Source organism: Populus nigra, chromosome 6, assembly GCF_951802175.1.
Source record: "Populus nigra chromosome 6, ddPopNigr1.1, whole genome shotgun sequence".
In the NCBI taxonomy this organism is placed as follows: Eukaryota; Viridiplantae; Streptophyta; class Magnoliopsida; order Malpighiales; family Salicaceae; genus Populus; species Populus nigra.
The window spans coordinates 12,723,975-12,850,025 of record NC_084857.1 but is presented as its reverse complement, the minus strand read 5'-3'; the positions used below and the strand labels follow the sequence as shown (position 1 = coordinate 12,850,025).

Here is a 126,051-nt window from a genome sequence, read left to right as displayed (position 1 = left end):
CTTTGAATTCATAAATTCTGATATATATATATATATATATATATATATATATATATATATATATATATATATATATATCTGTTGCATTTTCTAAGTCATGCTAAACATAACTTTAATTCATAGCCCAGAAACCAATAATCTATTTAACCCTATCAAATAATAATTACTAATTCAAATTAATAATAAAAAAATATTGGTATAAAATAGAATAAAAATATGCTTCTAGTTCTGTATGGGCTACAGTACATGATAGTGCATCCTATTTATTTTCAATTTAATGAAATTTGATGAAGTTATCAGGAAATATATATATATATATAAAAATAGAAAATAGAAAATAGAAAAAGAAGAGCCAGCAAAATGAGGTAGGAAGGAGGAGAAGAAAAATTCAGTACAACTCAACGTACTATATAACTTTTTGGATCCAAAACATATATCCAAGCCTAGTAAATTTGTTAGGCCCAGGGTTGGTGAGGGCCCACTTTCTGCCTCTTAGGCCTTCGCCAGTGTCCGAGATAAAAATACGTGTTTGATTCGTGTTGCTGATGGTGATCGATTTGCGGGGGCTATGATGGTCTGTCAATAGTTCTGATAGAGTCTGTTTGTTTACATGGCTGCGGCTGTTTTTAATATAAATCATGTAAATACAGTGTTTGGTAACAATAAAACATAAATTACTATATATGTGGGGCCCGTTAAAAACGCTGTTTTGTGAGAAGCAGCTCTCAGCTGCTTCTCACGCGTCCGCATCTATGCCCAGGTAAATTAATTAACCTTGGCACTGTTCACTTCAAGAAGTGAACCGTGTTCTTGAAGTAAACAGTGCTATTCAATTGGCACTATTCACAGTGGAAAAAATTGTGTTTTATTTGAAAAATTAGAAGAAAATCGTTTGATGACGTAACAAAAAATTTAGTTTTTATTGTTACGCGCTTAAGAAACCATGAAAAATATAGTCTTTTTTTGGTAGATTTCTTACGTGATGAAATTACACATAGTTTAATGGAATAATAAAAAATATTTGATATCAATATTATTTATTTCATTGTGTAATAATAGTAGTTAAATCTATAATATTTAAATTAAAAACCATCAATATTGATATATATATATATATATATATATATATATATATATATATATATATATATATATATATATATATATAACCTTAATTTGAAAAGCATTTTTTTAACCAAACACATTAAACTACTTTTTGTTCAACATTAATTTCAACTACAGTTTTAACCAAACATATATTTTTTCAAACCAACCTCAACTAAAAGTACTTTTTATAAAATAACTTTTCTTCAAATCACAACCACAATAGCTACCAAAATACCAAACATACTCGTAGACTTCTAGTTCGTTGTGGCCGCAGTTGGTGGCTGCTATCCATAGCGTGTGACTTGATCTTCGATGTTAAATTCATTATGGAAGACATTATTTAATCAATAATGTCATTTTTAATTTATTCACTTTATTTTTTTTATAATTTTATTATGGCATGTCACTACCAGAAAACTGATAAATACAAACAGAAATACCGAGGGGATATTTTCATCGGTAAATTTCCGAGGGATTTTACCGACGGACATATTCCCTCGGTATATACCGAGGGAATTACGGAGGGACAAAAAAAATAAAACAAAGCAAAAAAAATGATGACGTGTCAGGATTTACCAACGGAATTACCGACGGAATTTATTTCGTCGGTAAATCCGTTGGTAAACTTGTTTACACTGTTCATCGTGTCAATTACAAAGGGAATCATCGACGAAAAAAATCCGTCAGTATTTTCCAGAGAGCTCCAGAATTGTTCACTTTCCAATTGCACTGTTAATTGTTGTTCTTTACGAACAAAATCACCGACTGATTGAAAAGTCGTTGGTGTTATTTGGCGGTTTTCTGAAAAAATTCAATTGATTTAAAATTTTCATTTAAATATTACAGACGGAATCACCGACGGACTGAAAAATCGTCGGTAATTGTTGGCGGTTTCTGAAAACTTTTTACGAAATTGAAAATTTAAATTAAATATTACCGACAGAATTACCGACGGAATAATTAAAAAATATTAATATTCAATTATCCGTCGGTAAATCCGTTGCTAACGCACCCCAATAAAAAGCCCGAATCCCTTATTTCACAAGAGATAGACTTATTTCTTCTTCTTCTACTACTTTTTCTTCTTATTCTTCAACTTCTACTTCTTCTTCTTCACTATATGTAAAAAACATCAATATCTTTTTCTTTCTCTTCTTTTCTCTCCTCATCTCCTTCTCTTTTTCTCCATGCTCGGGTATGTCTTCTTCTTCTTTCTTCTTTTATCCTCTTAGTTTTTTTTTAATTAATATGCTTTACGAAAAAATTTTCTTTCCTTAGCTTCACTTGCAACTACGTTAAGGTAAGATTTTTCTTCTTTTTTCATGATTTTTTAACCCTTTATATTTGTTTTTTATTTTATTTTTAATTGTTTTTGTTCTTAATAATTGTATAAATGTTGTTGTGAGATTTGTTTTTTCATATGAGATTAATTTTTAGTTGATTTATTTATAGGATTTTTAAATTTTTAGCAATTGCAACTTCATTTTTTTCATATGAATTTTTTTAGTTGAATTTATTTTTTTATTTTATTTATTTTTTGCAAATTTGTTTGAGTTGATTTTTTGATTTTTTTTTCAAGCATTTTGAGTATATATTATACAGTGTTAATTTATGTTAATTTAATTATTTTATAATTTTATAAAATGATTTTTTTTTTTAATTTTTTTAAATAATTACCGACAGAATTACCGATATAATTTCCATCGGTAATTCCGTTGGTAATAAAAAAATATTATTACTGAGAGATATACCGACGAAATGAAGCGGGTAATTTTATTGTTTTATTTTCGATAGATTTACCGATGGATAAAAAATTACCGATGAAGGATTCACCGACGGAAATGTCGTCAGTGATGTCGTCGGTAAATTAATTACCGATGAAATACGTGTCTTACGCCGACTGAAAAATTCCGTCGGTAAAACTGTTAAATCTTGTAGTGTGTTGTGCTGGTTTTATTTTATGTATTGAGATTTTTTCTTTACATATTCTAGTACATTTAGATTGTTTGATAAAATATTAAATTGAATTAGAGATCAATTTAATAAAAAAAGATTTAAATTTATAGTAAGAAAAATAATTTTTTAAAAGCGATGATTTAAAAAAAAACCAAACACGATCCTTTTCCTTTCCATGTGAAAATTCTGGTTTTGGTCATAAAGATTCGGTTTATGAATTTTTGATCTCTATGATTTCATAATGTATGTTTTGATTCTAAATTCTATTTATTTAAGGTTTTTATATATTGATTTAAGGTTAGAGAAAAAATTATAACAAAAATGCATAGAGAAAGCTTTGAATTTACCCCATTTCAATAATAATAAAAAATCAATCTTAATTTTATTGGGTTTATCTTGCCAATAGTTTAAGAAGATTTTTTCTCTTTAGTTTAATATTTTTGACTCATTGAAGGGTCTTTTTAGATTAGCAATTAATGGTTTTAATGTGGGTTTTAAAATATTTATTAGATGTTTTTAAATAAAAAAAATAAGATTTTAAGATAAAAAAATCATGCCATAACTTTTTGATCATGGCTAAAATATGACTAGTAAATGATATATCAAATATTAATATAAACAATATCACCTGTTTAATTTTGTTTTAAGAAAATCAATAGGGTGAACAAAACCATAAAAAAATTTATGAAATAGCCAAATTTTATAAAAAATGGATAGATTTGTTTTTTGAAAAATACAATTTTTAGGAATTTTTTTATTTGTTTTTGAAAAATATAAAAAAATTAAGGTAAAAAACAAGTTATAACATATATATTTACTCAAAAAAATATATCAAAAAATAATATAAATTATATATTAGAACATCATCTACCGTTTAATCTATTAAATTATAATAATTCTTTCACAAGCCTGTCTTTAAAATTATTTCAATAAAATTTCATGATTTATCTCAATAAACTTCTCAATCTATTATTATATTATGGAAAGTCAACGGAATTTTTAACAGGATCAATGGGGTGTCACCCAGGGGTGGAGCTAGAATTATTTGTTAGGGGGAGCCAAAATTAATATAATAAGATATAATATTTATTTTAATTTATTATATATGAGTTGTAAAACAAAACCTATATAATTTAGTTTTATTTAAATAATTTACTACAAATATATAATGACATTTGTATAAGGTAAAAGGTTTGGAGTAAAACCAAATTGAGTCAAAGTAATGAAGTTAATTTCATCTTCATAATATATCCATCACTTTAATGTTGTTGGCCTTTATACCTATCAAATATAAACATACAAAGTATATAAGAAACATTAGTTAAAACGAAACATTATTTATGTTTGATAAACTTTGAAATAAAACAAAAAATAATAAATAATGATTCTTACATATTTATTTTAATTGTGCTCGTCGTTCTTTCATATAATAGAAATCATCGATTATCATATCAATTGTGAATCTTCAGCAATTTTTTTTTCTATATAGACAATCAAATAATTTGCAAGAAAATCATCTTCCATCCGATTGCGAAGTCTTGTTTTAACAATATTTATCGCTGAAAAAGCTCGTTCAGTAGGTTGTGACTTATCAATATTTTTTCTTTTTCTTTTTCGAAAAAAGAATCAATTCTTTTTATTTTATTCATGGTTCAACTTAAAATCAAAACATATATCGTAAGAAAAAATTAATAATTTTGGCGGTTCTGCTCAAAACAAAACATAAAAAAAAATCCAAGCATAATCAAAACAAACCAATAAAATATATCTAATTAATTAGAAAAAAAATCACTATAACAAGAATTCAAAAAACAATTGGTAGAACTAGCAGATCTGAAAAAAGAAGAAGCAAAAATGATAGAATTATTAAAAAAACCTCATCAAATTATTAACAAGCATCTCAAAACAAAACAAAAGTATATTTTAAATTTAAGTTACCTTGTTTTGTTTGATGAAAAATAAATTAATTAGTATCTCTCCTTCAATTTTTTTGTAGAAAAATTTTGCTTGCAATTTATGTTTTTGATTGCTTGCAATTTACCTTTTATATTAGGGTAAATTGGTGACGTTGTTATTTATTTCACAAAGTAATGCCTTTATATTTTTTTTCTTTTCCATGTAGGTCAAGAGTAAATTAAAAAAAAATTAAAAATAAAATCACACTTAATTTAGAAGGCCCACCTCTTTAAAATAAAAAATATAACACTTTCTCATATTTAATTATCTAATTACTTAATAAAAAAAAAAGTATTGCATGTATTGCAGGGGGCCCAGACCCTGTTGCCACCCCTTGCTTCCGCCCCTGGCGTCACCTAATGGTCCTCGCTGTGTCAGATTAAATCCATGCCTTTCTCTTGAAATAGTGAGAGATCTTTTCGCTTTGTTTTTTTTTGTTCGAAGGTAATTGTTTTATATTTACGTTCAGTGGTCCTGTCTTGTATTATTCATTTATCATCAGTCAACATTACTCTGAACACCTAACAGTCAAAACTATTTGTGATGACTTGCAGTTATCTGACCTCTGGATTGTCTGATAACACACATGCATCCTCTTTTTTCTTTTTTTGTCCTGAACAAGAAAGCCTATAGTTTTATATAAGAAAAGAAGAAGATAAAGAACCATTTGTTTTTCTTTTATTAAACAAATGATATACAGTTTTTTAAATATGAGCTAGTGATGCGTAAGAGATTAAAATCATCCTCTAAACTCAGAAATGCAGGGAGATTCACACATAAAAACGATGGACTGTAGAATATATAGAGAGTACAAAGTCCAGGTAGTTCTACTGAGAATCAGAGACCTTCCCAAGGGAGAAGTTCAACAAACCAACAGTCTATAAAAGCTCGACTACATGAATACAAGCTATTATTATACGATTGAAATTCCATATCTTGGCATTTTCTTTCCTTACAAGATGGAGTATTGCGCTAAAAAACCAGAAGGGAAATCTAGAGGAGATCGAAGAAGGTCAGTACTCCATTCTATGAATCCTTGATCACAGCTGAACGTGCTTTGAGATTCAAAAAGATTGTCCTGAAGTCAGCAAACAGACAAATTAAAGAGGTCATTGTTATAATATTAGCTAAACAAATTGCAAAAACCCAACACTGCCACAACAACTGCGCCTAGATTTGAACATTATCATTACAAGATAAAAATATGCTGGCCAAGGCATGGAGTCTAAGAAGTTGAATTTGAGGTAGAAAATTAATAAATTAGTACTTAGAATTAGCTTATTTAACATGGTCGAGATTGAATAAATCTGAAGGATCGATCAGAGTGAACTGAGGGCATATATACCAGCACAGACCAACAAAGCATTGGAATATAACTCGGAGTTGCAAAGGCACGAACTGGTTATTCACCCAAGCAACCACAGGCCCGACCTGTAACTCGCAAAAAATCATTATTTTAATTAGTTCTCTGCATGCTCTTGCTGTGTTATCAGCGTACATGTCAAATATATAGCACTGGTTTGCATTTATATTAATTTTGCACCTTCCATGCTGCCACTTGGACAGAAGTGAAGTCTTTCTTAATCTTGTCCTTGACAAAAACCCATGGTATTCCTGCAGTAACAAACAAAATAATCTTGTTAACAAAACACTAAGAGATTATGGAGATTAAATAATGAGATCGCTCCTTGTAACTTGAAAGAAATGGTGGATAGAATTAAGTTCAATTAATATAGGCACATACCCTCAATTACCAAGCCATAGTACAGCATGAAAAGCAGGTTGTTCAAAGGAGAGGAAGTCAATTGTTCGAACAAAACCTAGTAAGTTCAAGAACTTCCACTCCTTAATCTTTAGAAAACAAAAGCAATATCGGCACTAGAAACAATCAAAACCATACACGAAGCTTACCATTTTTGCAACAGTTTTGCTGTCATTCTTTCCCTTGAAAATAACGCTCATCAATTTGTGAAGATAATGCCCAAACGGTCCTCCATATGCAAAGCCAAAAAGCTTCATAAATCAAGACCAGCTGTTTAGTTTTACAAATTAAAGATCATCATGTCTACTAGATATGCATGCCACCAAAATTCTCTTCTTTCGTCTCCCAGTAAGAAACCTAAGTGAGAATATGGAAAAAACACAAGGGAGAAGAAAAGGCCCCCGGCCTTACACTGAAAAGAAGCAATCTTCTTAACTGAAGCTTCTTGATACCAGAAATCTTTTGAGCAAGTGCATCCCCTAACCCAGCTATAACCCCAGAAGTTAATGCCTGCAGAGACACCCATAAATGATAGAGTAAAATTACAATATATAAGAAACAAGAAAACAAACTCTAAACACAAAAATAAAAGTCAAGAACTTGGAAACAGTATTTGATCAAGAAGAGAGAAAAAACAACAAAAGAAAACAACCTTTGTCCTAAGAGGGTTAACTTGGAGTTGAATTAAATATTTTCTCCATGCTTCTTTGGCGACATCAGACATGATGTTAACTATCAAATCTCTCTGGTCTCTTGGATATTACGTGCAGGTTAATTTGCTTGTGATATTTATAGGTGAGAAGCAGAGGGAGAGGGGGGAAACGTTGCCTGATTAATTAGCGGCTTACTAAGATGTTAGCTTTCTTCTTTCTTCTTCATTTTTTAAACAGTTTATCTACAAAAATAAAACGACAAGGAAGGGTTTGGTGCAACCAATCAAATTTCTATCACAATCACATTACAAAATACATTAAAATGCCACGTAAATTATCATAGCAATCTATAGCATTTGTTTTTTCAATTTCCATAGTTAAATACTTTTTTTCAATTGCATTATTTTAAAACCAAATTATTTATCAATTTCTTATAATATGTTAGAAAAAAACAAATTAAAAAAAATAATGAAAGTGTAAAACAATGAGAAATCTTATGATGATATCTCAATTTGGTTAGAAAAATTTATGTTTAGTATACATATATTTTTTTCTTTCATAGTCCCTATAGTTTTTGTAATTTTAACTTTGGTCCACAATTTTATTTTCTTATCATTTTAGACTCCAAGTTTAAGAGAAAGAGAAAAAATCACCTAAAAATAGCAAATGAAAGAAAATTTTGTTAGTTTAGCCACATTTTAACAATAAAATGCAAACTTATCTTAATATTAATGGATTTCATTCAAAACAAAGGTTTCATTAAGGTGTTTTTGAATCTTCATCCCATCTAAAAAAGTAGATCCGGATTGAGAAATAATTTTTTCACTTTTAATTTCGTAGTTTTAAACCATTTTTGGGTTGATGAATTGATTTTTAGAGATTCTAATAATGTTTATCAGGTGCTTTTAGGTGAAAATGAGTTTAAAAATTAATTTTTAAACAAAAAAACAACTCCTTGATTTTTCGATCACCATGATGGTAGACAATTACTGGACATGCAAATGAAGCACCCATGCTTTTTTAAAAAAAAAATTTGGGTGGAGGATGCATTGACATGGAAAAAAAAAGTCCATGCATGCAAGCTTAGGTTAGCAATGCCAAGCGTGCTAGGGCACCTAGGCCCACACGTTTGGATTGTTTTCTTTGTCATTTGATTTATTTTTTAATTTATCTTTCAATATTGGATTTTTATTGGATTTTTTTATTGTTTTTTTTCAATGTCATTTTTCAATATGTGGTTGATTTTGAATTGATTTTCATGATTTATTTCAGTCTGATTTCTACAAAGTTATTGTGGTCTCAAACAAATATCTTGATATCTGGTTGATTCTTGATTTTTGTGAGCATCTATTTTTGTTTGAATAATTAAATAAAAATAGTTTTGGAAAAAATAAAGTTATAAAACTTAGTGGAGTCCATGACCCAAATCGTGAATTTAATGTGTTAATTTAGGCTGATTAAGAATTGAGTTTCATAATTTATTTTGATTTGTTTTCTATGAGGTTATTACAATCTAAAAAAAAGTCATAGCATTAAATTGATGTTTGATTTTTTCAGTGTATTTATGTTATTTTATAATTAAGTAAAGAATAGTTAAAAAAACAAAGTTATTAGATTCAATGGAGTCCATGATCCAAATAAAAGGTTTGACGGGTTAAATCTTGAAATCTGGATCGATCAAATATATTATTGTCTCAATATTATAAAAAATTGACATCCTGAGTGTTTTCTAAAGTCAAACCATATTTTTACAGGTTATTTAAGTTTTAATTAGACATGTTAAGTCGATCGAATCATATCAATACAACTCATATATAATTTAATTTTAGATTCATATTAAGTAAGAAGTTTAATTAAGAGGTTTCAAGTTTGACCAATCAAATTAGATTTAATAACAATATCAAAATAAATTGCATTGCATAAAAATTCTTTTTCATGTTCAAAAAACTTTTGGTTTAATTCTTAACATGGCATGAGCTTTTTTACATTAGAAAAACTTTTCTTGCCCGCAGCATAGTAAAGGATACTTATATAATAGAATATATAACTTTTTTCAAAAGCACATAGAAACTATTCAAATTTTACTTTTCTTTTTGTCGGAGAAAAAAGAAAATTCAGTACATATCCCTTAGTACACTGACGTTGTCACTCTCTGTAATAATATTTTTTTTATTTTATAAAATTTATTTTTAATATCAATACATTAAAATAATTTAAAAACATTAAAAAAATTTAATTTAAAAAAATAAAAAAATTTAATTTTTTTAAATATTTTTAAAATACAAAAATAAACAAGCTCTTAATAATTTTAAATTATTAGATATCACAGTATTATATGATTATTTTTTAAAAGAAGAACTGATATTTTCAAAGAATATGCAGTACTGTAATTTTTTATTTTTTTAATGTAATTTTATTTTACCTTTTTAATTGTTATTGCATAGTATAATTGGGCCATGGAAATCTTAGATCACAGATTTTTTTCTTCGCACGTCTTTAAATTAAAAAGAAATTAGAATTAAAAATATATTCAAACTGAAGGTTTTCTTTGTTATAGAAGAAACATTAATTTAAAAAACAGGTATAGATAATTTTACTTACATAAATATTCTGTACGTCGTATAAAGCCACGCCAATGAGCTTTAAAAAACAGGTATTGATGATTTATCATGGTTTCTTGTAGATAATACTCTATCAACACATCACAAGTGCAGAAACGATCCTCTCATTATTATTAATAATTTAAATCTTCACTACAAGAAGAAGAAATACAGTGTAGATACTGAGTGATCTGTATTTATTAGTTTTTAGGATAACTCTCTGGGCAGGAGCTTGCTTGATATTTGGTTGTATGGATAGATAGAGCTTTCTGACCATGGACTTGTTCAATTGAAGCTTAATAGCAGCTAACGAGGGGCCTAAGGTGCTCATCAATAAGACGATAGCAGAAGATGAGCCCATGTCTGCCTTTCTTGTGCTCTACTTCTGACAAGATCCTTAGCCCAAGTTCACTCTTTTTTTCTTCCTTGGGAGCTCAAATGGACAGCCCAAATCCAGGTTATCCGTCGACGCCACCTTTTGCCGAGGATCAAACATGATATCTCTCCATTTTTCCCCCATTGTTGCTTAAGATTCATGTTCTGTTCAAAGGTAGAGCTCGGTGGAAAGGTTTATTTGGTTTCTAGCAAGGGTTACATCCAGATTTCACATCTACACATCTCCCGATTCCAATCAAATTTTGGTTTCTTTGATTTCATTTCAACGAGAGCTTCCTTTTTATGATTGTTTCGACTAGTGTTGTGTGCAGATTGCGAATTTTCTCACTTCTTTTATTTTTGTTTTTGATCTTTTATATTTTCTGAATTTGATTGGTTAAAACAGGTTAATTAAATCTAGTAATCTAGTGGAGTAAAGTAATTTGCACTACTTTAATGACACAAATTTAAAGGTAAAAGGTACTGTGGCATGGAATTACAAAATGTTACCAAGGAAATTTTTAAAGTAAAAAAACTTGTGCTAAAAAGTATCCCGTCTCCTTGTGTCTTCTATGTCCCCTGAAAAACTGCTTTATTGTTTGTCATCACGTATCTAAGAAACCAAAAATGTTTATAACAAAACTATATGTTAAATCTTGTATGGTTAAATTAGAGTCGTGAAGTGTTTTGATTTAATCTAAAACAATATCGTTTTAATATCATTTTTAAAACATTTAAAATAACATCGTTGTTTTAATTGGATTGATTAAGTTATGGATTGATCGAAAGGATTAATATTAAGTTAATTTTTACTTGATTTGATGAGATTTAATAAATCTAGTTTATAATTACTTTTCCTGCCTTGACCAGAACTTTATTGGGTTAATCCCACAAGACACTCCAATTAATACGCTTTTCCTTGATGTGCCGATTGAGGATGTCATATATATTTGCTATTAATTTATCCATTTATTTTTTAATCCATGGTTGTCTCATTACACATGCAAGGCAAATTAACGGTCCATGTCCTTCAAATTCTCAAAAGGCTCTACCAAGTAGAAAGAAAATTGAAGTTTCTCTACGACCGAATGGACTCCTTTATTAAATTAACATCACTGAGAACAACTGTTGTCACTTAAGTGACCCTTGGATCAGCTAATGGGGCTCCAATAAGTCATGTGCCTTTACAGCTGTCCAATATCTTAAAGGTTTCCTTCTTTCTTTCAACACGACACTCGGTACACATGACGCTCAGGAGATAATCGACGTTATCATCTCGTATTGATCATGTCAATACCTACCATACACCTTTTATTTTATTTTATTTTAGTAAGAGGTCCAATGAATTTTGACTCTCATAATTAATATCATATGTCCCTATTTTTAGTTTTTCTAGTAGAAATCACCGGTCTTATAAATTGCTTATAATTTAGCAAACCTACTGGCTATTACCCTTCCTTTGCCACGCGGATCTGTATTTATGATAAATTAAAATTTAGAATTAAATTGAAAATAAATAAATTTTAATAAAAAAATTAAAAATAAACTGGAGTTGAAATATCAAGAATAAAAAAAACCTACTTTTATTTTTTAGGAAGGAGAAAAAAAAAAATTGACTGACGAGAAATCGCCCAACAATTATTAGCACACGCCGTACTAGAAAGAAAAAAAATGCGATGATGACACATTCTACGATAAGGTTGAAGGTTATTTTCTATCATTGGGAGGCATCACATGCGCTTTCAAAATATACAAGCTCCTTCCACACACTGATAAATGTACAACAAGTGCTATTAACTTTTTAAATTCAAATAATATTTAATTAATGCAAATGGACATACATGCTCTCCATTATTCCAACAATTACATTATAAACCAACGTAAAATTAAATACCAAAAGGCCCGGACACTATGGTTTTAATTTTTTTTCTTCAAGGGCATTCTTGTCAATTCTTGTACTTTAATAAGAGAAAGACTTATTTACCCCTCATCTCTAGGTTTATGATTTTTTTTATTTAGAGGTAAATATATTATTTTTATGTGCTGAAAATGATGGAAAAAACAATTATACTCTTAAATTAATTTTTAATGACCAATAAAACCCGTGATTAAGATAAAATTTCAAGGATATCACTTTTTTAGAATTGCAAAAACATCATTGTACTGTTCAAATAAAACTGTACAAATAGATCGAGGTGAAGAATGTTTTTCAAACAAGGTTTAGCTTTTGTTAATATAAACAAGCGACAAGGAAAAAAAAAAGAACCCTCATCTTGCAAGAACATAAACCGAGGATGTTCTTTAGAAGGAAGCCAGTTATTTGACACCGCCTGCAGAGGATCACGATGCATTATTTAATTTCTATCAAAACATTGGGTATAATTTATGTCCTATGATCATCCAACTTCATCTAGATATTTTATCGCATTGTTTTATTTAGTGCTCCTACTGTGTAGAAATAATGTGAGTTCTGTAATGGATTCTTAGTGTATCACACATTTCAATAATTGTATTAAATGAACAAAGACTTGTTTATTCATAAATTTCCTATGAATACACCTACACTCGATTATTTCACATCAAATTATTGGCTGAACGCTCCAAATCAAGGACTAATGCTAAGGATTTTCTGGGTTTTATATTAAATTTATCCCATTGTGCTGAAACCTTACAGGAGAAAATGCTCTCCTTGGATAGTTGTTGGGTTAGGTTCTGATGAGAGCTAGCAAGCTAGGTTAGTGTATTGCTAGACTTCTGCTCGCAACTTGGTCTAGTGGTACGGTCTCTTTCAATGTTTTACATAAAGCCTCCACTAAAATACACGAGTGGTGGTCATGGCTTCGCCTTGTTAGTCCTAACACATTAATGCAAGTCTATGTTTCCCACTCAAAGGAGAGGCTTCAATTTATTCACAACTCCTTCCTCTTTAGTAACAAGGCCGCCCTCATGGCTAAATTAAATGATGCCAGCTATATATGAGGATCATTGATCCTATATATTGTATATATATTTCTATATATTTAACTTAATTTTTTAATTTAGCTATTTACTATTATTTAAATAATTACATGTTGAGGTACTTTACTAGAATATTATTCTTCTCATAACCCAATTAGGAGGTAGTTTTATGGTTAATAGGGCATGCTTGCTCTTCAATGGTTTCAGTCTCAAGATCGATGATCAAATTAAGATTATCAAGAACCTTCTAATCTTGGTGTAAAATATTTGATTTTAAAATGTTAAATATGGATAAAATATATCTAATGGCAAAAACAAGAACAAAAATTAAGTTATTTACTAGAATATTAATAATTTATTACAGTTAGAAGTTTGAATTATTTTATATTCTAATGAAGAATCTTTAAAGGTTTTTGGCATATGCCTATAAGGTACTCCACGATAACTTTTGATACAGCCATTTATAAAATAATTTAAATATTAATTTCCCGTTTATTCCTGTGGATTAAAAAAATCCTAATCTCTTTGCTGATGATTCAAAGAATTCCCAGGACTAGTAGTGAAGGGTCAGCGTAGTCGCCTACGTCCATCAACGTAAATGATACCAATAAGATTCAGTAACAGCATTATCACGAGTGGATCAGCGAGCTAATATAAATTATATCAGCATTATCACGTATGTAGAGTACTGTGCCCGCTTCTAACCACATTTAGACTTCTATTACTAAATAGGTGTCCATGCTATGCCATAAGTTGGCCTTTTTTTTAATATAAAAAAAAGATGTTAGGATGATGTAAATATTCAAAAAAATAAATAAAATGAGACTCAGGCCATTAAAACGATTTGATCTAATTTAATAATATAAATTAAAAAAAATATAAAGATGATAAATAAAGTGAAAAAAATTGACAAGAAGAAAAAGGTAAAATAAACCCGTAGAAGCTCGACTTGGCTGTGACATCATAATAAGCCTGTCGAAAGTAAATTGAATACAATCACTCAATTATCAAATAATACAATGCCGAAGGGCAAAACTAAAAAAATAATTATTTAAAAAGAACAACAAAAAAACCCTAAGACAAATCAGGTTAACTCGTTAATTAACCTTATGATCATGAGTATAAGACTGAGATGGCTCTATAGAAAAGAAAAAAAAAACACAGACTAAATCCCAACCAATCAAATGCTGAAGGATGAAATTAAAATAAAAAATCAAATTTATAAAAAAATCAAATGATGAAGGAACTCATACGGTAACAAAGTAAAAATTAAATTATACGCAATAACTTCATAAAAAGTAAAATGAAAAAAAATATTGAAGGATGGAATTAAAGAAAAAATATAATTCAAAAAGGTAAAAAAAACCAACATGAATCCAATCAGGTCAGCATGCAAAATGTGCGATATAATTGTGATATTGGGGTAATCTTGTTGAACATAAATTGAATAAAATTATAAAACTTAATTATCAAATAACTTAATGTTGAAAGGCAAGAGAACCCAAATCATTTTCAAACTTAGTGAAAGATCCAATAAAAAGAAAATTAAAAAAAATAATGGAGCCTAATCTCCAATTAAATAAATGTTGAAAGATGAAATTGAAAAAACACGAGTTTAATAAAGAAAAAACAAGTAAACATGGACGTTTCTTCTAAATCTGGGTTAATTTTTTAAATTCACAACCCGTGAAATCTCAAACCTGAGCTCAACCAAAAAGATCGATTTTTAACCAATTTAATGTTGAAGGATGAAACTGAAAAAAAATTAATTTTAATTATTTTTCAAAGTAAAAAAATTACAATCAAAAGAATATGGATTAAATATGATAGGAAAAAAAATCGGAGGATGAAATAAAAAATTTATTTTTAAATAATATCTCAAACAAAACAAATAACAACCAAAATAATGATGACTAAATCTAACATATATATAAAAAAGAGGATAAAATTAAAAAAAAAATTATTTCATATAAGAAATAGTAATAAAAAATAGGGACACATCTGAAAGAGAAAACAATTGAAAGACTGCTTTGAAAACTTGAAGGGTTAAATGCATCAATTGAGGAGAAGAGAGAAAATAAGAAAGAAAAAGGCTACCGACACAAAACTGGATTGGCCACATGCATCGCTATATCATGGAGGGTCGTCGGAGGAGAGAAAACAAATAACAATGTCGTATGTGTTGTCCAAAGAGCGTGAGAGCCAATCATGGTTGATGCGTGCAACACATGCGTTAATCATTTTTTTTAATACTATTTATATTTATTAAATTACCAAATGACTCCTAAGTGAACCTGATTATAGAAAATAAATTAAAATAAAATACCACAATAGAAAGATAAAAACGCTCTTTGACACCAGTGTATGAAAATACCAAACATAATAATTCAATCATTTCACTATACTAAAAAATTAAAAAGACAAAAAGGCTTTACGCAAGTTTAATATTTTTTTGTTTTAAAGATAATTAAACCATTTAACTATAAAAAAAATGATAAAACCAAATTGTCCAAATATATTTGAAAATAATTAACAAGTCACATGGAAAAAGCTATATTATCCATAATAAGGTTGATGATTGTATTTTTAGAATGGTAAAATTATTTGTTTAACTATTGCGATCTATAATAAACATAGTGAAAGACTAATAACTATTAATTGTTTTTGCATTTAATTTTAATTCCCTCTAGTAGGGGTATTTCTTAATGCCGAAGCGATAAATGAAACTTCATGTACGAAAAGAAAGGAATGAAAAACTTGCTCGAGTGTCAACAGTTTGCAGGGCATGGGTTTTGGTTGGATTTGATGTGCCTCCATAATGCTTGGATAAGTTGACCGGAAGAATGAAGCTTCAACTGTAGATCAAGTACAGCACTCGATCGTCGTCAAGAAATACATGAGAGCCGCCACCAGGAAGTAAATATAATGGGGGAATATCAAATGTCTGTGTCACTGGAAAAGAAGATTCGTAGTTCTACTTTGTGTGAATAGGGTCAAGCACCCAAAAGGGAAGATGCATGCTCGTAGCTCTACTTTTATAGTACCTCTACCTACCGAGATGTGGCCTTCCCTTTCTTTTGTTTCAGAAAGCGAGGTTGATGTCCCTCTTTTGATTTGATTTCATCAGCTGACTGAATTGCTCGCATCAGCCCTAGCAATATATATTCCCAAGGGCTTAGAAATGAGGTCAATTTTCTTTCCATGCGTCAAGCTCAATGAAACGAGATGATCTTCCACGAATTTGAAATTACTAGTAGAAAATTAGTAAATATAAATAGATATATAGATAAAATATTTTTATCAGTAAATTATAGTAATTTTTTTTTACTGAATATGCACTTATAATATCTATTAGTAAATATCAATATAAATATTATCTAGATATATACAGAGAAAATTACAATGAAAAAAAGGATGAAAAGTACGATGACATGTTATTTTTACAGACAGAATTAATAACAAATTTAAATCTATCGATTAAATTCATCAATAAATTTATTTGTAATATTTAATTTATAACATCACAAGCCACTCTCCTTTCTCCCTCCTCCATTTCTTTTTCTTTTTTCATTTTTCTCCGCAACAAACAATACAACCTCACCTTATTTTATCACAAATTAACCTTCTACTACAAATCCAACCACTCTAGTATTAAGTTTATCAATATCCTTGTTCTGATTTAAATCTTATTGAGGATTTCTCACTTCAAGTAAGCGAAAATATTGATTTTTTTAACTCAATTTTAAAATGTTAATTTTTATTGCATATTTTTATAGCATATGTATTTTGTTTGGGTATTTACTTGTTTTATAGTTTTTTTTCCTTAGAAATTTATTGTATGAATGTATGATTTGAACATGTTAGGGTTTGCTTGAGATTTTGTAAAATTATACTTGTTTGTAAATTGATGAAATTTATTTTGAATTTGTGACTTGGGTATTTTGTGATGAAATAAATAATTAATTACATAAACTAAATAAATAACAGAACATTGGTTGAACTCAAACTTATTCAAACTATTTTAATAATACAACTAATTCATTACCAATTATCTATATAAATTTAGATTTCTATACATTTATCAAAAATTTCAAGTCAATAATAAAATTGATAAAATATAAAATGGACCCGTTAAATAAGCTTATTTATTTAAAAATATCTAAAAGCAAATTAATGCTCCTTGTCCTTCAAATTCTCAAAAGGCTTTATAGATGTATCAAGATTATTTAAATAAATAATCTTAAATATAGGTTTGACATAAGTAATAGATGAATCGTTCATGGATGTATCAAGATTCACACAAAGGGTTATGTAGGATGAATAATTGTAATGAAGTTCAAGGTTTTATTCATTACACACTATCTAATCAGAGAAATATTAGTGGAGGTGATATTAGATGTCTATGTAAGAGGTTAAAAATAAAAAAGTTTCTTTATCTTGATGCTATAACGATGCATCTTTTACAAAAAAAAAGGTTCATAAAGTGATACCTATGTTGGTTTTCACATGGAAAATCATATGTTCCTCACGAGACCAAGGTAGAAAGGATAGTTGGGTCAACTTCTAGTTCTAGTAACGTGTATGAAGTTGTAGATGACAACAGCAATCCTTATAGGAATATAGTTATGGATGTGATGATAATGAATCAGGGTTATGTTAGTCAATGTCCAAAAGTAAATGAAGAACCTCATGCAAACACGACCAAGTTGTTTGATCTTTTGAAAGACTCTGATGAACTATTATAGGATGAGAGCACAAATCACAATAAATTATCGATCGTTGCATGAGTGTTCACCATCAAGTCAGATCATGAGTTGAGTGAGGCTGGTTATGGAAAAATTATTGAATGAGCGAAAAACATTTTACCTGAAAGGAATATGTTGAAAGATAACTTTTATGCTGCTAAATCCATGATAACTCCCCTTGGCCTAGAATACTAAAAAAATGACACGTTTCCAAAATTTTGCATGGTGTAGTACTTTGAAAATGCAGAGTTGATCGAGTGCAAAATATGTGGATATGCTCATTATAAACCCAGAACTAGCAAAGGAAGGACTCTTGTCGCATAAGAAAACTTAAATACTTCCTAATCACATATAGATTGCAAAGGTTATTCATGTCACCAAAGATTGCTGAGTATATGATATGACATCATTCACATGAAACGGTGGATGAAGTGATGGTGCGCCTTTTTTATGGTGAAGCTTGGAAAATTTTTAATAGGGTGCATCCTTAGTTTTTAGTGGAATTAAGTAACGTGCATCTTGGGTTATGTACAGAAAAATTCAATCTATTTGGGTAATTTGTTACTCCTTATTCTTGTTGGCCGGTGATACTCACAATTTACAGCTTGCCACCAGGGATGTGTATAAACCCGAAGTTCATGTTGTTATCTAGAGTCATACTCGGTCCTAATAGTACAGCTCAAAAATTGATATTTATCTTCGTCCATTGATTGATGAGTTGAAGCAATTATGGTTATTTAGGGCTTTGACATATGATGTGTCATAACCCAATTCTCGGTTATTCCCCAAAAATCATATTTTTTTCAAAATAAAAATTAAAAAAGAAAGAAAATAAAGGTTGGCAACGTGGAGAAGGCAAGCCGGGGAATCAAGCTGTAATTTCGGAGGAAATTCAAGGTATAATTGCACCTCATTATGTCAAAAAATGAAAAAACAATGCAAATTGAAGGTCAAATTAAATGATTCTTGGACGAATTTGCATAAAAAATTAAGTCCAAGGACATAATTAAATTTTTAATAAGCCAATTTGATTTAATCATGGGCCAAATTAAATTTTAATTATGTTTAAGAATTAATTTGGGTCCAATTGAAGGATATAATTAAGTGTAAGGACTTAATTATACTTTAAATGGGTCAAATTAATTTTATTTGGAGCTTAGTTGGTGAAAACTTAAGTTTAGGAGCCTAATTTGAGCATAATTGAGAAGTTTGAAATTTCAAGAGATCAAATTTAATTTTTACCAAGTTAATTGATTGAAATCAGGGGCCAAATTACAAGAAAATTGAAATTTTAGGGTTAATTAGGGGTTGAATTGACAAAATTCACAGCCAAGGACTAATCTGCAAAATGCACCAAACTATAGGGGTTTAATTGAGAAAAACCGGGGGTGAAATTAAAGAAATTGAAAGTTTAATGGTCAATTAGGGGTTATATTGAATAAATGCGAGACTAAGGACCATATTGCAAAAGGTGCATAAATCCGGGGCTCAAACAGTAATTCATCAGGGGTTTAATTGCAAATCAAAAGTTTAGGGTCAATGCATTTAATGCCCGAGAATGTTGCCCGGGTGGCTACTTTGTAGGTGCATTTAATGCATCTAACGTCCATCAAATTTGACAAATCTTGCATGAAAAAGATCTTCTACACTTTCTTTACAACCCCATATGGCCTGTTCATGCTAAATAACAACCCATCGACGCCGGCCTAAAGAACCCAACTCAGTCAGTCTTTTCCTGTATATTTGACAATTGAGGATGCCTACTTTGAACCAACGGTTGGGATCCTTTCCAACTGAATCAAGGGCTGCAATTTCCCCCCGGTATAGACAAGACTGCCTTCTTCCACCGCCTATAAATAGAGGTGGATTTTAGGGTCTGAGAGAGGAGAAAATCGAGTCCAAAGTCGACCAAAAACCAGACCCTCTGCCCCCCGTTTATGCAGTTTTTTCTCTCCCTCCCTCTCTTTTCCATTTCAGCCACCATCAGCTCCACCACAGGTAGCTAGCTTAACCATAAGTCGACCACCACCACCCCTACGCCTAAAATAGCCACCATTTCTTCCTCTCTCTCACTTCTGTAAAAGTCTTCCTCTTCTCCCCGTGAATGACTCCCACCACCGTTACTCGCAGAAACGCTGCTAGAACCACCAGCTAAGCCTCTTGATCACGATCGAGACTCCTGCTTCAAGTGAGCTGCTCCTCCGTCAACCTCTATTTTCTATAACCATTTCGGTTGAATGCAGAACGTGAACCACTGTTCACGTTCTGTAAATAATTAACATTGACTTTGGCCCAACCCAAGTGTCTGGCTGGGTCCAGCCTGGCCCAAAAAATAAAAATAAAAGAAAGAAAAATCTGTTAGGCCAAGATTGGCCCAAACATTTAGTCCCATATTTTCTGGGGGCTGAGCTTGGCCCAATTAGCTGGCCCGGCCCAGCCCATGCATATTTAATATATATTATAATATAAAACAAAAAAATCCAAAAATTTTCAAAAATCATTTCAAAAAAATTGTGATTTTCTAAAATATTTTTCTACCAATTTGCATAATTTTGGGTTGTATATTTACACTATAAAATATAAATCCGGTATTAAATACCCGGTTTTCTCTGAAATATTTTTTTTAAAAATTCAAAACATTTTTTTAAAAACAAATCTCAAAAAACTTTTAAATTAATTTCCCTTTCAAACAAAAAAAATATTTTGTTTTCATCCATACAACCAAATCCTAAAATATTTCCAAGAATATCTTTATATATAAAAAAAATTGCATCTTTTTCATATTTTAAAATGCAAAATAGATATCATAATCAATTTATGATTATCCATTAGGATTTGGCCAAAATATCAAAAACCTTTTTCAACCTTTATTTTTCAAGGTGCAAATGTAGACTTTAATATATATGAGGTGTAAAATTACACGATAAAGTACACCTTCAGGTATTAAAGATACAAGGTGTAAAAATACGATGCTAAAATTCAGACTTTAGAACGGTTATGATTTAACCCAATAAGGTAGAAATTTTCTCGTGAAGAGAAATTTATCTTGAACCTCAGAAAAGACTAACGAATAGAAACTCGACTTAGAAAAAAAGAATCAAACAATAATGCAGCTTACCTTAGGTAGGGTGCACTGGGGGTGATGCGTCTTCCCCTTGCACAACCAGTCCCTTACCCAGACTCTTGCAGACCATAGGTTCCTAGTGACCATAATACTAAGTGGTGACTCTTAAACATTAATCATAATTTTATGAACAAAACTTTTCAGATGAAGACAACTTTGATGCGGACCATCAATGGTTTTCCTATGTAAAAAGTGATTTTTGATTGGAGCATGCATGGAAAACTAGCATGTCTATACTGTATAGAAAATAACAAGGCCTTCATGGTAACAAATGATGGTAAAACGTCTTTTTTTCTATTGCTACCGATGATTCTTTCCAATGGATCATAAGTACAGAAATGACTTTTTTGTTAGCAGAGCTGAAGAGGATGTTATATTACCACTGCCATCAGGTGATGAATTGTATAACGTGGTGTTAGAGTATGATAGCATTGTATTTGGTTTTCAATCCGGTAAGAAAAAGTAACTTGATTTTGGTTTGACCCATAAATGGATAAAACAAAGTATTTTCTAGAAGTTTTGTTATTAAAAGACCAATATTCTCTGCCATAACTTTGATGTCATGCATATTAAAAAGAACATGTTTGAAAATATTTTCAACAAGATTATGAATATGAAAGAAAAGACAGAACAACCTTAAGGTTAGAATGAATATATCCTTTTTTTATCGTAAAAATATAGAGTTAGTTTATGACGGGTTACGGGTTGTAAAGCCAAAATCCAGCTTCGCTTTAGACTAGAATGCACAATTACTTGTCTATTAATGGTTTAAAAGTCTGTGTTTTTTTGATGGGAAGGCTTTGAATATATCAAGGTTGGTGAATTTAAATGATTGTAGATTGTATGGAATGAAGAGTCATGATTGCCATGTGTTTATGCAAACACTCATTCCATTAGCTTATAGGGAGATATATATATATATATATATATATATATATATATATATATATATATATATATATATATAAGATAAGATGCACTCACAAAGAGGTTTGAAATGAACATCGTCCATACAATCTGCAAACTTGGGATGATGTTTCCTCTATCATTTTTTGACTTAATAGAGTATCTACCCATACATCTACCATTTAAGGTAAAAGTTGGAGGCCTAATCCAATATAGATGGATGTATCTATTTGAAAGGTTAGAGATTACACATGCATCGTAATTAACATTCCATTAACTTTTTAAAAAAATTCAAAACATTCATGTAACTCAATGCAAATACTTGTTAAACATTAAGAGAAAAGTAAAAAACAAGGTGTATATTGAGGCTTCAATATGCGAGGTTTATATTGTCGAAGAGATCTCAATATTTATCTTGTATTATTTCGACCCTCACTTGAGAACCAGAATCAACTGTGTTCCAAAGCATGACGACGATGGGAAAGTGCTTTCGAGTGAGAACTGGTTAATATTCTACCATTCTGGATGACCTGTACCAAAAAATATTGTAAGGAGAAGATATTTGACAGAAATAGAATTCAAATAAGTACATAATTATGTGCTATTTAACTACGATGAATTAAGACATTTTATTAAGTATAATACTCCATATGTAGTTACTTTCAAACAACTTATCGCTTATATTATCATAAACTAATAGATTCTTGAATTCTTTGTAGGCAAAATCATTAATTTTTGCTGTCTAAAAATTCATAGTTGACTGAATCCTAAATCTTTCGATGACAAGATGAAAATTTTTTCACGTGAGAACACATGTAAGGATTGTTTAATCATTATTATCTCTCAGGATACTTAATTTTATTACACTTTTCTTGTTAACTATGATAGAGATGTAATTTATGTACCAGGTTTATCAATTGGGAATGAATGCTAATGTTACTTTAAATTTACTATGTTTTGGTCCTGAAAGAAAGTTGGGTTCTATAACAAGTATTTCATCAATGAGCATGTGTTTAATACTAAAAAATATGGTCAAGGTAAAAAGATATATAATTATGGGATCTGTGATAAGGGATCGATTTCAAATGAGTTTGAAGCTAAATACTATAAAAAGTTAGGAGATGTCATTAAATTGCAATATTATAGTGAGCAAAATAAAATCTTTTTATTCAAATGCTATTGATGTGATACTATAGGCAGAGGAATCACAGTAAATTCTCTTCATGATTTGATCAAAATTAATATAAAGGCTAGACTCTGTAATGTCGATGATGTTTTTGTTTTTGCCAAACAATGCCAACAAATTTATTACACATACACTCATTCCTTTAGAAAGGATCATGTAAGAGTTGATTGATTATCCGTAATAAAAATCCAATCCAAGTTGTTCAGGATGACAATGATGAATTAACTATGAGAGATGAGTTAGTTGATCCATATTAAGGTGCTCCATCTAATGACTTAAAAGACAATTCAAATTTTCACATCGCCAAGAATACTTTTATTAATGTTGAGGTTGAGAAGTTAAATGATATTTTAAGAACCATTAGACATACATAAGTTGATGAAGATGATGATAACAATAAAATCAACGTAAAAGATTGCGATGGAGTTGACAAAATTAAAGAAGAAAAGGATACTTATGATTAATTTGCACAAGACGAATGTGTAATGCCATAAATTATAATATAATATTTATGGACAAAATCAACTTTAATGTAATGACAATGATGTTAATTTATTATTAAATGACAAGGAAACATGAATTTTACATGATTTTGATAATTTACACAAAACTGGTGTTATTGTGCAATGTGTTGCTGCTATGATTTTAAGTATTTCTAGGATTGATAGATAAGGAATGTAGTACAATCTAGCAACCAAATCTACTTTACATTGATAAAATTACCAATAAACTTCAAAATACCAACAAATACATCAATGGATTAAGGTCATTGATATATTCCAAAGAGCATTTAATGGTTGCGATTCTATCCCTAACACAGACGACTAGGATGAGAGTGTTAATATGAAGAATAATTATTGGAATCACAGAATAGGAATCACAAAATATTTTAGTTTTCTAATTTGCTTTATTTGATTGGAAATTAGCCAAGATTATATCCTAGATTAGTGTAATGGGTCTTTCCTAAATAAAACTATGTATAAGCTATATATATGCCTCATCTGCTGACCTAATGGAGGAAGAAAAAAGAAAAAGATAGAAACGAGAGAGGGAGAGAAAACAGGTAAACAAAGAGAGAGAAAGAAAAACAGAGGGTAACAAGAGGAAAAGATAGCAGAGGCAAGAGAGAAAACAAAGGAGAGGAGGGAGGCGGATAATAGAAAATAGAAGTAAACAACGAAAAAGAGTAAGGTTTCTTAAGATCACCAAAAACAAAACAAGCAGGGATTGCACATCGATTTGTACTTCATTTTCTACAAGTAAGATCTGCATGTATAGTTTCCAGCTTCTTCTTCCTTGCTATATTCAAACTTTATAGTTGTGGTTTGTTATGTTCCAGAACCTATTTCTTCATTTTCTGCTAGTATACTTATCCACTGTCCCTTCCATGGCTCTTGAGTTGGATTTTGTTTATGTTAAATCTGTGTATTCTTTTCTTATGAGCTTTAAAGGTCTTTATCATCCCTTCCTCTCTTTGCTCGAGCGTTTTCTTGCGATGGAACGTTGTATATGAATAGTTGTGGCTTATAGGTGCAGAAGAGAGAGTGAAAAATATGAGGGAGGGTCCTTTTTAGTTAAAGGTTCTTTTTGTTTTTTTTTTGGCAAGTTCTAAGTTCATGCTTTAAACCTCTCTGTTTTGTGAAAATGAGATAGTAGACACTTTGTTTTTTTGGTCTTAGTATTTAATATATGTTCTTGCCTTTTGTGAGAAACGAGCATGACATTTTTTCAATTTCAGAAAAAAAGATGGGTGGGGGGTCACAGTTCCTGTTATAATTTTAGTTTCAGAAATTTTTTTTTCCATGCATACAAACTTGTGCCTTATTGTAGATAATGATGGGTCAGTCTTGTTCAGGCTTCGAGTTTAAATTGGTGTGTCGAATCTTGTTTATTTGAGATGAACTGTTTTAGGCTTCTTGTGAATTTTGGAATAGATAGGTATTTTTTTTTTGTTAATTGTGATATTTGTATCTAATCATGTTGTCCGTGTTTTGACAAAATATAAAAATGTTTTCTTGTGTGTTGTATACAACCAATACCTTAAAAATATTTTGAACATTCCTTTTTCTGAAAAAAAATTATTGAAGATTTCAAAAATGTGTTTTAGCATGGATTTTTTAAACACATAAATTATTTTCTCGCATTTTGGATTTTACAATATATTTGTAAATTAAAAAGGGTGTTGGCCAATATTTCAAAAATATAAAAATCTTATTTTTAGGGAATTCATCTTCACCACTATTAATATTTGGATAAAGAAATTCCAAAGGGATTAATATCCAAAATATTATTGGGAATAATTTGCTATTATTCACTATTAATATCTGGATAAAGAAACCTCAAGTGGTTAATATCCAAAATATTTTTCTATGAATAATAAGTCATTATTCCTTAATAATATAAGGGCAAAGACATCTATAAAAGGTAAATGTCGCGCTCTTGAGAGGGTACAATATTTACCTCTTATGATCATTTTAAAAATGGCTGTAGCGTTGTTAATTAAAAATTTGGTTAAATTAACATAATTGAAATTATTCGATTGACATAGATTGAAATAAAATCAATTGATTTTTGGCAATACAATTTAATTTGTTGTGTATTTGCAGGTTTAAAAATTTCAGGTAGTCTCACATATAGGGGAGGTGTTGCCGAATTATTTTTAAAAAGGAATGGTTTATGATATTTTAATTCTTTAATTTATGTAGATACCTAGATAAAAGTAAATAACTTGTCGTATGAACAGAATCATTGATAGTTCTTCTAGTAGTGATTCAGATGACCATGAGTCATTAGGTGTCGACTAAAAATAGGCGCGTGAGACATAGGCATCCACTCACGACCTGGGCTCATCAAGTGCCATGTTGCCATGTCAAGGGGGGTCCATTCACCCAAAATTACCAGGCTTAGTGAAAAAATAACTTTCAATGTAAGTTTGTTTTTCCTTCATAACGACATGTTAATAATTTTTGAAAAATTAATTTAAATTAATGAATGCAAATTCAGGTTCACAAGAATTGAGGCTGTCAGAATCATAACATCGAAAATGAAATCATCAATGGAAATTCCATTGTTTCAATAGAGTTAGGTTTCTAAATATTCTGAATGAAAACCTATGATTGATGCATAGTTTAGAAGATTTAAGGTTAGTATTGAGTTAAATATTTTTTTATTATATTAATTTGGTTATTTTATTAACCTATTAATGAATTCTTTATTTTACAAAAATTAACTGCAAGGATAAATTTGAATGGGATAGAGTTGACAACAAGATTACAATGATGGTTTGGAAGAATCACGTTATAACTAGGTAAGATTGAAATCAAGATAATTTTTTTAATCCTTTTAGTTAATTTTACCTTTTATTTACTAACAAACAATTGATTTGTACCATATATGTTGTGTGCTTTTGGTACGAGACACAAAAGAAAAACAAAAAATATGTTAAAGAAAGAGAACTTCCAGGTTGGAAGAAGATTATGGTTTGAAAGGGTCTCAAAGCACCGTACATTTCGAAGGCCATGTGAGCGGAATATATTTAGAACGTGATGTCTGAATGTTTCATTTGACAATCACACTCTAGTGCGAAGAACCAGAACCATCATGTTCACGGTTTTGTTACCACGCGCACCAAAGACTCCATTATGTTCGTTTCATATACGAAACGGATGGTAAGATTTTTTTTCATTACATCTATTTTTGTTGTTGTTTTTTTTCTAAATATATTTAACTAACAACAATTTTCTTTTGCAAGCTACGGTTCTCGGATGTGAACCAAGCCCTATGGAGCTTTTTGCAGAAAAGCACGTGTGGATTAATGACTACAAAAAAAGGATGCAACATCTTCTGGATAATCGAGTTTAACACTTTATGGTATGTTATTTTAACCAATTTTTCTTAATTTATTATTTTTTTAATTTTTTTTTCCAGAAAACATATAACACTAGATTGAATGAGAGATATGATGATGACCTTTCGACACATTCAGATCTCGATCTAGATTTATGGTTGAAAGCACACTTTAGCACAAGCATACCTGTCAAGAAAAACTCTACAAAACTTTGTAGTGTTGCCCAATGTCATAACCTGTTTTTGGGTTATTCCTACAAATTTTTACCTTTTTTGTTTTTAAAATAAAAATAAAAAAGAAATAATAATAGCAAGAAAACTACTGATATGGAAAAAGTTGGCCAAAGAAGGATTCCAAGTGTAGAAAAATCAAACTACAATTTTAGATGGAATTAAGAACCTAATTGTATCCCATTATTCCAAAAACAGAAGAGACATTACAGATTTAAGGTCAAATTAAATCATTATTGGATGAATCTGCATAAAACTTAAGCCTAAGGACATAATTAGATTTTTAATAAGTCAAATTGATTTAATAATTGGACAAATTAAAGTTTCATTATGTTTAAGAATTAATTTGAATCCAATTGAAGGATTTAATTAGGTGGAAGCACATAATTGTACTTTAAATAAGGCGAAATGATTTTTATTAGGGGCTTAATTGGTGAAAAATTAAATTTAGGAGCCTAATTTGGGCTTAATCGAGAAGATTGAAATTTTAGGAGACCAAATTTAACTTTTACAAAGTCAATTGAATCAAGTCAGGGGTGAAATCACAAAAAAATCAAAGTTTTGGGGTCTATTAGGGGTTAAATTAAAGAAATTCACAGCCAAGAACCATTTTGAAAAAAGACGTTGAATTATGAGGGCAAAATTGAATGAAATCAGGGGTGACATTGAAGAGATTTGAAAGTATAATAGTCATTTAAGGGTTAAATTGAAAAAATTTGCGGGCAAATACCATTTTGAAAAATGCATCAAATTATAGGGGACCTAATTGATTAAAATCAGGAGTGAACTTTAAGCAAATTAAAAGTTTAATGGTAAATTGAGAGTCAATTTGCATAAATCTGAAACCAAGGACTACAATGAAAAAGATGCTGAAATTCAGGGCTAATTCTGAAGTTAAGTAGGGATAAAATTGCATAAAATTAGAAGTTTAGAGTCAATTAGGGGTGCAAATAAAAAATCAAATCATTTTAAAATTAATTTCATCTTTCAAAAAAAGAACAAAAAAAATATTTTTTTTGTTCATACAACCAAATTCTTAAAGTTTTACAATCATATTTTCATAAAAAAAACAAAAACTGCATCTTTCTCATGTTTTAAAATGTAAAATAGATATCATAACTAGTTTATGATTATTTGTTAGAGTTTGACCAAAATATCAAAAATTTTCATTAATTATTTTATTCGCTTTATATTTAAAGTGTTAGGATTTAGCTGCAGACTTTAATATTTAGGGATACATAATTACATTGTAAAGTATACTGTCAGGTATTAAAGATACAGAACGCACAACTAGTCCTTTACTTGGACTCTCGTAGATCATAGGTTTCCTAATAATCGTAATATTGGGTGGCGACTCCTAAACCTTATAATCCTAACTTTATGATTATACCAAAACATCATTTTAAACATACACATCTTAAAAGGTAGACCCATTACGTGCACCTCGAGACATCAGACAAAAGGGCATATTTGAGGAGATTCAAAGAGGAGATGCTTAAGGTGGAAGAATCGATTGAGTCAATGGCCTTAGAAGCCTTGATAAGAGGAGTAAGAGAACATGCCCTCTAGAGATAACTTTATGGCTTGCTAGATAGAAGCTTATCCAAAATGAAGCAATTCATGGAAAATCACATACAATTCATGGCCCCTCAAAACTTATACTATGGTTATGCAATTCTTCTAGGAAGGGATTGATTTAGTCTCTCTAAGGGTAGTAGTTCTTCAAATTACCAAGGGATGAATTTGAAACCTCCCTTGAGCAATAGAACAATAATCCTAGGAATGTGTAATTCTCTTAGGAAGGGATTGATTTAGTCTCCCTAAAGGCAGTAGTCCTTTAAATTAAAAAAGGATGGATCTGAAGCCTCCCTAATGTAATAACACAATTATCCTAGGAATGTCTAATTTTTCTAGGAAGGGATTAATTTAGTTTCCCTAAAGGAAATAGTCTCTTAAATTACCAAGGGATGGATTTGAAGCCTCTCTAGTGGAATAACACAATTATCATAGGAATGTGCGATTCTCTTAGGAAGGGATTGACTTAATCTCCTAAAAGGTAGTAGTCCCTCAAATTACAAAGGGGTGGACTTGGTCTTCCCAGTGCTATATACACCCCTCTCCAATGGATGAACTTGGTCTTCAAAGTGCTATATGCACGACTCTCCAAGGGATTGGTATGAGGTCTTCTTAGTGCTATATGCATCATTCTTCAAGGGATGGATTTGATCTCCCTAGTACAAATAATAACATCATCCAATCACCACTCTTTAGTGGAGGGGCTCTCATGCTCCGTAAATTTTTTTTGATCATGATGACCACTTTTTATTGAAGGGCTTTTAAGCCCCATGACAATATTAGGAAAGCTATAGGCTCCAACTCTTCAAGGAACCTATAATCACTCAAAAATTTCTAAGTATAGGTTCACTCTTCTTGGGTTCCATGCAACCATTTAGGAATTTTTATAAATGATAGGCATGGTACCCTCAATCTCTTAGTATTTTTCTAAGTATAAATTTTTTGTATTTTATGTCTAAAAGAATTTCTTTCAATCCTGATGCATATTTTTCTACACCTTTTCCAACTTTCACTCCCTTTTTATACAAGCAAAACTCCCCACTCTATCTGAACTAAGAAATTAATTAAAGTCTTCATATTTTATTATATTGCAAATGCCTAAGGGCTACTGATGAACCAATATTTTTTAGTTATAGATTTTAAAAAATAGGAAAGATTTTAAAAACAAAATGAGTCTAACATACATGTCAGATTCAAAAGACTTGGGTTTAACAGTCAACCAAGCCTAATGTAACATGGGTCAAACATTTCAAGCCTAAAGTATTTGGGTTCGACAAGGTAACGAGCGCTTGACAAATATGCCAAGCCTAAAGTACTTGGGTTGGCCAGTCAGCCAAACTCAAGATAACATGGGTATGACGAACGTTCCAGATCAAAGCACTTGGATTCAACAATTACCAGGTTCTAAGGCTACATATCTATTCTTAGATGATCCTCTAAATTAAAAGTATTATAGGCAGGATAAACCATCATGTTTCTCCATCTAGAACAATTATATATGTCATTCATATCCGATATAATAATTTTTCTATATTCATAGGTATACAAAGATTAAGGGACCTACCATTTATGTTATCTCATTAATGATATGTAGTGATATTTTCCCCCATTAATATTACAAAAAATAAAAGACTTTTCAGTCCTTTTCTTCTCCATAAAAAGACAAAAACTCATGGGTTATAAATACAATCTTCATTCTTTACCGTATATATATAAAGAGCATCTCTGTCTAGAATATAATTGTATCTTTTCTTTCTAAATAGATACTTCCTTAAGCACATGAGAGTCCTGATATCCACCAAATAACACCTTTTGCATGTACTAGCCAGGGGCGGAGGGATTATTTGTTAAGGAGGGCCAAAATTAATATAACAAGATATAATATTTGTTTTAATTTATTGTACATGAGTTGTAAAACAAAACCTGCATAATTTAATTTTATTCAAATAACTTACTACAAATATATAATGACATTTGTATAAGGTAAACGGTTTGGAGCAATACCAAATCGAGTCAAAGTAATGAAGTTAATTTCATCTTCAAAACGCATCCATCACTTTAATGTTGTTGGTTTTTATACCTATCAAATATAAACATATAAAGTATATAAGAAACATTAGCTAAAGTGAAGCATTATTTATGTTTGATAAACTTTGAAATAAAGCAAAAAATAATAAAGAATGATTCTTATATATTTATTTTAATTGTGCTCATCGTTCTTTCATAAAATAGAAATAATTGATTATCATATCAATTGTGAATCTTTCAACAATTTCTTTTTCTATATAGACAATCAAATAATTTGCAAGAAAATCATCCTCCATCCGATTGCGAAGTCTTGTTTTAACAACTTTATCACTGAAAAAGCTCGTTCAGTAAGCTGTGTGTTATCAATATTTTGTTTTCAAAAAAAAGAATCAATTCTTCTCATTTTGTTAATGGTTCAACCTAAAATCAAAACATATATCGTAAGCAAAAATTGATAATTTTAGTGGTTCTGGTAAAAACAAAACATAAAAAAGATCCAAACATAATCAAAACAAACCAATAAAATATATCTAATTAATTAGAAGAAAAAAATCACTATAACAAGAATTTAAAAAACAATTGGTAGAACTAGCAGATTTGAGAAAAAAAAAGGAGAAAAAATGATAGAATTATATAAAAAAAAACCTCATCAAATTATTAACAAACATTTCGAAACAAAACAAAAATAAATTTTAAATTTAAATTATCTTGTTTTGTTTGATAAAAGATAAATTAATTAGTGACTCTGCTTTAATCTTTTTATAGAAAAATTTTGCTCATGATTTATGTTTTTATTTTTGTTTTTGATTGGCTGCAGAATTTAAATTAGAAAAAATTGATGGCTCTATTTTTTATTTCACAAAAAAATGCTCTTATATTATTTTTTTTCTATGTACGTCAATAGTAAATTTAAAAGAAATCAAAAGTAGAGTCACAGGCCTACCTCTTTAAAATACTATAACTTTTCCTCCTACTTAATTACCCGGTAATTAAAGAAAATTAAAATGTATTGCTTCCGCCCCTGGTACTAGCCATAAGTCACATTGATCTGCCAAGCACCACGTACAAGTTATCAACAACCTTCACCAGAGAGAATGGATGAAATTATTAGGATCAATTGATTAACCAATTATCCAACTCGATAACCTTGATCCTAGACCACTTGGATTTTTAGGGCATCATAAAAAAAAATCAAAACATCTACCATTTCTAATATCTTGTTTCTCTTTTTTAATATAGTATTAAAGCTCCGCATAATTTTTTTAATTTGACACTTTCAATATATCTTTATATTAAATTAAGACATGTATTTTACTATGATAAGATAATGATAAATATATTTTGTTTTTTTGAAAAAATAGAAGAAGGAATATTTTATGTTTTAAACACTATTTTGATTTTAGCTAATGGATATATATATATATATATATATATATATATATATATATATATATATATATATATATATATCGTGGTCAATAACAGATATTGAATTGATGATTCAAGAATCATCCAAAGAACAAAGAACCAAAAAAAAAAAAAACCAATACATAGAGGTCCATCATCCACCTTTGCAATCTTTTTAAAATACGATGCAAGATTAAGCATGACTTTGAGAAAGAAAGCCTTTATGTTAGAATATAGTAGTTTTGTTCGTCTGTAATCATATCCAGGACCGGCATCATTAAAGAAAAATCGAGATTCTACTATTGATATTTGAAATAATATTCAAGTTTATCATAATGATGTTGTTTTTCTTATTGTTTTCCTTTTGATCACTCCATTAATTCTTTAAGGCCATATATCGAACGTGGTCTTCTCTTTCTATCTCTACCTTCCAAATTTAGTGGATCAATATCAAATAAAATAAAAGAAAGAAAGAAAGAAGAAAAACAAAGCGAGAGATCATGGCCGTAGAAATGATCGATGGGTCTTACGATACATTTCTCTCATTTCCACTAGAGCTCCATGGCTCATATATGTAGCCGAAGATTTTCCCACTAAATGAGGATAACAACCTATAGTGCCTTCAATGTTTGTTACGTATACGATTCCAAAATATAATGAAAACACTTTAAAAAGAGGAGGGAATATATGGACTTTTATTTTCATGTTTTTAATTTATAGTGCCGGTCAGGTGAGTTCTTATCTTATTAGATTTGATTAGATTATGATCAAGTTCAGATCAAACTTTTTTAAATGTAAGAAAATATTTAAGTGTTGTCAATAATATTTTTTAATGTAAAAAAATATTTAAGTGTTATCATGCAGGATGTTTATACTTGTACTAAATTGAGTAATAAAAAAATCATTAGGGAATCCCTAATAGTATTTTAAATATTAAACTCTTTAAGGTTTTTTATCCTTATATTAAAAGATTTTCTTACCAAAAATATTTTTGAAATATAGAACAAAATCCTTTGAAATTTTACAAACTTGTTGTAAAATTCATATAATATTTTTTTTTTTAAAAAAAACAGGTCATTATTTTAGATTTTTTTAAAACAGAATGTTCAAATAATTTTAAGATTTTTGGCCATAAGCAAGAGAAAAAAAATATTTTTTTCTTGAAATAAAGCTATCAAAATAGGTCTAAGGTCGTGTTTGTCAAACACACCCATAAGCCAAAATTCCCTTTAGCAATAAGATTGTAAGCCAAATAGGGTCTTAAACCTTTGATCTGATTTTGAACTGATTGGGTTGACCTTAAATATTTGGTTTGACCATAAACCAAACAAAAAATCCTGGTTTGATCGAGAAACAACCTAAAAACAACACCAAAGCCAAAAACAAATTAAACTTGCCAAAAAAAAATGAAAACTCAAAATTTCTTGGTTAAATGGATCAAACACAAAAAAATAAACATGAAGAACATTCAACCCGAATCCAACAACGTGACTCTTCAACTAGACTAGATACGATCAAATCAAGGACATAAACATATTGTAAATCATGAAAGGATTAATAATCTAATATCCATTCACTTCGATTATAAAAGAATCATCACGATTTGATCAAAATTAGTTTTAGATCAAAACCAAAACTCAAAGATTAAAACCATTCAAACTTGTTATTAATACAAATAAACCCTAGATTATTAACTAATCAAGTATAATAAAGTGTTTAGTGCAAAGAAATGGACCGGACTGGTAAAAATCATGAATTTAAGGCAGTGATCTTCCAAGAACACGAAGAATATTGTCTAATAAAACCCAACCACTTCCAACAAAACTCAACCACTCAAGTTTTAAAAACTAACATTTTTTATTTTTACATTTAAAACATGCTTTCTACAATCTATCAAGTAACACTAACATAAACAAACATGTTTGAATTAAAGTAATTAACAAATAACATCAAATCATCAATATTATGTATGAGGTTTCAATTTCAAAACTTGTTAACTTAAAACAACCGATATATTCATGCAATTTGGATTCATAATTAGTTTTCTAAACTTATTTTGGTCATGCACAGACTTAGCAAGCCCGAGATAAACATCTTTGCTTCAACATGCATTACTTAAGCTAATAAAAACTAAAACAAAACCATTTTATTAAAAACAACTAAACTAGAAAGCTTCTAAAACTTCAAAAAACAAGATCAAAATATCACAGTAACAAAAGAGGTAAACACAACATTGCTTGTTTAGCATTCCAAACCTCATTTCCATGAATGTAAACATAAACATAAACCAAAAAAAAAAAACACCTCAAGCAAGCCACATGAACTCTACTTTTGGATCATAAAATATACTTAGAACAACTACTCTCTTTTTGCTTTTCTTTGGAAAGTTTTGCCTCTAACAACTTACTACCCTTTCAAAACTTCAGAAAACTCTGTCTTAGGCTCTTAAGCCTTCACACTTAGCTTTCGTATCAAGTTTTTCTTACTTTTTTCTTCCCTCCTTTCACTTTGATTTTCCAGGGGGTATTTATTGGGTTTTGCTAAGGGCTTTTGAAAGGTTTTGAATCCATTCTGACCTCTTTATCTTGAAGGAAATGTTGTAAGCCCTTGATAAAAACCTAGTGAGAAGCATTTTAGTGTGAACACATGAAAAAAATATTAGTTTTTGCAGAATGGTATTACAGTCATAGCTGACTGAGTTGCCCACTTTCGAAGCCTTGTTGGATCAGCTCTAACATCATCGTCACCTGAGACTACCTGAAGTTGGTAGAGGGGGGTGTACACCTTTCCTTTGAATCCAACCTTTCTCAATTCAGATTCAGAGGTCTATAACTCCATATTTTTTCATTTAAAGTTGACAACTCGTTCAATCAAAACTGACAAAAAAGAGAATTTTAGTTGATAAACGACGTGTCACTCACTCTTTTTATTAAGTTTGCAAGACACGCCATTTAAGGTTTTTAATTTAGGGCATTGAAAAATTGCAATTTAGTCTTTATTCTTCCAATTGCTTTTAATTGCACCCGTAATTACCTTGCAATTTCAACCATCCAAACTCAACTGTTAGCCACAAAGTTGACAACCATTTTCATTTTAGTCCTTAGTTATGAATTTGTGTATTTTAATCCTTATTTGATCAACAAACTTCTAATTTTTTTAATTGGACCCTTGATTTGATCAATTCCATCACTTGCATTCACATGTCTTTTTTGGTTTGGTTATTTGTTTTGGATTTCTTCAATTAAGTCCTTAATTGTCCATTAAACTCAATATATATGCAATTAAGCGCCTGCTATGACCAAATCAAATCTTTAAAATTACAATTCGACACTCGAACTTTAATTTTTTTTAATTAAAGCCTAAATTGAATTTAAAGATTATTTTTTCTAGCAAATAAGCCCTCAATAAATTCAATTAAACCTTGAAATATTCTAATTGAGTCTTTAAACATCAAATTTTAAATTTTCCTCCTTAAATTGAATCTTATATGCCAATAAGGCCTTTATCAGTAAAAAATACACTATTAAATCTTCCCATCTTGTATATTTTGACCTTCCTCAACAAATATTTGGCAATTTCCTAGGTGATCTTGTATATGTTTTTATTTTCTTCAATGTTTTTAATTTTTTTTTGTGTATTTTGTCTTTTGTTTTTTTATTTCTTGTATGTTATTGTGGGTGCCCAAAATGGGTAACACAAGTTATAAGACTGTGATAAACCTATAAAATACAAATAAACAAATTATAGAGCCCAATTTCAAATCAACCTATAAATTGGAAGAAAAAGAAAACAAAAGGACAAAAAATAACATAAGTCAACCAGTCTTAACCTGTCAAACCCGGGTCTGGAAATGAAGATTACTTCATAGAAAGCAAATAAAAAAAATTAAGGTATGATTCCCAATCAACCTAATGTTGAAGTATAATATTGAAAAAAAAGTACTCAATTAGAAAAAGGATGAAAAAAACCTAAGTCAACCTAACTAATCTGTGAACTCCCGACCTGGGTCATGAGATCATTGTCATAACCTATTTTTTGATTATTCCTCAAAAGTTATCTTTTTCCTTAAAAAAAATTAATAATAAAAAGACAAAAAAATTGACAAAATCCGGTTAAGGAAGGTTTTGGATATATACAAAAAAAATCAACCTGAAGTTTTGGATAAACTTGGAAGCCTAATCATAACCTATTGTACCATAGACTAGAGAGATAATGCAGATTCAAGGTTAAATTAAATTATTTTTGGACGAATCTGTATAAAAATTAAGTCCAGGAATACAATTAGATTTTTAATAAGCCAATTTGATTTAATCACGAGCCAAATTAAAAGTTTAATGATGTTTAATAATTAATTTGGGTCAAATTCCAAAACTGATAAAGAATTAATTCTAGTAATTACAAGAATTAATTCTCATCATTTTACCTCAATTACTCGCGATAAAATGAATTCAAACCTGTTAGTTTTTAGCTTTAAATCTAGATATTTGTTTTTTGAAAAAAAATTGTTCATAAAGATGAAGAAGACTAATTGTTCAAACCTTTTATTCATACGATGAATATTCATAATTGAGCTTACAAAAAATGGTTCTTTATAGGCCATAGAATTGTTTGATAATAAATATAAATCTATGTCCATAGTAGGGTAGCAAAAAACAAACTCAAACTCAGGGCCCATGCCTAAGCTTGAGTGGAGTTGAGCCGAGTCGAGCCGAGCCGAGCGCGCGTGTATAGCTTAAACTCATACTACTTTGCTAAGGTTCATTTGTGACTCTTCAACTTCCTATTATATATATATAAGCTAAAAGAAAATCTTTTTTATTTTCTATGTTGGATAGAGGATCTTGGGTTTCACAATTATATGTTAATTTAGGATTTTTCACAATTATAATTTATTTTAATTATATTATTGTTCCTTGTTAAAGAAATTTAATGGAGAGTAATTTCCAACAAAAATTTAATCCTAAAAATGAATATACCCCACTTTAAACTTGGCCTTAAATGTACCCGTTAACCTTTTTATTAATTAAAACAATCCCTAACAATACTAAAGTTTTATGAATAATATAGCTTATGATTTGGTATTCGATTCTTGGTTAACAATAAATATCAAGAGGAAAACAAGAGGACACAATCATTAGTAGATTGCTGAAAAACAGTTCAATAATCCGTCCACTTGTAGATCAATAATTTTTAATTTTTTTAGATCTAGAGTCTACCTTTTTTATATATATATAAAGATTTATTGTATATGTTTTGGATACATTTTCAATAATATATAAGTTCGGTTCCTTCTCTACATTTAGATAATTTTATTATGCTGAGTTAGCTTCGGATACAAATTTAGAAGCCTTCCTTAATTTCAATTTAATGAAATCTTTACTAAAAGGAGGAGGAAGATTAGAGAAGAAGAAGATTAGGTATGATTTGGATCTTATTTTATGTACATGTACAAAGACTTATTTCTTTCAAATACATACGAGTGAATTATTTGGTTTGAAAGAAAAAATAAAAATTTGTGAGATCATAATTCAAATTTTATCCGCTACATGTAAGAGTTCTCCTTTTATTTTTATTTTTTTCATATTTATGGGCTATTAGTCCAGCCAACAAATTAATCTTATTTCAATAGATAAATGTGTCGAATTAGCTATGTACGTATCTGTTAATAGTTTATCTAATCAATATTAAAGAATTATATATCGACATTTATTTGTGCAGAGTGTAATTGTTTACGTGTATTGTATACCATGCGCGTGCGCGCGCGTGTATGTATACAACCACCCTACAAAATTGATTTATTAATGTAGAATGTGGTTGTTTACGTGTATCCCATGGAATACATATATACCCTACAAACTTGACTTCTTTGGCATGCAGACTTCAAGTTATTTCATGCACTAAGATTTTAAATTGTTAAAAAGCTACCAAATCCAAGAACTTAAAACATTAACAAAGGTCCCAAAAAAATATTTTGATATAATATATACACTTATATATTTGCAACATGTGGTATATTTTGAGCCAAGCAATCGTGCATTATCCATTAATTAACCAAAAGTAGTTCAGTTTATATTTTCATAAAAACCTAAATAAATCATAAAATTAATGGTGTAACACCTAGTTAACGTATGAGAAACGAGATTAGTTTTATATTTAGATGAACAAATTTTTTAGATAATTAGTGTTATGATACAGTTAAACATGCAGCCTAATAAAAATAATTATAATTTTTTATTTGATTTTCAAATTGAATTGAAATTTTAACAGAAATTTTCAAAAACCTTGTTTTTTGTTTCGTCAAAATTTTATTATCATTAGGTCAAAAATACTTTAAAATAAAGCCTGAAGTTACTACTTAGAATTTATTATATTTTCATAGTTGATTTATAATTTTTTTTCTTATTTAATTTTTTTTCTTTTATTATTTTCTCAGTTTTATTTAGAAGTTTTTACAAGCAACCTAACTAAAAGTACTGTATAGAGAGTTGTATTTAGAGATCAAGTTATTGAATTATAGACTTTTCAGAAACATAGGGTTTAATTTTCTCTCTATTTCTTTACCGTTTAGGCTGTAATTTTAGGTCTGACAACTTTAGTTTCTATCCACACTATATTATAGTGGTGCCACGATCCCTGAAAAAAACGTATAATTTTAAGAAAAAAATACAACCAAGATGATGAAAAACAAAACAGTAATCCCGGTTTAAACAGCATGCAGTCATCAAGAAAAGGGTGTTAGTCTTAGTAATCTACGTTCTTAATGGCCAAACCGATGTTTGCACTATCATAATTAAAAGTTTAGCGTGTCATTGTTGATGTCTGCATTAATTGGTCATCTTTATGATGAAGATAAAGGAAAAGGTTCCACTGAAGTGGAATTGGCGTTAATGTGCGCAAGCTAGATTTAAATTAATTATCTGACAAATGCAATTCGTACAGATATTTACGTCTTTTATTAAAGAATCAAATGCTACTCCATCTAACCCACTTCCCCTTTTGATTTAATCACGTTCACTTGCTTGTGGAATTTGTATGTGAGCCAGATCAGAAAGATTGATGAGAATCATCTTGACCAGCACACACCAATCAATATCCATGCAGCAATGGTTTATGGACCAGAAAAGTGACCATGTTTTTCTCTAAAACAATACCTATTTAAGTACTAAAGTAAACCATAAAAGGCTAGTTAAATGAAGAAGTAGTAGAAGAGAACAAGGGGTACTTGTAAACACAGTGAGAATTAATGAAATAAATAAAAACATATATATATTAGCAACTCCCAGTAGTGGGATATGCATTAATTTTGCTTTTTGTTGCAGAAAAATACACGCTTAAATGGAAAGGTGACCTAGAAAGGTCTCCATAGACTTAGACAAATAATATTTATAGTTCTCTCCTCTCTCTGATGGTGGAAATTAAGGTCATGAGCACTCATAACCAGAACAAAGAGGGACATTGGACATTGTTTTCTATTTTGTTCAGCACAGTTTCTTTACTGTTACTTCGTTTGTGAAGGTGTTAAACTACAGATCTTTGGCTCTTACGGCAGGATAGGGTCATTTTCTCAATTAAGATCCAAGGACAGGGTCCACCACGTTCAATTATGTACTGTTCTTATGGACAGAATCTTGTATCTTCCCAAGATTGACAGCACCTGGGCACTATCAAACTCAAAATTACGCTTAAATTAACAAGATACTTTTTCGGTTGTTGCTAGATAATTAATCTGTATAAATATTTCTGTTATGGCTGCATGCTGCACTTCGCAGCAGCTCTTTATGTAACTTTCCCTCTCCATTCTGGGATTTCTGCTTCTTAAATATATTATGTCCCTCGACTTAAAAGAAGAAAAAAAAGGTTGATCTTTCTAAATCTTCAGTCTGTCTCAATAGAAATATTCCGATTCCAACTGAAGTAAAGTACATTCTTTTTTAAGCCCAAAAATGTTACTATGATTCAAGGACGACATTCTCACAAGTTTGAACTCCTGTTTCATCCAATTGCAGACAAACCTTAAATACTGCCCTTAAAAGGGCATGTAACCGCATCCCAGGAATTTGATTTTTGAACTGCATGTCCCAAGTTATGGGCAATCTTTTAAGGCTCAAGAGTCAAGCTTTGAATATATTTTCTTCACCAAAAATGGGTTCCCTATCTACATACAGTCCACTAATCTGATAAAATGGGGGCTTGTCTTAGTGGGTGAACACAAAAAGGAATGCATTGTTCCAACGTCACGAATCACTCAAAAAGAAAAAAGTTCTGGCAAATCTGGCTCCACGGCTTATTTATTTCATCAGCAAATCCCACTAGAACCATTGTTTTTGTCCCTTGCACTGTACAAAACAACTTCTCAACAGTGCTCTTCAGATCCTACAAGGCCCCTCGATCATTTCCCAGTTGGCAAAACTGAGTGTATATTCTGGCAAAGAATCTATCCACGTGTTTTAAACGCACTGAAAGAGCCACTGTTTGGGTTGTTGCTCCCCATACCATCAGATGCGATTCAAAATGTAAAAAGACCTCCAATTATTTTTTTTATAGTAATTGAGGAAGAATGTTACTAATTATACTGGAGATCAAACGATCCGCTACCTAATGCTGATTCTGCACTCAGAATTATTCTACATTGAAGAAAAATGATCTTGAGCCCAATTAACCGATCACAAATGACGTTGATGTTGGGTGCCAAATTTATTTCTTATTCTAACACTATTATAAGGAAAGTTCAAGTTTTCAAGACCCCATTGTTTATATTTTAATGGAGAAATTAGAATAAGCTAGTTCCTTAATGGCAGAACCACTTGGTTAACGCTCAGCTTAGCTATGTTTTGATTCCTATTTATGGAGAAGATGTACTTATATCCAAGCTATATTTTGAATTTTAAGATTAGCACTTACTTTTTATAACCTTTTTTTTTTAAATCAACTATTATTTTAACATTATTTAATTTAATTTTTAACATTAAAAAAAACCTAATATAATACAACACATTATGAAGTCTTTATTTTTTTTTATTTACATAAATATCTGAATCAATTTACACATATTACAACTAATTTTATAATTCATCAAATATCCTTAAATCCAGTAAATATATAAAATATTACGAGATGACAAACGTGCATGATAAATTTCGAACCGAGTGGGCATGAAGCTTTTATCCTGAGACTGGACAGGGAGGGGTAGCTTCATCCATGGGCTTTTCTAAAAAGAAAACTTTACGGTGTTATATAACATCAATTAAATATACAGTAATAGTAAAATATATGTAGTGTTAATGTCATTAATTACCACTATTTACTAATTGATGTGACATCTATATAAGACAATAAAGAAAATAAAATGGTATATAGAGCACCGAGTTTCTTTTCTTTCTTTTGATAAATAGAGCGTCGGTCTTCGCTTGTAGTAAATTAGAATGATGAAAAGATTCAGAATTTTCAAACAGCACTGTTCTAATGATTCTGTCATCGTAATTCGTGTGGAAAAAAACCTCTAAATTAAACCAAATGCAACTTATTATTTTGATTATTGAAATTGTGTTTGAGAATATTATAATGATTGTTTTTTAATTTATGAATATATTAAAATAATATTTTTTATTTTAAAAAATTATTTTTAATATTAGTATATTAAAATATTCTAAAAATATTAAAAAATATTAATTTGAAGCAAAAAAATAAAAAAATTTTAAATTTTTTCAAAAATATTTTAAAATATAAAAATAAATAGATTTAATTCAAAATATTAAAAAAATATTTTAAAAAAAAATATTTTAAATTTTAAAATATTAAAATATTTTTTTTTAATTTAATCTAATCATAGACGAGTTATCTATAACTGGTGCATTTATGAGAATTAATTCTTTTACTCCCAATTTCTCTGTGTGTGTAGAATATAAGCATTAAAAATTAAGAGTAATGCTATATAAAAGTTTGTTTTTAAATTATTTTCTTTAAAGAAATAATTAATAACTCAATACCCGAATTTATGAGCTCAATTCCTCATTTATATAATCAACCAGACAAAAATATCATATCTTCTTTTATTTTTTATAATGAAAATGGATGAGATTCTAATTAATAATGCTTAATTAGATTTAGTCCATGTAAGCTACATTTGTGTAATCTCAATCTTAAAAAGATTTTTAATTTCTCATGTTATATATTGAGGGGATTCAACTAAGGGAGTTCTAAAGCATGAGATTAATGTGAGCGTATTTTAGTACATAGATTAGATAGAATAATGTGAGTTTAGAACATGAGATAAATGAGATTGTGCGTACATTAATGTACAGATTACATAAAATAATAAGCATATATAATTTAATATTTCTTGTTTGATAATTAAGATTGATTTTCTCTGTACTGATTCTTCCACTATACAATAAAAATATTTGAAGTAGTTAGATATAATACTGTTAGATTTAATTATTTGTTGTATTTGATATTTTGTCGGCCTGCTTTTTTACCGATCAATTCCTTCATCTATTGATATTTAGGGTTACTGATAATTTTTCCAGGTACTACATTAATTGATTTTAATATTGTTAAGTGTGTGTATATATATATATATATAATTTGTTGATGTTAAAAATAAAAAAAATTATAATTAATTTTACTATATTTTCAATTAAAAAATATTTTTTAAAAACATCATTAGCCTCAATATATCAAACACGCAAGTGCATATTTATTTCTTTTTATACAAATGCCCATTATTTTTACGTTTGCATAGACTGAAAACTTATTTAATTTTTATTTTCCAATTTTCACTTCTAGCTACCTAACTTAAGTGTGCAAGAAAAGATTGCCATGGTGTCCATGAATACTAACCAACAACCTCACTTCATTCCCCCCTACGTTTCTCTCTTTCTATATATATAAACCTCCCTAATCCCTCTCACACCCTCTAAGGGCCTCTTCTCTCCTTCTTCTTCTTCCTATCTTTCTCTCAACAATTCCTTTCCATTTTGAAAGAAGAAAATGGTGAAGTTTTCAAAGGAGCTTGAAGCTCAACTAATCCCAGAATGGAAGGACGCCTTTGTAAACTACTGGCAACTCAAAAAACAGATAAAGAAGATCAAACTCTCACAAAAATCCGCACATCCCCACCGTGTTCTTGATCATGAATATGGTCTCTCGATTTTTGATCCCATTCGCTCCCTCGCCAATAATATATCCAGCAAGCTCTTCCACTCTGAAACCATGACCGAAATCATTCAGGTACTTGTCAACTTAACATATACATACATGCATGTATATGAACACACATGTATATCATGTGCACATTGATGTGTGTATTATTCATGTCTTAACGTGAAATCTTCCATCTTCATTTGGGTGAAGTTGGGTACATAAATAGTTAAGATGGGCTTTTGGCCATCAATTGGCTTTCCCGGTACGTTCACAAACCGAGAAATCGGAGTATTTCGATTAGATTTTTGTTTTTGTTTCATGGGGCTAATATTATGGCGCAATTTGTTGTTATTATCGAGCGATTAATTTTTAAAATGTTTTTGTTTAAAATAATATTAAAATAATATAATTTTTTATTTTTTAAAATTTATTTTTAATACCAACATATTAAAAACAACTTAAAATTACAAAAAAAAAAATCAAATTTTTTCAGAGCAGCGTGGAATCAATTTTACACCCATAAAGTATCAGGTTTTCGGATGTGTAGATACATGCGCCGATACATAAATTACTCCACCTTTCGGTTTTCATCATTTTTGGGTATATATCCTCGGTTTTTGTTCCTCTTCCTCTTTCAGCCTATGCTGACGCACCATCGTACCAGAAAATAATCGCTTTCTCTACAAAACTCCAGGTGGTTTTTGGTTTTATTTAGGGTATTTTTGCTGTTCTCTTATTTTAAGAGTTCCCTGTAGTCGACACCCAACGTTGAATGAATGGGTCAGGCATCTTTATTGCAGCATCTGTCGCCGTTCTTTTGAAGTCACAAATCTATTGTTTTACATATGTAAAAGTCACAATTCTCTCCACTAATTAATTAAATATGTAATTAATTTCTCTAGCTACTGCATAAGTGGAAGCTCTTCTTTTCCTCAAACCTCCACTAAAAACTGGTAATGATGGTACATGGGACTCGAGGAAATGTTGTTATAGTCCAGCAAGTGAGGCTTCTTTTTGTATTATTTTTTTCATCTAGCAAGAGTCTTCCCATTCTCTCACGAAATCAAGGAAACGGTTATACAGGGTGCTCAATGTCACGATATTATTGTGAATAACATAGAGAAGAACAGGCCGGACTCCGATAAAAATATAAAACTAAAAGAAAAGGTTCAGCAAAAGGCAATCAAGGAGGTTGTTTAGTATATATTTTTCGTTGGTTAATTACAGGTAAGGAGCAAGAGCATGGAGGATGGTGATGAAGAAGTGTACCAAACTGAGCTTGTTCAATTGTTCTCAGAAGAAGATGAGGTATATATTAAATAGTCGCATGACCTCAGAACGCTATAAAGCACTTGTTACTTACTAGGTTTTACTTTTTTTTTTAAAAAAAAGTGGATTAATTTTACTAATATGTTTTATGATGTTCCTTACAATTATGAGGGGGAGAGACACATTTAGAGCTCTTGATTTCTTTGTCTTTGTATTTTTGCACTTCATATTTTAGGTGAGGGTGTTTTTCGAGGGATTGGATGAGGAGCTAAATAAAGTGAACCAGTTTTACAAGACCAAAGAGAGTGAGTTTCTTGAAAGAGGAGAGATTCTGAACAAGCAGCTAGAGATTTTGCTGGACCTCAAACGGATCCTCAACGAACGCCGCCGTAAGCCGAACGCCGGGGTTCTTTCTCGTTCTTGGTCATCCTCACCTCGGAACTCTGATTTTTCTGGTTAGGGCTTCCTTTTCTTCTCTTAACATAAAATCAGTAATTTTATATATATAGAGAATGATTTAATTACAGGACTACATGATGCATTTTATCATGGACCAATAATAAGTGAAGTGTTCTTGATTTAAGAGTTTGTCAATATTTCTATTTTGTACATTCCTTAATGTTTTGAATTTTAATTTATGAGAGTTTTAATAGTAAACTAGTTTCATTAATAATATATTAATTATTATAAAAATAAACATAAAATCAGTAATTACATAGGAACAATTGATTATGGTTTTATTTATTCTTGTTTGGTTTTAAGTGATGAGAACACATATAACAGGAACGTATTAAACTAAAACAATGGTTGTAAGATGTCATGCCATGATGTGATTGATTTCAGAAAGAGATGTGTTGATTCTAGCTAGTTGTCTTACGTGGAATCTTTGAATTTTTTGTCAAATGTTTCTATGATGCTGATTGTCGTATGGCGTCCGTATCCATCTATATACACAGTGCAAATTGAAAAAAAATCCCATTTCATGCTCATGGAATATGTAGAAAAAACGTACAAATTCCTTTCGAATGTTGTTATTCTATTTTGAATTTTCCTTGATCCAAAATATATCTACGTTTCTGATAATTAATTAGTTACTGTTCTTAATTACAATTTGGTTCTTGGAGGGTATGAGACCACACAGCAGGAATATATCTCTTGTTTAATTCACGATTGTCAAATTAACTACGGTCCGTAGAACACCTTTCCAGAGATGAGAAGAGAGGGAGTCATCTAATACTAGGGTATTGATTATTGTTTTTTTATTTTAAAAACGTTTTTAAAAAAATTAATTTTTTATATTTTTTTACTTTAAATTAAATTTTTTTGATGTTTTCAGATCATTTTAATGTGCTGATGTTAAAAATATTTTTAAAAAAATAAAAAAAATATTATTTTAATGTATTTCCGAGTGAAAATCACACTTACAAACATGTTCTAGTAATTAATGCATTAAAACAAAAGCTAAAAATTAATGAAGATTGTTAAAAAGAAATCTGGCAAGACTCAATTAGAACACACGAAAGAAGAGAAAATATTGGATGAAAAAAAATAATTAGCGTGTTGTAGTCGCATGTTTTCTGATGATAATCTTGTGCACGGAATATCATATCAGATGTCTTGTTTCTAAAAAGAGAGATTTTATTGATGTTTGATGCTTAGCGAATCTAGTTTGATAGGAGTAGATAGATAGAAATGTTGTTCATGCGGAAAGCTTTGATGGATAGAAATGCTGAAAGACCGACAGTGATATAAGATAAGAGGACAGCAGTTTTCTTGCTGTCCATGAGATGAGAAATTGGTGTCCCTAATCTTATCAGCCCAGCATCGATCTAGCTACGACCCATCACATCTTCACAAATTTAATTCAGTTTCGTAAAATTTCAATACTCATTAGACCGTTTACACACGAAGTTGAATCTCTAACTTCTAGGCTTTTCATACAAGAGAGAGTGACAAGACGATAAGCAAATATATATATATATATATAGTACGTGTTTCTGATATTGCAATCATGCATGCAGAGAGTGCAACTGAATCAAATGAGATCTCAACAGATTCACAAACTGATGAAATCATCGCAGCACTAGAGAAAAATGGTATCAATTTCATCAATTCGGCGACAAGAACGAAAACAAAGAAAGGGAAACATAAGATGGCAATGAGGATTGACATTCCGGCGACGACACCAACACGAACAATCACAGCCGTAACATCGATGTTGTGGGAAGATTTGGTCAATAATCCTAAAAAAGAAGGTGCTGGTGATTTCATTAATAGAAAGAAGATCCAGTGTGCTGAGAAGATGATTAGAGGTGCATTTGTGGAGCTCTATAGAGGCCTTGGTCTGCTTAAAACGTACAGGTTAATTCCTACTCCAATATGTATTCCTGACCAAATCAAGTATTGGCGCCGCTGCTAAAATCCTTCAATTGATTATATTTATAAAATCTCAATTATTAAAATACGCTCGGAGAGAGAGACTTGCAACTTCTGAGGATTTTTGTATCATGAAATATCTTAATATATATGTTTGCCTATTCTTGGCAGCTCATTGAATATGGTGGCCTTCACGAAAATATTGAAGAAATTCGACAAGGTAAGGTGGTTCTATCTCAGCTTTTTCAGTATACATGTTGGCACTATGATTGGTAATGGAAGGAAGAAATCGAAATATATTTTCCATTAGTTGGTTATAATTTTATCTGAAAAATTATAATAATCAAAATCAACTAAACAGGGTAGAGCCCTATACAAAATCATCCCTGCAAGGAAACCGCGAGGATGTACACACATCGATCGATCGGTTCAGTTTCAGAAATTAAGAATATTTGTATCATGTGAAAGCAAACCTTTTCTAACTTCGAGTTGGAGACAATAACATCAATATATATATGTTCCTCACATGAAGAATGTGAGACCGAACAAACATCCCAACCTAGAATCAAACACGACCAATCTCTTTGTGAAGAATTAAGGTAGCGGGCAGGACTTCCAAGTCATTTTTCAAGTATTCTTATGTATTTATTAGTGATGCAATTTTAAGATTTTCCTACTCTACATGTCATTTGCATAAACTTCGTTTGGTGTTTATAGAATTAAAACTGGGATATTGTATACATAAACAGGTATCCAATCAGCAGGCATCGGCAAGTTACTTGAAAGTAGTGAAGAGATCCCACTTTATTAGCTCCGATAAGGTAATAAGATGCCTTGTTGTGCGTATGGTGCTCTTACATCCTTTGATCGATTGCACGTGATCATGCTTTGGTCCCTAATTCTTCTACCACTAGCAAATGTCTGTCCATATCAAAATTAATGTCTGTGCCATCTTGTGGTTAGCTGATCTCCACAATTATGTTATTTGCATTTTGTTTACTGGTTTTAATTAATTACATTTGGAGAGTGGGATTAATGGTTTTCTAATAGGCATTATGGGTGATAATATATTTTGTTGATAAGATTGTTAGGCTAATGGATGATGTGGAGTCCATATTCACAAAGCACTTCGCCAACAATGACAGGAAAAAGGCTATGAAGTTCCTGAGACCCCAGAGACAAAGAGAGTCTCACATGGTCACTTTTTTTGTTGGTAACTAGTCTTTCCCTCTCCCTTCCTCTCTTATACTGGATCGTTAATGTTTAAGAACAATATTCATCACTATACGTTTAATTTAGTGCATTTGGCAAAGAAATATGGAGAAAAATTCATTTCTCCTGAGGTAGTGGTAAATGAGAAGAGAATAGCCCCTAAGGGTTAATACAAGTTGTGAGATTTGACTTTGGATACGCAATGGTTTTGGGCTCAGGTTATATCCTTGGCTTTTTTAGCGTGTGTGTGTGTGTGTGTGTGTGTGTGTGTCAGTCTAAGCATTCTCTTCCATGATTGGTCCGACTAATCACACTGCATGATATAAACGGAACAAGATTATGTAACATCTCTGCTTTCTTTCAACTAATGACAGAAACATCACCTTCTGTACTGGACAAGAAAGAGTGCTGGCCACTAATCCCATTAGTAGAATTAACCCTCATCCATGCTTGTTAGTGCATTTAGAATTGGACTCGCGAACCAGGGATGCTGGTGGTTTCAGGAAAATTCTGCTTGTGTTCATCAACTGAAGTTGTCCCTTTGTGTTTTTGCTGATTGCAGGATTATTTACTGGCTGTTTTGTATCACTGTTCAGTGTATACGCAATCTTGGCTCACTTATCTGGTATTTTTAGGCCAAATTCTGAAAGATCATATGTGGAAACTGTCTACCCTGTTTTCAGGTGACTTTATAAACATTATCTTTAATCCACCTAGTAATTCTTCACATATATTGTCTACATGATTTTCAACTTAAAATTTGCAGATCGATTTGACCAAAAAAAATCATAAATTATGTACTAATGTTGCAATTAGCAGTCCATTTACTCTAGAATCTTTTTAACAAAAAAATGTTTGGCAAAGAATTGGAAGCACTTGTTATGTTTCAATGGACTAGGTGACTAAAACGGCATTCCTTTTAACTGGATTGACAAGAACTGAAGGGTTTATTAAGTAGGAGAATGCAAATTGCAAGCAACAACGCAATTGATGAACCAAATGTGATCTTATGCAGTGTCTTTGCCTTGTTAAGTTTGCACTTGTTTATGTATGGGTGCAACCTCCTCATGTGGAAGGGAACAAGGATCAACTACAACTTCATTTTTGAATTCCAACCCAGCACAGCCCTCAAGTACAGAGACGCCTTTCTCATTTGCACCACCTTCATGACCTCGGTGGTTGCGGCAATGGTAATCCATCTTCTCTTAAGGGCTAGCGGTTTTTCGCCAAACCATGTTGATGCCATTCCTGGGATTCTCCTCCTGGTAAGTGTTACTGGTTCCTGTTTTAAGTTTTCCTACTAGTCTGTATGCACCAGCATTGAATGTTTGCACAAGTAGAAATCATTTTCCTTTGAAGGTCATCAGACCTGTAATTGGATGTGATACCAAACTAGAGATTGATGCGGATGTCCGAACACATTTTTCAGATTTTTGTTTTCGTGCTCATCTGCCCATTTGACATCTTCTATCGTCCAACACGTTATTGCTTCGTCCGTATTATAAGAAACACTGTCTGCTCTCCATTTTACAAGGTATGCTTGCTTACTTATTTTGTTGAACATTATAAGAACTTTTCAGTGTAATAACACAAAATTCTGTTTTTTGGTTTGCTTGATTGGAACACCATATATGCAGGTTTTGATGGTCGACTTTTTCATGGCAGACCAACTTACTAGCCAGGTGATTTCTCTTGTTAGCATATAACTTACTGCTAGAAGCCTTCTATATTTTCTTCTCTCTTTGTTTCTATTAGTTTGCAGCCTGGATAATCCTCGTTTTGATTTTCATACAGATTCCATTAATGAGGCACATGGAATCCACAGCTTGTTACTTTCTAGCTGGGAGTTTCAAGACTCATAGATATGAAACCTGCAATTCCGGAAGGCTATACAGGGAGCTTGCTTATGTAATTTCATTTTTGCCTTACTATTGGCGTGCTATGCAGGTATAATATATACCCCTTAACAACATTGCACTTTTTTTGCTCCAATTAACACATTTTTTATTGGATAATGAAAAATCATTTAATTTTTAGTCACTCATAGCCAACTTTCTTTATGGCTCCAATTAATACATTTTTCTTGTTAATGAAAGTGTGCAAGAAGATGGTTTGATGAAAGTGACCTGAACCATTTGGCTAACATGGGGAAGTACGTTTCTGCCATGGTGGCAGCCGGTGCGAGGATTACTTACTCTACGCAGAAGAACCACCTATGGTTAGGTATAGTCCTGGTTACTTCTGTGTTTGCTACCTTATATCAATTGTACTGGGATTTTGTTAAGGACTGGGGACTTCTCAACTCTAAATCCAAGAATCTGTGGCTAAGAGATGATTTGATTCTAAAGAACAAAAGCGTCTATTACATGTCCATCGTGAGTTCTCCCTCCATTTAAATCCTCCATGTCCTTCCTGTCAAAAGTTTAAATATGGAAGTTCTTAACAGATTGAGAAATTGAATTGCAGGCCCTGAACATAGTTCTTAGAGTTGCTTGGGTGGAGACTGTCATGGGGTTCCGCTTCAATAATGAGGTTGAGTCACGTATGTTAGATTTTTTCTTGGCTTCTTTGGAGGTAATTCGACGTGGCCATTGGAATTTTTACAGGTACCTTTTATTTCAACCTGAAATAACTTAGGAATGTTGATGACAAGAACTTTGTGATCTATAGAGACGAAAATTTCCGATCTTCTAATATTCGTCAGAATGTCTCGAAACAGGTTGGAGAATGAACATCTGAATAATGTTGGAAAGTTCAGGGCAGTGAAGGCAGTTCCGCTGCCATTCCGTGAGACTGATTCTGATGGCTGAGATGTTCTTCCATCAAAATGTATAGAGTTCCCTTGCAAGTTCATTCCAGGTGAAGTCCCTGGAAGGCGGACATAATTACATAAATGGGCCATATTCAGTACTTCTTCTGTTGACATATATGGAATCCGCATCTTATAAGAAAATGCGCGAGTATCCTTGTCATTCTGCACAGATCCAATTGATTCTGCGATTGTAAAGCTCCGAGTGTAATGAAGAAAGCGAACATCAAGTTTACTTTGTATTATCTTGTACAATATTTGGGAATTCTAACTTCGATTGGATTATATGAATGAAACTACCAAAAATTTTCGTTTCCTGTGGTAATGACTCGGAGAACATCAATTGGTAGCTACAAAATCCACATTACTCCTGGTACGTTTTAAGTAGAAATTTTGAAAAATTTCGCTGCCCTTTCAATGAAAATTTTGCATGATATAACAAATAGTTGGGTTGAGTTGAATGAAGTGGATGTTAGAGAACTTTGTGAACTCATCTAAAAGTTAAGTTTTTTTTAAAAAAATAATTTTCTAATAGATAACTAAATGGTTTCAAGTTCGAATCTCACCACCACCCACTTAACAATTTAAATTTTTGAATTGATAGCTATTAATTGAGAGAGCATGTTAAAAAGTAATATTAAACTATTTTTTAAACCTTGATTAATATCTTAAATTTTTTAATTGAAATGGTTTTTTAACAATGAATATATCGCTAAAATGAATTTTAAGCATTTTGAAGATCAAAAGGAGACACGAAATTCCTACGGAAACAAATTAATTTTTTGGACAATATTGAAGATTGCTTAGGACTACCAAAAGTCCATGTTACTTTTCTTTTCTGTTAGCTTCAGATTTTTTATTTCTAGCCAATAAAGTTGTCCTAGTTTTTAGAAGTTAATATTTTACTGTAGATCATTGCATGATTTGTGGCTATTAGTTAGCATTTCATTTTTCTTTTACTATTATTTAATTATAAGGATGTTTATTAAATAATAATAGTAATCAATTATCCCTTGTTTGTTGCAAATTAGTATTTTTATCCTTGAAGTTTTTAAATTTCTTGTGTTTCCTCCTTTACTTTGGAAAAAAATCATCAATTGGTATCATAGTTTTCTTTTGAAGGGACCTGTGATGGAAGTCAAATTGCTCCTCTTGTCTTCAATGGAGAAAAATGTCAGCTTTGGGAGTGAAAATACATGGAGATACCTGAAAGCGTTAGATCTATGAGAAGTTATGAAAGAGAATTATAAAGTTCCTCCATTGTCAAACAATCCAACCATGACTTAGATCAAAAGTCATAAGGAAAGAAAAACTAAGAAGTCAAAAGCAAAAGAATGTAATGGATTTTTTTCTTGAAATTCAAGTTAGAAGTGGCTAGAGTTTTCTAGAAGTTCAAGAAAGCTTTAGGAGTGAAAATTAGATACATGAAGGCGTTAGATCTATGAGAAGTTGTGGAAGAGGATTATGAAGTTCCTCCATTGCCAAACAATCCAACCATGACTTAGATCAAAAGTCATAAAAAAAGAAAAACCAGGAAGTCAAAGGCAAAAGAATGTACTAGATTTTTCTCTTGAAATTCAAGTTAAAAGTGGTTAGAGTTTTCTGGAAGTTCAAGAAAATGATGGAAAATCAAAGTTGCTGCAAAATTCAAATTGTAAGATCAGATAATGAAAAGGAGTACACCTTAACAAAATTTAATTTGTTTTATCAAGATGATGTTGGCATTAAGCATCAACACATTGTTCCCTACACTCCAAAACAAAATGGAGTCAGTGAAAGAAGAAACATATATATAATGAAGATGGCTAGATGCATGTTACATAAGGAGTTGCCAAATGAGTTTTGAGCAAAGGCAGCTAATACATTAATTTTTCTTTAAAATCAACTTCCAACGAAGTTTTTGGAAGATAAAACACCATTTGAAGCTTGGTGTGAATACAAACCTTTACTACACTTTCTTAAAATGTTTGGCAGTATGTGTTCTGCTCATATTCCACAAGTTAAGCGTGACAAACTTGACAAGAAAGCAATATTTGACATCTTTGTGTGCTACAGTTCAGCCTCTAAAGCCTATAAAGTGTATCATCCATAAACATAGAAGATGACTATCACAAGAGCTGTAAATTGCAATGAACATGAGCAATGAGACTTGAAGGATTCTTAAAAGAACAATCTTTTTGAAGATCAAACAACACCTCAATGCCAGAATGAATTAGAAGATAATCCTTCAATCAAAGATACAAAATCACTTTTAAACATCTATCAAAGATGTAATGTGTCAATATATGAGGTTGCTAAACATGAAGAAGCTCTCAAAGACCTCAAGTGGCACAAAGTAAAGGAGGCGGAGATGTCAATGATTCAGAAAAAGAGTGTTTGGGAATTAGTTGACAGACCTGAAGATAAAAAAGTCATTAAAGCGAAGTAAGTGTGCAAAACTAAACTAAATGCAGACAATTCAATCAACAAACACAAGGCCAGGCTTGCAATTAGAAGGTATGCTCGGATTTTTGGTGTTGATTACTCTAACACTTTTCCTCCTATTGCCAGATTAGATACAATCAAATCGTTACTAGCTATAGCAACACAAAATAGTTAGAAAGTTTTCCAGATAGATATTAAATCAACATGCTTAAATGGTGTTCTACAAGAAGAAATATATGTGGAGCAACCAGATGGATTTATGATTCAAGGTGAAGAAGATAAAGTCTACTTGTTAAAAAAGACTCTTTATAGACTAAAGCAAGCATCTAGAGCCTGGTACAGCAGAATAGATGATCATTTGCTAAGCTTTGGTTTTGAAAAAAGCTTATCCGAGGCCACTCATTATGTCAAGAAGAAGAACAATGATGTTCTTATATTGTCTCTTTATGTTTATGATCTTTTAATAACACGAAGCAATGCGCGGCTAATTGAAGAATTTAAACAAGAAATGATACATGTTTTTGAAATGACAGATCTTGGTCTTATGAAATACTTTCTTGGAATGAAAGTCAAGCAAAGTCAAAATGAAGTATTCATCTGCTAGAAAAAATATACAAAGGAAATTTTAAAGAAATTTCACATGGAGGAATACAAAACAACAAATACGCCAATGAATCAAAATGAGAAGTTGAGCAAAAAAGATGGTACTGATAAAGTTGATAAAAGATATTTTATAAGCTTAATTTGTTGCTTAATGTATCTTACTGTAACAAGACTTGATATTTTATTTAATGTAAGTCTTTTATCTCGATTTATGCATTGTACTAGTGAAATGTATTTAAAAGTAGCAAAAAGAATATTAAGATATATCAAAAACACTATTAACTATGATGTTAAGTCTAAAAAGTGTCATTCAAGCTATATGGATTTTTATATAATGATTGGGCTGAATCCATTAATTACATGAGAAATGAGAAGTACTTCAAGATACTATTATAACCTAGGTTCAAAAGTTTTCTTATGGAACTCAAAAAAGCAATAAATTGTAGCATAATCCTCTGTAAAAATAGAATTCATTGCAGCAGCAGCAACAATAGATCAAGTTTTTTGGTTGAAAAGAATTGTGTGATCTATACATAGAGCACAAGGATAACATAGAAATTCTAGTTGATAACTAGGCAGCAATTGGAGTCTCTTATAATCTAGTATTTCATGGAAAACTAAGCATTTTAATATCAAGCTTTACTTCTTGAGGGAGGAGTAGAAAAATGGTGAAGTTTCATTAGTTTGAATCTCTGCAAAATGACAAGTTTAAGATTAACAGGATTCTCTAAGCTCTACAGGATTGTTCTTTAATCTCTGCATAATGACTCTGCAATTTTCTTCGACAGACAGTAAGCAGTGGACTGGATTGTGATCATAGGATTAACACCGACAGCACTTGGCAAAACACTAGCATCACAAACAAATAGGCCCTCTGCTTCCCAACTCTCTCCGTTCTCGTCAACCGCGCCTTCTTTCTGATTAATCCCCATCCTGCAGCTCCCCATTTGATGGGCTGAGGTGTACAGCATCCAGTCCTCTACCGGTGACAGTGGCCCTGCAGTTGCATAAACTGTGTCCAAAAATTCCTCCAGATCCTCTTTTTTGATCCCTCTACATTTGATCCTCTGCCCATCACTTCGATGGGTACCCACTTCGACAGCTCCTGCTGCAACTAAAATCCTCAATGCCTGCCGCAGCCCTGCCTTGAGATTCTCTTTGTCCATTGCATCTAATTTATAGGATATCCTTCCCTCTGTCGTAACTTTTCCGGACCCGCTGTCTCTTATTATTGCTATGAGGTGAGCAGTTCTAGCATACTTCGCCATTCTGTCCTTCATGTCATGTCCAGACACCCAGGGACATAGCGCAACAAATGACGAAGGCCCTAATGCAGGAGTTTCTATAATTGCCCTCGCGTTGGAGTCTCCTGTTAACACTTCATGAACTGCTGTGATTATTCCACCCTCGTATACTTTCCCCTTGAACTCTGAATTTGACTCTGGAAAGTATCCCCAAGCCATTAGTACAGGGTGTAGATGAAGGTTCCGCCCTATATTCTGATTCTTCAATCCACTGGATATCATTAAAGGGGGTGTCAAAAGAGCTCCACATGCTGAGATTGTTACCTTGGCCTCAATTTGCAACCTCGTTCTGATATTGTTGTTTACAATTTTTGCAGTCACTCCCACGCATTTCTTTTTTCTCTTACTTCCACCCTCGTTCTTTTCCAACATGAATCTCTCTGCTTTGCATCCTGTTAAGATCACTGCCCCATGATCAACAGCATCGACCAGCCATGTACGATCAGTCCCTTTCTTCTCTCCTTTTAGACAACCATAACCGCAAGAGCCACAATAATGCCTCTCTGAGGAATTTCGTGGGACGGTTTTGACAGGAATACCAAGGGACTCGCACCCTTTCCGAAGTACTTGATTTTGAAATCCTTCCTCTCCACAGCTCTCTGTGACTCCTATTCTAGTACAAACAGCATCCATGGCAGAAAAATATTCAGAACTTCCGAAAAGTGGGATTGTCTGGGTCCTAGTCCATTCCTGAAGCACAGAGTTTGGTGTTTTGATGCATGCTGACCAGTTAACAGCAGAACCTCCCCCGACTGCTGATCCTGCCATGATCAGCATCTCTGCATCAGTAGTCGCAAGTTTTCCACCTGATTCATATAGTTGGTCCATGGAAGGGCCTTCCAAACCAGAATAATCGGTAGCAGTAAAGTAGTTTCCTTTCTCAAGAACAAACACCTTCTGCCCAGAAGCTGCAAGAACAGCTGCGGCAACTCCACCACCACAACCGGAGCCAACAATGACAACATCACATTTGATTTTATAAACGTTCTTTCGAGGATCTTGAGTAACTCTTAGTCCTTTCTCTTTAAGAGAGTGTAGAAGGGTGGAGTCAGTTTCTTGATTAGTATCTATCAATCCCTTTTGAAGGGGCCTCTCTTTAGGAACCTGGTCTGGATTTTCGTCAGTGCCTACATTATATTCAATGGCTTCCCATGCTGGGTTGTCACCTTTTTCATCAACCTGTAGAAGGAAATCTTGAGTTAAATAGCTTAGAAGGCTAATGGCCGGCTCATTCTTAAAATATGGTAGGAGAGGTCCATTTCTTGGTGGGCGATTCCAAAGTACAATGGCTTATAAAAATTCCCAGCTAGTCCACACATCTTCGATAAGATTATGATAACAATGTGTCAACCTCCATTAATTTTCCTTCATCTTGCGTGCAATTTTTGTTGTTTTAAAACTTCTTAGATTGATGACAATGCAACTAGCTCCAACTACTCACTTCCTAACCGATACAAAGCAGAAGGTTCATTTCAAGGGTGTTCGTTTCTAATTTTTATTGATAAACTGCGGCCAAAGCCACCATTACACTGATTCAAAATTTAGACCTTTTTTTTTCCCCTCCTTGACTATAAGGATGGTCAACTTTCTAGCATCAAGTTAGATTTAGACGTTAACTATTTTACGATTTAAAAGTAGAAACACTTTACATCAAGTATTATTTCACTTAATACTCTATAATTTAAAAATATTTGAAAACGCTAGTCATCGATAAATAATGTTAAGTATATTATGCTTTTTCTATTAGACATGTGAAATAAAAATATAATAGCCAAATTATCGTCTTGATTAAAAATTACATTAATTATAGAAAATTAAATGATTAAAATTGAAAAATCCTACTTTATTTTAGACATCTAAAAATAAAGTAGATAATCACTCCAATGATTAAAAAAAAAAGAAAATCAATAATTGTATACTACGAAACGATAAGAACCATTGACGAAGACTATCTTTATCTTCGACTTTTATGTTTTATATTTAGAGAAATTATTTGTATATTCTTAACTAATGGATTTGGATTATCTCATATTCTTAAATAAACATGACTGGTCATGTTTCAAATTTACATTTGATTTTAAATTGAATTATTTAAATTAAATGAGAAAAATAAAATATCAAGAATTTAGATTGTTTTTGTTTTTATCATACCAAATCATGACTGTTTTTAGTCCATGGTTTCCGGCACATGAAAAAATGAAACTCATCATAATAACTATGGATAGGTTCTATTTTTACACGGAAAAGGAAGCTTTACACGAAATATTGATAATCTTTCATGTAGATAACCAAGTTATTAGAGAAGTTATTAATAAACCTAGAATTTTAATCTCCTTTATAATTCCTCACCCAAGTTAACCACCCTTGAACTTCTACTGCCCAGATAATAAAAAAAACAAAAAACTGTCTGGCATGATTAAGATAGATGAAAATACCAAAGAATAAAGAGCATGCAATCCTGAAAAGTGATCAGATGGCATTACCCGAGAGAAGAAGACGTAGAGGACCAAGATCTTGACATATACGAAGGCAGTTCTGATAGGTGTAAAAAACCTATGTTTGAACCACTTCTGCAAAACCCTCTCCCTCTTGTCCAAAGGGATGCTTGAGAAATTCTTGAAGTATGGCCATTTCTCCCCAAAACAAAGAGACCCACAAAGCAAAAACGTACCCAACCTAGTGGATAGAAGCCATAGAACCAATCTTACCATGAACACAGCCTCTGGCAATCCCCTCTTCGTTAAAAGCTCTGCCATCTGTGAAAAAATATATATATAAAATGAAAGGTAAACTACCAATTTCAGTAAATTCCTTTAGGAAATTGAATAGTTTTAACAGTTTTTTTATGTGGGTCAGCGGTGCAATATCTAACAATGGACCAAGAAAGACTAAATTAACTGTGTGATCAGATGGAGAAATATTTAAGAGGGGGCGAATATATCGATTCTATACCTCATCAGGCATAGGCGTTTGAGAGGCAGAGGCTCTGTAGAAGGCCTGCACGGCCTTGGTAGGTTGGTTTTGCTTCCCGTCAAACTTGGGAATCGGTGACAGAGAAGGCAATATAGTCTCGCATAGGCTAGAAAGCGATTCCATCTCAGCTGAAGAGAGCCCATGGTTGTATTTGCTCTCTCTATTTCTCCCTCCCCTCAACAAAGGATGGCACTCTCTTCTCATCTCTAGTCTCTAGTATTTCTTCTCCTTCACATAGTAGTAAACAATGGCGTGCTCCTCTTTTTATAGTGCTGAAGTTGAAAGACAGCATATTGCCATATTGTATTACTCCCTCCCTTCTATTACTTTTGATCATTTTCAAAAAAATAAAAAACATAAATTTTAAGGTAGTGTAGTAATTAGTGTTGACTTTAAGCACAGTTTACAGGAAAATAATTTTTTTAAAAAAAGTAATTTTTAAAATTAGTAAATTAATTTTTTGATGTTTGGTAGTGTCATGAAAAATACTTTCCAGTATTTAGTTATGTTATGGAAAATAGCTTATTAATGTTTTATTTTTTTAAGTTTACTAAAATAATAACGAACAAATCTTACAAATTAAAAAGTTGAATGAGAATAAAATTGAAAAAAATCTAATTTCATAAATTATCTCAAATAAAATAAATAATAATCAAAATAATAGAGATCAAATCTAACAAATAAAAAAATTAGAAGATGATGAAATTAAAATAATAATAATTACAATTTCATAAATTATTTTTAATAAAACACGTAACAATCAAAAGAATGATGACCAAATTTAATAGATAAAAAATTTCAATTAAAAAAATAATAAGAGAAAAGCAAATAACAATCATAAAAATAAGGACCAAAGTTAATATAAAAATCAAATTAAATTAAATTTTAAGGGATGAAATTGAAAAAAAAATAAAAAAGAATAATATAGCAATCAAAAGTTTGAGGATCAAATTTGACATAATCAGCAAATAATATGATATTTTTAAATTTTTCACAACTTTTACAAAGTGTTTTCCGCCCAAAATAAAAGGAAAACATTTTCTTGAAAATTAAGCCAAATTTTCCTTTGACAGGAAAGTGTTTTCTGTTGACCAACTTTTTTAATGGCAAACAAATACAAAAAAGTTTGGAAAATAATTTCCTGAAAATTATTTTCCGGGAAACTAACGCAACCTAAGAAATTATTCATTTCCTATTTTTAAGTTGCCTTTCAAAATGGTCAAATAAAATGGACAGCTAAAAATTATAAAAAGCCAATAAAAATGGGACTTAGGGAATATATATATATATATATATATATATATATATATATATAAACAAAATTTAAAATAATTGGTGGGATTAATTGTCTTGCTTTAAAAAAATAAGGGAATTACTTTTAGGGAGCATTTGGTATGAGAATTCTTAGATATCCTTTAGGAATGTGATTATAGAAAAAATGATTGTTGAAAAAATGATATTTGTGTTGAGTTGAAACTGAAAAGGACTAGTAATGTATTTTTATTATGTATGGTTCATCCATGGATATTTATGAAAAAAAAATAGATTTACTATTCTATCATTGATATTTAAAATATCTAATTTGTTATGGTATTTTTTTTCTAAATAATTAGGCGCATAAACACATACGTAATGTATTAATTATATTTCAAATCAATATGTTGAATTGAATTTAACTATAATTTAATTTTATAAATTATAAATACCAATTTATTAAAAGAAAATACTATAACTACACAGAAAAAAAAAGTTTTGTTAGAGTTAAAATGTTATATTAATTGTGTTATCATCGATAAAAGGATATTTTAGTCCATTTAAAATTTTAAAAAAAACTAAGGGTATTAAAATATTAAAAAGAAAATCCGCATCCCCTTCCACTAGTAAATAATGTGATTCTCTTCATTTTAGGAAAACAACAACATTCATAGCTTTGAGAGAATACAAGGTCTCGAGACATCTCAGATCGATTCTTTAACATTTCTTACAAAACAAATACAAATAATTTAACTTCTAAAATTGCCTGATAGAAAAAGTCTGAGATATCCTCGTATCTGATGCCCTTAGTTTTACGGGCCTGAATCAAGCTTTCGAGGGGGAAATAATAAAAAAAAATAAAAAAAAAAAGGGCCACAGTCAAAGACCAGTACTATAGATTAGATTTCATCGACCTAGAAAAAGGTGACAATTAATTAATGATCAATGGCCACTTCCAAGAGCCTCTTTGCTAGTTAAATTAGAGTTGATTGTTATTTAATTAATGAGGTGAAAATAAAAATAATATTATTATTGATGAGAACAATAATAATTAAATTAGTAATGATAATAATGATGATGATGATGATGATGATTATTAAAACAATTAGTTGAGATAATAATAATAGTGGTGATGGTGATGGTGATGGTGATCATATTTGTTGTTGTTGGTACTACAAGTAGTAATAACAATGATGATGATGATGATAAAGAAAAAAAAAGACTAAAATTTGTGATGATAATGAAAGAAAAATACTAATAATAGTTATTGTGATGATAATGATAATGACAATAATAATAGTAGCAATAACAACAATAATGATGATGATTGCGGTAATGGTTGTTAATATAGTAATAACATTAATAGGAATGCTAATATTATTACCAATATAATTGTAATAGTGATGGTATTACTTATTAATAGTAATAGTGATAGTGGTAGTGGTAGTGGTAGTGGTAGTAATAGTGATAGTGATTTTGATCTTTATTTTTTGAATTTCTATTTTCTTAAATCTTTTTATATGGTTAGAGTTTTTTTTTTTTAATTCCATCCTTTAATATTTAATTTTTTAGAAATTAGACTTCGTGATTTTTGTAGAATTAGTACTTCAAATTTAATGACTCGAGTTACAAGTTTAAGAAGTTAACACTTTTTTTTAAAAAAAAACTTTATAATTCTTTTTATTTTTAATTGGATTATTTCAATCAGATAATCTGAATCACGAGTTTGATGGAATATCTCGTGTTCACTTAGCTCTAATTATCATTTTTATATATTTGTTATAAATGGTTTTTATATTTTTTTTTTATTCATTTTCAATACCTGGATATTGTTTTTTCAAAAAAATAGTTTAGCCTTACAGCGTAGCATGGGCACATAAGCTGGTCTCATCTATATTAATAAATCTCATGTTTTTGGATAAATTTTGTACATGTTTTTTTTAAGAATTTCTAGAGTTAATTTATTCGCATTTTTTTCTAAAGTTTTGGGTTTGATTTTGTTACTACTACTGGATAAATAAGACTTTATGAGTTAAAGTAGATTGGTAGCTTGTGCGGCACCATAAGCCAAATTAATTTTTTTTAATATATTAAAGAAAAGTTTAGAAAATAATTATGTTTTTAAAAAAATAGAAGAAATTCAATAATCAGCTTAAATCTTGATTAATTTAATAATATGATAAAAAAATAAATGAGGCAACAACAATAAAAAAATTCTAAAAAAAAAATTCTTAGACAAAGCTGGGTTAACATGTGAAATTCATGGCTTTGACATGAGATATGTCCAGATTATATGTATATCGTGCGTCTTATGAATTTGAGATAATTCGATAGAAAAAATAATTGACGATAAATAAAAATGAGACAGGAAAAATTAAGAGACAAATATAAATCATGATATTTACTAGCACAACACGGGTCATTTACTCGGTTGTATTTAATGAATTTTTTTATTAAAATTATTTTATAATAGAAATCGACACACTCATAAAATTTATTAGAAAAATAAAAGGAAAAAAATACTATGTAAGACTACACACATTAAAGATATTATAAAAAATTAAACATTTTAAAATTTTAAAAATAAATTTAATCAATATAAAATATAAAAAATAAATAGATAAATCATACTAACTTCATCAAAAATTCAGCACACTCAATATAATAAAAAACATTACTATTCAAAAAAGGCTAAATAAAAAAAAGTTAAGAATTATTTAAAAAACAAGATATATAAAAAAAGGAATTAATTAAAAAATAAAAAATAAAAAAATTATTAAGAAAGGAAAAGCTCAGGTCCATGCGTCTATGCCTGTTTATTTTTTTAATTTAAAAGGGTGGATGATCTATTATCCACCTCTAATTTTTTTGAAAACAAAAAAATAGGTAAATGACATGTCGCTGGCTAGAAAATCAAGATCATAGTTTTTTTTTTTTTACCTAAAAAACTTGTTTTTCAACTTATTTTTTAACTCTTAGTTTGAAATAATAAATTTCAATCAAAAGTGTTACAAATTTATTTCATGTTAAGGCCTATATTCTTTCAACCAAATATATTCATATCCCTTATGCATCTATTTTTTTTTTTAAATAGAACTCTAATTAAATGCACCTAACATCATGAGTGAATGATTATATATATATATATATATATATATATATATAAAAGAAAACTTCAAAATCTAAAATCTTGATATAACTGATCAGTTATAATTTTTTTTTATTTGATAATAAGAAATGTTTTTTTAAAACAATTTATACATCAATCAAGATTAATGGGTCAATGAATTATAACTTAATTGGTATTAATGTCTTCTCTTAAAAAGTGGTCTCCAACAAAACTCAACCATAAAAAAAGAAGAAAAGGCATGTTTATGGAACAAATCTTGTGTGTTCTGATGCTTTCTTTTCTTCTGGCAAAAACTCATGAAAAAAAAAATACGAAAACACAACACCGACGTTTCTCTTTGGAGGTCTTGTATTCATGGTCTTTGTTTCTTTACGTCTCCTCTTACGGGTCTCTCTCTCTCTCACACACATATCTCCCACGTTCCTCCATTGAAGAAAAGGCATGGATCTCGTGCTTCTGTTCTTTGTTTGTCCACGTCATCTATGCTCCACTAATCATCAATGTTCTAACAGCTCACGACATTAACTCCTAGAGGGACCGATTTCAGTACAACTTTCTTACTTGGATGCAAAACAGTTCGCACTCTTCAGGATTTTGCCCTTTAAACTTTAGTCCCTTGCAAGAGAAATCAACCACCGCCCAGATGGATCAAAATTAACCTCCTAACACAGATACAAACCTGCTGATAATGACTCCCTCTTCTCTCTTCTTGATTCATACTCCCATCACCTCCAGTGATATCTCATTCCAAGCATGTATCATCTCTAGGCCCTGGCAAGCAGCCATGCACGCAATCATTCTGAACACGCTCTGCCGCACACTTAGCAAGTGGAAATGGATTAAGTATGAGGTGGAGGTGTTATATTTTTTTATCTTAAAAAGGTGGCTTTATTAACAATAATTAAATGTAACTTTACTTTTGATTTTTTATTTATTTTTGACCTACATGAAAAAAAAATATAAAGTAATTATCTTGTGTGGCTTTAATATAAATCTTGCAGTTTATAAAAACACAAATAAAAATATAAATCACGAGTAAAATTTTTTTATAAAAAGGTTGAAGCTGAGCTATCAATTAATTTATTTTTCATCAAATAAAACAAAGTAATTTAAATTTAAAATCTATTTTTGTTTTATTTTTATAATAATTTGATGATTTTTTTTATAATTCTACCATTTTTTCTCATTTGTTTTTCTCAAATCTGCTAGTTCTACCGATTGTTTTTTGAATTCTTGTTATGGTGATTTTTTTCTAATTAATTAGATATATTTTATTGGTTTGTTTTGATTATACTTAGATTTTTTTTTATGTTTTGTTTTAAGCAGAGTGTAGAGCTACCAAAATTATCATTTTTTTCTCACGATATATGTTTTGATTTTAGAACATGCCATCCAATCATGTACCCAATCATTCAAAGTTAAAGAACATGTCATCGATTGCTGATTTATGTCAAGGATTGGTTGAAACAAAAAAATCAACAATTTATCCGCTAGTTGACAGGTTGATTCGACTTATTTTAACTCTTCATGTTTCGACAACAACTACTGAACGAGCTTTTTTAGCGATAAAAATTGTTAAAATAAGACTTCGCATTCGGATGGAGGATGATTTTCTTATAAATTATTTGATTGTCTATATAGAAAAAGAAATTGTTGAAAGATTCACAATTAATATGATAATCGATTATTTCTATTTTATAAAAGAATGACGAGCACAATGAAAATAAATATGTAAGAATCATTCTTTATTATTTTTTGCTTTATTTCAAAGTTTATCAAACATAAATAATGCTTCGCTTTAACAAATATTTCTTATATATTTTGTATGTTTATATTTGATAGATATAAAAACCAACAACATTAAAGTGATGGATACATTATGAAGATGAAATTAACTTCATTGCTTTGACTTAATTTGGTATTGCTCCAAACCTTTTACATTATAATAAAGTCATTATATGTTTGTAGTAAGTTATTTGAATAAAACTAAATTATATAGGTTTTGTTTTACAACTCATGTACAATAAATTAAAACAAATATTATATCTTGTTATATTAATTTTGGCACCCCTAACAAATAATTCTAGCTCCGCCCCTGGCCTTATCAATGACGGTTTGATAGTGTATATCAAAGAACCATCTCAACCCAATAGGTTAAGCTGTTAGTGAGGTTTCAAGATGTCATTTATATTATTTTTTAACACACCCCCTCAAGTAAAAGTTCTTTGGACTTGAAACTTGTACAGATTTACAATATTTTATGCTTAAATTTTATCAAATAAATAGGGATGGTAAGATTCAAATTCATGACTGCTTGGTCATCAAAACTATGATATTATATTAAAAAATTATCTCAATTCAATAACTTAAACAGTTAAATAAAGTTTCAACATGTGATTTATACTATTCTCTGTCATCATCAATTGCTTCTAATCTGAACTTTTCAAGCTGTGTAGAGCTCATTTCTTCAACCTCAATTTGTCTTCAAGTGTTTTTGGACAAGCACCAAATTACTCATTCCAATCACCTTCGAGACGGGCTGGTGAAGAAGTAGTCACGAATGCTTCGAAATCCAGTCTCCCGTGTGATTAAGATCAGGGCAGTAATGACAGCCTGGTCTTCTTGCAAAACAATAATAAAGGACTTCGAATGAATATCGATCCCTTTCGTATTTTGAAAAATTATTATCCCTTCATTTATATAAAATTAGGACCAACCATAATAACCACATTTAGAGTGTATTGCTCTGAAAGTAATTAATAATCTCTTATTTTCATGTAAAAATAAGACGCTAAACAAACCAGATCGAGACCTTCGAGGTTAATTCATGTAAAATTAAATTGAACTAGAACTGAGTTTAAGTATTATATTGAGCTTCAATTTCGCTCAAGAACACAATAAAATCAAATAAATATGAATACTTTAATATAGTTATCTTTAATAGATTATTTCTTTTACCTTAATATTGTTGTATATTAACCTCCATGTGAAGGTTAGAATCATAAGATGTCTTTTATAACTGATTTTACTCACTATTTAATAAAAATATTGCATTTTAGTGATATTCTTTTTAAAATATATTAATTTTTTTCATGAAAATAATCTAGCTTGTGATCAAATTTAATTTATTTAACTAACGATGGAGCTCGAAAGAATGTTTCAGATCAAGCTCTAGAAGTTCGGTTTGTTTTTCATCTCTATATAAAACGAAATAACAAAATGCACAAAATCAACTGCTAATCATATATTAGTAACTCGGTGCCTTTTCCATATATTTCCCAATAGTAACTCATCATGTCGGGTCAGTTTTGAATTTTTGGATAAGAGAACTCAAATTCCTTTGATGGGATTTGAACCCGGGTCTCTTGTGAGAGCCGAGTATCCTAACCAACCAGACAACCCGGGTCTCTTGCTCTGGTTTTTTAATTTTAATTTTTTTTTTCTAAAGATCACTCTCAAATCTCAACTTGTCTACTCGGATTATAAGGAGGAATCTGATTTGAGATAGGGAAACGAGGGTATAATTAGATTATTAAAATCAGGATCAGCATCTGCAAGCAATAAAATGAGAGAAATTTTATTCTAATTTCAAATCTACTCAAAAAGATACTTTTGTTGGCAAAACAAGACTACTGTTTGTCTGCAAGCAACTGAGTGTAATCCAATTACTACACATCAACAACAAATGTGCTACTCTCAGACACCAAGCTTATCCACTTCCATTAACCAACTTCTTGTTTACTCTCTTCAGGCTGGGGTGATAATGCTCCCTTTTCCAAATATGCTTGTACAAAGATATAGTAATGAGACATGTCCCAAATGTATTCATAAGAAAACAATCCCAAATACATATCAAGCATGGCATGTAATAGATAACAAAACATAAACAACAGGATGTTTTTACATTCACGGTCCTATTTTTAGACATGTTAAACCAGCTTCAGGCACGAACAATACCTACAATAGATGCTTCCAAAGTGCTGGACGATCTCTTGATATAAGGAGAGCACAGGATGCCGAGTAATCGAAAGACGGGGAATACAAGTCATCTGGTCCAATAACATCCTTAACCTTTTGAGTACTGCTAATATCGCCAGTGAAAGACTGCAGTGCATCATCCTTCAAGGCATCAAATGCAAATAGCCCCAGCCCACAAACACCCATTACAAGTTTTGAGTTTCCCCAAACCTGAGTTATGGCTGAGTGATGCGAGTGGGCATTGGATTCTGGCAGAGAGTAAGTGTTGACTAGCCTTTGCTTGCGCAGTGAGAAATGTTGCACTTGTGAACAAGGATGTTTTTTCCCTGCAAGCCTCGTATTGGCACAGCCAATGTAGATTGAATCTCCACGAGTGAAAACTGATTGCACACTGACACCTATTTTTGGTATCTTGAGACCTATACCAGATGGATTGCGAAAGTCTAAAACATTGATAGAATCAGGGGTGCAAAACACACCATCATTTCCCTCAGCTTCTGCTGAAGTTGCTCTGCATTCAAAAGCCAACATGAGGACTGGGAAGAATTTTTCCAGAGCTCCTTTATATATTGACTTGAAAGCACAACGCGCATGTTATTACATATATGGTAGTGCAGCTGTATTTATACATGATACAATTGATGAATAGTGAATGAAATAGTTCAACAAGAGATGCAAGCAATCATCAAAAGAGAAAAATGACCAGTGGCAGACAAATCATATAATCAGGGGTGCATAACATGCCATAATTTCCTTCAGCTCCTAGAAAGGTGACCCCCATTTCATTCATTATCAAATACTTAGAGCCTCTTCACGCATGTGTTCACTAATTTCAACAGTCACTAGTGTATTCAAACAACCCATTGCTAGTAGTATTCCATGTGTGCAAAAGAGAAGTAATGTAAGAGAATGATCAGAAGACAAGCAATGTGAAAAGGAAATGTTTTCAGAATCAGGGTATCACATACACCAAGAAGGATATGCCATGAATCAATAAAACCATGATGTCTAACAAAAGACAAAATTGCATTGAGGAAAAGTTCAGAGAAATCAAGGTGTTCATTCAGTCATGTGCAAGATAGATCTTCAGATGTGCCTGCTACAAAAAGCAACAACATTCAATTACAAATAATGAAAAGGGCAAAAGGTAAACCAAAGATAACATGAGGTGAATTATAAGGAAATGATTGCTCTAATCCAAAAAAATCTCTTAGTCATCTCAGAAAGCAATATGGCTTGGACATTTCAGTGAAGAAAAATACACAAATGGTTTATCTAAACATCACCTAATTAAGCACCGCTTGATTTGAGAATCAATGGTGAAATGCCATCACACTTCAGCTTTATGAATGAACTTAACAATTCATGAATCATGGCTTCAGAATTTACTGAAATATTTTTTGTGAGCTTCTTTTTAAATGTTTTCATAGGATACAGTATGCATAATTTGTGAAATATGTAGCTAGAGAGAGAGAGAGAGAGAGTATGATGACAAGACCAGCAAATAGAAATGATTTGAAGTTATCAGAGGTTTCACCTTTGCCTAACCCCACCACCTAGTTCAGCATCAGTGTTGATCACGTGAAGAGCTAAGATTTTTCGACCAGCCAAAGAAACAGACAACAATGATTGAGGATTAAGAGAGTTCACATCCCACACAGAAATTGTTTCTGCCTCAGCCACAACCACTTTCCCTTTGTTTCTCCACTGCAAAGGGCTTGAATAATCCATTGCTAGCACAGGTTTCTGCGTCTCCCATTTCATTATTTGTTCTCCATCTCGAATATCATGTATTTTAACTACTTTTTGAGAGCTGGCAGTAGAGACCATAAGAGGTCCGCATGGTTTATACCACCATTTTTGAGTTTCTGGTAACAATATGCTAGACAAAGCATTTCTCCTAGATGTGGTATTATTGGGTAGGGCACCAAGTACTGTTCTTGAGGCAGTTGTTCCTCCATCCTCAATGTGAAAAGCTCGCACATCTTTGGCATAGAAATCCCATGAACAAAAGCCTGAATCAAGAGTATTCCCAGCAGATGCAGCCACGACATATCTCCCCGAGCAGCCATCAGCACCAGGTGCACGAATAATCCAGCAATCTCTCCATATATTAGGCGAGACTCCTGCTGGGGGCTTGTATACAGCCTTCCCCTGAAACAATTATGAATCATCAGTGGACAAACAAATCTTGAAGAAAATGCAACTGGTTTGATTATTTCATATTGTGCATCAATCTGCTCATGAAGTTTATGACAATACACATTATCTGTATGTTTGTTCGCACAAACATTTTTGGAGTTAGAGTGACAGAGAGATATTAAACATAAAATTCTACAAGCTAGATAAATTGTCAAAAGCGAATCTATCTTATCCAAAAAGAAAATCAGAAACAAATCAATTAAATTCTTCATGGGAAGGAAAGGAAACATGCAAGAGACACTCAAGACAGTTAAAAACTCATCTTTGCTTTCTATCGAAGTCTTTCATTGAAAATTCAAAAATAAACAGAAGCGTGTCAAGGAAAACTTGGGATGCTGATCTGTAAAAGCTCAAAGAAAAATGGAAGTTCAATGCCAAACAGAAATAAATAGTTCTGGTCCGTACCTCACAATTAGCAATATCGTAAAAAGAGCAGGACCCATCATCATGAGTAAGAACTGACTCTCCCTCTGACACAAACCATCCTCCTGTTGAACTTTTGGTGCCTATTTCATTCACCTGATAGACACAAGTATCTTCGGTTTCCTCGCCAATTATGAATGTATTTCTATTTTCCTGATCATCAAACTCATCAAGTGTTTCGTCAGTTGTAAGAAGAAGGTCCTCCTCGCACTTGGGATTGAACATGTTTGAAGAGTCTTGGTTTCCTGAAGCTGAACCATCACCCATTTCTTGAACCTCAAAAGACTCAAGATCGACCTTGGCATCCCTCACGATTACTTTACCATTCTCTTTACTAAGGGAATCCAAAAACTCGAGTGCTATTGGATTCTCTTCAATAGGGCTCGACAACTTCTCTTCCACCTTTAACTCACAGCCATACTCATCAGCATTAGATACATTATGACTTTGACAACTTGCCATCGGTGCCTTCAGCGATGTTCGGTTTCTAAGCAACTTATGATGAGGAATGAGTCTTTCTTCAAGTTCCTCAGTATTCAACCCTTTAGCTTGGCTCTTCACATTCTCAACTTTCTCAATTTCATTCTTCTCTACAACCACAATTGTTCCAGTATCATTCCCACTACTTTTTGATGAACTGCTACCAGCATCGTTTCCGATTGCCTTCTCAATACCTGAAATTTTATCTTGAATATTCAATAGTATCACCTTGGATGCATCAGGGTTATTCATATCTAACATTTCCTTGGTCTTTTTTATATCCGATGCAATCCTCTTCACTTTCCCTTCTAAAAAAGCCAATTTCTCATGAAGCTTGCTTGGATATTTAACACCAGCATTGCTTCCTTTCCCTTCATCGCTCAAACCCTTCTCTTTCAAGTTCTCCGAAACCATACCTTTACTATAAGATTTCTCACTAGAGTCTTTAAAGCTGTCAAATTTAACCTCAGACCCAGATTTATCAACATATACCTTATCAAATTTACCACCATTTGCAACTTTTGAATCTAAATTTGAGTCAAACTCTCTTGATTTTCGCAAGTTAACTTCTTTATTACAGTTATCATTCAAAACCTTAAGCCCGCGTAACTGTTTTTTACTTTCTAATATTCTCAAATCATTCCCTTTGCAAAGTCCATTCCTTTTCTTCAACTCCCCACTAAACCCACCATTTTCTTTCAAACCCCTAATCCCACTCTTCTCTGCTCTCGACACCACTCGATTATCACTCTCCCCTGTGGAAACCCTAGAATCCCTAAAACCCCTAATAAATTCAGAAGGGCTTGGACTCCTACCTCTTGGGGCCGATGACGTCGACCACCGCATGCGCCCTTCGCTGCCATCTCCTACAGCAGCCTTGTCAACACGTGGCACTGGCCGAATTGCGGACTTCTGGGCCCGAGAGTTGGGTCTGGCGGGGTTCTCTTTGCCGGAGAGCGACCTTTTAGTAGTGGAATTAGGGTTTTTATCTGAGATTGAGATTGGAGTTAGGGCTTTGGTTGGTTTTGGAGCTGCTGTGGCGTCGGCGACGCCATTTCGGCCTTTTAACCGACGAGCCGAGGAGGCCGACATGGATTGAAGAGGTTTGATAGATTAATTACGGATGTTTAGGGTTATGTAATTAATTTTTGTGTGAGGAAGAGGATTTATTAGACGAAAACGAGAGAGAAGGAATGGATCTACGCAATTATAATAATATGATATAGATTTTATGGACTTCTCTCGCAGGGGAGGGGTTGCTCTGAGCGGGAAATGCATCTAATTTAGATTTTTCAAATAAAATAAATTTCTTGGGGTTGTGCGTTTTATTTTATTTATATCATGGTTATAAGACAGGGACTTATTGCCTGAGTTATTGGAGTACTAGGTTAATAGAAAGTTATTTGATAAATTTAAGTCAATTGTTTTATTTAAAGTAATATTATTTTATTTTTATTTTTTTTAAATTAACTCACTTGAATTTAATAAGATCAATTGGTTTTTGAATCAATCCTTTGAGTTAATCATATTTAATTGAGTGAAAATTTTAAATAATTCAAAATAAAACCCAACTTTAATCAAGTTTTAGATTCACTAATCATGATTAATTTAATAACTATTATTACTTTATAGTGATCTGTTGTGTTTTACTTAAAAGGTATTAGTTTTCAAAATTGAAATTTGTTTCTGAATGAGAACATTCAACGTTGTAATGAAAGAACGGTTGTGGTTGTGAGTGGACGTCTTGGAGATGATACGAAATGGCTGTGCTCTCCATGGAAGATTGAAGCTATATATATATATATATATATATATATATATATATATATATATATATATATATATATATATATATATATATATATATATATATATATAATCATTCTTTTAAATTAATTTATTTATTATTTTAAATTAATTTTTTATATATTTTAATTATTTTAATATTAAGATATCAAAAATAAATTTTAAAAAATAAAAAATATTTTAATATATTTTCAAGCAAAAATAAATTTTAAACAATAATATTTTACTACAATTTCAAATACATTTTAAAACAACAAAAAAAACTTTTTAAATAAACTAGGAGAGAAGAAAAAAATACATTTAGTTTTTATATAAATGATATTTGAGAGTGTTTTTATGTGTGTTATAAAAATGCATTTCATTTAAAAAAAATTAAATTGAAGTTGATGTTGTTTTATTGTTGTTGTTATTATTATTATTATATTTATTTATTTATTAATGATTTTAACATATTATTATTAAAATTAAAATTAAAATTTTAAAACATATTTTAATTTATTTTAAAAGGAAAACATGTACTATATTAACAAACATACATTTATACGTGTGGTTTAACTCAATGCAACTAGATTTTTTGGAAAGTCCAATCTCGTCGTGCTTACAATTTGCTTGGTCGTGGATTAGGGTTCGTCGTGATAGCATAATTGATAGGAAAAATCCAAATATTAAGGGACTGTTTGACATCATGTTATGTCTAATTATGGTTTTTAAAGACATTCATTTTTTAATTTTAAATTAATATTTTTTTATATTATTTATTATTTTAATGTATTAATACTAAAAATTCTGCCCTATCATTTGACGAAATAGGGGGTCCAATACCATCTATCTTTCGCCATCCAAGATCCCACGTGGCCCTTAGAACGAAAACATCACTGCCAAGCAATTTTTAAGTTGTTTGGTGCGATATTTTAACATTTTTATTTTTTAATTTTAAATAAATTTTTATTATTTTTTATTATTTTAATGTATTGATGTGAAAATTAAATTTAAAATAAATAAATAAATATTATTATTTTAATATATTTTCAAATAAAAAAAACTTTTAAAAGTAATTTATATACAAAGATATAGTCCATTTAAATTACAAATTATTAAATTATAATGATTTATTTTATTACTTAATTATCCTGTAATTATACAAAGTAATAGAAAATTAAAAATAAAAATAGAGACACCTAATTGAAAAGAAAAAATAGACATATACTTAAATAAATAAATAAAAGACTTGATTAGAAAATTTGAAAACAAAATCATAGAAAAAACAAGAATCACTTCTCTTCTCTTGCACAGACATGGTTGGTCCTCGCATAATTCTTTCCCTCCTCCTTTCTCTTAAGAAGAAAAAGAAAACGAAAGAAACATGGCAGCTGTATGCTCTCCTACTTTACCCTTCAGCATTTCTCTCCTCCTCCTCTTCTGTAAAATGTAAACTTCCCATCAAAGTCCACACTGTAAAAAGAACTTCACTGACCCCACATGTAACTCGAATTGGACATGACGGTTCTTATATAAACCATCTACAGAGAAGTGTTGTTTTGAGGTCAGCTCTTGATGAAGTTCCTGTTCTAGACCCAGGAAAACCAGCAATCTCATTTTCTCTGTGAATGAGAGCTGCTTACCTCTGTTTCTCTCTAGAATCAAGATTCTGAAACATAAGTATCTTCACTAGCAACATTTTGCGGTGCAAATGCTATGGAATGGAAGCTGTACTGTAGGTCTTCCCCATAATAAATGACATCTGCATGTTTCTCTTTCAAATTGGAGGGTTGTGAGATTCAAATATGTTATTAGGAAAACATGATGGTGCTGTTGACTAGATGACTGCAGCTAGAGACACTTAACAGGGAAACAGGGGCTGCTTGTGTCCTGTTAGGAGCTTCCAAAAGAATTTTATAATACTGGATTATGTACAAAATATTTTTTTTATGGTCATGGAACACGAAGAATAATTGATGTAAATGTTTAGTTCCTAGAATCTCTTACATTAGTTTTCAAACCCTTATGTTTTAGTCAAAAAATTTTGTATGCGTTCGTACCACCTCATAATTTATTCTATGGACTCATCTCTACAACATCTGAAATATAGGGCACAAACTTGAATCCCTTTTAATTTGGTACATGACAGAATCTTGAATCTTCCAAGTTATAAATGCTAGAATGCCAATGTGCCAATGTGGACAAGCAGAACTTATATTCTCCCTTGTAGGGTGTTCATTCTATATTTCTTGAATATTCTTATCATGACAGATATGGTTGATTGAATGCAGAGTGCTGTTTCTGGCCTGAACAGAGGTTTTGCTGCTAGTGAAGATGATCAACTGAAGGCAGATGTTGCTGCCAAGCAGCTTGAAGCTGTGGGAGGGCTCGTTGATCTCTCAAATGATATCGATAAGCTGCAAGGGAGATGGAAGCTTATATGTAGCAGTGCATTCTCACCCTAGGTGGAAGTCGTCCTGGACCTCCCACTGGAAGGCTGCTCCCCATAAGTCTGGTAGATGGCCTGCCACATGACAGGCTACTTCTTGCATGCTGTGAATGCCCGTCCAAATGATTTTACTTCTCTAGCGTGAAGACTTATCTACATTTGTTTGATCTAAAGAAACAAAGAAAGAAAAACTAACTTTGTATTAACTGTGATGACAGTCAAGTTGGAAGTGTCGGAATCATTTCGGCTCACGTTTTTGTTGGATGCATAAGCAACACTTACAAGGTGTAATCTGCCCTAAATTACTGGTTTCTTAGGGGGTTTTTCCTGGCTTTTAAATGGTTTCTTGATTAGGTATTCCAACGAATCGATGTCCAAGGCAAAGATTTCGACAACATCGTAGAGCTTGAATTAGGAGCTCCATGGCCCCTACAATCTGTTGAAGTGACTGCCACTTTGGCCCGCTAATTTGAGCTCATAGGTTGGCCATTCTCATTCACTCATCCCTTTTATATTTGGTTGTTACTCTCGTTACTGTTATTATTTCTTCTTTTCCTACGAACTAGAAACCAAGACGAATGCTTCGAGAAAACTACTGTTAAGACAACTGGGACCTTATCACATCTTCCGCCATTAGAAGTAACCTCGAATTCCAGATTCCTCGAACTTATCACATCTAATACTGGAAGTGGTGAGTTTGAAGTTACTTACCTTGAAGTTGATACCCGTGTGACAAGAGGAGAGCTTCGAGTTTTTGTGATCTCGTAAATTCCTTCTTGTACAGTGTCTTAATTCTTAAACGTTCCGTGAGATTCATTCAAGGTTTCTGTACATGTAAAGTTGTCTTCCACGTGTTAGTGCTTTCTGTTAATTTGTGAATACACGAACCACGGGGGGGAAATCCCGCAGGGAAGAGGAAGAGGCAGCAATGTAAGATTGTAAAATCTTGACTTGTAAATTTACAAATGGTCATCTTACCCCCCTATGTTTTAGATTTGATCAATTGACACCCAATCTGACCAAATGTGGGCCAACTGGCTCCGATGAATAACCTCCCCAATAAAGGGACCGAATTCATTTTCTAGAAATAAATTAATTAACTCAAATTAATTAATTCATAAGAGGTGTTATGATGCAAAGGCATGCCTCTCAAGTGGCTGGGACAGTTCACATGAGAAGCGTCCCAGCACAGAAATAGACGTTAGAAACCATAACGGCTATATTCAATTTCAAACATGAAAAACCCTAATTTCAATTTCAACAACTCTTCTTTATCTCTCTCTCTCCCTGCATCTATCTTACAAGATCAAGATCGAATGTCAATATTTCTCTATCTCTCTAAAAACAGAGTTCACAGTCTAGTCTTGAAAGAAAACCCATAAAAAAACCAGCTGCAGACCATAAAATTCTTGTCTTTCCCTTAAAACAAACACAATGGCCCCTACACCCTCTTCCTCTTCCTCTTCTTCTAAATCGAATCACCCACACGTCGTAAAGACTCCTCAGTCAAAACATAGGATAAATTTCTCTTCAACAAGAACTCCAAACCCGAACCCATCTCCAAACCCTAACTACACCATCAAAGAGACCCCTCAAGACCACCCCATTGAAGTGATTAGCAGGATACGAGATTATCCTGAGAGAAAAGAGAAACCCACTTCGATCTTGCAAGTAAATCCCGAGAACAACACTCTTCGTGTCCGTGCTGACATTGGGTACCGAGACTTCAGCTTCGATGGGGTCTCTTTCTCTGAAGAAGAAGACCTTGATTCCTTTTACAAGAAGTTCGTGGAGTCGAGGATTAATGGGGTTAAATTGGGTGCAAAATGCACAATAATGATGTATGGTCCTACTGGTTCTGGGAAAAGTCATACAATGTTTGGTTGCTCGAAGCAGCCAGGCATTGTTTATCGGTCTTTGAAAGGTATTTTAGGAGAAGGAGAAGAGGGAAGTGAAGGGGGTGAAGGGGAGAAGCTACAACTTGGTACTTTTGTGCAAGTTACAGTTTTAGAGATTTATAATGAAGAAATTTATGATCTTTTGTCGACTAATGGTGGGGGAGGAATTGGAATCGGGTGGCCTAAGAGTGGCAGTGGATACAAGGTAAACTTTTCAACAAGTTCCATTGAATTCTCTGTTAATTAGTTTGCTTCAGCTGCTGTGTTGTTGGGATTAAAATTCGGTTTTGATTTGCTTAATTTTGAGTAGATATTGCTGTTCATATTTTGATTAGGGTATTATGATAGAAGTGATGGGAAGATTATGCTGCTGTCATCATTTTTTGCTGTCATCATTTTTTGCAGGTAAGACTAGAAGTGATGGGAAAGAAGGCTAAAAATGCGACTTTTATCTCTGGAAATGAAGCTGGGAAGATTTCAAAAGAGATTCAGAAAGTTGAGAAGCGAAGGATAATTAAGAGCACGCTTTGTAATGAGCGAAGTTCTAGGAGTCACTGCATGGTATGGCTCCTCTAAAACTGACTTGGATAAAAAAAGTGAAACCATTGAAAAAGTAGTGTTGTTTATTGAGATTGACACAACATTTCAATTGCATGTTTGCACAGATAATACTTGATGTCCCGACTGTAGGAGGCCGACTCATGCTTGTGGATATGGCAGGTTCAGAAAATATTGACCAAGCTGGGCAAAGTGGTTTTGAAGCTAAAATGCAGGTGAATTTTTGGGAATTCATTTTTCCCTCTTTTCTGTGTCCTGGCATTAAAAAGGAAAGCTGATTTTGTGCTTCTTTTAATGACAGACTGCGAAGATCAACCAAGGGAATATAGCATTAAAGAGAGTTGTTGAATCTATTGCTAATGGAGATTCTCATGTACCTTTCAGAGATAGCAAGTTAACTATGCTGCTCCAAGTAATGTCCAATTCATGTTGATTACAACTATGTCATGTTATGTAGCTTGTTTAAACTCTGCTTTATCAGGTTTTCCTGTTCCTTATTTTTCAGGATTCTTTCGAAGATGACAAGTCAAAAATTTTGATGATTCTGTGTGCAAGCCCAGACCCAAAAGAAATACACAAGACAATCTGCACGCTTGAATATGGAGCAAAAGCGAAATGTATTGTCCGTGGTCCTCATACGCCAATTAAGGATAAACTTGGTGCTGAAGATTCTTCTGTGGGCATCTTAGGATCCAGGATAGCAGCTATGGACCAGTTTATCTACAAACTACAAATGGAGAACAAGCTCAGAGAAAAGGAGAGAAATGATGCTCACAAACAGCTAGTGAAGAAAGAAGAAGAAGTTGCTGTGCTGAGAGCACTTATTGAAGAGAAGGGATCTCAAGCAAGTGAAGAGGAGATAAACCTAAAAGTGAATGAGCGTACAGAGATACTGAAACTTCAGTTGGAAAAGAAGTTGGAGGAGTGCCAAAGAATGGCTGAAGAGTTTGTGGAGATGGAGAGGAGGAGAATGGAAGAGAAGATACTTCAACAGCAGCAGGAAGTTGAGATGCTGAGAAGGCGCTTGGAAGAAGTTGAATTTGAGCTATGTCGTTCAAGGGATGAAAATGGTGATGAGAATGGTCCAAGGGACATTGATGGCTGCAGCTTTGCCAGAAGGCTGCTGGGGGTTTATGCTGATGAGGACCCAGGGATGGTGAAATCGATGGATTTAGACATGGGTGATCAAGAAGCATTTGTTCGTGATGTGAGATTTGTTGGCGCATCTGCTCATCAATCTAGCGTCATTGAAACCCAAAGCTTGTCGAGTTATCCTCATTTTAGTACTTTGAATCAGGTGGTTGATAATGGAGATAAAGTTTGTCTTAGCACTGTGTTTGAGGAGGAAGAGGTAGAAGAGGAGGAAGAACACAAAAATAAAGTTGAAGATGAAGAGGTGGAGAAAGAAGTAATAGAGGTGACGAGGATTGTTGATGTGTCTAGTCCAGGGATCAATTTTGGTGCTGGCTCCTTGATATCTTCTCCTCTGAAGTTTGAGGCACTCAAGGATGGTTCAGAAGATAGGCATTCAGTTTCAGGACCATTAAATGAGTATGAGAATGTGAAAGATTCGCACTCAGTTTCAGAACCAGTAAATGAGTATGAGAATGTGAAAGATTCAGCCTCTTCTAGACGATTAAGAATCCAGAACATATTTACACTTTGTGGGAATAACAGAGAGCTTTGCCAACAATTCAGAACTCCAATACCTGCAAAAAAGAGGGTTGCAGATACTGATCCTCAACCATCTCCAATTTTGACTGTCGGCAAGGATTCTACTCAAAAAATTTCGAACAAGGAAAACTCACCGCTCCAGAAAAATGTGCCTTTGATAGAATGTGGGAAAAATCTGTCTGACATGATGGCATTGGCTTCAAAGGAGAACTACAACCCTTCAGTAAAAATTACTGATTCACAGATTGAAGTGCATGTGAAATGGGAAGCTTCTAAAGGAAACAGTGGTAACTTCATCACCACACTTAAGGTGTTGAAGGATGCCACACTTGCTGACCTGCGGAAGCTGATCGAAATCTATCTTGCTGCAGACAATCAAGCATTCACTTTTCTTGTGCTTGGGGTAAGGTTTTATCCTCCTTTAGTTAGCTCCTTTAAACAAGATAAACCGCCTCTTTGTGTTTGCTTTTACTTGCTGCTGTTTTCTTATGGGATGCTATATATATGTGCAGGATCCTACTGGAGCACCAGTTCCAAAAGAGAAAGAATCAACAGTACAGGCCATCAAACTCCCCATTTGCAACTACCAATCCCATGGCTATCTGGCTTGCTTGCGACCAGCCAAGGGAACCCAAGATTCGAATCAGCTCCCATCAACCCCTCTTCCATTGACTCCATTGGAAAATAAGCTACCACTCACCCCTATGCCTTGCTTGTCACATCAAGTTTCTGATTTATCTCCCAAACTAGCTGCACACCTGAACTCTACTCCCTTCGCTACTCTTCAAAGGCACTAGTAGCCATGGTGTGTGTATCTGATGCATTGAGTATTTATGCATATGTACTCTTACTGGATTTTAAATGTAAATTTGTTGTCAATATGTGAGTTTGGTTTTCTGTCGGGGTATTTTTTGTTAATCGTTCCTCTTCTTTCTTTCTGCTGCTCTAATTTTTTTCTCATTATTTCTCAAGTAAGAAATGTGTTAATTGTAGCATTGCAGATGCCTTCAGGTTCTTTTTATCTAAATGGTAGTTTCAGATTTATTTTTCTATTAAATGGTATTTTATTTTAGGGTTTACTAGATTGGATAAAACTCACAATGAAACAGGAATACCTGAGCAATGGTCTCGGGAGGCGGATTCTTTTTTGCCACCGTTTATAGGGTACGCCAAAAGTATATCCATGTTTCCTTTTTTATATGCCAACAGGGAAAGTTGAGTTTGCTAGTTTTAGCTTCTTAACTGTAAGCTATTTTATTTTTTACATGTAATAAATCAGCAATAAAGCTGAAGCACAAGCTTTTGACTTTTCTCTATGAAAGATAGACTTGTAACTATATGAAGAGAGAATTTAAAAGCAAATTCAAGATAGACATGTATATGAAGAGAAAATTTAAAAGCAAATTCAAGACAAATTGAATTATAGTTGACACTTTAATGCACATAACATTAAATCTCTGACATACAAATCCTCGCATTCCTTTCATCGCTCTTCTTCATATGCTTCCAAAACAGAACTTAGCTGGCTTGCAGTGTTCTTCCTTCCATGTATAGACTCAGACCCTCCAGGTCCAGGATCCGAGAAAGGAAGCGCTTCGTTTGAAGAGTTCTTTTCTTTTGATCTTGATGATCCCTTGGACTTTCTTCCACGAGAATGCTTTGGGATGGTGGGCTGGTCTTGAATAGGCGATTCAGCACCAAGACTTGAGGTCTTGTGTCGTCTTGAGGTTCGGCTGCTCCCTGATGATTCTTCCCTTGGAGAGCCCATTGACTTGTTTGAAGAGCGGTGACGCCTAGAAGAACTCTTTGGCGCATCAGTGCCACTGGGGGAATTTAAAGGTGAGCCAGTACTGCTAGACGCTTGGCGCCTGGAGTGCTTTGATGAGTCGGTACTCCTTCGGTCTGGGGAATTTAAAAGTGAGCTAGCACTACCCGATGAGAGCCTCGAACTATGCTTCGGCTTTTCAGTTTGACCTGTGTATATTAAAACAATGCAGAATCAGCAAACTACATTTTTTCCATAATTCCTCAGCAACAGAATAGAAGATTTGGAGAACATTGCACACGTCTTAATCCAAAAAAAACATAGATCCATGATCATCAGGGAAAAGCAAACCTTCCAAGGTTGAATCTGTTGAAAGGCTCTTCACTTCTGTAGAATTTGAAGTCCCACTTAAAATTTCTGGAGGCGAGGTGAACTCATTCATCTGCACATGTAGGGAATTGTTTCACATCAAAAAGTCTATTTGAGCACTGGGATGGAGCAATACCTATCGTAAGTTCTTCAAGGGAGCAGGTAGGGGTCAAGATTTTTTGGTCTAAATCTCAATGATGACTGATGGAATGGAGACATAGCTGATAATGTGAGGCAGGGTATATAGCAAAAGGTGCATCAAATGGGACTGCCTATCTATATAGGAGACTTAAGCAACCAAGATCATCTTCGTAGATAACTACGACCTTAAGAGGCAAAGAAAAAAGAAACTCATTGGCGTACCCAGCTTGGTGCATTTGCAGACGGGCCATCCCATCCAATGTGAGCAACATGCTTTACATCAGTAGGCAATCCAATTTGCATTTCTTGTTCCTTTTCATCTGCAAAATTGGAGAAACGATTGATGACAACAGGCATAGTACAGTGCTACTGCTGCTTATACGTGTCCAATTAAATGTTGGAATACGAGCAATCTGAAAACGCTAGCAATATCTTTGGTGAGGACATAGCAGAATTAGAAGAATGCTGCATGCTGATATCAAATGCATATTGATGCAATATGAAGCTGCAATATCATTTGTTCTGAAACAATACTTTCTTTTAGGAGGGGAAAGCTGCTCATACCAAATATTTGTGAAATGTATCTTAGACCTCTCAAAAGACCTTTCACTTTGGTTGTCATTTTGGCCAAGCCAGGCAATTTAGCTGCGCCAGCAAGGTTGCTTCGCTTGTTGAAATATTGCTTCTGTGCTTGAAAAAAGGAGAAAAACAAGGATATACGTCAGCAAAGCTGACAGAAGAAAATTCTTAAGCTTTTCTCCAATCTCAATATCCTGTGTATTCCCATAAGAATTCACCGAAACAAGGAAGAATCTCCTCGCCATCTTAAATCCTTGCGAATTGAAATTAATAATCTGACATCTATTTATATTTCAAAAAACCGTCTTTAAACATTTCAAAATTTGTTTCCATAAGGCGATATATATTCTAAAACAAACATCCCTAAAGCAAAATTCAAATCCATCAACTCAACAAGGATCGCAAGAGAGATTCATGACGACTAGGAATAATCAAGGTAGTTAAGAACAAAATAAACATTAAGAAAACTTCAATTGAAACAGAGAATGTGGACATTCTATAGAGAAAACCGCACCTTGGGGGAAAAGAAAACGAAAAAAAAGAAGTCAAGACGATCCCATGGTAGCTGCGGCAATGCCAGTGATCGCACATCAAACATTCTCAAACCAAAACCACACAGCTTGGGTCCAAGGAAGAAGATGCCATCCCTCAGCCCTGTCTGATATAAAATCCAAGTGGGGGGGATGGATGTAAAATCTTGATCGTTAACTTCTGTCTCCAATCAAGAAGAGGAGGGAGAGTATGAACTGGGAAATCTCCGAAATGTGTAGAGTCACGCATCATTTTTTGTTTTCAAGGACGCGTTTTCAATTCCCATTGTCCGTCAATCAAAACCAGTAGATACCCTATTTTTTAGGCCAAATATCCAGAAAGGCAAGCCGACTAAATTTGGGTGGGTTTTTGTGACCTGTCTTTCCTTTCCATAAAATCCCGGGAAAAACGGTTATGGTTCTTACTTGCTCTTGGTTCCTTCTGTTACTCCTCTCTATTGACACATCAGCGAAACCGCTTGGGAATTCCTAAAAAAATTAATTTTTTTATTAAAATTTAATATAATTTATATATTTTAGATCGTTTTAATGTGCTGATATCAAAAATAATTTTAAAAAAATAAAAAAAATATAATTAGCATATATTTCGATACGAAAAGTTATTTAAAAAGCAACCACTAACACACTACTAAACATACATGAAAAACAAATAAAAATAAAATCATTATCTCTATTTTTTTTTTTTTAAGAATGATCAAGAACCAAAATAAATAGTACATATATTTTTTAATTTGAAATCATTAATTACTTTTAATAGGACTACTTTTGTACATTGCCGAAGGCAGATAGGAGTACGAGGACTTGATCAATTCAAATTAAGAGTAGATTAAATTAAATTAAAAAAAAAAACATACTAAGAGGTTTGGCAAAAGTCTTGTAGCACGAGAGAAAACAGTATGAATTGTAATAATAATCATTTTCTCTCTTTATTTTATCCTTTTTTTTATCTTTTACTTTTGTCCCTCAATTTTTTTTATTTGTTTTTTTTTTATATTTCACTTATTCAAGATTAGACTTGGTATTTTGTTTTCACTTCCTAAGTTAGAGGATCTCGCCGTGTCAAAAAAATCTATGTGACTTGGTTAATGCTCACTTTAGCCAAATTATATAAAATTTAATTAATTTAAAACATCTAAGGACTGGATTGGACAAATACAAAACCTCTTTTTTTTTGTTTGGAATCGGAAGCTGAATTGAATGGGCAGAAGAAAATATTCAGCCCCATTTTTTTACCACTCTACTTTTTTTTTAATTTGATTATCTCACATTAATTTTATTTGGAATTTGACTTAATAATTTATTTTGATTGCTTATATATGGGAATCTTGGAATGTCGATGGAAAAAAATTAATGTTTGATTAGATAATATAAAATACAGCTTTATTGATCTAAAACAAATATCAAGGTTTCGAGTTTTGAGTTTCGAGGACTGAATTTTAAACAGAACCAAATGTGAAGCTTCAATTTTGCAAGGTCAAGACCGAAGAGGAAGGCAAAGGGAATGGGTTTGCGGACGCAACCCACTCTCCAACATATGGGCTAAGTGCGCCATGTGTGACTTGTTCTGAACCATTCAGAAAGGTAGAGAGCAAAGACTAAAAGAAAAGAGTGAGCATGTCATAACACAAGTTACACAGAAAAGGTTGAATAGAAGAGTTGTATAGCTGTAAATTTTGAAGTGGCTAATTATTTCTCCCGTCTAAAGTTTTTGAAGCCAAATCAATAGGGAGAAAAGAACCAAAACCACTGGCAGGCATCAGAAGGAACTCCTCAATTATGAAGCTTTCATATCATCCAGACCAACACTAGCCTGCATCAACAAATTAGAAGCGGTTAGCAAGCAAGTATAACGTGACATTTTAGAATTATGGTGCTACAGCCTAAAGAAAACAAACAGAAAGCCTCCCAGCTAGCCCACTAGACTTTCCGGGCCCCTTCCTCCTGCCTCGCGCCCCAGAAATTCCCAGTTTTCAGAGTTTGCCCATATTTGGCCTTTGTCACAAATGTCAAAGGTGGACTTATTGCATCCTAGATTAAGCAGTTACAAAGACATTGGGTATCTCGGAAATTCAGTTACAAAACCATCTTACCAGGAACTTGTGATTCTCTTCAAGAAATGGAGGAAAGGTTGTACAAAATTCCTCCATGTCAGCAGCAACATCGCCTGTGCCAGCTATTACTTCCATGAACTTCTTCCTATCTGGAGCAAGCTTCATGGCAATCTGTAATCCAGTATTCATTAAGTCAACAAGTCTCAAAAACTAATTTGGCTTGCCCTACGCCAGAGTCTTTTAAAAACTAATTTGGCTTGCCCTACACCAGAATGTTTCAAAAACTAATTTAGCAAACCCTACACCAGAGTCTAACTAATTTACAAAACATGGTCAATATTTTAGTGAAGCTACGGGGAATAAAATGACAGTCCAACTTATTGCCTAAGCTTCTGCACTATGGACTCAGAAAATCTTGCATAGCTGCAATAATGGCTTCCATTTTCTCATAAAACTGAGACAAACAAAATGCTCCCTCATTATATCCAGGGTTTGCTATAGTTTGCTATAGTCCAAGATAATTTTCAAAAATGTAATTCAAGAAACAATCAAATCAGTTCAGAGTTTCCATCGTCTTGTTTAGGTCAACATGAAGCAAAGAACTTTGCATATAGTTTCCACTCATATAAAGAAAATACTAGGATAGAACTAAATAGATCAGAGACAGACATACAGTGAAACTTGAACTGGCAAGCCAGCCATGAAATTTTTTCAGTGTCTTGCCATAGGAATCTGTACAGGCTTGTGACATTGTCCAATCTGGATGTGTAAGTAAATTCCGGAAAAGTTCCACCAGGAAATCCATTGCTCTGAGGATCACCAAGAATATTAAAAAACATGACTATATAATTTTAAATTCCTTGATCAAAGATTATAAGCAATGACTGCCATTCACAAAGAGCATATAAATTACTTTTTCTGGTATGCCAAGATTGTTTTCTAGTGAAAACTCAAAAGCCCAAGATTATTTGCTTTTTAATCCTATTTCTTGTCCTGCATTTGATCTTACACACTTTCACCACTTGAAAACTATGCACTGAGGCAGTTCAATGAGACATTCAAAGTTTAAAATTTTCATATAAGATATGATTTTAAGGAAATCAGATGTATAAAGGTTCACGGTAATCTTTCCTACAATAACTTTCTTGCATCAAACTCTGTGATGATCAACATGCTCCAAAAGTCCTTTGACCCTCTTGCAGAATAGTCCATCGTGACAATATGCATGCCAATGACAAAATAAAATACAGGAAAAGAATGGAGAAAGTAATTGTGTTGCGAACATTATGTAGTATCTACCTGGTCAGCCAAAGAAGACCATTGGCACAACTTGATGATCCTTTTGCTGTTTTAGCATCAACCTCCTCTTGAACCATAGTGTAAAATTGGTTGTATTTAGATGGATCTGACAGATATTTGGTTTCCAATCTCTACAAGTGAAAACCAAGAATTATATAGTTTCAGTTAAATCAGTATTGAACATGAACATAGAAAAGAGCCAAATCACAATCAAATGTGATAAAGAAAATGGTATGGTGACGGAATGTATAAGCTGCACACTGCTCAAATGTCAATGACAGGCAATTTAAGAAGAAGAAGAAAAAATAGCGAGAGAGAGAGAGAGAGAAACAACAATTATGCTTCAAAATTTATTATCTATTTATTTGTTTATGAACCACCTAAGTATACGAGTTTCATAGATATGCAAATCAACAGAAACAGTAGGGGAAATAGAGATCTCACAATTTACTCACAGTCATTCATTATGATAAGACATATTCTATCAATCCACATATGCAGACAGCATAACTTATATAAACAAGCAGATAAGAAGCAAAAATGCTTACCGTTATGTTACCACCGATATCAGATTTTACAAGGGCCATAGCAGCTCCAAACTTATCTGTCATCAGAAGTAATGAAGGACTGAATTTGCGACCAAGCATCTAGTAGTTGGATAATGGGAGAGGATATGATAATTCAAAAGAAATAAAATTATTATGGTGAAGAATCTCGTAAAGGAAATAAGAAATTAAGCAACCGCTTGGCATAACTTTTGCAAATTGATTCGAGTTGTTTTTTTAACTTCTGACTCCAAGAAAAGTCATACATATGTTTGGTTAGAAATAATTTTCGACTTAAATCAAAAGGTTTTTACAAAATTTTGACTTAAATTCTAACTTGTACAACCTTCCTTGTTCAAAAAAGTCACTATGAATCATTTTTTGACGAACATAATTCTAACTAAACTTTTTTTTTCACGAGTAATTTTTAAAAATAGAAAAATAATTTTTGAATAATGACAAACAGACTCTGAATCTAACATCACAATAGGAAGTATATCTTTAACTAGGGATCAGTCTAAATTAATAACATATTAAAAAACAGTTCAGTAACTTGTAAAGAGATCCAGAATTAAAAACACGAGAATGTGAAATTAATAGTAGTAATTAAATAATTAAAAAAAAGGAACGGACCAATAACAGGCAAAATCAATTTGCAGACGTCCAAGAAAGGTTTAGTGAGTATTTCTCCGTTATCGGATCTGACATGCTTCATTCCTTCCAACGATGGTGCAAAAACAGTTCCTTGACCAGCTGAAGCCTCCATCTTCAATTTTTCTCCTCAAATTCACTGCAACAACATTCAATAGATAAATAAAAGAAAGTTAGAAATCTGAACCTCATAAAAAAATAGCATTTCATTTTAATCAGATCTACCTGCAATCACAGTATTACAGAACGATCTTAGAGGAATAGAAAGAGATTTATCAATTCAAGAACATTAAGAGAAGAGATGTTAGTGTGATTGATTCGATTTTGAAAGGAAATGAAAGGAAATACCGGAGAATCTGATTCAACAGGTGGAAAGTGAGAGAGGTATTTGATCGTTGTTGATATTTTAAATATATAGCGAAAATCTAATCCCGTGGCGTCGGTTACTCGCTTTCACGTTTCGAATCCGAATCGTGCTTTTTTCAACTGCTTGCTGGCTTGGTTGAGTGACTGATCATGAAGGACGAGGCTGATATTTATGAAAAAATATTAATGGAATTGTATTTATTCGATATTATATGATATTTACATAATATTTTAATTACTCTGTGTGGGTTACATGGTTGCGAAACTCAGCCCTATCCAACGAATTAACCTGAGACTTGATCGATTCAGGATTGAAGTCGGGCTAAATTAAAAAAGAAATAAAAAAAATAACTTGATTAATTCAGCAATACTTGATCAAAAACTCAATTATAACTCATTAACTTTTGATTTTTTTTATTAAAACGGTGTTATTTTAATTTAAAAAAAATTAACCTGAATAATCTGGTGTCCGATCAAAACCATGAACCCGGGCCGGATCTGAAACTATAATGGGTTAGTTTCAAGAACAGTACCTTCAAGATTTACAAGTCACATTCTAATTTGGCTTAAATTGTTTTCAAGGTCTTGGAAATAAAATTTTGGTAAATTTGGATTAATATTCTAATCCTTATAGTTTTAAGATTTAAAAAAATGTTTTGAGCAGGTAATGTTATAATCTTTCCATAGAATGTAAGAAATCTTAAAATATTTAAGTAATTATTAAATATTTATTTTATGAGTTAATTTTAAAAAAACAATAAATACAAACTAAAAGAGAGAGTCGCATCTGGACAAATTAAAAAACAATAAAAATATTTAAATTTTTTATTTCTCTTATTTTATTGTTTTTCTTTTTTAGAGTAAGTATCGTTAATTACTCTTAAATACTATAAAATTAATTTATCTCATTTTAGTGTTCCTCTTCTATAAAATAAAATAAATATAGATAGTTACGCTTAAATACTATAAAATTAATTCCTTTGCAGGTTAACATTACGAGAAACACGCAAATATAAAAGAAAAAAAAATTATGATACCCAAAGAATAATTAGTGTTATTTTATTAATTATTTTTTGAAACAAAAAAGATATAAAAACAAAAGAGAAGATAAAATTTATAATCTGTCAAAAATAATAACAATATTTTTATTTGAAATTTTTTTTTCTTAATTTTATTTATTTTTCAAAAAATAAACTCAAAAAATAACTAATAAAATATTATTAATTAGTCTATATACACAGTAAAATATCTCAAAGTAAACTTAAAAGAATTCAAAATCTCTGGTGATCATTTATTATATTATTTATGATTCATTCATTCATTCATATATATATATATATATATACGGGTCATTTTATTTTAAAAAGTCCTTTTCTAATTATATATTACGTGAATAGAAATTAAAAAAAAAGTGTTTTGATGAACCTTCTTCGTTAAATAAATCTCTCTCTCTAACCCAAATCCTTTTGAGCGTAGGAGTCAAAGCAAGCAGAATTCAGAGTTTTCCTTCGGAAATTACACAGGCCACCAAAAGATGAGCTCCCATGCAGCCTATGCTACAAAGCTCAAATCTAATCTCCGAAAGGGCAAAGCTCAATAAGCAAAAAGGATAAGTTTATCATGCAGTCTCTACAGGGATTCCATCAAAATGATTGTTTCAAGCTAGCCAAACAAAAATCAGCACACTCATATTAAACTACCATTTCAGCAGGCCTTGGGTGGGTATTTGATAGCGTTCTTCACAATTTTTTTGGTGGCAGCATCACCAAGATCGATGCCACAGATATCAGACAATCTAATGAGGTATAGCAGCACATCAGATAGCTCTTCTGCTAGATGCTCCTTGTCAGATTCCTCCCAGTTTGGCAACCCCTTGTCCACCTCTCCTTTCCATTGGAATATTTCCGATAGCTCTCCTACTTCGCCAACCTGCACATCAAACAAGATACATAAAAAGGAATCGAATCCAATATTAGATGATGGAGAGATTTAGTCTGTCACCAGGAAAATCTGATGAGCCAAAAACAACCCATGTATTTTGTCACCATCACAGCTGCAAGTTATAAATGTGAACATTTACACACCCTTTAGTAGCCAATGATTTAAGCTTTACAGATTTAAAGACAAGGGCACCTTCAAAAATTTCTCAAGTTCAATCCCAAACATGAGCAAATTGGCTGAAGAGATTCCTCTGCCCGCCCCACCTTATGCCTCCGTACAATTGGTGTCTCAAACTGTCTTGAGTAGTCATGGAAATTAAGTTCTTTCGGACAAATATTTGTTCTGTTAATGCACTGCCCCTGTGAAACTTCTTTCTGAAATTATGAAATAAAAACACAGCTTGTCTCTAAAAAAATATTTCACAGTAGTCAATCCCTAACAAGCCTGGGAATCGTTAATGCTGTCCTTCCAGCGAGTGCCTCGTTACATGCGGTTCGGCTTCGACATGGATGATTAAACTAGAACAAAAGTTGTCCTTATTTTATATTGTGGGTTGTATTCACTATGTCATCATAGTGAACTGTGCATTAGCCCCCAGTAGATTCAAGAAACTAGTGAAAAGACATGTTGAGAAGAGGGAATGTTTCTACGATAGAGCTGAGTCATACACAGGATCATTCCAAAACATAGCAAAGAAGAAAACATTCTGAGCTATGTGTGGCCTATGGGAACGGACACGAAAAACACATACATAAAGGATCTTCGCATGAATGCTCTGTACACATATACAAGGAGGATAGGACATTACCATTGCAAGAAGGAGATTTCTTGGACTATGGTACTTTTCCCAATCTCTGGCCTTGGCAAATTCCTCTAGTTTCTTGGCAAGGTCCTTGAGACTAATGTCCACTACTTTCTCTTCTGCAATAGAGATCTCTTCTGTTTCTTCCATGCTTTAGCTCCTTTTGAGTCTCTTTCCAGAGCAGAGGAGTTTTTATAGCCTCAAAAGGAAAGGACGAAAAACATTAAAAAAAAAAATCAATTGTACAATGTTTCTCAAGATATTATAGAATAATATAATAGCTTAAACTATTGTACTAAAATGATTCTTTGATATGGTATTAGAGCATTGATGACCAAGTAGTTATGAGTTCAAATCTCTTCATCCTCATTTATTTGATAAAAAATTTAAGCACAAAGTAGTATGAGTCTGTGTAAGTTTCAAGCTTAAATAACTTTCACTTGAAGGAATATGTTAAAGAATAATATAAATCATATCTTGAGACCTTACTTAACAACTTAAACTATTGGGTTGGGATGAATCTTTGACATGGTATCAGAGCCATGATAACCAAACAGTTATGAATTTGAATCTCACCAACCCTATTTATTTAATAAAAGTTAAGCATAAGATAATGTGAGTATGTGCAAAATTCAAGTTCAAAAGGCTTTCACTTGAGGGGGTGTGTTAGAGAATAATATAAATTATATTTTAAAATTTTACTTAATAATTTAAATTATTAGATTAAATTGATTATTTGAGATATGATACTTGTATCTTTTGTGCAGATAAAAAGGGAAGGGAACGAAAGTAGGAAAAATGCCTTCCTCATGGTTTACACATGAGATTCCTAGCAGCCCTCACTCCACCAAGCAAAATGGCTAACTTCAATACCTGACATTGAGAATATTCCATTTTATCCATGACGAGATCATGGTCTGCTATGTTTTAAACAAAAAGGGCAGATTGAGCTCACCCTACTCGGTTCCAAGGTAAATTAGCACGGCTAGTCGGACAGCTTGTGAGATTTCCACCTGTATCATATGATAGGAATTGAAGGCCATTCATTTGGTGATTTAACACACTTGTTAAGGTGGCTAAATTAGTGTGAAAACACAAAACCCCACAAAATGTGCTCTTGTTAGACGGGCATGCTTTGCATTGGATTCCACCTATGTATTTGTGCTTTATTTGCCACTACTAAGTGCTCGTTCCATTACTGCAATAGCCTAGGCTCATATAAGAGCTAGAGGTTCAAGCCATGTGAAGATGTGTAGCTGTTGCAAAATGAATGGCCGTCGCCGGGGAATTATTATTTCTAATCCGATTTGCCGAAGCCTATCGCGTTCCCTCCTACAATTTGCAACTTTCTAACATTTCTAAGAAAACAAATGTGAAGGAAAAGAAGACTAAAAGAAGGCTAGAAATGCCTTAATCCAAATCATTTGATTTGTGAAATGCGATTTGGACAAACAGCAAGGCCCTCCCTCCACTGCTACTCAGTACCAATGTACAATGAATAAAATTATAAAGAGGTTAAAAGCATGGTTTGAATGATCCCAGCATGTTTTTTCTCCAGTTTCTTATTCATCGTGCATGTTCCCTGGTTTGTAAGGAAAAAAACAAAGCTTCAAAGGGGTAAGAAATCTGGCAACTCCTTTTTTTCCAGGAATGGGTGAATACATAAAATAACAAGAACTTGCTTTTCCAAGTAGTGTATTGATTCAGTGATTCCGAAGTTTAAAAATTCTTATGATCACTGCGCAGAAAGATCGAAAAGGCTACAAGAATGTCACATATCATTCTAATCATCAAGCCATTCGATCGCAAATGTTACTTAAAAACAACCTTGAGAAATTTCAACACAGAATGCCAGCAAAAAATTTAAAAGAAAAAAAATTATATTAGAAGAATTGCAAGCTAAAAGGGGAATCAATTCTCATGACTGTTGATATAAACAAGCAATTTAGCAGTCCTCAAAGAGAAAAACAACCACTGAAGGGCTTAATTCAAGTAGACAGTAGAATGCAGATGCCAGAAGATAATCTTAATAATGATGCCTCGGTCCCCTGCGATAAGAAGATAAGATAGATGCTAAGGATTCCATTTCTGGGATGAATATAGAAAGTTTCTGAGATGTTGCATTGTGGTGGAGTATCTTAGCGTTAGAATAATTAAAGATTTTACTTGCTATTTCAATTGAACATTTCTATTTTGTAGAGGCTTGCGTAGGCTGGGAGAGGCTGTCTAACAGGTTAACAATGGATGGGCCGCGACAGAAAATGACCTCTGAATGTGCATCCATTGTCTAGTCTGCACTACATTTCATGCCAAAATAGACAACCTACGAAATATGTCTGCTATTTTTTTTTTCCTATCTCAAGGAATCTTACTGTGTTAGAATATAATAAGAAAAAAAACTGAAAGAGATGAAGAAATCATTATGCACACGTACTCTATATGTACTGTGGACCAATTATTATTTTGCTTTTCTAAATAAAGAAAAACTTATTTGACGTAGCCTTTAAGGTATAATTGTAATTATACCGGAATCAATCAGTCATTATCATTTTGATGAACAACATGTTGTCAATGGCTAAAGATGACGCATCGTTCAATTGACCTTCTTCCCCAAGTTTCCGATGACTAAAACTTGGAAATTTCTCGAGGGAATCTGGAAACTGTCATCAGATACTCAGGGGCATTGTTTTGGGTCTTTTGGCCATTGAAGCCATTTTTGTCCAAAAACATCTTAGGATCATCCAAAAAGACGTTTAGAAAACATGCTCAAATCCATTATAAAAACCAAAAGATATCTAATCAAATTCAGAAACCACATTTTATGTTCAAAATCGATCTCTTGGTTAACATATATATGGGTTACAAATTACGGAACCAGTCATAACTTTCAAATTAGGCGCTAACTGGATTCTATTTAGTATCTGTGCAACTTGATCTGTTCATATCTTATCATTTCAGTAGCACTCAAAGAGGATAGCTATGATCCGGTCCAGTTCCTATCACAATCAATGGTGAGTTAACATCATTAGGGCCCAGAGTTTACTTACAAACAACCATGTCTAGCATAATGCAATCAGAGGAGAGTTAACATCACTATGGTCATCAGATACCATTCAACAAACCATGTGCAGCATCATGTCTTTCGAAATTGTATCAATTTTCAAACAATGCAATCAAGTTTTCGTGCTTTTGTGAGTATATCTCAGTCTATGAAAATTTCAATTTGGAGACAGATATGCTGTCCCTTGTGTGTTTTCTGTGGATTGGTCCTGCTTAGTAGTTCCTGTATCGGATTCTAATGAAGGCAAGCCCGTGTCTGTGTTACTGTCCAAAAGAAACGCAGGTCGTGAAGGTGATGGGAGACTCCAGGAGTGGCTATTGAGCATAGGAACAACAGCAGCCATGGTGGGTCTACCTGACACATTCTCTTGAACACACAATAAACCTATGTGTAAGAATCTCATTACATCACTTACTGGACTGCCCCTCAATGTTTCGTCAATCAGGTTCGTAGCTGTTCCTTCTCTCCAATTTCTCCATACCTGCAGGGTGTGAAATGCACTCGTTGAAACTAACTCATCTGAATGAAAAAGTTCAGTTCTTCCACACAAAAACCACGTCAATCACACGATAAACTGATTTTGATGCACGCACTTCTTAGGTATCCTTAACGGTTCCTGTCTACTCCAAGCATAAAGAAGCAAACATAAAGCTTGACTGAGATATGAGCACACTTACATGGATTAGAAGGAGCTCTATTTCCTCCGAATTGCTCAGCCAGCTGTTTTTCTTACCAGTTACTATCTCTAGAACCAACACTCCAAAACTGAAGACGTCAGATTTCACTGAGAATCGATTTTGCAAGGCATATTCTGGAGCCATGTAGCCGCTAAACAACATCAACGACAGGAGCACAATCTCAATTCAAATGCTAACAGAGCTCTTTCGAAACTGAGTTATTCCATCTCAGGTTTTATGCGACATAAAAGAGTTTTTTTTTAACTAGTAGTTCTATGGAATTTCTAAAGAGTATAATCATTGAGTTGATTTTAATACTCACTAGGTCCCCGCAACTCTGCTGGTAATGCGCTGGGTTTGATCCGGTTGAAACTGCCTTGCCAAGCCAAAATCTGAAACTTTAGGATTCATCTCTTCATCTAACAAGACATTGCTAGCTTTCAGGTCACGATGAATGATCCTAAGACGAGAATCTTCATGAAGATAAAGAATTCCTCTAGCAATGCCACTGATGATTCTGCACCTTGTTTCCCAATTCAGTTGGGTGCTCTTGATTGGATCTACAATTTCATTCAATATATTTACCAAATCCTACTTGTGGATTAAAAGAGAGCTACTTTAGATATGCTAAACAATTCCTTTAGTAAAAGGTAAAGCAGTAGTACCAAATATGAAGTTATCAAGGCTGCCATTCCCCAAAAACTCATAAACAAGGATTCGTTCCTGTCCTTCAGAGCAAAAACCTACAAGGCTAACAAGATTTCTGTGTTGGAGCTTAGCCAATAACAGAATCTCATTCTTGAATTCTACTTCACCTTGTGAAGAAAGGCCGGATAGCCTTTTGACAGCAATTTCTTGTCCATTTGGAAGCACTCCCTGAAGATTAACAGAGTAAATAAAGACAAGTTTTCATTTTTTCTTTTTCTTTTTTGGTAATATCGGGGCCTAAGCCTAAAAGAAACAGAACCACAAACGACTAGTAGCCCCGATAATGTCAGCATACAATAATGTAGACAGACCATTAACAGGATTATTAACATATGAACACCCAAGATATAATTATGACCAATTTAGCCATGCAATCCGCACAGCGGTTGCCTACTTGAAGAACACAAGTACGAACTACCCACTGCTTTGACAGTAGCCCAGACAAGTGTTTCATGTTCGTTACATTAAAGCTTCTGGAACAGGAAAGTGTACAGGAAATCAGAATTTGATGTCCACTGATTTCTTTCCCTAATGTTTTCTATTTTATATTTCCTTTCCTCCTAACAATTGCTGTTCACTGATATATCTATGTTAATACGTCTAATACCAAGATGTTAACAAGCTGAGAAAAGATAATCTGCAACTAATTCAGCTTTACAGATACGAAAAAACCTGATGAAAGTGCGTTGTTATTACAAGAAGGTTACCTTGTAAACTGAACCAAATCCACCTTGTCCAAGCTTATTATCATTGCTGAATTCATCTGTTGCTATTTTCAAGGTACTGAAGTTGAATTCCAAGGATTCTAGCATTCTCATCTCATCATCATCTTCACAGAAGTAAAAAATCAAAATAAGCAAGCGGTGACATGATATTATCTAGTGAACTATATTTAAGCTAATGCTAGTTCCACTACAGAGAAAATGCTTGGAGGGATTCCATAATCATTACTCTTTGTACAAACTCCATTCCTCGATTATCTTGCACATTGCAAAAGTTTTAGGCAGTTTTTTGGAGTCACTACTTCAATGTAAACGAAAATGAACTCACGTACTGCTTTTTAGGGCCAACATGTAGAAAACCTATTCATCTAAGGTGCAGAATAATGACAAGCAAACACTAAAAATGTATAGACTTACTCTCAACTTTCTGCTTCATCCTTCTCCATAGGAAAAGAGCACAAATGATTGTGATAAGGGTAACTAAGCTGGCTACAGCCGCAACAATGATAATACCAATCTTGTTTCCTGCATGGCACCGAGATAAGTACGACTAAACACAAGTTGAATAAACGTTTCTGGCTAATTATATATCCTGCATTTGATAAATATCCAAACATAATTATTCATGAGCATGGAGTCATCACAGGAAACAAAAATCTTGCCTGCACTAGTACCTGTACCTTTAATTGCCAGGAGCATGCAAGAAACAAAATGAGTTGATTTCACTTTTATCCAAATGGACTCTAGTCAATTACCAAAATCTCTCAAGTACCCACAAGAGCTAAAAAAATAATACTCGTTTTAATACCATTCACGGTAGAATTCAAACTGCCTGTACACCCTAAAATTGATATCAACTTTCTACTTAAGCATGTAACACACGTTTCTTACTTGACTCGTTGAGATGGGATACGTTAGCGGGACTTGGAGGAGATGGTGGCTGAGGAGGTAAGATAGCCGCGCCTGGAGGAAATTGTAGCGGAGCATCTACAGTACCAGCAGGGATATAAAAACGAAATAGCTCAAACCAAACTATGCAACTTGGACTAAGAATTCTTCCTCCTTCGCGTCCACCAGCACAGCTTTCCATTTCTTCCATTCCCTTCTGTAGACAAATTCTGCAATCACGCTCTGATATATCAGGGGTACATTGCACCAGACCATATATCGGTTTTGTGAAGTTCACATATCCTGTTGCAAACTTGGGACCCGAAGAAGCCTGAGTTATAAGTTTCTCCATCAAATCATGTAGTGTCTCGTTGAATTTAGCAAAATCTCCAGAGAAATCATTCGGATTGGTTACGCAGAAGGGAGGTATTTCCTCCATCTTGGCGAAAATATCACGGTTCGCATACCTTACCAGGCAATTAGAATCCGTCCACACGAGTGCTTCTTTTTGATTAGGACACTGCTGTTTAATGCCTTGGCTAGTAGTGTTAACGCAACTGTAGCATTTTTCTGAGGGAAGATCTTCTCTACAAAGGGCCAGAGCATAGACTTTGTCAGGGCCTTGGCCTCCTGTGGCTTTGTAGAAGATACCATTCTCTGCTATGCTTGAAGGGAGAGAAGAGAGTAGTAGATTGAGATTATTGCTGTAGGTACTATTTACAGAATAGGTTCCCTTGTTGGAACAAAATTGTTGCGGTTGTGCAATTCCAAAACAAAGAGTAACGAGAATACGAGAAAAGAGGGAAACCAAACTTGGACGGTCCATTGCAGTCGATGGATAAACTGTCAAGAAATTACTAAATATGTTTTGCGCTCATCGAGAAGCAAAACCTTGGTGGAAAGGGCAAAAGCACTGGCGACCAGTGCTGACACGTCACGTCAAGAATTAGCACTTGGTCGTCGCCATGAAAAGACTTTTAAAGTCTTTCAGTGGAAACAAATGGCTGGAAAGACCGACTTTGTCAACTACCGTTTCCATTTCAAAACTACTTTAAAAAAATATATTTTTTAATTTTATTTTATTTTAAATTAAATTTTTATATACATTATAACATCATTTTAATATAATAATGTTAAAAATAATTTTAAAAAATAAAAAAATATATTATTTTAATATATTTTCAAATAAAAAATTTAAAAAAAAAACATTATTATTACTCCCTTAAATATCTCCAAATTATTATAAAAAAGAAAAAGCGGCTTTAATAGTGGATTTGTTGAATCAATTTTAAAATAATATTATTTTATTTGCATTATAACTCATTGTTTTCGATAAAAACTAAAAAAAAAAACAATTAGAATTGTTTTTTGATGAAATCAATTTTCAAACCAATCCTGAATAAAATATAAGTAACACTCTAAATTATTATCGGTTCAACTCATCAAATCATACCGAGTTTACCAGCTGGTGGAAAGAAAGCAGTGACCAATGCGTCCAGTCCAAATCCACCGAACTTAATAAGGCCCGATAACTTTTACCAGCTCGGAACCTATCCTTAAACCCAACCCCTTAGAAGAATGTAAACCCTAAATCGGACGGTCTAAAATCTTCCATAAGAACTAAATATATAACAAGACAAACAAACCCTAACCCCTTGTCATTTCTGCGTCTTCCTTAGCTGTCCGCCTCCACCCTTGCTTTCACGGTGACGCACACCTCAAGAACCCAGCATGGTTAGCTACTTCTCTCTTTCTCCTTCTATCGATAATTCACTTATACCACTCTTAATCTGACATCATTTTGTTCTTGTATGTGATATGGTCTTGTAGCCTTTCAAGAGATACGTGGAGATCGGGAGGGTAGGTCTCGTCAACTATGGCAAAGAATACGGCAGGATCGTTGTTATCGTTGATGTCATCGACCAGAACCGCGTATGCTTCTGTCTCTTGTTTATTTGCCGTACCATATGCTTACTGCTTCTTTTGTTTCTGTTTTCTTTTTCTTTTTTGTCATAAAAAACAAATAGTCATGCTTACAACTTGCTAGTGAAGAATACCGATTAAAAAATAAGTTTGTGCTCCTTAGATCACTTAAATGTGAGCAATTTCTTTGCTTACTAAAATTTTACTTCACTTCCTGGGTGATGCATACGCATGTTGAACTAGTTTGTGTTATGTAGCCTGTTGGCTTTTATGTGCGAAATTGTTCTGTTTCTTGTAAGCATTAGCCTTTGAAAGTTTATTGAGCTTAGGGTGTTTAAGATTAACGTCTCTGATCTGAGGAAATCGGTGTTGATGTTTTTTTGTATACCAAAGTCTGTAAGGTTGTTTAGTGCTCATGAACTTGTTTAGGATATGTTATTTTCAAACATCTTTTGATTCTATGATTTTTTGGGCATCCGTGGAATTGGTCAGCTTACATTGAATGCAATTTGTGACTTGTCTTTAACAGGCTCTGGTTGATGCCCCAGATATGGTGAGGAGCCAAATGAACTTCAAGAGAATCTCACTCACCGATATCAAGATTGATATTAACCGGGTTCCAAAGAAGAAGGCTTTGATTGAAGCCATGGAGAAGGCTGGTAAGGGGTAGTTCTTACTGAAAGTTGTGTCATTTGTGCTCTAAATACCACCTCGCTCTATTGAGATGTACTGTTTCCCGATGATAGATGTTAAGAACAAGTGGGAGAATAGCTCTTGGGGCAGAAGGCTGATTGTTCAGAAGAGAAGGGCAGCTCTCAATGACTTTGATCGGTTCAAGTTGATGTTGGCTAAGATCAAGGTTTGGTTATAGTGATATAAAAGATTGGTTCTTTAAATGTTTTTATGCTATACTTATTTTACGAGGTTCGAGTTTTGAACTTCTATTTCTACTGTTTGATATTTAGTTAGTTGGCTTGTTTGAGTTCATCGACAGAGTTATGTTTCATGATTTTGTAATTTTGATACTTTCTTTCTCAATCTAATATACATCTTGTTTACACGCACTTGTAGAGGGGTGGATTGATCAGGCAAGAACTTGCGAAGTTGAAGAAAGAAAGTGCTGCTTAAGAGTAATCTGTCCAATTTTGTTATCAACATGAAGCAAGTTGTTTTGGGATGTTTTTTCAGTTGGTTTTCTATGGACTACCAGATTATGAGAAGTTTAAGAAGATTTTCCATATATTTAAGATTTCGAGGCCAATATTCCTGTGCTACGTGCACTAGTTACTTTTCATGGAGTGGAAATTTGTGTGTTTCTCATATATAGAATTCGCTTATGCTGCTACCCTCCAGGGGAAAAAAACGTCCATTTCCAACAATGTGTTGTTAAATATGAGAGACGACGCTACAACCAAGTGCTTGATAATTTGCCCCTTGCTTTACTAATTCTGGAAGCTTTATTTTCGCGTTAGATTTAGCAGTTCCGTAATTATCAAAGATTAAATAAATAAGAAACTGTGTTCTTCCCATCGAAGCAAACTCGGTCGAATGGTTATTTCATCCTGGAGAAAAGTGTCGGAGAAATGTTCCCGTCGAAGAAGAAAAAAATTATGCTTGCTAGAAAACCCGACTCCCTCTGGAACCTTATTGAGTATTTTCATCGTTGCTTTGAATGCGATGGGGTTTTTAGTGCCATCATTCATGAATTGGGGGTGTATTTGTGCTGAGTGAGCGTCGTTCTTTTCAAGTAAAGATTCTGGAAAAGCAGATGAATAGGAAAGAAGATTGTACAGGATAACTGTTATGACCCAGTGATTTTCATTTTGCTTGTGACAAAGTTTATGTAGGATCATTTGACAACTGGCCTTGGCAAGTTAGAACTAATTTGCAACGTTATCAAAATTGGAAAGTTGAGACCAGTGTACCTTGCCATCAAATTCTCGCAACTACAATTCAAAGGCTATCGCCACAAAACCTTGCTGCCAGATTGTTTAATTCAGCTGTGTCCATAGGATGCTCAAGTTTCTTCAATAAGCGTTGCATTGATGTAATGACGTGTCTTCTTTCATCTGGGTGGTTCCAGAGGGCTTGCAAAATTATAGGAGGAAAGATGGAAGCAGGCTGAGCAACCCACCGGCTGCCATCCGCTTCCAATCCATTCAAACTGTATATACATGCATGAGTGTTCAGATTGTTAGCATAATCATGAAGTCGTAAATCAAAACATTTGGGATTTGTTGAAAATTACCTATTCAAAATATTTAACATGTTAGGCCATTCATCAATCTTGAAATACACATCCGCAATGTTCTCATGTCTCAGCTTCATCCTCCAGAGTTTCCCAAAAGATTTGCAAATCGTGAGGACATTAGAACGACATTGTGGATTGATATTTAGGATTCTTACAACTGTTGTTCTTGGTGCATCAACTCTGAAAATTGAAAGCTGCTTTCCTGATACCTGTAAGAAATGCTTTGCCAGTGCCCTCTCTTTGGCATCTTCACTCTGCAAAACAAATAGCATAAAAAAGACGGGGGCAAAAATATCAAAGATGATGGAAACCGATACAAAGTATTGACTAAAGTGTGATACGCTGAGAAAACCACAAGAATCAAAATGGTCTAACTCACCAACTCGGAACTGATCAGATAGAAAAATTCTACTTAGACGATGTATTATTTTGCTACCAGGTCATTAGCTTTAATAAAAGGGCTGTTAGCAGAGCCCAGCCTGCCAAAAGATCATGACAATGTATCCCAATTTGGTATGAAGAAATAGATATGTTTGTGGATGATGTTTGTGAGAAGTCTACCGAGTCACTTTCTTCAACCTTCAACTCAACAGTGGGTAATAAATGAATCTTTTACAACTTATTTCCATTGCAAAATAAAGTTGTCAGTGTACAGGAGTTTGAGATAAATCTACTTGGACAAGTAAAAAGATCTGTTATAATCCCTAGTGTAGTTTAATTTGTCAGGTTTTAGGTTTGTTTTTTTGAGATTACTAGTTCGAATCTCACGAATCTTAAAATCACTGGAGGTTTACATGATCATTAATTTCAGAGTCTGTGAAATTAGTTGAGGTGCGCACAAGCTAAACGGGACACTCAAGTTAATAAAAATAAAAAAAAGTCCACGTATATGAGAAGAAAGATTCAACAGGCATTCCAAAAGGCAATTGCTGATGACCACACACAAAATCAATGTAAACTCGGAAGATCCTTCATAAATAATGCGCCAAAAAGGTAAAGACTCACCTCAAACTCCACATAGGCATTGGAACTTGAAGCTCCCAAAAAGAAGCCATTAATGCCACTCCTCCAGAAGGAGAGAGCTTCCTTCAGCTGATCTGAGCTAATATCATTAGTCAGCTGCTTTATCTCAACTGTACGGGTGGGATGTTTCACTAGGGCAACTGGAATGTCAATATCACCAATCAGGTTAGGAATACAAATTCGGCTAGCTGTGTCATCAATGAAGGCGTTTGAATTCTTGATCAAGACCTCGGGCTTCTCGAGAGCTTTATGCAAACCTTGCCTTCTCTGCAATAAACCAGAGTAGTCAATAAGATTGTACACTAGTCAAACTGGATATCTACAAGGTCAAGAATTTAATGCATTATTTCCCAGCACCACAATTTGTTGATAAGCGAGAACAACCCATTCTGCTACCTTTACCATGTCGTATTACAAATATACCACTTCACAGATTATAGCATAATGAGCACAGGATATTACAACGAGCCTCCATGCCCCGCCCCCCGCCAAAAAAAATATTCTGCCCGGCTTGAAACTCATTAGCACTGACCTCGAAATGTAAAAAAGCATCATCAAACAAATTGCTCCCTTTGACAGACGAAACCTTTTCAATCTTTGAAATAGGCCCGCAATTCCTAAAACAAGAAATTATATCACCGTCCCCAACATCTTTGTGCAAGAATCTGAGCAATAATTTGTTTTCTGTATCTCCGTCTGCCAAAGATGTTAAAGGAGTTTGATTTGAATCTTTTTCGCTAGTTTCAAGAGGAGCTTGTGGAGTTTTTTCTAATTTAAAGTGATCCTTTTCTGCAATATCCAAATTACCACCCTCGTCTTTTGTCATGGTTTTAGCACTCTGCTCTTTCTTTATTTTACTTCTCTTCTTACTATTCTTGCTAACAGCACGGTCTTTCAAAACAGTTTTTCTGCTTTCAGCATTGGACTTGAGAATGGCGTTGTCCTGAGCTGTAACCAGTCGCAGCATCTTAATGTGGCCATATAATCCTTCGAAATCAAATGGGCTCTCTTCTTTTTTCAGTGATTTTCCATCATGATTACTGAAAGATATACTCGGTGTAAAAAGATCACCATTTACTCTACCCGTTTCTGCTGCTGTTTTGTTACTCACTGACATTTTAAACAAGTTCACTAATCCATCATCCTCTTGAGAAACATCAGATAACGGAGGTCTTTCATCCAATTTAGAGCCATCTATGTTCACTCTTTCAACAAGTGTGGCTGTTTTCTTCTCAAGTTGACATTTTTCCTTTCTGATTGAAGCTGATTCTTTTGCACTTTTGTTCTGCCTTGTATCAAAAGCATTATCAAATAAGTGATCTGCCAAAGAAACTAGGTTCCCAGCCTCCTCCTGATTATTGTTTGATTCAACAACTGTTCCAAATGTCGCCTCCTCAAGCAGCCTCTTCCCATTTTCAAGCATGACCTCCTTTGGATCATCTGAAATTATGGCACTTGCTGCTTGAACAATAGTACTATCATGCTCATCATGCTTAATATTATCAGGAGATCCATGTATCTCCATAGCATCAGAAGCTGTTGTATTAACCGCATCTTCTAGAGGTGTCTCCCTTGTAAGTGAGATGTTGCATGTGTTGAAATACTCTCTTCTGCTGTTGGAGTCTGTTGGGATTTCTGATGACTTAAGTACATTATCAGACCCCCCAGATTCAGCAATATGTTTACTAACACCAGTTTGTGTTGCGATAACCTCAGATGCAGCAGAGTCAACTGCAGAAAGTGTTGTATCTCTGCTAGTTTGCTTGTGACTTTGAGGATGTCTGAACATTCGGTCCTTAAAATTAGTAAAGATGTTTTTCAGAGAATACCATGATCCACCCACTTTCATTTCAACTTCTTTCACTTTTGGCAAGTCTTTCAGATGCATTTCCATGTGTCTGTAGAGTAGTAGTATGAAACAAAGGGAAGAAGATCATTGATCTTTCAACTAGCTGAGAAAACAATGCATTTTACTAAATATAAGAGCATCAGTGAAAATTAATGTAAAACACACCGACAATGATACATGCGTGCAACCAACCTTAGCAACCCCCGAAAAGAAATTTGTCAAGGAAAATTTTAATATGAAATCATATTTATTTAGCTTTTTCGTTTTTTACCCATTAAAGAATAAAAGCGACACTGGATTTTTCAAACTTTAAGGAGAACAGAATGAGGAAACAGAGCAAGAGGAGTGCAAGGTTGGTCAAAGAGAGATGAGGTGAGAAAGAAACATGAGTGGAGATAGGAAAAAGAAAATGTTTCATTGCATGTTGAATTTTGTCCAAGAATAAATAGAAACAGGATGAACTATTTTCATTTTCTATCCATTAGTTTTTTGGTTGATTCTATTAATAGTAATTTTCTCATCATAGGTTAAGACAACCAAACATTCCAAGGGCGTGGCAGTTTAGGAATTGAGTATCCACCTACAACCATAAAAGCTGAAAGTGTATAACACATGCAATTTGCAAAACCAAAATCATCTCACAAGAGGCACAATAATACAAATTCCAGCAGGATACAACTGTGGCCCTCCACCTTTTTGGAAAAAAAAACAGTTTCCAAAGAATTTCTTGTGAAAATTATCATCAAATCGTCCCTTTGATCAGTTGAACTAAGCTTCCACTGTTAATGGTCAAACCATTTGCAACCCACAAGTAGAAACTAAATCCAGAGAATGGGTGCGCGGGGAACTTAAAACTCTATAGGTAAGTGTGGAAATTATAATGCCCCAATAAATTTTGCAGCAAGACTCTGAACTCAATCTTTTAGGTTAGTTAAGCAGAAATGACAGTGTTAACAATGATATCAACTAGTAATCAAAACCTCAAAAATAATTAAAGTCCACTGCTAAAAAAACCTCAATTACAATACTAGAACGCAAATGCACCCATTGTTGGTTTCGACAAAACTAAACAAAAAAGTCGAAATTTTGGTCATTTAAAGTCGAGTACAAAGAAAAATTAAGAAAAATGAGTGTTTAAAGAAGTGAATAAAATACTCACTCATTCTCCTTGCCCCCCTCCACTCCCTTCACGCGTGATAAACATTGGGTCCCTCCGTTTGAAGAAGAATAAGAAGAAGAGAGCCATCTTGTTGATTTCGCGATTCCTGCAAAAACCAGTCAGTAGGGGTAAAAAAAAACATATTTTTTTCTTCGTTTTTGAAAAAAGAATAACATAATTGTAGAGAGAAAAGACGGTAATAGAAGTGAGTTTTTACCACTTGCGTGGAAATGCAAGACTGGTTTTGAGAGTAGGAAACGAGAGAGAGTCATTTCCGGTGCACTGTGATTAAGAGAGGAAGAAAGGAGAGAGGGTTTTAGGTGGGTTTTTGAGTCACCACTCACACGTTTGTTATTTTTTTAAATAATAATAATAATAATAATTTGAAGGTGAATGAAACTTGGGCTAAGTTGAGGGTGGGCCTTACTTATTGAGCTGCCCTTAGCTTAGGGCTTAGGTTTTGAAGCTGTCCTTACCTATTGGGCCCCGCTATATGGTAGTTGATTTGTTAATAATTTAGGGCCGGGCCTTGTTAGGTTCCTTCTAGAACAAGTTCGAATATAAACATGTCAATTAAGAAGTCTGTTCCGGACACTGTTAATCGTATTTCTTTAAATTTAAAAAACATTATTTGAAATAAAAAAAAAATTTATATTCTTAAATGGTTTTGATTTGTTAATATCAAAAATAATTTTTTAAAAATAAAAAAAATTATTTTAATATATTTCTAAATAAAAAATATTTAAAATTACCGCTATAATACTAGATAAACCTGAATGAAGCAGTTAAGAATTAGACCCTATCAAAATGATTTCAACTTGGGAGCCTGTTAAGAAGGCATAAATTATTTTGATTTTTCAAATGAGTATTTTTTTTTAGAATACATTAATTAAATCCCTATAAAATAACGTTATTTATTAGAGATAATTATTTTCGATTTAATTTAATTTTTATCAAAAAAAATAACCAAATTAAAATTAAAAAAAACTGAAACCAGTTCAGACCGACCAGTTTCGGTTTAGTTAGGTTTTTTAGAAGAAAAACCTGTTCAAACTGGTTTGGCTCGGTTTTTTCTTATTTGGCTTAGGCTTTTTTGGTTTTTTCTGGTTTGGCTCGGGCTTTTTCTGTTTTTTTTTTTTGTTTGACTTGGTTTTTTTCTGGTTTTTTTCGATTTCAGTTTGGTTCGGTTTTTTTGGTTTTAGACTTATAAAACCAAAACCAAACTGGTCGATTTTTTCAAAATTGTAATTGGTTTTTTTCTTACCCCTATCATTGATTATATAAAAGATGTATGATTTTGGAGAGAATAGGGATGGAAAGCCTTAAAAATTTGATGAAAGTCCTTACTTAAAAATCATTAAAAATCTGAGAATAAAATTAATATAAAAAACTGTTCTTCAGTAACATTGAAACTATCTATATAATTTTGAAGTTTGCCCTTTTTATATAAGTTTTTATATTTTCAAGCCTAATTATTACAAATATCTGACATGATCAAGCCTAGTCAGTTTCTATATATATATAAGAATAATCAACTGAGATAAATAAATAAATTGAAACTAGACATCTTCACCATCCTTGTTTAGGACTATCAATTATTTTTATAGCCATTCATGTATAAGAAATGGTCACGAACTAGAGTTGATATGTCACATATCTTCTGATAATTTTTAGATTAAATGGTGAATCTAAGGATTTAGTTAAGTGACAAGAAGAATATTTCTTTAATGTGAGATTATGGTATAAAGTTTTATGATTGATCTCTTAAAGAGATAACATATTTATTTCTTACTTAGCACAATTCACAAGAATATTGGAGTTATGAAAAAGATATCATTCATTTCCAGATAATTAATCAAATATCTTGCATATCCATTTTTTGCACCGCCTTGGAGATGGGTCTGGCATGCTATTTGCCGGCAAGCATTGGCATGGATTGCCTTCCTTTAGTCCCGACTAAATTGTTGGCCTGTGACATGTAAAAAAATTAATTTTTTTAATATATATATAAAAAAATATGAGTATTGTTAATGTTTTTCTAGTAAGAAAAAAATAAATTATGTGAATATTGACTCAATGTAACCTGATCGGCTTGAAACAATAATATATTGAATTGATTTGGGCTAATTTATTAAATCATTGAGCTAGATCACATGATTATGATAACATCATATAAAACAAATCGAAATAAATTATGAAGCTCGATTTTTAATCAATCCAATGTTGAAGAATGAATTTTTAAAAAAATTAAAAAATAACAAAGAAACTTGGCCTGAGTTAACCTATCAAAATTGTGACTTGGGTCATAAAATCGAAATAACTTCATAAAAAGTAAATAAAAAATAACCTTAATCAACCCGGGTTAACTTGTCAAACTCACGACTAATATCATGAGATTATGATAACTTCATAGAAAACAAATTAAAAACAAATTATAAAGCCTAATGTTCAATAAACTCATTGTTGGAGATTGAAAGTTTTTTAAAAAATCAATCTAAAGAAAAACACAATAAAACAACTTGAGTCTACTCGGGTTAACCCGTAAAAAACGTGATCCGAGTCATAAAAATAGAATAATTTTATAGAAAGTAAATCAAAATAAGACTATTTTATAAGCAACTCCATGTTAAAGGATGAATTTAAAAAAAAATCAAGTCAACTAGGTTAATTTGCCAAACCTGTAAACTGAGTCATGAGTTCGAGATAACCTCATAGAAAATAAACTAAATACATCATGGAATCTAATTTTCAATTAACTCAATATTGAATGATAAAATTGAAAAAAAATATCAATTTAAAAGGATAAAAAAAATAACTTGAGTCAACCGAGATAATCTGTCAAACTCGTGATATGTGATATAAAACTAAGTTAATTATATATAAAACAAATCATATAAAATATGAAATTAAAAAAAAAATATATATATATATATATATATTTAGAAGAAAAAATATATACTATTAAAATAAAAAGTATTTTACGAGGCGATGTGAAATAAAAACCACCTCATTTAGTTTACGCTAAATATAATAGAACAGAAAAGGAGTACAGGCATGGGATTTAATGATGATGACAATTTACTAGTTCACCTAGCCTTGTTTTAGTGAGGCTGAAATCATGGCTGGAACAACAAAGGTGGCCGTGCCCTAAATTTACAGCTCACCACAGAAGCCTAAAGAGAAGTCATAAAAAAGATTTAATTGAAGACATGCACGCCTAACCCTCTTTTCAAGTCTTGGAGAATAAAATCAATGAACGAGGTTTTTCCTTAATTATATGATTAACACACTTGACAAAAGTAATTAGTTCCTATGTAGATTTTTAACCTAGTTAAGATACAGTCATTTTAGCCGGTCCAAAAACGTGCATAGACGCTAATTTATGATGGGTTTGGAAATGCGGTGTAAACCGTGTTTTTAAAATTTTTAAATTTTTTTATTTAAAATAATTTTTTTTTATGTTTCAAATTATGTTAATATGCTGATATCAAAAATAATTTTTAAAAATTAAAAAAAAAATATTTTAATATATTTTTAAATAAAAAATACTTTAAACCACCACCCACTGTGACAACCTTATAATTCTTGCCATCCTTTTCGAAACCTCATCCACGCCATTAATGGGATAACAAAATTAAAGACTAATTGCAAGTCTGTTTGAAGTTTGAAATTTGAAATGGACAGAGTATTTAGTATTTTATCTTCCCAAGCAAACTGATCAAGAGTCGCCTCCACCCTCCAGTGAGGTGAATATTATTATAACTTTAATATCTTGTTTATTTTTGTATTTTTTAAGTATTTTTTTTTAAAATATTTTTTTATTTTAAATTATTTCTTACTGATATTAAAATTAAATTTTTTTAAAAATAATTATTATTTCAATACATTTTTAAATAAATATCAAACAAGCCATAGCCCAAATAACAAAAATTATAAAACGGCTATTATCGGGCATACTTTTCTTCAACGGATAAATTCAAAGCCCATTAATTCCCCCCCATTTATTACATTGACCTAACAATAGCAATTGACGAGGAGCAAGAATATCTTGACAATGATTGTTGCCAAATAAGAAAAAAAAAAAAAAAAAAAAAAACAGAAAGATATTGCGCTGTTAATAGTTTTTGAAAGGGAAAAAAAAAAGCATACAAGAGAGAAAAGTAAAAATAGGATTTTTGTTAATATCTTAGTATTTTTTAAAATATATCTTTTAATATTAATTTCTTTTGAAATTATTAAAGTAAACTAAAGTGTCTCGGTCTACTTTATTTTTATATTTTTTTATAAATTAAATTATATTTAAAATTTAAATTAATATCCTCAAAATATTTTTCAGAAAAAAGATTCATTTAATCCTATGAATTGACAGGGTTCGAAAAACAAGTTCCAAACCGGCTGATGACTGGCTTCAAACTTTTCTTTCGATACATTTCCAAAGCAAACACTAAAAGCTTTTCCTCTGCCAAGCAAGACTAGCCAGCCACTCCCTCCCTTCCCCCTTTCTTGCCATTTCCAAAAAAAAAAATCCCTTTTGATTTGCTTATACTCTATCTTGCCCTTCAAATACTACATATTCAAGGGTATTCTTAAAGGGTCTCTAGCTATCATCAATATCAGGGAGAAACATGGGACTCAAAGATCATGTAAAGCTCAAGGTATGCCTACAAGTTTCATTTTGATGTTTTCATATTTCTTAGCAGTTCTTGACATTCAAAAGGTTGTGAGAAATGAACAAGGGGTAGTGGAATTCTTGATTGCTCTGTAGTTCTTACACGTTCCACATGCTATGTATCATTTCCATTTTGATTTATTTTTCACTTCATGAGGATCATATTCAACAGGACGGGCAGTGTATAATCATCTCATCTCGCGTTCTTGAACAACCAAATTAAGAGTGACTTGTAGATTTCTTGTTGTGTTTATGGCTACAATTCCACAAGAAAACAGTATCAAATAATAAAAAAAGATTCAAGGACTGCTATGATCATAATCCACAAACATTTGCTTGTCTAACAATGATTTTTGTATTTCTAAGATTTTGAAACTTTGTCGAGGAAAGGCAAAGTGTGCAAAAGCAGTCTTTTGGTATTGGTAGGCTTGAGATGTCGAAGTTTGCCATTGAAAGTCAATTATATCACCATGGTCATTTTATTAATGCGCTTGTTTAAATTTGCCAGGCATTTCGGCTAAAGCGCTTTCTCCTTGGAAATGGGCAAAAGAAAAGAACGGCTCATATGGCTAAGAAGGCTTCATGGATGATGCCAATATCTCATGGATATCATGTTGTGGAGGATCAGTCATTTAAAGGTGGTGCAGATGAGTCAGACTCTGACCGTGTTGTGGTTCAAAGAGAGCAAATAGAGGAGCTAGAGTTGTGGTTCTTCGGAATTTCAGATGCACAAATTGGACATGGAGTCATCAAGTATCTGCAATCCCACCTGCTTGATAGGAACCCCAAGGAGGTAATCAAGACTGCCCCAAATGCTTCCTCTTTCTCATGCTTTCTTTCGGGCACATAAATCGTAGTACAAGAAACATAAAAAAAAATATCAATCACTGACTTGGAAGCTATGCTAATGCATTGACCTTCACAGCTAAAATTATGGCCAAAAGAAAAGATGCAGATCATTTTCCTGTGCAATAGCGTGCAAGGGAAAAAGCATGGAAACTTCTCCTTTACAATTTTGTCATTTAAGAAAGACAACCAATAAATCTGCAAAGCAGAGTCATTATGCATATAATTGTAATCTTAAAAGAATACATGAGATCTACTTGTTTCACTCTCAAATCTTCTTCTATAGCTACGTAGCATTACTTACAAGGTGGCTTGCATTCTCAGATAAGGAGAAAGAGTAAGGAGATGATGAGAAAAGCCTATCTTGCTGCAAGAGCAAAGATCAGGGAGACACAGAAGTCAGATGAAACATGGAAAGCAGGTTCAGCATCTGTTATAGTGTTCAACAGAGAGAAACTTTTGACGGCCAACATGGGTGACTTTAGAGTTGTAGTGTGCAGAGACGGTGTGGCTCATCAGATGAAAAGCAAGCACCAGCGAACAGCCAAAAGGCTTTGGTCTCATAGGCTCCTTTCCGGTATGGAGCACGCTCTACTCCAGTCTTTTTACTTTGGAGTCGATGTGTTTGCTATTAAATTCTGACGAGACACCGTTGTCCGAGTGATTTTCAGATTTTGGTTTTTCAAAAAAGTAAAATGCATGTTAGAATCAATTATATTTAGTTGCTGGAGTGGTGCCACGGAAAATTTTAATAAGCTGCTCACTCTACATTGTTTCCCCATAAAGTTACAAAAGTGTTTTGTTGTCCAGTAGGAAAAAAAAACCTTGATGGCATGGGAGCCTCCAAGCAATAGAAAAGCAATCTAATAGTGATTTATGTACCTCCGTAATCTGATACCGGGTGCTATTATGTGCATCTAGGACGCATATTATCATGGAAATCCAGCAACGCAGCAAGCACCAAGCAATCTAAAGGCTCTGAGCTTCTTGTTGGCGCTGAAAGGATTGACTCTGATACTGAGTTTGTCATCATAGGAAGCACTGGCATATGGGAGGTAAGATGCATCTAATTACCATAACATACAGTCCATCTGTCCCAGTACCTCTCACATACTTACAGAGATTCCCTTAAATTCCCTGATATTTATCCAGGCTATGAATAATCAAGAAGCAGTAAATCTCATCGGACACTTGGAGGATCCCCAGGAAGCTGCCGAGTGTCTGGCAAAGGAGGCTCTAACTAGAATGAGCAAAAGCAACATTTCATGCATTGTTATTCGCTTTGATTAATACATGTTTGTTTTCTCCAGAGTCTTGATCTGGCAGGCATGTATGCAGTGAACTCTTTGAAGCCATAGGAATATAAAAAGTTTTCAATTGCAGAAAAATACTGTTTTAGCGTTGTATGATAACGCAATAGCCACCTTGTCATTTCCCATTCTGCCATGGCATAGGACCTATAGCATGTGATAGACTGAGCTGTAATTTCGAATTTTACTGACATTGAAACTCCAAAGTATTTGTTGTTCGGCTAAAATGTGGGACAACATCAAATTTCCACGTTTGATTCAGTCAAGTAAGTTTTTAACGTTGCGTACAAAATTAACCAGATGCCAAGAGGTGCAGATTCCACAGAAGTATGCATTGCTTCTTGGTCCACACCTTAATTTGGACAAGCATACGAATCCAAGATGGGTCATTCCTCCCAAAACTTGTTCGGATTTAAGGAAATCATTAAGAATCCAAGATATCCTATTCCTAGTGAGCCATGTGAAGACTTGTTGTATCAATCTATGAACATTATCATACTTCAATCAATAAGAAGGGGAGCAACGAGTCAACAACCTAATACATCAAACGAGCTTCGGAAATTGAAAGTGAATGTACACTGACCGATATACATAATGTACTTAACATACCTTTCTTTTAAATTACAAGACAGGAAAATCAACAAAGCACAACCACAATGGTGCAAAACAATACCATCTTTCTGCTTCGGTACATCCACATATCAGCTATCAAGTAGTCATCTTCTTTTCACCTGACTTGCTTCGGAAGGGAGATAACAATGAGAAATGGCGAGAAGCTGCAACCAAGTTTTTTCATCTTAGTGACAACTAAATCTATGAACAAGAGTGTAAACTATGATGAGTTTGGTGAAAACATAGGAGAGCTTACTCTTTTGATTGGGGCCAGCAGTAGGGGTCTCATCTTGAGAGATTAGATTCTTCAATGTATGAACTGGTGCAACAACCAAAAATTGATAGTCAGTTTGTGGAAAGTACATACGACTAATAATGATCAAGGCTTTCGCTTAAATTTATTATCTCCATAAAACTCATCCTTGAGACTAGTTAGTTCTAACCATCATCATTGTATAGTCAATCAATTAACACAACCTGTGGTTTGCAATATGAATGTTTTATAAATTATACTGACAAGAGACACGGCCTCAGATGGTAAAATTAGAGAATACCCAATTTGTGTTACTGTTATGATATTTCTGGTATTACTCTGTTTGCAAAGTATTTCTTCAAGATATTCACTTTGCCGACCAAAAAATTAAACTCAATAAAGTACAGATGTATAACATGCACACAGGTTCCTGTTCGCACATAAATTTTTTGCGTGATTTCAGATATCAAAGACAATATAGAAGTTGATGCAATGATTTTTTATTTAGAAGAATGAAATATGTTTCTTTCAAACTAGACTTGGCTGTAAGCATTTCAAGATTCTAGGCCATTTGTTTACTGAAATTTAAACTTTTCCTGGATAGTCACATTCAGTGGAACTAATAAGCAATGGAAGGAACTCCAGATTTGACTATTGAATAAAAGCAGGGGGCAAAAGTATAGTGCCTTTACCTTCACTAGAAAAAGAGGCGTTATCATCCATCTCAGAACCATTCAAACTAACATTATCCAATTCTACATTACGTTCACCTGCAGTTTGGCTCTTTCTTCCAAACTTCAGCAATCGTCTAAACCCTTTAGATGATTCCTTTGTCTGAGGCTTCTCCAATGCTTCCGGGATCTGTTCTAGTTTCAAGCTTTTTAAATCAAATACATGAGCTGTAATGGTCTCTGCACCTGCTGAATGTGTCTGTAAGCTTATTGGAGTTGCTTTGCCATGTTCAGAATTTTCAGTACAAGGATCTTCCATAAAAGAGACCCGAGCATAAGGGGCAGGGTAGGGCTTCTCAGCAATATGAGTGCTTGAAAGCTTTGGTAATTCTTTCTCTGCATGACTTGCATGCTCAGAAGCAGCCTGAGAGCAGAAGATGTTACATAATAAAAATCAACTCATGAAACAAATTTCCAACACTGTCAAAAAGAAAATGAAATACTTCCGATTTTATGCTACTATGGTCATTTTAAAACCACTGCCTACATAATCTAAGTCTTAAAACAGCAAGATCAATCTTACATGCCAATTCTTTTAGGTGTAAAGCACATCCGTACAAGTTCACATAAACTACAGTAAAAGCAGCCATAAACATTTCTAGTTCTCACTCACTTACCTCATGAACCCCGGGGTGCTTTGGTAATTGATGCTCAGTGTGGTTTCTATCAATCCCATCCATGGTAAATGGTGAAACTGGCCCTCGAAAATTAGCATAATCCACCAGAGTCTCTGTTTTCTCCGGTATTTTATAGTTATTAGAGTGTCCATCTTGTACTTCTATATTCTGTTCTGATGCGTGTACAGAGGGAATGGTGGGCTTCTCACACTCAAGCACAACAGTTTTCTCAATTATTGGGTTGTCATCCCCATCACTATGATGTGAAATTTTGTTGCCATTCTGTTTCAATTCAGTGCTTTTAGAAGTTGAAATAGACTTACTTTTGTTCATCTTCTGTGGAATTTCTTTTGCTGCTGAATTGCCAGACACAACATCATGTCCTTTAGTGGTTTTAGTTTTCAGTTCTGGAAGAGATGCCACCTTGCTTTTATCATGGTTCATCAGTACAGATATTTTCTTGCTGTCAGCCCCACTGGATAATTTTGGCTTTGATACTGATTCAGTGTTTCGTGGTTTGATTGAAGAAGTATGATTGCTGCTACTTATTTTTGGCTCTGATAACCTCCTAATCCTGGCCACGGATGCCTTTGAATCAGGTGTCACACCACCGTTCTCTTTCTTTGGTTCAGACAATGATGATACTGACTGAGTTAACCTATTTCCAACTGTGCTAGTTGTTCCAGTGCTCAATTTGCTGGACCTAGAGACTTTCTGAGAATCACCCGATCCTGTAGAAACAGTTTTGATGGAGAACCTTTGTAGAGGCGATGAGGATCCCGGCTCTGAATCACTGAATTTTGATCCTCTTTGAGAGCCTGGCGAAAGCTTTATTGGCAATTGTTTACTGGTTCGCTGTGATGCTGACTGAGCAGTAGTGGAACTGCCTCTGGCAGCAATCCTCTTTTGTCTCTCTAACTTCAAAGCTTCCAGTCGTTTAATCTCTTCTTCTTCCTGAAAAGAAAAGAGAAGAAATTCCAAATCTGAGGATAACTCCTAATGAAGCTAGCAGGTAAAGGAGACAAATCATCCCCAATGGGAAGATACAATTTAACCCGTGCATATGGTAATACAAAGTACACAGGTAGGAGCCAAGATCAATACCCCACTCTGCAGTAAGTTTTCCAACTTATAATGTTGAGTTGAATGCTCATTAAAAGGACAAGGGAAAGTACCTTCTCTTTCTTCATTTTCTGGAGATCAGCTTTAAATGTTCTTAGCCTCTCAGCACGTGCCTTTGCTTCATCCAAAGGACTCAACTTCGAAGGCTTTCCTTTCCTTATCGGTCCTACTGGCTTCTTCCTATCTGAAGTATCTGGAATGAGTTTTGATTTCCGGTCCTTGTCTGACTTCTTAGAGCCTTGACCAGCTACAGCCTCATTATTTTTCTTATGCAGCGAAGCCTGCATATCATAATCTAAAGCAGGATCATAACCAATTGACCCCTTTTCTGTCCGACGCTCAGGCATCAAACTTAAATCATCCGGTTCATATTTGACTTGGCTCCTGTTAGATAAGCTCTCTGTCCTCTGAACTGTTGATGGGAACTCAGAGTCCATGTCGATTGTGTTTCTCCCCTCAGTTCCAGTTTGATCTAGTGACATTGACCTTAGTGAAACTATGTATGAATCATCATCCATGTTGACGGATGACCTCCTGTCTAGATCATTTTTTGCAGTCTCAAATCCATTAACAGCCAGAGGATCTGATGCTAAACTTCTATAACCTGACTTGTTTTCTTGTCCATGAATTATAAAATCATCATTTGCATTCATCCTATATTGACCTCTCCTCCCATCTATTTCTGCAGACTGTAGATCCATTTGACCATTTATCAACCTTCTATCATCATTAGGCTGACCCATTTTTATGGATAGCAACAATTCATCTTTTGATGCCTTAGTCATGCGGGTCAAGTTTCCACTAATTTTCTGCATAACTGTCACATCCCCTTCTTGATTATCAACTGGATCTCGTCCATCAAAAACTAAAGGATCGTCACCCATTGTATTTTGTCGCCTTTTTGCTCGAACATTCTTTTCCATTGCAAACATACCTTGGTCAACAACACGTTCAGCTTCATCAGCATCTTTCAGCAAATAATTTTGAAATGCTTTCCAGTGTCCACCATCCTCCTCCTTCCCGTAAGATGTTCCAGCCATATCTGATAATTTCAGTTCATCTGTAGATTTTGTATGGCTTCCCTTCCTTTTTGCGGATCTCAGAGAGTTCCTGTGCTTCACATTCGGAGCTGTGTCTGATAAAATTTCATCTTCCTCGTCATTTTCAGAACCAGAAGCTGATCGTGATTCACTACCAGATGAGTCCTGCCTCTTTGAAGTGATGTAGTTGATGTTCCGAATAACAACCATGCCTGATTTATTTTTACCTGAATGACTTCCCTTCCTCCCTCGTCCTCGACCTCTCGAAGTTTCCTTCCCCGATTCTGCCTCATCCTGAGATCCTGTTCTCAAAGCATCCACTTCCCAAGCTTCAGTTTCAGTGTTGCTATCCATAGAATGCCTTCTTTGCCTCATCCTTTGACCAGCATGGATTCTAGGATCCTCACCTGATGGATATGGTGGCTGAAAAACTGGGTTATTTCCCGGATAATTCTGGTAGTAAGCAATGCCTTGCATTGGATACCCTGGAAAGACAGGCACTGCTCCAGGTGGCGAATGAATGGGCCAGGGAGGGAACATAGGATGCGGAAACTGGGCTTGAAAATATTCCTGTTGGCCTGGTGATGGTTGTTGATCCATTGGAGGCCTCTCATCTAGCAGATTGGTCGAAAATCATCTTCAATTGAATTTTTGAAGAAAACAAAGACATAAATGGAATATAATGCCACAAATAAGTACAACAAGGACATTCCAAGTTCAACAATTCATGGTCTTGCATGCTTATAAGAAAATCTTAACCTAGAGGGCCTGTCTTTTAGTTCAACTAGTTTTTAGCTGCTATTGGAACACCCTAATTGATGTTGACCCCAACAGCCACACCTTCATTCTTATACAAGGACATTTCTGTAAAATAAGAAAAAAAGGACGCACAGGAGCAAAAAGACAATAGCATTTCCCTTCTAGCATGCAATGAGCTCAGTATCAAGCACTCTGGGTCACTAGTGACTTCAAGTGAAGTAAACAGAACCTACATTCCACATGTTTAGGAATCTAACTAAAAGTCACAAGATAAAATAAAGGTATCATCTTTGCACAGACCTATACACGTTCTGATAATTTGAGGAGGCATTGCTGAGGAGTAGAATTCCTCCAATCTTTGACAATGCATATCCATGAGCCCTTGAAGTTAGCCAGCCAGGCAGATTACATTCAGTTGCTTGTTTTAGGTGATAGTAAGGTTGTGGTCTTTTCTTAGTGTTTTCCACTCCTTAAGTGGGTTCCTTAGATCAGATTAGTTGCACTCCTTTCCCACACCCCGTGACATTTAATTTCCATCAGATAGCGAGACATGCATTTGAGTGGCAATGATAATAGAGTAACTCTTCTTTTTTAGGGAACTTCTTACATTTTAGGTTCATACCTGCATTTGGGTCAACACCTGCTTTCCTATTACTATCAGGAGTTTCGGGCCACTGCTTGTTGATTGTATTAGAAAGATCGATGCCTGACGCATTCATGGCTGAAAAATCTGTCCTGCTAGACATTGCTTCAGCTGCTTCAATTTCAACCCACTGGCCAGTTTCATGTTTTCTTTTCCATAATTCCATAAATCTTACACAAGCATCCCTGTTGACATTGATGAATGAAACCACAATAGAGATTATCCTCTAAGAAATATAGATATACCACAGACCAATTTGAGGCCAACATGAAAACAAAATAGAGAGAATGATGTGTATAAAGAAAGCTACTTACATCAAGCGTAAGGCTCCAAAACTTTCAGCAAATGACATTAAATGTGCCATGTGGTCAATGTCAAAACCAGCAGCTACAGCACGTGCAAAGGCCATGCCCTGCTCTTTCTGCAGTGAAGTTTTTCGTGTCTCCAGAACTTTCAGAAGCTGAACCCTGGTATAGACAAACCAAATTTTTGACTTCTTTTTCATCATAATCTTGTTATTTGTCACTCATGACAGCAATGAAGTTTGTGAATTTCTTGTTCACTATCCAGTTACTCAAGGTACTAGGATACATACTTGGAATTTCCTTCCTGCACAGTCGACCCATTTCCTTCTGGTGGATGTGAACCAGGCTGCCAGGAAGCAAAGGGATGCAATTAGAAAAAGAAAATGCCAAAAACTCATAATGTGATCAGGATTATTTTGTGGCCAATTATTACCTTGTAAAGGACAATGGCTTTTTCCTCACTAGAATCTGTTGGAGGCCTGCTACCTGTCAAAAATCATCCAATATAATCCAAAACCAACAAAAAACAGCACCACAGAAAGACAATTATATCTTAATCATTTAGTTCTTAGGATAAAAAACTTGATCAAACATTTTACTAGCATTGAAGCAACTACTTAACAGCAAGAATAAACTAAAAAAGGAAAGAGTACTAAGTAAAGATACAAAAGAGAGAAGAAAAGGAAATTATGTTCCCTCTCCTCCTACCCACAAGAAAGGATATAAATAAACCAGTTTAGAGAGTAAATTATGAAAACAAGAAGCACAAGACAACCATAAAAGAGTTTTTAATACAAAGAGGAACACAACGCCAAAATCATTTTGCATTAGTACCTTCAATGCACTCTGCAGGTTTTGCTCGATTATCTTCTACCTGTGAATAAAAAAAACAACTAAAACCGAATTCAACTCTGACTTTACATCACAAGGTACTTCAGGATTTTACTTACCGAGCTCAATCCTATATCATTGTTGCTTTGAATTGCAATTCCCTTTTCGATCTGCAAGATCTCAGATTCTAAATTGTAAACTCGTTCCAAGACCTCTGGTGTACTCACAAAGCGAACAAACCTACAAGAGAAAAGAAATTAGTTTGCAACATCAATTTGGAGGCAATTTAAAACCAAGATTAGCGTCAATTACGCTTGAGAAGCTCAAAACTTAACTCTGATGAAATAAAACTGAAAATCTAATCGTGATTAAGAAATCAAACCAATTACATTATTAAATATGAAGTAAAGCAGCAAGTGACATAAAGTTCAAACCCCCTATCACAAAATAGTCATTTGGCAATAGCAGTGACAGGAATCATCTCTATCATGTTATTATTGTCTTAACCATTTCTCGTTCAAATATAATCATTACTCTCGATCATTCCGAACTCCCAATTAAACTTTTTTTTGCGACAAACAATCAGACGCATTTTCTTTATCAAAACTAAGAATTTTTTTTAAAAAAAAAAAGATCAATACCACCACCACTACAGCAATAATAAATAATATATAAAAACAATTGGGGAGTAGCATTGGAAAACAGTGTGAACCTCTCAATTGTTCCTTTCGTGAACCATGCTGCATCAGTTCCAGGCTCAAGAATAATTGAGTAGCCCCCCTTGGCCAATTGATCTTGAGCAGTTTTCAAGTGGTCAAGAAATGGTTGTGCCAACCCTGAAGCTATTTTCTCTGTCTTACCATTCACACATATAATCAAATCACACCTGATAAATAACACAATAAAACTCAAGTTAATTTTCTCCATCAAAATTACAACCCAATAATCAATGAATTAAGCTCTAAAATGTTAACTAGTAAAGCTTCAAAATTTGAAAATTATTAGCAGCTAAATGGTAACATGAAATACAACATTAGCTTTATCATCTACTCATAAAACCAGAGCTTTTAAAGAAGCAATTGGTTTCCAATGAATATAGAAATCAACTCAGAAACCCAAAAAAGAAAATTGGTTTATGCTGTACTCAAGCATTGAGTGAGTTATATTTTGCCGAAAAGAAATAAAACGTAATAATAATAATATATATATATAACTACTAAAAGTTACACAAAACTGTTACAGGTACTGGAACAAGCTAGCTAGCCACACCCACATGCAAAGAAAGTAAAGTGATGGAAGAGAGCAAATTACCTGGTTCGAGTTGGGGTGAGTTGAAAAATGGCCGAGTCAAGCCGAGTTGAAGACTTCATTCTTGACAAAAACTGATCTTTAATGGCCTAAGAGATGAGATCAAAGGAGGGGGGGGGGATGCAACAGAGAGAGAGTGTTTAAGAAAGAAAGAAAGAAAGAAAAGAATAATTTGCTAAAAACTCAGTAATACATAAAGGTTTGGCTCAATGTGAAAAGAAGAGAGCTCTAAAAGAAGAAGAAAAGTTGCTGCAGAGAACCTAACAGAGAGTAAAGAAGGAGGTGGAGAGAGAGCGCTTGCTTTGGATACCAACTGGGTAGTGAGAAATTTGTCTGCAAGAGAAAAAAGTATGACGTTAGCGTGGCAGATGTGAATAAAGGAAATGTTCAAGGGTAATTTAGAGAAATCGAACTATGCTGACGTATGGAAAACGTTTGCTGTTGTGTTAGCTATTGAATAGTATTTTTATTTAAAAAATATTAAAATAAAATTTTTTTATTTTTTATTTTCAATATTAAAATGATTTAAAATTTTTAAAAAATAAATTTTATGAAACACCAATAGAACCGTAAAGTGACAAAACAGTAACAGGGTTGGAATTTGGACAATGATGTCCGAGATTTTTAGATTTGAAATTACTAATGAAGCCTCCGTTTTCAACGCTTGGCCGTTGATGCTTGATGGTGATGGACGGCTAGTTGTTTTCCTGTATGTGGGTGGAGCTAGTCAAGATTCTCTTACCTGTACTTTAATTTATAAACGTTTTTTGTTTTCTTTTTCAATTAATTTTCCATTCAGCTATAAGTATTTATTTGGTCAGTTATAGTTAATTTGTTCAAATAAAAAAATTCAGTTGATTAATAATTATATGCAACGATAGCACCTAACAAATGTTGAATAAAAAATATAAATTAAATATAATTTAAAAAACAGTAGATAATAATTACTTGGGGATGATTGTCGTTCAGTAAAAGTAAATGAAATTGGTAATGAGTCTAATGGAAAAGGAGAGAAAAACGCACGCGCGTAAAAAACTCTTACACAGTAAAAGTTATTTTTATACGGTAATGTTTATTTTTTAAAATATTTTTTTGCTTTAAAATGTATTATAATAATAATTTTTTAAAATTTAAAAATTATTTTTAATATTAGTATATTAAAATTATTTAAAAATATATATAAAAAATAATTCTAAATAAATCAAATTTTTAAAAAATATAATTTCAACTGCATTTTAAATGACCTCTGTATTTTTATTTTTTTTGTGATTAAGTGATTGTTTAAAAGTGTGATAGCTTTTGTTTTTAGAAAAATATTAAATATATATATATATATATATTAATAGTTTTAATAGATTAATATTAAAAATAAAAATATTATTTTAATATATTTTTAAATAAAAAAACATTTTAAAAAAACAATACACATACCGTGCAAGCCATATCTCACCAAGGATAAATATTACTGTCCAAGCCTCCTCGTTCTCGAGTCACAAATTGATCACTGCACGTATATAATGATCAATTTGAAGCTTACATGCAAAAAACTGGAGAGATAACTGCTGTTTCAAGCAAATTAATGGGGATTTGAAAGTATAGAAAAAATTATTTTTTAAAATATTTTTTATTTGAGAATATATTAAAATAGTGTTTTTTTATTCTAAGAAAAATATTTTTGGTATTAACACATTAAAATAATTTGAAAATACTAAAAAAAAATTGAAATAAATAATAAATAATAAATAATTTTTTAAAAAAATAAAAATAAACGGTTGCTAAATATTTAACACTGGGGTGGAGTCGTGGAGATGTTCAATGGACGAAGTGCAAGTGCTAGAGAAATCCCAATGGCATGGCATCGCAGACGGTGCGATGTCATGTTCTAATTAATAAATATAATAAGTAGAATATTCTTGCAATTATCTCATTAGAGTTTGGAAAAATCATGTTCTTGTTGTTGTGGTGGGGCTCTACTTTGTCAATCATGTTTCCTTGGTTCATTATTAGTTAGCACAAAACAAATAAATAAATAAATTAGTAAGATTATTAATATTATTCTAATTTTGAACCAATACGTACAGGATTATAATTAAAAGATATATGTTTTGCTTATATATATATATATATATATGATTTTCTCCAATACCAAAGCTCTCCTCCTTCCCACCCTCTTCTTGATAGCACTTATCCCACCAACCCAAGAACAGTATGTTTTAAAAAAAAATTATATATATATATATATATATATATATATATATATATATATATGTGTGTTGGGTAAAAGTTATAGTTGAGATTTATACACGGTAAAAAATATATATAAAATATTTAGTTGTGATTGTTTTTTAAAAGTGTTTTTTACTTGAAAATGCATCAAAATAATTTTTTTATTTTTAATATTAGCGCATTAAAATGATCTGAAAATACAAAAAAAACATTAATTTGAAGTAAAGAAAAAATTAAAAATTTTGAAATTTAAAAAAAAAATACTTTTAAAACATGAAAACAAATAGAATTTTACGAAACTTGGTTAAAAAAACTTGTACAAACTGCATTTCAAACCTATTTTTTTATGGGCTCATGGTTTAAAATACAGTTTAATGTATTATCAAATATCTAACTATGTTTTTTACATCGCAAACGCAAAAATTAAAGACTAAACAAACGCACTAGACAACTTAAGACTTATTTTCAAATGATAAATGCATTCTAAGACTTATTTTCACTTCATGTCATATATATACAGGGAAAAATAATGCAAGTAGCCTGCCTTTTTCGTTTTTCTAAAGCATATTCCCATGTCTTGAAGTAAAGCCCCATATGATAATAAGAAGGTTTATACTTGTTAAATCTGGATATACATGGCTGGCCTCTTTCACCTACTTTTTGTCCACCGTCCATGCCATACTGTGTATGATAATAAGAAGAAATACACCCAGCCTCTGAACAATATTAGCAAGTGATAAAAATGATAAAAATTTAAGATAAAAAAGTTTGTTTTTTTATAATTTTAGATTTGAGTTCTGTGGTTGTTATATGATAGTTACTAAAGATTTACATGGTCGTTAATTTCAGGACCCGTAAGATTAGTCGAGATACAGACAAGCTAACCCGAATATTCACAGGTTATATGTTCTGCTGCACTGTTTATATAAAATAGAATATTTAGTAATTATGAAGTTGTTAATTTAAAAATTAAAAAGTGACCCCCCATGCTTATAATACAAATAGAGACACTACAACAAACGATAAAAACATATCATATGGTCATCCCTACGAGGCCAGACACTATGTAATGCGGACAATGAATTTGTTAACGATTAATAATTAATAATCATGTCATCTACCAAAAATCTTCAATTCGATTAATTGTTTAAAAAAGAAAGTTACTGGTGGGAGAATATTGAAGACTGAGTTTTCATTAGGTATTACTCTAGAAGGCACGGGTTTTTTTTTTTAATGTGTAAAGCTTCACTGTTTATTATTCTCTCACATGTTGATGTGAATGGGTTACGCAAATTTTTGTGTTTTTTCAATATAATCTCTAATTTTATTTTTATTTTTTTATGATTTAATCATAATTGAAAATCAATTCATTCTAATTTCTTATGAAAAAGTGGGATTGAAAAAAGAAGGACCAAGATGAAAAAGCATCAAACATGGGTGGCATACCATAAATTTTGTTAAATATGCACTCTGGTCCTTAAACTTTAAAAACCATACGAGTTATACAATTCCAGCACTTCAATATTTTTTCAGTTCAATTTTGGTATAAAAATTCATTTTTATTATTTTTTAGTATTTGATTGAGAGGAGAGGGATAGGTTACATAATTCCAACAGTAGAAAGAGAAAAGTATCATTTACACTTATTTAAACCACCAAAACAGATGATATTTATGTCAAATGATTTCATTTAATGATGAGAGTTTCATATAAGATTACTTTTTACTTCTTAAAGTTTATGAAAAAACATATCTAAACTTGGTTGATTTTAGTTTTTTGAGCTATGTTTTAGGTTTCTTGATGTCATAAATAGATTTATCATAGTTCCTGCGGTATTTTATATATTTTTTAGTTAAAATAAGTTGAAAAATATATTTTTACATAAAAACACAAGTCTCGATTTTTTAACCATTGCAGTGCTAGGAATTTAGGCAAATCAAATAAAAAAAAATTAAAGGTCAATCACACTGACCTTGACAAAATAGGCCTAGTGGATTGGCCTGACTTGTCATACCCAATAATGCATGTCCTTTGCTTTTTTCTAATTTTTTTTTAAATTAATGATTTTGTTTTTTTCTCTAATTTTTTTAATTTATATTTAAATTAATACCCATTTTCTTTTTCATTTTGTTTTGAAGAGTCTATTTTAAATGACAATTATTTTCTTAGTTATGCATTTAGATTTAAAGAGTTTTTATAATTCATCTATATTTTTTTTTATCTTTGGAAGGGATGAACTTTATTTTTGAAAAAAATATATTTTCAGATGATATTTTTAACACATATAGCCTTATATGATGTTTTTTCCCCTTTATTTTATTCGATCAATTTAATTTGTGTCTCTATTTTCATTATCATTTGCTTAAATAAAAAAATTATTTTAATAAATAAATTTAACAAATATAAATGGGTAAATATCTTATCTTTCGAGATTAAATATCCTGATTTACATATGTCTCTTGATTTTTCAAGTTTTGTTTTTAGAAACTATTAATGACTTTTTATTTATTTATTCATATTCATAATTTTTTATTTATTTGATTACAAGTATGCATAAAAAAATATATTTGAATTTATATTTTTAAACTACATAAATACATTAAAAAAACCTATATATGTAATTGTTTTTATAGAATATAAATATATCTAACCCAAGAGCACGGGTTATATAAAAGTCTAATGTGTATGGCAATATTGCGCAACGGCATGCGTTGGGCTTGCTAACCCATAGCACGGGGACAGAGGTAGGGTCCGATAAAGCACATAAAGCCTACATCATTTTTTATTGCTACAGAGTTTTCACTTTTTTATATCCCATTTAACTAGGTAAAGTAAAGGAATCTCTACACGTGGATTTGATTATTTAATATTTATATTTTATTTATTATTTATGGGATAAAAAATTTAAATATTTATAAATTATTTAATGAGATTCAAGTATCCATTATCTATTATGATTTATTAATCAATACAAAAATTAAATAGTTAACGTGTTCATATTCAAAGTATGTGTGTGTGTAATAATATAAATATTATTCATATATATATATATATATATATATATATATGTTTTATATAAATATTAAGATACATACATACATACATACATATATATTGTATTGTATTAAAAAAATATTTTATAAATATATTTATATAATATAAATATATATACTTTGGATTAAATTCGAATAGATTTCAAGTAAGCTATGATAATATTTATATACGATTCATTATATATCAAATAAAAAAATAGTGATGAATTTGAATCTATCATGTTCAGGTTCGGATCATTCACGTGAACGAGTCCCTTCAGCTATTAAAATAAACTCTTCACTTTAAATTTGATAAGACTTGCTAAATTGATAAAGTGTGAAAGAATTGTCAACGATAATTAAATTACTAAATTATTAAGCCAAGATATCTCTTAAAAAACAAAATACATAAATATTTAACACCCACTTTTCTTTTGAAATAATAAGATTTTAATCAATTTTTACATGAAAAATACCTAAAAAACACTATAGAGCTTTAATAAAACATTTCTTTATTTGATTTTTTTAATAAAAATATGTTTGTTATTTAACTTAAAAAATAGGTCACTTGATCATTAGGTTTGTTCCTTTTTATTTTTTTATTTGATACAACAAAAGCTCCACCTTCCTTGTTGTTGTGTAATTAAATGAAAAATAATTTAAAAAGTAAAAAATTATTAGATCCAATAAAATACATAATCTGAATGGTGAGTTTAATATGTTGACTCAAAATCACTTATATTTTTGATCTTTCACCTCCTAAGCCAAATTATGCTCTCGGGTATCTCTTACTTATTGAGTATCAAAAGTTTTGACAAAGAGCCTTGGCGGTGGAGAACCAGATCAATTTTTGTCTAAAAAAGTCAAACTTTTGGGCGAGTGGCGTTTTCAATCCTGTACGTATTCTTCTTTGATGTTGTCAAATTTCTCTTTTACTTGTTTTATGTGTTGTTTTTTTACAATTTTCATTGTTGTTGCTCTGTTCTTATTTGATTTGAGAATTGAGATATATGTCTTAACTCGGTTTCTCTTCACACGAGTGTTCTGGGTTTAACTAGGTGGACCGGGTCAAAATCTTAACTCATTTTTTTTTAATTTGAACCAGTCTAGATCTTAAATTCTGGATCATTTAATCAGGTTTTTAAAACTATATCAATATAAAATGAACGCTTGTCAATATTATAAATAAATATCTTGTCAATATTCTAAAAAATCTCTATAATCTTACTTGATAATAAAATAAAAATTAAATGAAATTTAATAAAATAATATCTAAAACACATTTTAAAGTCATCTAAGAATAGAAAAAGGAGATTAATCAACAAAATGTTAAATGGCAAAATTGAAAAAAAACAACTCAAGTCAAATCGAGTTAAACCTTCAAATACGTGACTCGGATCATAAAAATTGGATGAACCCATAAAAAAAACAAAGCTTAATTACAGGTCAACTCAATGTTGAAAGATAAAATAAAATAAAAATCAATTTAAAAAAACAATAAAAAAAAGACTCAAGTCAGCTTGAGCGTTAGTCAAATCTACTACCAAGATCATGAGACTGAAATAACCACATAAAGATAAAAGCCAAAAAAGAATCACAAAACTCAATCCCTAACTAACCCAATGTTGAAGGTTGAAATTGAAAAATAAGAAGCCAATATTATAAAAATAGCATAAAAAAGACTGAAGTCAGCCTGAGTTGACCATCCAAACCCACAACTCGATTCACGAGGTTGGGATTACCTCCTAGAATGCAAAACAGAAAAAATCATGAAGTTCAATTTATAATCAACCCAATGCAAATAGATGGAATTGAAAAAAAAAACAATTAAAAAAAGAATTCAAAACAAAACAAATAAAAATCAAAAGAATAAAAATAAAATTTGACATAAAAATAAAATGATAGGACATGTTTCTATTTTGGAGAGAAATAACATGAAAACCGAGATAGATAAAAAAGAGAGAGGAGAAGAAAAGAAAAGAAAAGGAAAAAGGGAACTCCATGCGCCTCCAAGTGTTACACTCATCGCACCTCCTGCAAGGCCTCGTCGAAACGTTTCCAACGCCACC

General features: G+C 32.5%; 14 protein-coding genes across 18 annotated transcripts; 5 read left to right on the top strand and 9 right to left on the bottom strand.

Annotated features, from left to right (window-relative positions):
• Window positions 1–5,788: 5,788 nt before the first annotated feature.
• Window positions 5,789–7,652, bottom strand: LOC133696855 (peroxisomal membrane protein PMP22). The gene is made up of 7 exons (XM_062119140.1): window positions 7,434–7,652; window positions 7,193–7,291; window positions 6,931–7,032; window positions 6,764–6,839; window positions 6,563–6,633; window positions 6,365–6,450; window positions 5,789–6,097 (listed from the first exon to the last, which is right to left on the bottom strand). Exons 1-7 carry the CDS (start codon window positions 7,503–7,505, stop codon window positions 6,046–6,048), a joined length of 558 nt encoding a protein of 185 aa, XP_061975124.1. The 5' UTR covers window positions 7,506–7,652; the 3' UTR covers window positions 5,789–6,045.
• A 35,663-nt stretch (window positions 7,653–43,315) lies between these two features.
• Window positions 43,316–51,540, top strand: LOC133696302 (phosphate transporter PHO1). 2 transcript variants are annotated; one of them, XM_062118455.1, is made up of 15 exons: window positions 43,316–43,644; window positions 44,785–44,865; window positions 45,062–45,281; window positions 46,881–47,187; window positions 47,374–47,422; window positions 47,952–48,023; window positions 48,286–48,415; window positions 48,977–49,097; window positions 49,430–49,679; window positions 49,844–49,948; window positions 50,052–50,096; window positions 50,209–50,361; window positions 50,511–50,789; window positions 50,881–51,020; window positions 51,134–51,540. In XM_062118455.1, the coding sequence occupies exons 1-15, from the start codon at window positions 43,405–43,407 to the stop codon at window positions 51,222–51,224; spliced, it is 2,283 nt and encodes a 760-aa protein (XP_061974439.1). In that variant the 5' UTR covers window positions 43,316–43,404; the 3' UTR covers window positions 51,225–51,540. The 2 variants fall into 2 exon arrangements, with proteins under 2 accessions (XP_061974439.1, XP_061974438.1); XM_062118454.1 differs by having other exon boundaries at window positions 43,317–43,644; window positions 46,848–47,187.
• Window positions 51,541–54,908: 3,368 nt separating this feature from the next.
• Window positions 54,909–58,821, bottom strand: LOC133696846 (long-chain-alcohol oxidase FAO1). The gene is made up of 3 exons (XM_062119129.1): window positions 58,507–58,821; window positions 58,038–58,310; window positions 54,909–56,733 (listed from the first exon to the last, which is right to left on the bottom strand). The coding sequence occupies exons 1-3, from the start codon at window positions 58,729–58,731 to the stop codon at window positions 55,000–55,002; spliced, it is 2,232 nt and encodes a 743-aa protein (XP_061975113.1). The 5' UTR covers window positions 58,732–58,821; the 3' UTR covers window positions 54,909–54,999.
• Window positions 58,822–66,707: 7,886 nt separating this feature from the next.
• LOC133695858 (KIN14B-interacting protein At4g14310-like) lies at window positions 66,708–71,296 on the bottom strand. Of its 3 annotated transcripts, none has more exons than XM_062117823.1 (3): window positions 69,497–71,294; window positions 68,427–69,043; window positions 66,708–67,400 (listed from the first exon to the last, which is right to left on the bottom strand). In XM_062117823.1, exons 1-3 carry the CDS (start codon window positions 71,084–71,086, stop codon window positions 66,869–66,871), a joined length of 2,739 nt encoding a protein of 912 aa, XP_061973807.1. In that variant the 5' UTR covers window positions 71,087–71,294; the 3' UTR covers window positions 66,708–66,868. The 3 variants fall into 3 exon arrangements, with proteins under 3 accessions (XP_061973807.1, XP_061973808.1, XP_061973809.1); XM_062117824.1 differs by lacking the exon at window positions 66,708–67,400 and adding an exon at window positions 67,809–67,988 and having other exon boundaries at window positions 69,497–71,296; XM_062117825.1 differs by lacking the exon at window positions 66,708–67,400 and adding an exon at window positions 67,809–67,985 and having other exon boundaries at window positions 69,497–71,296.
• Window positions 71,297–73,095: 1,799 nt separating this feature from the next.
• On the top strand, window positions 73,096–74,996 carry LOC133696813 (plastid-lipid-associated protein 6, chloroplastic). The gene is given in 5 exon segments (XM_062119091.1): window positions 73,096–73,413; window positions 74,071–74,233; window positions 74,236–74,294; window positions 74,583–74,709; window positions 74,803–74,996. Coding segments are annotated over 5 exon segments (861 nt in total).
• Window positions 74,997–75,418: 422 nt separating this feature from the next.
• Window positions 75,419–79,276, top strand: LOC133697982 (kinesin-like protein KIN-10A). The gene is made up of 6 exons (XM_062120827.1): window positions 75,419–76,331; window positions 76,532–76,687; window positions 76,792–76,899; window positions 76,986–77,096; window positions 77,190–78,761; window positions 78,871–79,276. The coding sequence occupies exons 1-6, from the start codon at window positions 75,663–75,665 to the stop codon at window positions 79,153–79,155; spliced, it is 2,901 nt and encodes a 966-aa protein (XP_061976811.1). The 5' UTR covers window positions 75,419–75,662; the 3' UTR covers window positions 79,156–79,276.
• A 417-nt stretch (window positions 79,277–79,693) lies between these two features.
• LOC133697983 (CRIB domain-containing protein RIC5-like) lies at window positions 79,694–82,210 on the bottom strand. The gene is made up of 5 exons (XM_062120828.1): window positions 81,727–82,210; window positions 81,198–81,318; window positions 80,856–80,953; window positions 80,475–80,565; window positions 79,694–80,332 (listed from the first exon to the last, which is right to left on the bottom strand). The coding sequence occupies exons 1-5, from the start codon at window positions 81,808–81,810 to the stop codon at window positions 79,842–79,844; spliced, it is 885 nt and encodes a 294-aa protein (XP_061976812.1). The 5' UTR covers window positions 81,811–82,210; the 3' UTR covers window positions 79,694–79,841.
• A 1,149-nt stretch (window positions 82,211–83,359) lies between these two features.
• Window positions 83,360–86,427, bottom strand: LOC133697673 (glycolipid transfer protein 1). The gene is made up of 6 exons (XM_062120393.1): window positions 86,292–86,427; window positions 85,662–85,717; window positions 85,114–85,244; window positions 84,488–84,623; window positions 83,854–83,985; window positions 83,360–83,573 (listed from the first exon to the last, which is right to left on the bottom strand). The coding sequence occupies exons 1-6, from the start codon at window positions 86,422–86,424 to the stop codon at window positions 83,538–83,540; spliced, it is 624 nt and encodes a 207-aa protein (XP_061976377.1). The 5' UTR covers window positions 86,425–86,427; the 3' UTR covers window positions 83,360–83,537.
• Window positions 86,428–88,379: 1,952 nt separating this feature from the next.
• Window positions 88,380–89,600, bottom strand: LOC133697674 (uncharacterized). The gene is made up of 2 exons (XM_062120394.1): window positions 89,425–89,600; window positions 88,380–88,604 (listed from the first exon to the last, which is right to left on the bottom strand). The coding sequence occupies exons 1-2, from the start codon at window positions 89,566–89,568 to the stop codon at window positions 88,380–88,382; spliced, it is 369 nt and encodes a 122-aa protein (XP_061976378.1). The 5' UTR covers window positions 89,569–89,600.
• A 2,856-nt stretch (window positions 89,601–92,456) lies between these two features.
• LOC133696973 (cysteine-rich receptor-like protein kinase 44) lies at window positions 92,457–96,586 on the bottom strand. Its single transcript, XM_062119281.1, has 7 exons — window positions 95,478–96,586; window positions 95,004–95,111; window positions 94,572–94,693; window positions 93,822–94,032; window positions 93,479–93,716; window positions 93,157–93,307; window positions 92,457–92,960 (listed from the first exon to the last, which is right to left on the bottom strand). Exons 1-7 carry the CDS (start codon window positions 96,298–96,300, stop codon window positions 92,637–92,639), a joined length of 1,977 nt encoding a protein of 658 aa, XP_061975265.1. The 5' UTR covers window positions 96,301–96,586; the 3' UTR covers window positions 92,457–92,636.
• Window positions 96,587–97,048: 462 nt separating this feature from the next.
• On the top strand, window positions 97,049–98,637 carry LOC133697739 (large ribosomal subunit protein eL14z-like). Its single transcript, XM_062120487.1, has 5 exons — window positions 97,049–97,208; window positions 97,305–97,406; window positions 97,927–98,056; window positions 98,144–98,256; window positions 98,469–98,637. Exons 1-5 carry the CDS (start codon window positions 97,206–97,208, stop codon window positions 98,523–98,525), a joined length of 405 nt encoding a protein of 134 aa, XP_061976471.1. The 5' UTR covers window positions 97,049–97,205; the 3' UTR covers window positions 98,526–98,637.
• Window positions 98,638–99,182: 545 nt separating this feature from the next.
• On the bottom strand, window positions 99,183–104,016 carry LOC133697737 (uncharacterized). The gene is made up of 6 exons (XM_062120486.1): window positions 103,897–104,016; window positions 103,680–103,785; window positions 101,204–102,569; window positions 100,654–100,938; window positions 99,646–99,902; window positions 99,183–99,561 (listed from the first exon to the last, which is right to left on the bottom strand). The coding sequence occupies exons 1-6, from the start codon at window positions 103,949–103,951 to the stop codon at window positions 99,351–99,353; spliced, it is 2,280 nt and encodes a 759-aa protein (XP_061976470.1). The 5' UTR covers window positions 103,952–104,016; the 3' UTR covers window positions 99,183–99,350.
• A 4,008-nt stretch (window positions 104,017–108,024) lies between these two features.
• LOC133697683 (putative protein phosphatase 2C-like protein 44) lies at window positions 108,025–110,759 on the top strand. Its single transcript, XM_062120407.1, has 5 exons — window positions 108,025–108,334; window positions 108,857–109,141; window positions 109,519–109,771; window positions 110,116–110,249; window positions 110,347–110,759. Exons 1-5 carry the CDS (start codon window positions 108,305–108,307, stop codon window positions 110,482–110,484), a joined length of 840 nt encoding a protein of 279 aa, XP_061976391.1. The 5' UTR covers window positions 108,025–108,304; the 3' UTR covers window positions 110,485–110,759.
• Window positions 110,760–110,972: 213 nt separating this feature from the next.
• On the bottom strand, window positions 110,973–119,055 carry LOC133697682 (COP1-interacting protein 7-like). 2 transcript variants are annotated; one of them, XM_062120405.1, is made up of 13 exons: window positions 118,729–119,055; window positions 118,130–118,303; window positions 117,537–117,657; window positions 117,421–117,460; window positions 117,020–117,072; window positions 116,877–116,932; window positions 116,596–116,748; window positions 116,246–116,466; window positions 113,893–115,493; window positions 112,718–113,671; window positions 112,062–112,464; window positions 111,373–111,435; window positions 110,973–111,280 (listed from the first exon to the last, which is right to left on the bottom strand). In XM_062120405.1, the coding sequence occupies exons 1-13, from the start codon at window positions 118,785–118,787 to the stop codon at window positions 111,213–111,215; spliced, it is 3,966 nt and encodes a 1,321-aa protein (XP_061976389.1). In that variant the 5' UTR covers window positions 118,788–119,055; the 3' UTR covers window positions 110,973–111,212. The 2 variants fall into 2 exon arrangements, with proteins under 2 accessions (XP_061976389.1, XP_061976390.1); XM_062120406.1 differs by having other exon boundaries at window positions 116,261–116,466; window positions 118,729–119,054.
• Window positions 119,056–126,051: the final 6,996 nt, after the last annotated feature.

Bases quoted from the DNA above. Each gene is read 5' to 3' on its own strand.
- LOC133696846 (XM_062119129.1), bottom strand. From the start codon at position 58,731: ATGAGAAGAGAGTGCCATCCTTTGTTGAGGGGAGGGAGAAATAGAGAG. The intron at 58,311-58,506 runs GTATAGAATCGA...ATTTTTTCACAG, and splicing joins AAACGCCTATGCCTGATGAG to ATGGCAGAGCTTTTAACGAA. The intron at 56,734-58,037 runs GTAATGCCATCT...TTCCTTCTACAG, and splicing joins TCTACGTCTTCTTCTCTCGG to GTTGATGAAAAAGGTGACAA.
- LOC133696973 (XM_062119281.1), bottom strand. From the start codon at position 96,300: ATGGACCGTCCAAGTTTGGTTTCCCTCTTTTCTCGTATTCTCGTTACT. The intron at 95,112-95,477 runs GTAAGAAACGTG...GGTGCCATGCAG, and splicing joins ATCCCATCTCAACGAGTCAA to GAAACAAGATTGGTATTATC. The intron at 94,694-95,003 runs GTAAGTCTATAC...ACTTCTGTGAAG, and splicing joins GATGAAGCAGAAAGTTGAGA to ATGATGATGAGATGAGAATG.
- LOC133697737 (XM_062120486.1), bottom strand. From the start codon at position 103,951: ATGACTCTCTCTCGTTTCCTACTCTCAAAACCAGTCTTGCATTTCCAC. The intron at 100,939-101,203 runs GTCAGTGCTAAT...GGTTTATTGCAG, and splicing joins ATGCTTTTTTACATTTCGAG to AGAAGGCAAGGTTTGCATAA. The intron at 99,562-99,645 runs GTAATTTTCAAC...ATGTATATACAG, and splicing joins ATGTTAAATATTTTGAATAG to TTTGAATGGATTGGAAGCGG.
- LOC133696302 (XM_062118454.1), top strand. From the start codon at position 43,405: ATGGTGAAGTTTTCAAAGGAGCTTGAAGCTCAACTAATCCCAGAATGG. The intron at 43,645-44,784 runs GTACTTGTCAAC...GGTTAATTACAG, and splicing joins CCATGACCGAAATCATTCAG to GTAAGGAGCAAGAGCATGGA. The intron at 50,362-50,510 runs GTATAATATATA...TGTTAATGAAAG, and splicing joins ACTATTGGCGTGCTATGCAG to TGTGCAAGAAGATGGTTTGA.
- LOC133697682 (XM_062120405.1), bottom strand. From the start codon at position 118,787: ATGAAGTCTTCAACTCGGCTTGACTCGGCCATTTTTCAACTCACCCCA. The intron at 116,933-117,019 runs GTAATAATTGGC...GCTTCCTGGCAG, and splicing joins AAGCCATTGTCCTTTACAAG to CCTGGTTCACATCCACCAGA. The intron at 111,281-111,372 runs GTAAGCTCTCCT...ACTTGGTTGCAG, and splicing joins TGCTGGCCCCAATCAAAAGA to CTTCTCGCCATTTCTCATTG.
- LOC133697683 (XM_062120407.1), top strand. From the start codon at position 108,305: ATGGGACTCAAAGATCATGTAAAGCTCAAG. The intron at 108,335-108,856 runs GTATGCCTACAA...TAAATTTGCCAG, and splicing joins AAGATCATGTAAAGCTCAAG to GCATTTCGGCTAAAGCGCTT. The intron at 109,772-110,115 runs GTATGGAGCACG...ATGTGCATCTAG, and splicing joins GTCTCATAGGCTCCTTTCCG to GACGCATATTATCATGGAAA.
- LOC133697673 (XM_062120393.1), bottom strand. From the start codon at position 86,424: ATGGAGGCTTCAGCTGGTCAAGGAACTGTTTTTGCACCATCGTTGGAA. The intron at 85,718-86,291 runs GTCCGTTCCTTT...TTCTGATGACAG, and splicing joins ATTGATTTTGCCTGTTATTG to ATAAGTTTGGAGCTGCTATG. The intron at 84,624-85,113 runs GTAGATACTACA...GGTGATCCTCAG, and splicing joins GGTCTTCTTTGGCTGACCAG to AGCAATGGATTTCCTGGTGG.
- LOC133695858 (XM_062117823.1), bottom strand. From the start codon at position 71,086: ATGTCGGCCTCCTCGGCTCGTCGGTTAAAAGGCCGAAATGGCGTCGCC. The intron at 69,044-69,496 runs GTACGGACCAGA...TAATTGTTTCAG, and splicing joins ACGATATTGCTAATTGTGAG to GGGAAGGCTGTATACAAGCC. The intron at 67,401-68,426 runs GTGAAACCTCTG...TTTTGAATGCAG, and splicing joins GGTGGTGGGGTTAGGCAAAG to AGCAACTTCAGCAGAAGCTG.
- LOC133697674 (XM_062120394.1), bottom strand. From the start codon at position 89,568: ATGGAAGAAACAGAAGAGATCTCTATTGCAGAAGAGAAAGTAGTGGAC. The intron at 88,605-89,424 runs GTAATGTCCTAT...TTTGATGTGCAG, and splicing joins GAAATCTCCTTCTTGCAATG to GTTGGCGAAGTAGGAGAGCT.
- LOC133697739 (XM_062120487.1), top strand. The intron at 97,407-97,926 runs GTATGCTTCTGT...TGTCTTTAACAG, and splicing joins ATGTCATCGACCAGAACCGC to GCTCTGGTTGATGCCCCAGA. The intron at 98,257-98,468 runs GTTTGGTTATAG...ACGCACTTGTAG, and splicing joins TGATGTTGGCTAAGATCAAG to AGGGGTGGATTGATCAGGCA.
- LOC133697982 (XM_062120827.1), top strand. From the start codon at position 75,663: ATGGCCCCTACACCCTCTTCCTCTTCCTCTTCTTCTAAATCGAATCAC. The intron at 76,688-76,791 runs GTATGGCTCCTC...ATGTTTGCACAG, and splicing joins GTTCTAGGAGTCACTGCATG to ATAATACTTGATGTCCCGAC. The intron at 76,900-76,985 runs GTGAATTTTTGG...TTTTAATGACAG, and splicing joins GTTTTGAAGCTAAAATGCAG to ACTGCGAAGATCAACCAAGG.
- LOC133696855 (XM_062119140.1), bottom strand. From the start codon at position 7,505: ATGTCTGATGTCGCCAAAGAAGCATGGAGAAAATATTTAATTCAACTC. The intron at 7,033-7,192 runs GTAAGGCCGGGG...TGATTTATGAAG, and splicing joins GAAGATTGCTTCTTTTCAGT to CTTTTTGGCTTTGCATATGG. The intron at 6,451-6,562 runs GTGCAAAATTAA...TGCGAGTTACAG, and splicing joins TCCAAGTGGCAGCATGGAAG to GTCGGGCCTGTGGTTGCTTG.
- LOC133697983 (XM_062120828.1), bottom strand. From the start codon at position 81,810: ATGTTTGATGTGCGATCACTGGCATTGCCGCAGCTACCATGGGATCGT. The intron at 80,566-80,855 runs GTACGCCAATGA...CTACATGTGCAG, and splicing joins CTGCAAATGCACCAAGCTGG to ATGAATGAGTTCACCTCGCC. The intron at 80,333-80,474 runs GTTTGCTTTTCC...TAATATACACAG, and splicing joins AACAGATTCAACCTTGGAAG to GTCAAACTGAAAAGCCGAAG.